Here is a 144,179-nt window from a genome sequence, read left to right on the forward strand (position 1 = left end):
ACCCACCCTGAAGAAAAGTAACCTAGATCCTTTTGATCCAAAAAACTGTAGACCAATATCCAATCTCACTTTTCTAAGCAACATTTTAGAAAAGGCAGCGTACAAACAGCTTCATGAATTTTTTGTCTTAAATAATAGATATGACCCACTTCAGTCAGGTTTCCGATCATACCACAGCACAGAAACTGCTTTGCTTAAGGTAACTAATGACCTTAGGATTAATGCAGACTCGAAAAAACTCTCGATTGTACTCTTAGACTTAAGTGCAGCCTTTGATACGGTAGACCATTACATACTTATTGAGAGACTTGAAAACTGGGTTGGCCTCTCTGGTCCGGTCTTAAACTGGTTCAGGACTTACCTGACTGACCGAGCTTACCCTTGGTGACCATAAGTAAAAAAATTATAGCGCAACCTGTGTAGTTCCCCAGGGGTCCATTTTAGGACCGTTGCTTTTTAGCCTATACATGCTACCCCTCAGTTCTGTTATCAAGAGGCATAGCGTTAACTACCATAGCTATGCTGACGACACTCAGCTTTCTATCTCAGTAACTCCCAACGACTACGAGATGGTCGACCACCTGATAGATTGTATTGCTGATATTAATATTTGGATGACACAACATTTTCTCCAACTCAATCAAAAAAAAACAGTATTGTATTGATCATTGGCGAGAAAACTGGGAGAGAGAAATTATCTGCACATTTGAAAACACTAGCTCTTAACACTTAACAAGTGTCAGGCTAGGAATCTTGGTGTCATAATTGACCCAGATCTAAATTTTGAAAACCATATTAATAATGCTATTAAAACATCCTTTTACCATTCAAGAAACATCACTAAGGTACAATAATTTCTCTCCCACTACACTGGCTCCCTGTCAGTTATAGAATAGACTTTAAGATCCTTTTATTAGTCTATAAATCACTCCATTGCGACGCGCCCAAATACATGGTGGACATTCTCATAAGATACACACCAGCTAGACACCTAAGATCTAGTGGCACAGAACTTCTAGTAGTACCAGAGGCTAGGACTAAGAGATTTGGAGGATCAGCTTTTAGCATATATGCTCCTAGATTGTGGAACACCCTACCTGAGGGCCTGAGGTTGTCTAAAACTCAGGAAATGTTTAAACGAGACCTTAAAACCTACTTATTCAATGTTGCCTTTTGTTACTAAGGGAGACATTGGACATTATAGAACTAAGATCACTATGCTATTACACCATACTCGTGCTTTGAGATCTTGTGTTGACAGGAAAAAGGACCTGGGTGCCGATGAGGCACTGTCAGCTCCCAGTAGCACCTAGAGCAGTACCAGAACCGGTACCAGGATGTACCTGGACCACCATCAGATTGTATTGCTGTCATCTTTATTGTGTTGTTGCATCATAACTATGCTTGAGATTCTCTTTTGGCAGGACCTGTGCCCATGCTGGATGCAGAACGATGCAGATATAACACTACATTTATGGACAGTGTGTACGCCGATAATATGCAAGGAACTTTTCCTGGATACATGGTGTACAGGTTTTTCGCCCTTGCTTGCTTGCTATGCGCCGGCTGCCCCGTGTGCCTGGTCTATTCCGCCGCCGGGGCACCTGCTTGGCCGTCCTTGTGCGGGGCCTTTATGGTCTGTGCTTGCTTGGCTGGGCCGGGTGTGCTGGTGGTGGGGCGGGCTGGATGTGTGGGGTGGCGGGGGCTCCCCGGGGGGGGGTGTGGGGGTCCACCGCTGGGTGCTGGTAGGCAAACTGGTTAGTAGTCGCTCTATGTGTTGAGGGCTGCAAGGGAATTTTCCTGGCTACATAGTGTACAGGTTTTTAACTTTTGCCTGCTTGCGGCTCTGTCAGTATGTGAAGCGCATTGAGTTGCAACTTGTAAGAAATGCGCTATACAAATACAAATTGATTTGATTTGATTTGATTTGATGGGGTCCTGTTCCCGGACCTTTCTTCTTGAAGTCAACCACCAGCTCCTTGGTCTTGTCAGTGTTTGAGAGAGAGGTTGTTCTCCTGGCTGTACTGAGCCAGGCGGTCGACCTTTCTCCTGTAGGCAGTCTCATCGCCGTCTGTGATCAGGCCAATCACTGTTGTGTCGAGCGAATTTAATCGCTGAGTTGGAGCCGTGGGTGTCCACGCAGTCGTGGGTGTACAGGGAGTAGAGGAGAGGACTCAGGACACAGCCCTGGGGGGCTCCTGTGTTGTTGAAGGTTAGAGGGGTGGAGGTCTTAGAGGCCATTCTCATCACCTGGCGTCGGTCCGACAGGAAGGCCAGGATCCAGTCAGTGGCATAGGCCGGGGTTAAGGTCTAGGTTAGCCCCTCTCCAGGGGTGGGTGCTAGGTCTAGGTTAGCCCCTCTCCAGGACTGGGTGCTATGTCTAGGTTAGGCCCTCCAGGGCTGGGTGCTAGGCCTAGGTTAGGCCCTCCAGGGCTGGGTGCTAGGTCTAGGTTAGGCCCTCCAGGGCTGGGTGCTAGGTATAGGTTAGGCCCTCCAGGGCTGGGTGCTAGGTCTAGGTTAGGCCCTCCAGGGCTGGGTGCTAGGTCTAGGTTAGCCCCTCCAGGGCTGGGTGCTAGGTCTAGGTTAGCCTCTCCAGGGCTGGGTGCTAGGTCTAGGTTAGCCCCTCCAGGGCTGGGTGCTAGGTCTAGGTTAGCCCCTCCAGGGCTGGGTGCTAGGTCAGGTCAACCTGGCTGCCTCCCATGAGGACGAGGCTGAGTGGTGCTGCAGGTGTCAGGAGAGGAGAACTCCTGTTCTCTCAGGCCTTGTCCACACTACACCGTTTTTTTTGTAACCGGGGGTTTCCCTAAAAAAAGAATCGCGTCCACACAATCACAGTTATAAAAAAACACCATCCACACAAAACCGCGAACATTGTTTAAACCGCGCCAAAAATAACCAATAGCGTCTGGCTGCGCCCCTTGGCGAATCAGAAGTCTGGAAAACAGCTACCATTTCCGGTCCTATTATTATTATTATTATTCAAACTTCCTAAACATTTTGAAACATATTATGTCTGTGTACATTAAAAACTGTAGTCGTCATCACAAGTTAGAAAATGATATTGGGCCCCCAAATCAGTTTACAACTTGTTGTAATTATATTACGATGTTTCTGTCAGTAAAGGTATGCAAGCAATGCAGGGTGCGTTCGTAAATCCGCTCTGAGAGCGCCGGAGCGCACACTGGGTTCAACGTCCCGTAATTTGATTGGACAAGAGGCATTCCATGAGTGCTGATCAGATTTCCAGGGCGAATTTACGAACGCAGCCGTAATATAGCTAGTTAACAGAAGACGGAAAGAAACGTCAGATCAGATATATCAACGGGTTATTTTGATAAACTGGACACATTTTGGGAATATATATGGTTACTTTCTCGCCTGAAAACATATTAAAACTTCATAAAATGACATGTTAACACTTGTAGAGGCAAAAGTACAGATTTTAGCCAATGGAGGTTTAAAATTGAGGATTTAAATTGTCTTTGTTTACAAGTAGCCTAATGCCTAATGGCGCATATATTCTGACGTCATAGATGTCGCACAATTGACGTTCAAGCCGAAAACCCCGGTTTTCCCGTATACACCTCTCCGCTGAAACCGGAGTTTCTACAAAAGTTCACCCTGGCCGGAGTTCTCAAGAAAGCACGGTTTCAGTAACCGCGAACGCCGGGTGCGTGTGGATGGAAGGCAAAACCGGGTAGAAAAACGCCTGGTTTAAAAAAAAAAACGGAGTGGTGTGTTGAGGGGGGAGCAGGGGGGAGGAGGGAGGGGGGAGGAGGGAGGGCAGATTGCTAGAATGTCACAGCACCCTGATGAAGTTAGTGTGTGTGTGTGTGTGTGTGTGTGTGTGTGTGTGTGTGTGTGTGTGTGTGTGTGTGTGTGTATGTGTGTGTGTGTGTGTGTGTGTGTGTGTGTGTGTGTGTGTGTGTGTGCGCGCTGTGCATGTATTAGTCTGGTAGTAACCACAACAGACAACAGTGACACGGCTCCATGCACAATGAAAGCTGAGCCAATGTTTGGGTTGCTACAAACAATGACATCATCCTTTATCCCCTTGTCCCCACCACGTCCACACCCCTCCATCCCCGCCTCCCTACACCATTACCACTTCCACTTACCAAATGAGTTTATGTTACTGTTGTGTTTGCTGCTATGCAGCAGCCACTGTGGTGGTTGAATGCTGCGGTATGGGGCAATCTGCATTAATGTGTGGACTTTTAAATTAATGATATAGTGAAGGATTCTGGGAAGAATATAAGCCTCATGAACTTAGTTCAACTGTCTTACCCCACCACCAGAATCCCAAATATGAATATGCACAATATAATATTTACAAAGACTGTATAGCTTCAAAACTTGGTTAAAACGCTCATTTTGATCCCATGGGTTGCATCCCTTGCATCCATAACTCATATGAGTTGGAGTAACATTTCTCGTGCTTCATCCCTCAGCTATTTACCAACCAAAGTGGCAGGGTGACTACTTTGTTGTTTGGATCTCAGTTTTCCCCTTTAAAGGTCCAGTATGTATATTTGAGTTTGAAAATTGCTAAATGGCAAATTGCTAAATGGCGATGATCAATCGGCAGCCATCAAGGAATGAGATCAAACCATGAAAAAAAGTGAAGAGGGCTGGAGAGAGAGAGAGAGAGAGAGAGAGAGAGAGAGAGAGAGAGAGAGAGAGAGAGAGAGAGAGAGAGAGAGAGAGAGAGAGAGAGAGAGAGAGAGAGAGAGTGTGTGATAGTTTTTGGCTTGACTGCATATACTAGATCATGTACTGCCCCCTTATGTTTGAATGTTGTAACTGGTTGGTGATACAGGTAGAGGAGTAGTTCCCAATCTTCTCTTCTTTTTGTTTGTTTGAATGCACATAAAGCCTTTCACATTGTTCGTGTACTGTACGTTTCTGACCATTCAGACATCATTGGGTTCCATTATTTGGCGCCCTTGATTTCGTTCACTGTGGCTGTGTTCAAAATGGCATACATACTGCGTACTATCATACTTAATGAATATATACAGCATACTGCCTACTAAATAAATAATAAATACCAGCCGACTGTTCACTCTGCAGTATGCATACTGCATCCCAGAATGCATTTCGCACCGGCCGGCAGCGGGGATTTTAAATCCTCCATTTTAAACCCCCATTGGCTAAAAGCTGTAATTTTGGCTCTACAAGTGTTAACATGTCATTTTATGAAGTTCTAATATGATTTCAGGCGAGAAAGTAATCATATATATTCTTAAAATGTGTCCAGTCTATCAAAATAACCCGTTTATATATCTGATCTGATGTTTTTTCCCCCACTTCTGTTCGCTAGCTACATTACATTGCTTAGATACCTTCACTGCAGGGTTCGACAGAAACATCATAACATAATAGCTAAACAAGTTGGTAAAAGAACAGGATTAAAATAAATGTATATGAGCAATAAAATATTGTGGGCTTGTTACAGCAAGCACAATAACAACCAACTTGTTCCCTCTGAAGCTACAATACTGGGATCATTCGTGATTGGGCTACAGGCAGTCAAATATCATTTCATTTCAAACCTTTATTTAAAAACTCGATAGGCACTGAGGTCACCCTCATTTACAGTGACGTCGAGTGTACAATAGAATAGTGATCATTAATATAGATGGGCAAACAAACAGTGAGCAAGACAGGATTAAAGGGAAAAAAAGAAAAAAAGAAAAACAATTGCAATTATTAGAATACAGTTTTTGCATCAGGAGTTTAAAGGTAGAGGCAGAGGGGAGGACCTCCAACCGGAGAGTTTGCTGCAGAGTGTTCCATGTATTAGGGGCATCAATAAAAAAGGCTGTTTTACCCAGGTCTGAACGCGCATACGGAACCCGAAAAGAAAGCCAACTATTAGATCTGGTCACATAAGTACCAAGACTCCAGTCTAATAATGATGAGATATAAGGAGGAAGCTTGCCACAGATGGCCTTAAAAACGAACAAGTTCCAGTGGTAACTGCGCCTCAGAGAAAGAGAGGGCCAGCCAACCTTGTCATAAAGTATGCAGTGGTGAGTGTCATAACTGTCCCCGGTAATAAACCTTAGAGCTGAGTGATAAACTGAGTCCAATTGTTTCAATGTAGATGAAGCTGCATGCCTATAGATAACATCACCGTAATCTAATACGGACAGGAATACCGCCTCGACAACTCTCTTCCTACAAAGCAAGGGGAAGCTAGACCGATTACGGTAAAGAAAGTCCACCTTTTGCCGAAGTTTGGAGGCGAGGCCGTCGACATGCGTTTTGAATGATAGCTTCTCGTCCAACCACAGCCCAATATATTTGTAGTCGGTAACTCTCTCAATGGAGGAGCCGTCAACTGTGAATATAAGAAGCTTTGTAAGGTCCACATTTCTAGCCCTAGTAAACAACATGAATTTCGTTTTCTTCGAGTTGAGGACTAGCTTATGCCTCGAGAGGGCGTCTTGCAGTGAGTTAAAGGCTAGCTGCAAGTTGATAGTAGCAGCATGTGGGGAATCTGCTGTACTATAAAGAATGGTATCATCGGCATATAAATGGACGTGGCAACCGGTTAGCGAAGATACCAGTTCATTAATATAGATGGTAAAAAGTACAGGGCCCAGCACCGAACCTTGAGGGACACCCTTTGTAACCGTTATAAAATCTGAATTGCCAAGTGAAGATTTTATACACTGACGCCTGAGGGTAAGGTAGTCATGGAACCACGCACAAGCACCTAAATCTAATCCAATATCGGATAGCTGTTCTAGGAGCAAGTGGTGATCGACCGTGTCAAATGCCTTCGAGAGGTCGACAAAGAGGGCCGCGCAGTGGTTCCTCTTGTCCAAGGCCGAGACTATGTCGTTAGTTACAAGTGTGATAGCAGAGATGGTACTATGGATTGGTCTGAAACCCGATTGATGGGGACTAAGAATTGAGTGGATTGATAAAAAGCATTTCAATTGAGAATTGACCAAGGTCTCAAGTGCTTTAGACAGACATGGGAGAGTGGAGATCGGTCGATAGTTATCCGGATCAGCCCTATCACCCCCTTTGTGTAAAGGAATGACTCGCGCAGACTTCCAGACCAACGGAAATACACCAGAGGAAATTGAAAGATTAAAAATGTAAGTTAGCGGCGCGCTGATAATTGGCGCAGCCAATTTTATAAAAAATTAGTCTAGTTTATCCTCACCGGTGGATGATTTGGGGTCAATAGTTTCTAAGACCTTGAGGACCTCCGCGGAAGTAAATGGTTGAAAGGTAAAAAGGGGGACACGGTCCACAAGGGCAGTATCATTAGAAACTAGTGTTGTTCCGATACCATTTTTTGATCCCGATACCGATACCGATACCTGACCGTGCAGTACTTGCCGATACCGAGTACCGATCCGATACCACGGCGTTTGAAAAAACAAAACAAAAAAACATGTTTTTTGAGCCGCATACTCACCTCGATGTAAAATTATTGCTAACACTTAGTCTGGCACTGCTCAAAACCTTTGTAAAACTCGTAAAGTTTTTGTAAAACTTAAGTAAAAAAAAAAAAAAAAAAACTTACGTTTTTGTAAAGTACTCACCGATACCGATACCAGCATTTTTGTGCGTATCGGTGGCCATGCCGATACTAGTATCGGTATCGGAACAACACTATTAGAAACCACCATAGAGGGGTGTCCAGGGTACAACCTATCAAATAGGTGACCAGCTTCGGAGAAGTGTTTATTAAAAGCAAGGCGAATGTCATTAGGATCAGAGATCACAGAGTCATTAACAGTAATACTAAGGGGGAGAGCACTGGAAGGACGATTTTTAGTCAAATTAATTGCATTCCAGAATTTGGCAGGGTTAGAGTATGAGGTGGTTATCAGATTCAGGAAATATTCGGATTTAGCCTTCCTTATGGCTGAAGTGCACTTATTTCTGAGCTGCCTGAAGTATAGCCACTGTTGGGGGGGGACACCAGTACGTCTGGCACGGGACCAGGCACTATTTCTGTTATTAAAGAGGGTAGATAGCTCATGAGTGAACCAAGGCACTACCCTATCTTTTATCCTAGTGGTTTTAAAAGGGGCGTGCCTACCCACAACGCAATTAAATGTACATATAAAGGATTCGAGAGCGTCCTCAATAACATCGAGAGAGCTCACGCAACCCCAGTCGCAGCCATCCAGCTCCTTCAGGAACAACTCTGCATCAAAGCGTTTGAAGTTCCTCTTGGTTATCACCTGAGATGTAGTCTTTTTTAACCTCACATCTCTCACACAGGCAACAGGACAATGATCACGGACTCCCAGGTCAAAGACACCACTAGTATATTTGCTAGCCTTATTTGTTAAAATTAAGTCTAATAATGTAGATTTCGAGTCATCGTTGAGGTTTGGTCTAGTTGGTTCTAAAATCAATTGTGAAAGGTTTATGCTGCAAGCAAGATCTTTAAGCTGCGAGGAAATATCACTCAGCCAGTTAATATTGAGATCACCCAGAACAAGTACTTCATTGTCAGTATATTTTGAAAGCAGGTAGCTAGGGTGTCAGTGGCGTGAGAATCGGCAGAGGGAGGGCGCTAGATACCAACTACCGTCAGAGGGTCTGGGCCATGATGGATTTTCAGAGCCAGAAATTCAAAGCAGTCAGGAATAGAAATTGCATGTAAAATGGAAACTGAAAAATGTGACTTAACATATATACCAATACCACCCCCCCTGCCCAAACGATCCATTCTAAAGAGATTATAATCCTGAATATTCACGTCAGAGCTATCAACATTCATCCTGAGCCAGGTTTCACCCAACACAACAATATCTGGGGAAGTTTGTTCAATTAATACAACCACGTGATCAAGATTTTTACGCAAACTACGGATATTCCAGTTAATTGTACCAAGTCCTTTACGCATTTTAAAACTTGCCGGGGTAAGGGTAGGGAAATGGGTGACTGATTGATGTTGTGTGGTATGTTGTCTGTCTATATTAATGCGCATGTTGACACCACGTAATAGCAGCAGCCTACGGTCCTGCGAGGCGCGCACCGGGACATTAAAGACTACTGGGATATATTGATTACTACTGTTAAAACTGGCTGACCCCAGAGCCGCCAAGCTATCACTGGTAAAAACATTATGCTCTATGTGGGCTGATCCTAGACCAGAGGGGAAACCAGAGAGGAGAGTGGAACCATCACCGTTGTGTCTGGGACCAGCAGGGTTTCAGAGGGAGGGGGGTCTAGGTCTGGGGGCTGTTGTTATTGATAGAGTGTGAGAAGGCTGTTGGCTAGCTAGACTGGTGAAACCGGGGTGAAATACCTGGCATGAGAGGTTGCAAGGTAGGAAATGTGCACCAGCCATGTTCAAATGAAGTCCATCAACAGAAAATAGTTCACCGCGTTGCCAGAAGAGGTCGAAATTGTCAACGAACTCTATGTTGTTATCGCGACATGCCAGGTGTTGACGTTCAGTAATCTGGAGAAGCGACCACAGCCTCTGCCAAACGTGGGAGTGGGACTGGAGATTGTAGTCTTGAGGTGGAGGTGTTTCACCACCGCGAACATTTGGCAAAAGTCATCCTTCAGCTGTTCGGAACGCAATTTACCGGTGTCGTTTGTACCGACGTGTAGAATGAGCGACTCCGCCGAAGGGAACGACATGGCTACTTCCCGGATCATGTCTGTAATGACAGAGACAGTAGCACCTGGACAGGACACGGTGTGGGAATTGGGGACAGACACGTTTCTAACAATCGAGTCACCGAGGATTAAAGTGAGCGGAGCTGGTGGAGACAGCCGGGCCGAGACTCTCCGACCGGAGGCCGGCGGATCAGCTTCGACGCTCGGCAGCTCTTGAGACAGTTGGCGAGAGCTCGAGTGCCGTCTAACTGCAGATTTAAGCAGCTGGCGGCGTTCCTTCTTTTTGCTGGACGCTTGGAGTTGATCGAGGGTACAGCGGAGGACTGTTGTAAAACTGGGATCTCGTTGCCTCCAGTGAGAGTCGGAGAGTCTTTCTCATCCAGGATAGCAAAGTGGTTGTAGGTGGTTATCGGGGCGGAGGAGGGAGGTTTCCTCCGGCCATCTCCCCGGCGAAGCTGTGGCAGGGCTTGACGCTTACCTTTTCCCCAGGTAGCACTGTGCTACCATGTTGAAAAATGTTGTAGCATTAAAGCACACCAAGAATTTCAGTAGCACAATGAAAATTGCGCAATTTTCGTCAACGACAACAAGTTATCATAATCATAACATATCAAAATGATCATAACCGGCTCTTGGCCGTAATAAAAATGGAGACTCACACAATGTAAAGGGGAAGTAAGAATATTAATTTCAGTTGGCCCACGGTTCGGTATGAACCTCGGTTTTTGGGTCACGGTTCACGGTTCGCGTTTTCTTTCTTTTTTTTAATGCTACTACTATAAAGTACTAACTGTTGCTTTATTTTGCTTATACTTATGGAACTTTAACATTTAGACACATTCCAGAATACGACTGGTAAATTGTGTAATATAAATATATATAAACAAAAAACACTTTCAAATGTAAAAAAATTCAATAAACACTTTCAAATGTGACGTGGATTGGAACTACGGATCATAAGCTTTCAAATGATGTGTCATACATTGAAATCCGAAAAAATATGAAGTTAGTCATTTGAATGTTGTTAGACGTCAGGCACATATAGGGTTAACCTCTTTGTAATGAAACTGGAAGCAAACGCAGCTAGCAGCTAGCGGCTAACAAAACACAGCGCTACGAACTATGAGAGCTGTATCCCATATACCCATTATGCGCATTTTAAGCGCATATAGGACTCGCGTGAAGCATTTCTGCGACACGCGTTTCTGTTCACTGTTTTCATTCCCTCATCGCTTACACATACGTTTGACTGCGCATGACAGTAGTAGTCGCACTGGTGCGATTGAATGTATTTCCAAGTCGCACAGAAATATATTCACTCGCAAATGCGACCAAAACAGTCGCACTGTCGAGCCCTGTGTGGCCATTGGGGGGTGGAGCACGAGAGCGGCTGCTTCGGCTTAGCCCCGGTTCTGATCCACCGATCGCCCTGCTCCACGCATGGAACCGTGTCCTCCAGGACCTCCGGGGCTGCAGTGCAGTGGAAGTAAGGGGCCGATGAAAACCTCCAGATCCGAGAGGTCACCTCCCTCCTTGTACTCTTCACAGCCTGTCAGGGGATCTTCTCTGTGGAGTGGCAGGAACACGGTCCCTTCAAACAGCAGCTGTGGATTCTCTGAAAATAAAAGACATCAAGTATTAAGGTAGGCTATAGATTCCCATCAATCTTTTTTATACAAGGTCTTTCAGTAAGACTATTTTACCTGACATGGTAGCCCATATGCCTGTGATACCGGTTGCCTGTGGTTCCTGTCTTCACCAAGTAGGGTTGGGTTGAGTTGGGTTGGGGTTGTCTCTACAAATGACCCAACTCTGATAGTCTTTATATCAAATCTGAGAATGAAATTCAGTATGCTAATTATAAAAGGGGTATGCTATTGATAATAGCATATCATTTAGATTATTTTAAATAATTCATAAAAAATCTAACTTAGATGCTATTGATACTGCATAGAAACACATTGATATAATATACTTGTATGTTTCAGGGGACAATGTTGCACTCTGATATTTAGTGTGTCTCTGTGCTGCTTGCCCAGCAAGAGGGTTGTCAATATTTTGGATGACAGGCTTTCCCCTTTTCCAAACCTAGGAAATAAAACAGCATGCATAATTGCAACCTTTAGTTTCCTGGTTTTTGTGTGACTGCACCCTCACTTGTCCTTTCTGTTGCTCTATGTTGCGCCCTTCTACCCCGAGTCACCAGGGGGCGTAACACCCCCTATCAATTATTTTAAGCTCAATTGTAATTGAGCTTTTAAGAGTTACAAGACTTCCTCACATATGTTCGTAACACATATGTCCAGCCTGGAGCGGCCTTCCCACCAGCAATGTGGAATGTGTTCGAAAGAAACATGGAGCAAAGGACCAATAACCATGTTGAATGTAAGTGTAACAATGACAGATCTGAACAAAAAAATTATAATTTCATCTAATAACTAAATCTGAAGTATTAAGTTAATTATTTTATATTGTTAATATAATATTGTCTGCTAATTATGGGTTAATTCATTCTTATCCTATCACCTCTGGGCCTGTGCGTATATCGAGTATAGGTTTAACTATGAGCCGAAACAAAAATTAACGAAACATCAAACACAGCAGAGGACAGGAGGGCTCTTTAAACAGGAGGGCTCTTTAAACACCTCGACACAAACCCCACCTTCACCTCTAGCGCCTTGAGAAAGATGGACCGCCACCTTGTCTTCAGCACCCCAAATGCCCTCTCCACCACACACCTTGCCCTGGACAGCCTTGTGTTGTACCTTCCCTCAACAGCATTCCGGACAGGCTCATGGAATGGGGTCATCAGACAAATGGGTTGAGCCAGACAGGGATACCCTCCATCCCCTATGAGGCACCATCCTGGAGGTGGGTACAGCTGGTGCACATACAGGGGGCTGCACCTGAGGACCCGGGCATCATGCACAGAGCCAGGCCAGCCGACGTGGACATCCAGAAAACGACCCTTGTTGTCACAGATGGCCTGGAACTGGATGGAGTGGAACAGCTTCCTGTTGAAGTAATCCACTGCAAACTGTCCAGGTGGTACTATGCGCACATGGCACCCATCTATGCTCCCTGCCACTTTGCGGAAAGCTGTGGAACAAGACAGCTGCTGGAACCCAGCCCCGATTTCCTCCAGCTCATCCCTGTTGGGGAGGCAGATGAGCCTCCTGAACACCCCTTGGATGCCCTTGCTGATCCGGTGCACCATGTCATGACATGTGGTACGGGGAATGTCAAAAGCCTCTGACACAACCCTGTAAGATGTTCCACATGCCAACCAGTAGACAAACACAAGGACCTCAAATGTCTTCCCCCATCCATGGTAGGTGTTCCCCTCCAGCAGGTGGATGAGGTTCTCCATGGTTGGCCTTGATCGACGGAAGTCCTTCTTGAGGTCACCTTCCCCAAAATAGAGGCGCAGCAGGGGCACATGGGGATTTACTGTTAGGGTTGAATTATGTTTTCATAATGTTATAATGTTGTGGATGTTTTGAAGAGGACACTCTTTTGTCCTTTGTCCTGTTCTGTGAATTCCGTAGGTTCAACCTTGTGCTTTTTGCTGTAAGCACAAGCTCACAAGGCATCATTGTACAAAACCTTATCTTGTGTCTGAGGCTAGGCTCCATTCCTTGGGGCCCGGTCGTAAATCTGATTTTGCTAAACACTGTTTTGTTCATCAAACGCCTCCCCCTACCCATGTGTGTTCTTAGCAATGTGGGCTTCCTCACGAGGCTGGCTCCCCCTGTACATGTGTGTCTTTCTATGTTTGAGAATAAAATGACTGGCTCGGAGGGGGAAAGATTCAGTTTGAATACGGGGTCTCTCCGGGAGACCTCGGGATTCACTCTCCTTGGCAAGAAAATAAGAATCATGATGAATTCCGTGTCTCTTTGTTGTTTGAAGTCTACTACGGTCTGTTTGAACTAGCGATGGGTTAACATGACCTGCTTTACAACCAGGCTGATCAGAATATAGCATTTAACCCTAGAACCGAACATTTACCCTGCAGTATGGCCCTCTTGCAACAACCTGTAACTAGTTATGAAGTTAAGTTAGATTGATGTCAGTTTGATGTTAAGGGTAAGCAACGCACGGTGCGTTCGTAAAATCGCTCTGAGAGCGCCGGAGCGCACACTGGGTGCAACGTCATAAAGGGACCAGGTAATTTGATTGGACAAGAGGCATTCCATGAGTGCTGATCATATTTCCAGGGCGAATTTACGAACGCAGCTAGCGAACAGAAGACGCAAAAAAAATCGTCAGATCAGATATATAAACGGGTTATTTTGGTAAACTGGACACATTTTGGGAATATATGTGGTTACTTTCTCGCCTGAAAACATATTAAAACTTCATAAAATGACATGTTAACACTTGTAAAGCCAAAATTACATAAAATGGAGGTTTAAATTCGCTGCTCCCGGCGAAATGCATTCTGGGAGGCAGTATGGAGTATGCATAATGGTCGGCTGGTTTTCGGATACTACTATACTATTATTGTGAATTTAGTAGGCAGTATGCAGTATATACTCATTGAGTATGCTAGTATGCAGTATGCTAGTACGCTATTCCGAACACAGGCTAACACTCTCGAGGGGCGTGGACATGACGGGAGGGAAAAGTACCCGGATGCGTTGCTCTTATCTAGAGAAGGGTCCAGCTGCAGACATCAAATCCATCACACGGAAACGTGATGTACCATTTGGTTGGAGCGCGTCATCGTAAGCGCGTCGGTAAGTAACCGCGAGAAACCGCGAGATTTTGAAGGATCTTAAATGGACGCGAATTTTAAAGGATTACATACGAAGCAAGACGAAGAGGAAGAAGAAGACGAAGAAGAAGAAGAATTACAAGTACAATGGCAAATGCAAATGCAGCTCAGGTGAGAATTTCGAAATATTATTTGTTTGGCTAATCCATGGGAGGGTTCATTTGGGGGTTATTTTATTTGTTGTTTGTGATTGGTTAAAAGTATGCATGAGTGGAGTGATTGGTTAGATAGAAATGGGGGCGGGCTTAATGAGTGTGATCTGAGAGACAGGGGAGAAGGGAGATCAGTTGTATAGAGAGATGGGAGTTGGTAAGTTGAGTTCTGTATGATTGTGTAGTTTGTTAAATCTTTTCTGTTAGTTTGTTCACTGTTGTTTATTTACATGTACTAATATCAATGTATTGTGTTCAGTTTTACAATCTGTTTAATAGAGGAAGAAGGAAATCAAACCGAATTGTGTCAGTCTCATCATTTCACCCGTACTGCCGGAGCAAGCAGAAGATTCACCATTCAGCTAACTAGAGGGAGAACTGAACAATTGTAAAACACCCGCTGACGACCGCAGGAGGACGGACCGTCAGTTAGCTAAGGAATACAAGCCCGGTTGGACGCAACAGAAGCTCCGGGAGGACAAGGATCCATTCACCGGAGATAAGAGCAAGCTAAAGCCTGGTCAGGTTAGTGACGCAGCCGCCAGCTGGCAACGGAGCCGCGGCGCCCGCAACTGTAGCTAACTAGCCACTTGCTAGCCAGCGTAGCATTAGCAAACTAAGCTAGCGTTAGCCCTGTTGTCGCAATAGAGCAGCAGGCACGCGGTAGAGCTTATAGCACTCAAAGCTACAGCTAACTAGGCCGGCAACGGAGCCGTGGCGCCCGCGACCGTAGCTAACTAGCCACTTGCTAGCCAGCGTAGCATTAGCAAACTAAGCTAGCGTTAGCCTTGTTGTCGCAATAGCGCAGCAGGCACGCGGTAGAGCTTATAGCACTCAAAGCTACAGCTAACTAGGCCGGCAACGGAGCCGTGGCGCCCGCAACTGTAGCTAGCTAGCCACTTGCTAGCTAGCGGAGCATTAGCCAACTAAGCTAGCGTTAGCCCTGTTGTCGCAATAGCGCACAGGCACGCGGTAGAGCTTATAGCACTCAAAGCTACAGCTAGCTAGGCAGGCAAGGAGTGAAACAATCCACGGCTAGCTTCAACTGGTTAACCCAACTGCAAGAATCCACAGCCAGCTAGGCTAACCTACAAGACCCACCAAGAAAGGAATTGCGAGCTAATAGCAGCTACCCAGAGAGCTACCCACACCCAGCACTCTTCTCTGTGACTCTTTGACTGTTTGCATTAAAATAGGTTTGTGTGTACCTGGGTATTAAGTCGTCGGGGGGAGGAAAATCCTCTCCCACTTTATTATTTTATTTTTAGCAGTATCCCTGGGATGACCCCACGGTGAACCTGGTTCCGCTGCCGAAGACTAGTTAAGGAAGTGCAGGGACCAGCGCAAATCAGCTCAGGGAGTCAGAGAGGGCTGAAGATATAAGATAGAAAGACGAAACAGGTACACACAAGTTATTTCTGAGTCACAGGCAGAATGGAGGCACTAAGGACCGAAAGGGAAAAGTTGGCAGTCACTTTTGAGAGAGGATACCGCCACATCATCAGGTCAGTGGCATTGATGGGCGAAGATGACATGAAACGCGAGTGGATAGCGCTCCTGTCAAACGCGAAAGACCTAAACTCTGCAGACGACAATTATGAGGAAGGTTTGCAGGCCAAAGCAAGTCAGGAACCTGAGACAGGTAACAGTCAGCTTCTTCAAGACATCACCAATGCCGCTGAGGAGAGAGCTCAGAAGGTTGAACAGGCCGGTCACGTCTTAAAGGCCAACATGTGGACAAGGTTCGCGGGGGTCGAACTTTCATCCACAATTAGACGAGCAGAAAGGAGTCACGAAGGCGCGAAGAGGATCAGTCTAGAAGAGGCAACCCACGACGTTTGTAAAGAACGAAGCACACTCACAGAGAACCTCATCATCAAAGCGCGAAGTCTGCTATCAAGCTGGGGGGAGTGGATCCCTGTAGTTGAGGCGTGCAACACGAGAAAGTCACTAGAGGAGCTGGAGGACAAAAGGGATGAACTTTGGGAAACGTTTGTGACTGAATTTGGAAGAGTTGAGAAGGAGAATACTGGCAAAATGGCCGACGTTCTTGCCGAAGAAGAGGCCAAAGATCGAGCGACGAATAGAGAAAGGGCCGACGCTCTCGCCGAAGATGAGAGGAAAAGGGCCGACGCTCTCGCCGAAGATGAGAGGAAAAGGGCCGACGTTCTCGCCGAAGGTGAGAAGAAAAGGGCCGACGTTCTCGCCGAAGAAGAGGCCAAAGATCGAGCGACAAATAGAGAAAGGGCCGACGCTCTCGCCGAAGATGAGAGGAAAAGGGCCGACGCTCTCGCCGAAGATGAGAGGAAAAGGGCCGACGCTCTCGCCGAAGATGAGAGGAAAAGGGCCGACGTTCTCGCCGAAGAAGAGGCCAAAGATCGAGCGACAAATAGAGAAAATAAAGAAGCTATTGCCAAGCTGGAAAGGAAAGCCGCTGAGGCAAGACTGAAGTCAGCTGATAGCGTGGCCGAGTTTGAGAAGGAGACAGCGAAGGTGAAATTGGGGGCCGAAGAAGAGATCGCTGAGGCAAGGCAGAAGGCGGCCGTGATTGAGTTGAAGGCAGCAGAAATAGCCGCTCAAGAGCGCGCCAAACTACTGGAGGCTCAGCGGGAAGCATGGGAACAAGCCCGGGAGGCAGGGCTGGAGAGCGCCACGTATGGAGGCAACCGCACTGGAGCCATCCCCAAGATCAAACTCCCTCCAACAAGGCTGCCCGTGTTCAGCGGGTGTATGAGAGATTTTCATCGCTGGCGGAAAGATTGGGAAAGCCTGCAGCAGCAGGGAGACCCATCGGGATCACCAGAGGTGAAGAAACTCCACCTCCTCGAGAGCATAGACCGAAAGGTTTTCGAGGAGCTCAAACTCTCGAGCTACCGCTCAGCGGAAGACGTATTCACAGCTTTGGAGAATCGGTTTGGAGACAAGGCAACCATCGCGCTGCAAATTATTGAGGAATTGGAAAGAATACCAGCGGTAAAAGGAAACCAGCCGAGGAAAGCGATCGACCTTATTCAGGCAGTGGAAAGAGCCCTCATGGACCTGACAGACTTAGGAGAAGTGGGCGCTATGAAGAACCCACTTGTACTTAAAGCCATCGAGAGCAAACTGCCAGACCGCGTGCAGGAAGGCTGGATTACCTTTGTAACCGAACCCGTAAACCAAGTCGCCCCAGACAAGCGGTTCGATGCTCTTCTTCTGTTTCTAAAAAGGCAGGAAGTAATCCTCGAGGGGATGGCTCGAATCCGAGGCCCCACGGAGACCTCTGGGGGAACACCGGAGAGGCCAGTCAGATGGGAGAAGAGGGCATTTACGAGGGCCACGGAGAAAGACTCACCGGTAGATGAAGAAGAGGAAGAACATCGAGGTGAAACCAGAGTCACGGGCAGAAACTCGGAAAGAAGAGAAGAGTGTGACATCTGTGGAAGCGATCAGCACGGTGGCAAAATATTCTTCTGCCGTAAGTTCAAGAGTCTCAGTCTGGCAGAGAAGCGAGCCATAGCAAAGCAAAGCAAAGCCTGTCAGAAATGTTTGGGCATGCACGGCGCCGACGGAGAGTGTAGTAACCGGTACCTGTGCAGAATGTGCAAGCAGAATGAAGGAGGGGCGAGTCATCACTACCTTCTGTGCCCCAAATGGAGTGAGGGGAAGAGGACAGGGCCAGGGTTCTATGACAAGCAACGAGAATTCCTGGATTCTTTGGGACTCAACCCTGAACAGGAGAGGAGGGCGAAGGCATTCACCAGTAAGGCTTCGATGACACTGAGCACGGGCGCAGAAGGCGGAAGTCTCTTCGCAGAGAATGGGCCAGAGGAACATCCAGTACTAATGATGATATTGACAGTCAAAACAGAAGCAGGATATGCCCTGGGAACTCTCATAGACCTCGCCTCCGATACAAATTATATCACCAACCGGGCCGCCGATCGGCTCCAACTGGAGCGGAAGCAAGTAACACTGACTGTGCATGGAGTCGGTGGAATGAAGGTCAAGGTCAAGACTAATAAGTACCTGCTAAAGGTCAGGGCGTGGAGCAACAACAGATGGAGTCCCCACGAGATGGTATGCTACGGGCTCGACACAATCGCTCGTGCAGACAAGGTCATCAGTCCAGAGCGACTCTGTAAGTTTTTCCCTGGGGTCGAGAAGAAAGAGCTGGTCCGACCTGAGGAAATCGAGCTCTTGATCAGCCACCGAGAGGGACGACTTGCTCCGCAGTGGATAAGAAGGACGGGAAATTTAGTGCTGTGGGACGGGCCTCTGGGGAAGACCGTGGGAGGAACGCACCCAGACCTGTTTGAAAGTTGGGAAAAATCCGCACACAACTCCCAGACGCACTTTGCGCGTTCTCTGAGAACAGAGGCAGTACGATTTGAGGAGATCCCCTGCAAGACGCTCAGCACCAAAGAAGAGGATGGAGACCAGAAGCCGCAAGGTCATGAAAGGACCGGGAGAACAGCTGCAAGCAGCAAAGAGGTCCTCGAGTGGTGGAGCTGGGATAGCATCGGCGCCGCGTGCGAGCCAAAATGCGGAGGGTGTCGTTGCGGAAATTGTCAACCAGGCGGGAAAGAGATGACTCTCGCAGAGGAAAAGGAGGTCGAAATCATCAAAAGGGGCTTGACTTACGTAATGTCTGATGACCACAGCGACCTGCCGCACTGGGACACAGAATACCCGTGGACTGAGGACCCCAGCTCGCTCCCGAACAACAGAGGAGCGGTAGAGGCTACATTCCGGAGGACCGAGAAGCGATTGGAGAGGGACCCAGTATGGAAAGCGGCATACGCGGCGCAGGTGCATGAGATGATCCAGAGAGGGGCCGCGGTCGAGTTAAACGAGGAAACGATCAGTAAGTGGGACGGACCTGTGTGGTACGTAAGCCATCAGATCGCTCCAAACCCCCACTCTGCCTCCACACCGGTGCGGCTCGTGTGGAATAGCAGCCAGGAGTTCCGGGGAACCAGCTTAAACAGCATTCTGCTGAAAGGCCCGGACGTTCTGAACCCCATCCGTGCGGTCTTGTTGAGATTCCGGACCGGAGAGCATGCAGCCATCGGGGATATTAGGAAAATGTACAACTCTGTTTGGTTGCGAGAAAGGGAAGTCCACCTCCACCGCTTTCTATGGAGGGACACGGCGGAAGAAAAGATCAAAACCTACGCAATTACCCGCGTCAACATCGGGGACAAGCCAGCCGGATGCATCGCCCAGCTGGCCATGAGGGAGACGGCAAGGCTGCCAAAGTTCGCCCACCTAAAGGAAGAGCGGAGAGCGCTTGAGGAGGACACCTATGTAGACGACATCCTAACGTCTCATAACGACAGAAGAAAGCTGAAGAGCATCACGGAGGGAATCGAGAGGATACTCAACGCTGGAGGTTTCGCTCTAAAGCCATGGACCCAGTCGGGTCAAAGTGGGAGGAGCAAAGAAAGCCAGCCTGAAGAAACGAAGGCCAATATGGAGCCGGAATCAGAGGTGTTAGTGCTGCCAAATCAGCTGAGCGAGGAAGACAACAAAGCGCTTGGAGTCGGGTACCATGCAGAAGGGGATAAGTTGTTCCTTATGGTTTCCATCAACTTCTCCAAAAAGAAACTGAAGGTGAGGACAGAAACCAATCTCTCAGAGGAAGAAGTTGAGGAAGGAACGCCGAGCCCCCTAACGAGAAGGGAGCTATTGAGCCAGGTGGCGGGCCTGTATGATCCCGTGGGTTTGGCCACCCCGGTGAAGGAAAAAGGTGCCTTCCTGGTCAGAAGGGCCTTTCAGGAGATGGGAAAATCCGGCATCAGACAGAACACATGGGACAACCCACTCCCCCTTGAGCTCCGAGCCGACGCAATCAGGCTCTTCAAAGAGTATGCGAGACTTGGAAAAGTCAGATTCGAGAGGAGCCTAACCCCGCCTGGATGGGAAGGAAGGCCATGGGGCATCACCTTCTCGGACGGGAGTGATAATGCGTTCGGTGCCGTCCTCTACCTGAGGTGGAAAACATCCAGGGGAGTGGCTGTAAGGCTGGTCGAGTCAAAGGCCAAATTGACGCCGATAACTCAGAAAGGGGATGTCGTTAAATCCGAACTGTGTGGGGCCGTAATCGCATCCAGGCTTAAGGGCTTCTGGGAGAAGCAAGGTCGACTGGGCGTGGAGAGATGGTTTCATTTCGTGGACAGCCAGACCGTCCTGGGGGCCATTCAAAAGGAAAGCTACGGCTACCAAACATTCTACGCGAATAGGATCGGAGAGATCCAAAGGGCTGGACCAACTGACGACTGGTGGTGGATCCCCGGAGACCTAAATGTCGCGGATCTCGTCACACGAGGCTGCCCGCCGGAAAGCTTGGGAGAAGGCTCGACCTGGCAGAACGGTCCGGAGTTCCTGGCGTGGGCAGTGGAGAAGTGGCCCGTGAAATCCGCGGCAGACGTGGCTGCAAGTGCTCGAGACAGCGTGATCAAGCTGCAACGGAAAGCGTTCACTGCAGCTGTAACACGCGCTCAGGCGAGGAAGGGGCTGGACCCGAAATGCACCATTGAGGAGGAAGCAAATGCGAAGGGGACATCCACACCGGTTGGGAGTTCCAGGGACCCCGAGCATGAGAGGGAGAGGCTCTGGGGCGCTGCTCTCATGGACCTGATTGAGCCAGAACGCTTCAGCGAAATAGGCAGGCTCATTCGGGTAGTTGGGTGGGTCCGGCGAGCTGTTAGGCAGTGGTTGGTTTGCAGGAGGGCTCCAGAAGACGCAAAGTGGGAGGCTACTCGCCCGAGGGAGACAAGAAGCGGAGTTAGCCTCGGCGTCCAGGAGCTAAACGCAGCTTTCCGCGACCTGTGTCTGGCTGCACAGGATGGAATAGAATTTCCGAAAACGACTTGGGACAGACTGGTAGTTAAGAAGGTCGAAGTGTCGGGGCTGCTGGTGTGTTCCGGAAGAATCCAGGAGGCGAAGGAGGTGGGAATCCCACTTGTCCCCTACACTGCATGGATCAGCACTCTGTTGGCAAGGGAGGCCCATAAGGCGAACCACGAGGGGTTGGCTGGCACCCTATTGAAGATGCGCAAGAAGGCGTGGGTGATTCAGGGTCAGCGGGCTGCGTGGAAGGTAGTCAACGCGTGCGTCCCCTGCAGGAAAGACAGGGCCAAGCGGTGCCAGCAAATGATGAGCGACCTTCCGCGGGAGCGCACCGAACCTGCTGCCCCATTCGAGTACACCTCTGTGGACCTATTCGGCCCCTACGAAGTCATTGACGTCGTCAAGAGAAGGACAAAGTTAAAGGTCTGGGGAGTCGTCTTCTCCTGCATGGCCTCCAGAGCCGTCCACGCTGACGTGGTGGAGAGTCTGTCAACGGAGTGTTTCCTAAAAACGTACTTCCGTTTTACAGCTGTTAGGGGTCACCCGAGGAAGATGTGGTCAGATCAGGGGACAAATTTTGTCGGTGCTCAACCAGCTCTGAAAGCGCTGTATGACCAACTCGGCAAGGTGGACAGGAAGACTGTGGAGGACAGGACCGCTCGACACGGCACGGAATGGGCGTGGGTTTTCCATCCTGCTGACGCACCCCATCGGAATGGAGCGGCGGAGGCGTCAGTTCGACTGCTCAAGCGGGCGCTGAGAAATGTCAGGAGGCTTGGAAACCTCACCTGCTTGGAGTTCCAGACGGCGCTCTTCCTGGCAGCCGATTTAGTGAACGAGAGGCCAATCGGCGCCAAGCTCCAAGTGCGAGATGATGCGGTCGAGGTGGTGACGCCCAACACGCTGCTTCGAGGTAGAGCTGGAGATCCGGGGACTCTTGATCTGGATGAGTACCCGTTTGTGAAGCTGAGGGCCATCCAGGAAGAGGTGGGACGGTTTTGGCGACAGTGGAGTCAACTGGCTGGGCCCGGGCTTTTCATCCGCACCAAGTGGCACAGAGAAGCCCGAAATGTGGCCGTGGGAGACGTGGTCTGGTTGGCTGACCAAAATGCCCTAAGGGGGCAATTCCGCCTGGGGCGGGTTGTGGAAGCGAGGCCAGACGAAAAGGGGCTGGTTCGGGACGTAAGAGTGAGGGTTTGCCTAAGCCAGCCTGCTCTAGGAGTGGGGGCTTCAGGACGAAGAAGGAGCGAAGGCCGCGATCTCTTCCCAACGCTCGACCGAGACGTCAGGCGGGTGGTCGTGCTGCTTCCCGTGGAGGAGCAGTAAAAATGACTGTATTGAAGAGAGGGAAAGTTGTGGTCCATTTAGTTATAAAGGACCAATGGACCAAGTGGGAGGTGTTTGGCTAATCCATGGGAGGGTTCATTTGGGGGTTATTTTATTTGTTGTTTGTGATTGGTTAAAAGTATGCATGAGTGGAGTGATTGGTTAGATAGAAATGGGGGCGGGCTTAATGAGTGTGATCTGAGAGACAGGGGAGAAGGGAGATCAGTTGTATAGAGAGATGGGAGTTGGTAAGTTGAGTTCTGTATGATTGTGTAGTTTGTTAAATCTTTTCTGTTAGTTTGTTCACTGTTGTTTATTTACATGTACTAATATCAATGTATTGTGTTCAGTTTTACAATCTGTTTAATAGAGGAAGAAGGAAATCAAACCGAATTGTGTCAGTCTCATCATTTCACCCGTACTGCCGGAGCAAGCAGAAGATTCACCATTCAGCTAACTAGAGGGAGAACTGAACATTATTAATGAACATGTTATAGTTTTCATATATGTATTTATTATTTAGGTTGTTGCATGTGTTACGCATTTGGCTGTAGTTTTGTTCATCTGGCTTGGCTAATTGGGTGGTTTATCGTTATCAGATATGAGATTAGATTCAACTTTATTGTCATTGCTGAGTACAAGTACCAACAACAAAATGCAGTTATGCATATAACCAGAAGTGCAAATAGTGACAAAACAAAGATAATGATGTACAGCCGGCAGGGCTAAAAAACGCTGCGTTGTCTTCAACCACTTAATGTAATTTAAAAGTTCACATAATAGATACATTCTCAGATGTCTACCGATTACTTATCCCCCTATTTTTATTTATATCCCCATCTATTTATGTCTAATTCTTGTTATCTTATTATCTGGGGGGGGGAGGGAGTGTCTCGAACAAAGGGGTTTTCTCAGGTCTCTCAGGTGGGGGAAGGTCAGTGCCTCAGGAACAAAGGGTCTCAGGTGGGGGGAAGGGAATGGCTTTCACATGGTCATTTTTAAACATGGTAATTATTACAAGTAACACTAAGTTAAAGATGAACTATATGCTATTTTCGAACTTTGGTAGTGTATTCAAAAAGTTGTATGTAGGTTGCACATATAATATTTTGAGCTCAGGTCACATATTTTCAAGCAAGATGAATTAAAGGAATGAAATATTCAATTTAAAGGAAATGAAAGTTATTTGGAGTCACATTCGATACATTCACCTAATTATATTTTATTCTTCCATAGACCAACATGATGTTTCCAGATGGACAATATCCTGCGCTTAAGAGATTGGACTCGGACATATTCCAGTGTCCATGTTGTCACAAGGCAAGGAAGTACCCTGCTCTCATTTGCAGTTCCACCATAGTTCTGCTGTGAAATATGGAGGTAAGTCCACCTATATATTATCATGTCATCATTTGAATTTTGAATGGTGTTAATGTGTTATTTCTGTGCCCCGAACAGCTTTTCTCAAAAATGAGAAAAAATAACTATTTTATGAACATGATGTCTCCGGGAAGCCATCTCTTTGTCATGCGATGTATTATTCATCACCACAACAGCATGGTCAATGAGAAGACCCTGACAGACCTTCGGAAAGTGTCACCAGAGGACATCACCCTTGATTCAAGTGGAAAGGCAGTAATGGGTGCGTGTTAAATATTTAAATATGTGTGTTAAATGTTGTTATCTTTGAAATTGTTTTGTCTCCACTGCTAATGTTTTTTAAATTATTGATCATATCTTTTGTAGCATCTACACTGTATTCAAGTGGCACTTCATCTCCAGCACACCCCTCAGGTATTATGACAGCCTGTTATCATCTGTATAACTGGTTCAGCTGGACAAATGTGTATGGATCAAGTCATGACGATGATCTACCTTTTACTACAGTGCAAAAGGAACCGCAGAACATTGACCAATGTTCAGAAAAATGTGAGGACATAACAATAATGTCCTCACTGGAGCCCTGCAGAGCCTCATGGACCCTAAAGGGTCATCATCCCCTTCAGGAGCAGCTGGTAAACGGATGTTTCTGTATACTATTGTCCTTCGTATTTTATTATTCATTTGGAAAACGACTGACGTTCATGCTGTGTTCTTTGTTTTGCTGTTGATTTATTTGTACATGTCCTCTCCAGATCAACTATGTCCTGGATATTACAAGGCCACCTGATGAGCTCATCATCAAAGATCAAACAACTTGCCTGAACAGGGAAAACATGTTGACCCTTGGACTTCGAAAGGACATCGACTCATTTGTATGTTACAACTATCCATGTTAGTGGTGAAGGTGATTACGTCTCTTCACAACACTGGCTCCCCGCTGGTGGAATGAGCTCCCCACGGCTGTCAGAACGGCAGAGTCACTACCCATCTTCCGTCGTAGACTGAAGACCCATCTCTTCAGGTTACATCTTAACTGCTCCTCCTGAGACATCTTCCGACCCTCACCACTACGTCTCCTAAAGACACCCGCTTTCCCCTCTACTGTGTCCCTAGAACTTCTATTGCCCCCCTTGTACTGTTTCTCAGTTTCTCCAGTAATAAAAAAAAAAAAAAAAAAAATAATAATAAAAAGGGTTTTGTAGAAGGCGATAATAGGGAGAAGGTTTTTCCTTCTATCAGTGGCCCCGGGCCCGAGCTAGAGTACTCTTCCTGCAACGAATGGTGGACTGCTGATTCACATGCTTAGTATTCAAATGTATTGATTGTAAGTCGCTTTGGAATAAGGCGTCTGCTAAATGCCAAAAATGTAAATGTAAAATGAAGGTATGTTTTGAAAAGAAATTGTCATGAATTCATTGTCTAACGCTATCTGTAAACTACATCACCAGGCAGGAAACGCTTGCCTCAGGCTGATTGACCAAATGGCTACTATGAAGGTATGTTTTTTTCAAATCATTTATGCAAGAAATGTTTATACTAAGGATAGTTGATTGTTGAAGTGCCTGGATGAAAAGGTAATGTTGTGGCTTGTATGCCTTGTTGTGATTTTAATAGATAGCTGGAACTCAGCCATATGTTTTACGTACCATTTTCTAGCATTGACTAATTTTAGATGCACTTGAATTCTACAGGGAAAGGCGGTTTTCATTGCTGACGTTCATGTAACCGCAACGTGGGTCCAGCCCTACAACTGTGATCCCATGAGCCGTTTCCCAGTAATAATAATAATAATAATTTATTAAATTTATATAGCGCTTTTCCAAGGCTCAAAGACGCTGACAATATAGGATACACATGGGGAAACACAAAAACAACAAGTAACAACAACAAGTAACATGAAACACAGAGTCAGCGAATGGGGAGGGGTGGTGTAGAGTCCGGTGTTGATGTTGCTGGGAGCCTCGATGGATGTGGCGACGGCAGCGGAGAATGCCTGCCTTGGGGGAGTCCAGGGCAAAACGACAGGCAGTGAACCAGAGCGACAGCGCGGTGCCGCCGTTGCCGTTGTCATCAGTATTGCCAGCCTGGGACCGAACCCACGCGGCCGGCCAGCCTAGCCGTGCCATGCCAGCGACCAAATCGCGCAGCAGTGAGTGAAGGCTCGGAAGGACCGACACTCACCTGCGGAGATGGCAACCCCCGAGCCGGGGAGGGAGCGGTGGCTACCTCCCGGGACGAGGGTAGTAGCACGGCACGGCCAGGCCAGCGATGTCTGAGAGCGGCGCGCAGCGGGTCGGTCGGCAACACAGAGCCGGGGGACAGGAACGATGAGGCGGTGAGTACTGCAGTCCGGTAGTGAAGGCGGTGAGTACTGCAGTCCGGTAGTGAAGGCGGTGAGTATTGCAGTCCGGTAGTGAAGGCGGTGAGTACTGCAGTCCGGTAGTGAAGGCGGTGAGAGGCGGAAGATGGCGGGGGGGAAGGCAGCGGAGGTCGGCGGGACAGGATACAAAAAGGATAGGACAGGATACAAAAAGACAGGATACAAAAAGACAGGACAGGATACAAAAAGACAGGATACAAAAAGACAAGACAGGACCGGGAAGCAGAAGCGGCAGTCACAACGCGGACGCCAGCGTGCTCTGAACCCGGAAAAACAACTACGGGAAACGCAACAGGACAAACAGGACGAGACAAGGTTTCGTACGCTGTCAGACAGGGTTCATGTTATCAAGGAAAGTTTTAGGGAGTAGGCAGAGAATGGTCGTAGGGCAAGCGGGGGGTCAGGCAGGGGGGCGTAGTCAGCAGGCAGGCAGGGGGGTTAGGCAGGAGGGGTAGTCGGCAGGCAGGGGCTTAGGCAGGAAGAGTAGTCGTTAGGCAGGCAGGGGTCAGGCCGGTAGGGCAGGCAGGCAAGAGGGCAGGTAGGACAGGCAGGCAGGAGGGCAGGTAGGGCAGGCAGGCAGGCAGGTAGGAGGAGGGCAGGTAGGGCAGGCAGGCAAAAGGGCAGGTAGGGCAGGCAGGCAGGCAGGAGGGCAGGTAGCAGGAGTCCGGTAGGGGTACATCCAACTCACTATCTGTCTCCAGTAAATCATCTCCTCCCTCCTCTTCTTTCATCATCACATCTTTCTCCTCCACTTCCTCTTCTTCCATTTCTTCTTTCACCATCATAGTGTTTTCCTCCCCTTCCTCCTCCTCTTTCACCACAACTTCTTCTTCTTCCTCTTTCACTAACACATTATGTTCCAGTGTTTGACTGCAGTCCTCCAACTTCACGGCCACCATCTCTGGACCCTGCTGTGAACCCAGGGACTCTGTGGACTTGGCTTCAGACATGGTAGCTGGGCTGTGAGATGGATCTTACAAGCTGGCGACCTCGACGGACTCAGTGAGTCAAATGATTGAGCCGGTATTTGAATAAGATAAACAGCTATGTAGACAACATTGTATCCAGCATTACAATTGGCATGCCCTTCATGGGACATCAGCACATTAGCTGTGTTGGTCCTAAATACCTTCTTTCTTTTTTTTACTTGATTTCATCAAGGTAAATTAAATGGTTTCCTAAAACTAAGCCAAAAAAAAACACTACATGTATGAGAAAGGACTTCATCAAATTATCATGTAATTCATAATCATGCACACCCCAGTTAAGTGTTGGATAAAAATGATAAATGCAGTACATGGTTTTGAACAGGAACATGCTGATCAGAAGGATGCCCTTATCCTTCCACTGTGGGTTCCAGGCCACTTTGTCCTGTGTGTAAGTGTTCTATACCCATATATAACAGGGCTGGACTGGGACAAAAATTAGGCCCTGGCATTTTTGGCCCAGACAGGCCCACCCCAATCGGTCGGACCACACCCACCAGCACAAAAATACTTGCCTTATATACTCGTCTTATATACTGTGCTGTACAGTCATATGACAAACTGTAGTATTCCCCCAAACCACTACAAAGACGACTACATACAGTAAGCAATGGTACCAGTGCAAGTAGACCAGTGTACTCAGTGATCTGAGAATTTACGAACGCAGCCTTGTTGTTCTAGATTTTTTTTCCCATTATCAACCTATCATTGCGCTTTTAAAAACAAAGCATGCAACTGTCGCGTCTATCTATTCATGGCAACTCTACATTGTGATTTACAAGGGATATTAACTAATATTAAGTAATATTATTACTTGGTTACATTTTGCAATTGATCCGCGGTACACATGCGTGCCGAACCGTGGGGGGCGATCCGTTACACCCCTAACAGCTACCTATATTTTCCTTACCGGGTCAACGGTTACAGGCTGACTCGGCCCCGCTTCTTCTGTATCCTCTCTATCCTCTGTATCTGTCCCCTGCTCCCGCTCCTCCCTGCCAGCCTCCTCTTCAACCTGTTGCTGTTGCTGCTGTGGTAAACTTGAGGGTGCAGCAAACATGTCCCTAATGTTTACACATTTGGCAGCATCTGCCTCGAGTTTCTTTTTGTTTTTCTCCCTAAGTTTTTCCCAGCCTCCCTTCCGTTTTAGTGTGCTTTTGCGCTCCATCTCTCTCAGTATCTATCTAGTAACTATCCAGGCAAACTACATTTATTTTGCCGGCCGGCTCGGCCCAAAACTACCGCGAAACTGAGACGGAGGTCTGGTGCTGCGTGCGTGCGTGACCCCTGACACCCCCCCCCCCCCCTTCTCTCTGTTGATTGGGCCAGCCCAGTGCCTGTATAGAAAATTGACCAATGGGCCGCGGTCCCTGATTTATGGGCCGTTCAATGGTAGCTTTCGATTTATGGGCCGTTCGATGGTAGCTTTCGGCCAGGCCGGCTGGTTAAAAAAAAAAAAAAAAAAAAAAAAAACTTTTATTTTTATTTTTATTTTTTGCCGGTCGGCTCGGCCCAAAACTACCGCGGCCCACCGGGCAAATGCCCGGTATGCCAGATGGCCAGTCCAGCCCTGTATATATATATATATATATATATATATATATATATATATACAGAGCATAACTTTATATGCAACATATGACATCCACAGTAGTAGATTATAAAGACATACAATGTAGTTGAGCATTTCTCAGCTTTAACCTTCATATGCCATTTGCTTGTGAGTTTGTGTCTATTGTATTACCCCCAAAGTGTCCTTTTTGCTTATTGTCCAGAATGCGTTATTCCCTGTAGGTAATGAGGCCACACCAGAAATACATTTTCTTTCTAGATTCGCAGTATTTCAAAACTCCAAGGAGATTCACCTCTGAAGCCTACAGAACACTATTAAGGTTGCCCCAAATATTTTTTGCTCTGGCAGTAAGTCACATTCCCCTGACCTGCCTGGCGGTCCCCTGACCTGCCTATGAATGAATGAATGAATGAATGAATGAATGAATGAATGGTCTTTATGGTCTTTATTGTCATTGCTATAGTACAGGTACCAAACAACGAAATTTGGGAGGGGTGGCTCCCCTGGTGCTAGGAAAGAAAAAAACAAGAAAAAAAACAAGAAGGGAAAGGAGCTGGTTTACATAAATAAAGGCTATGTACACTATCCACTATACTATACTGTACAGATAAGACGACTTTTGTCCTGGCGGTCCCCTGACCTGCCTATGATGTTTGTCCTGGCGGTCCCCTGACCTGCCTATGATGTGTGTCCTGGCGGTCCCCTGACCTGCCTATGAACTTTGTCCTGGCGGTCCCCTGACCTGCCTATGATGTTTGTCCTGGCGGTCCCCTGACCTGCCTATGATGTGTGTCCTGGCGGTCCCCTGACCTGTCTAATGTTACTGCCATTTCTAAAGACTTGTGTTCAATCAGGAGGCATTGTGGCAATGCACGCATTATGTACTGATTGTTTGTCCAACATTCAGAAAGGATTGGCTTCCCGAAAGCTGGAGTGGACTTAAATAGACACATTTCCAACACAAGGAAAGAGAGACACAGAGAAATCCTCCTGATTGAACTTTTGCAAATAAGCATGATCGACCGACTTGCATGGTGTGAAGTGGTTCTGAAGCAACAGTGGTACGAATGTTGTTCCTTTTTTCTCTCCTGTAGGAGGTGTGTACTTCTTTGTTTGACTTAGTTTTATTCTTGGTTGCCCAGGGGTGTTGCTGAGAAAATTGTTGCGGGATCCTGGACAGAGAAGACTGGTCTGGATTTGGAGGTATTGTTTGAATGTTACTATCATATTATAGCTATAGTCATAATTACCTACTATTCTCTAACTGTAACTTTTCTTCGTACAGGGGCTTCCGAGGCAGACCAGTGGCAATGACTGTGTTGTCTTCATGATAATGGTGAGTTATGGTAATGCCACCAAGTGATATGGCACACTTGATTGTTCCTTAAAACCATCAAAAAATGTGTAAATGTATGCAACAATGACTGACCACCACTTAGACCTGACCAACATTCTGTTTGTGCATTTGCAAATAAAAATGTGTGCAATAAAAGGTATTAAGGAACATTCATGTGTGCAGACCTCTCATATCACTTTCCTATGGAGTTATCAGCCATGTACATTTCATTGGATGTGTGTGACTACCTTCTCACTGAGTTATAAGCTGTCACATGGTAATCTTGTCTTTGTGTCTTTTCTCATTACAGTATGCCTGGTATTTCGCCATGGAGGCTACCTTTGACTTCAGCATTGTAAGTATTAAGAAAACAAGAACCCATTATATCAATATGCTATAAGACTTTGAATGCAAATTGAGTAACTGCTCTTTCTTTAGGATGACATGTCTCTCCTGAGAAGGTGGTGGTGTATTGTCCTGGTGGAAAACCTTGGGCTGGAAGGGTATGCTGCAGTGCTACAAAAATGCTAATTGTATTTGTACATTTATTATCAAGAGGACTTTGGGGTAACACCTGGCCCTACAATTCAACCTTCCGGTGAAGATAATGTGTGTTAATTTCAGATTTGGAAGGAAGTTTGCTCACTTTAGTGAGGAAGGCAGAGCGACCCTTCACGACAGTGTCCCACCTGTATTCAGGACCTATTCAAGTGTTAAAAGGAGTCATGCAAGCAACACCATGGTCAGTGCATCTCTCACTAAGTATCTATGACCGTGTGCCTGTTTCTGAATGGGCTACTGCTCCTAAAACACATACTCCATGCAACTTTATGGCACATGCAATATGTTTAGTGGTACTGTGTCATTCTGAATCCAGCCTGGATCTCTTTTTGAAGTAGTTAACCCTTTCATGTAAAACATACTGGCAATAATGGTGGACTCTGTACAGATGCCACTGGACACTGACGAGGACCACGCGTACTTCAAGAGGCCTTACAGATTTCCTCCTAAAGAATTGGTTAGTGTGAATGAAGTTTATTGCATACAAACATACTATCCACCATTCACAGCTGTACACATAGTCATGCTTATGTGTGTATCCATTTAGGAAAGTGATGTTACCATGGACAAAGATGTCAGAAGCCTGGATAGTGAAACCACACTTTCTATCAAGACACTTGAGGTAAGTAAGGAAGTGCAAATGATCAAGGAAAGAAAGTGACTCATTCAGTACTTAACAGCACCTTTTCATTGTAACATGGTTAAGCACTGTATTATTATTTTAGGAAAGGGCTCAACAAGCCCAACACCAACGAAGAGTGACCAATGACTTGTTAGTGGATTTCATCACTCAGGACAAAGGCTTACTGCAACATCTTGAAGTGAGTTTGCAACTGAAATGTCTAAGTAAAGTGACACATTTAAGCATAATATAAATAATGAAAGTGAAATGTTTTATATTTGTGTAGTGATTGTACATTTACATAGAGCATCCTCCCAACAAACTATATATTTGCAGGCAATCATGGCAGGACAAGTCAAGTCTCTTTGGGCAAAAAAGAAGGCCACAGGCATCATCTTCTTTGACGATGATGACCAAATGGACAGACTAGTTAACTTCCTCTCAGGAGTGTTAAAAAAAAAACACAGACAGCATTGGCTGATCCGGTGGCATTCGTCATTGATGTGCTTCTGCCAGAAGTGACAATTCACTGACACTTTTTATTTATTTATAGACTACATATTTCATATTATAACATATGTCACACTTTAACTCATGGTCAATATCCAGTAGGATCTTATAATGCCATTTGCTCATATCAGGTCTTGCTTAGTTGTCACCTGCAACATGGCACAACCTTCTTAGATGTCTACATTTTACTATAACTGGTAAACGTGTGGCTTTAATCACTTCATGACACAGGCAACAGTCCACGCCATTGCAGCTGTAAACTGTGTTTCCAATGAGAAAGCCATGGAAATGTATACATGTGGACCACAGTATGACTTGAGGTAAGCTGGAAACATGAGGAGAGTGCTAATACAATTTCCATGACAGTTTGCAACCACTGATGAATGTGAGTTTCTTAAATTAATTATTAATCACTTCTTTATAACATTTTGTCTCAACAGTGAGAAGCAGCTGTCTCACCATTATATGGTCGAAAATGTGAGCGAAGAACAGAAAAGGAAGCTGAAAGACCATAGAGACAATGTTGAAAGAGCACTTGCGCTAAAGTGCAATCAGCAATGATGTCTTGATTGAAGCGCATTGAGTCGCATCTTGTGAGATGCGCTATACAAATAAAGCTTGAATTGATTTGATCCCTTGTACACTTTTTTTGGGCATTTGTGTTGCAACACACCTGAACATTCTGCACTCTACCCTGTTAGGCCCTTATTTTACTCTAGACAGAAGGGTTGTAACACTTGTTATTAATTCCATTTGGTATACCTCATAAACTTTCTTGCATTTCTGGTGTTTGCATTTTACATATTCTAAATATATGCTATCTACATGTCGCACTGGATGGGGTTATTGCTGTTGACTCATCAGAAAGTAAAGACTAATTCACAGAGTGTATGAAGATTCCAGTAAGGGTTTTGTGAAGGAGCCCTAGTGCTGTTGACTCATCAGAAATATAATGTTTTATTTAGCTCATCAGTGTGCACTCAGCACCATGGACACCTCCAGCCCAGCACCTTGCACCACGGTTCCTGCCCTGCTCCATGGATTACAACGATGATCGCCTGACCCTTGCCTGACTCCACCAAGTCCTTTGCCTGACCCCTCAAACCTGTTTGACCTAATAAAGTCCCACACCTGGGGTCATTGACATTCTTTTATTTATATACAGTTAGGTCTGGAAGTATTTGGACAGTGACACAATTTCCATAATTTTGTCTCTGTATGCCACCACAAAGGATTTGAAATGAAACAATCAAGATGTAATTGAAGTGCATACTTTCAGCTTTAATTCAAGGGGTTGAACAAAAATATTGTATGAAACATTTAGGAATTGCAACCATTTTTATACACAGTCTCCTATTTTCAGGAGCTCAAAAGTAATTGGACAAATTAACAATCATACAGTACAGGCCAAAAGTTTGGACACACCTTCTCATTCAATGCGTTTCCTTTATTTTCATGACTATTTGGTACATTGTAGATTCTCACTGAAGGCATCAAAACTATGAATGAACACATAGGAATTATGTATTTAACAATAAAGTGTGAAATAACTCTGAAAAATATGTCTTATATTTTAGATTCCTCAAAGTAGCCACCCTTTGCTTTTTTGTTGTTAATAAAATATATAATAATAATATTTAATATGTGTTAATAATAATATGTTATTATATATATATATATATTTAATATTATTATTATATATTTTATTAACAACAACAAAAATATATTTTATTAACAACAAAAAAAGCAAAGGGTGGCTACTTTGAGGAATCTAACATATAAGACATATTTAGAGTTATTTCACACTTTTTTGTTAAGTACATCATTCCACATGTGTTCATTCATAGTTTTGATGCCTTCAGTGAGAATCTACAATGTAAATAGTCATGAAAATAAAGGAAACACATTGAATGAGAAGGTGTGTCCAAACTTTTGGCCTGTACTGTAAGTAAAATGTTCATTTTTAATACTTAGTCGAGAATCCTTTGCAGGCAATGACTGCCTGAAGTCTGGAACACATGGACATCACCAAATGCTGGGTTTCCTCCTTTGTGATGCTTTGTCAGGCCTTTACTGCAGCAGTCTTCAGTTGTTGTTTGTTCGTGGGTCTTTCTGCCTTTAGTTTTGTCTTCAGCAAGTGAAATGCATGCTTGATTGGGTTGAGATCAGGTGATTGACTCTGGCCATTGCAGAATATTCCACTTCTTTGCCTTAAAAAAGTCCTGGGTTGCTTACACACTATATTTTGGGTCATTGTCCATCTGTATTGTGAAGCACCATCCAATCAACTTTGCTGAATTTGTCTGAATCTGAGCAGACAGAATATCCCTAAACACTTCAGAATTCATCTGTCTGCTTCTGTCTTCACATAATCAATAAACACTAGTGACCCAGTGCCATTGGAAGCCATGCATGTCCATGTCATCACACTCACCAGTGCATTCTTTTTTTCTCAGAATGTACCAAACAGTTAATTTGGCCAGTATTAATGTTCCCACTATCTCTCTGATGGATTTTTGTTTTGTTTTTACAGCCTAAGGATGGCCTGTTTCAGTTGCATTGAGAGCTCTGTTGACTGCATGTTGTGCGTATACAGCAACAGCCTCCAAATGCAAATGCCACACTTGGAATCAACTCAGACCTTTTACCTGCTTAATTGATAAAGAAATAATGAAGGAATAAATAGCCCACACTGGCCCATGAAACAGCTTTTGAGTCAATTGTCTAATTACTTTTGGTTATTATATATAAGAGCTATAATTCATAAACCCTTCCTTCAATTTGGATGTGAATACCCTTAACCTAAAGCTGAGAGTCTGCACTTTAAGCCCAGTAAATTCTGTTGGAAATCTCATATAAGATACGTTAGATCCAAAGTATCAAGGAGTATTGCAGTATTGTGCAGGGCAAAACATATTCTGGAACAGAGGATGTTGTATACTCTATATTGTTGTCTTGTCTTACCCTATTTGAGTTACTGTGTGGAGATATGGGGAAATTAATATAAAAGCACTTTAAACCCATTGATTACACTACAGAAAAAAGCTATGAGGATTGTACATAAGGTCGGATATCGTGATCACACTAATAACTTGTTCTTAATGTCAAAAATATGAAGAAAATATGAAGGAAAGCAGAAATATTGCTCTATTGCTCTATTTAAAAAAAGGTTTAAATTATTTTTTAATGAAAAAGTATTAGAACGGATGATACTGAAATATATGTATTAATTAATTGGATTATATAATGTAAGCATAATTGTTAAGTATAAACAGGGGTAGGACAGGCTTCTTCCTACTCCTTTTCGAACAATTGTTAGGACTGTACTCTACATATTAGTTATTTGTTATTTATTATTTCTCTATATTGTTGTCTTGTCTTACCCTATTTGAGTTACTGTGTGGAGATATGGGGAAATTAATATAAAAGCACTTTAAACCCATTGATTACACTACAGAAAAAAGCTATGAGGATTGTACATAAGGTCGGATATCGTGATCACACTAATAACTTGTTCCTAATGTCAAAAATATGAAGAAAATATGAAGGAAAGCAGAAATATTGCTCTATTGTTCTATTTAAAAAAAGGTTTAAATTATTTTTAATGAAAAAGTATTAGAACGGATGATACTGAAATATATGTATTAATTAATTGGATTATATAATGTAAGCATAATTGTTAAGTATAAACAGGGGTAGGACAGGCTTCTTCCTACTCCTTTTCGAACAATTGGTAGGACTGTACTCTACATATTAGTTATTTGTTATTTATTATTTTATTTTTAAATCATGTTCGAAATAAAGATTCATTCATTCATTCATATGCATTATATGACTGTAACTTGTGTATGACTGTAACTAAGATGTTTTGGTAAACAGCTAAAATAACACAAATTCTGTCTGTGACCAAATCCATTGCTGGAAATGTGTTCATGGTTTCAACCGTAGTTTCCACCGTAGTAAGGCGTGACGTAGTCTATGCAAATATGCAGGCGCGGTATGATGACGTATGGTCCATCACGTTTCCGGGTGATGGATTTGATGTCTGCAGCTGGATATACTTGGTTATCTATGCTAGTATGCCATTTCGAACACAGCTGTCTCTTTAAAAACGGAAGGTTCGTAATTTCGCAGGAAGTTGAGTTTGGATGACAGGAAATGCACATGAGGACTCATTGTAACTGCAGGAGTTGAACCATTCTAACGAGCTGCACACTGCATGTTCTAACAACCCACTCTCTGAAGGTAACCTAACTAGGATCATGTGGATGTTTTCACCGACTTCGTGTGAAAAGTGGGCATAAGCGTTGTCTTTTCAACATGATGAAGGTTCAGCTCTTCTAGCTATCGAAACAGTTGGTGGACATGCCCGGGTATAGCTACCTCTGAGCTAGCCAGATGTCATCTGTACACTAGCTAAAACCGCAGATATTCAAAGGTTAAAAGTTGTTTATGAAATATTGGAAGCCTGTTCACTCCAAAATATGACTTTCCTGTCATCCGATAGCCTCCATTTAATGCGCGTTGGTGCGCGCCAGTATTATCCTAGGAGGCTTAACCTAGTAGACGCAGGAAGGGCTTTATGAATGATAGGCCTATATTTAATCTAATCTAGACTGCGTCAATTCTTCTTTCTCTCTGTAATGGTACTGCTGTTGTTGTGGTTGTGTAAAGCGTCTCTCCACCCCCTCTGTTGTATTCTAAGTTTGTTTTTCATTGAAGGTGGTAGGCAGGCTCTCAATCCACCACCTACACATGAAGACAGGCTAGACGCCATGGTGAGCTCTTGAAAGTTGTTTTTATTTAGCAAACAGAAACATTATATGCAATGTGTATTTTCCAGTTAGTTTTTTGTGTTGTTAGTTTTGTCTAAATAATCACATGCAGCCTATTGTACCTCTACCACTCCGCTAGTCTACAGTGGTGGATCTCAAGACCAAGGAGGAGAAGGATGCAGAGCTGGACCGACGGATCGAGGCCCTACGCAAAAAGAACGAGGCTCTGGTCCGGAGGTACCAGGTGAGGTCACATCCTGTGGCTTTGACAGCCGCCATTAAACCATATGACTCCATCATACTGACCCTGTAGCCACAGCACACACTTGAGGGGTGACCTACAATGACACATCTCACAACTACCCAAGTCTTCGGGGGTTGTTTTAAATCTAGGTGCCCTGATTTTTTTTAGCACTTTTATTATGATCGCTTTATATTCGGCTAAACTATTGATGATGATGATGAGGATGATGATGAGTTCCTGCAGAGTTAAAAGGAGTGAGAGCCACAGCGAGATACAGATGATCTTCTTTAGTCCCGTCATCTTCCACTTCCACTGATCTGGCCATCGTCTTCCAACAGGAAATCGAGGAAGACAAGAAGAAGGCTGAGCAGGATGGCGTCGCTGTGATGCCGGCCAGGAAGCCCCGCCCCCACGAGCCAGAGGGAGACCGGCGGAAGACGACAGAGAAAGAGAACTTCACCGTCACCGTGGACCTCTCCAAGCCTGCAGGGGTGAGCACAGAAGCACCAGCCTGCCACCCTCAAACAACCAAAAGTATTTGCCAATCAATCGTCGAGCAGTCACTGTTTGGAATTTGGTATTTCGGCACGCACTCCCTTGCTCAAGGGCACAACGGCAGTGGTAGGTCTCCTTAGATAGGATGCCGGCACCCACCAGCTCACATCTGGCTCCCTCCTGGGAATCAAACCAATGACGTACCGATTGTCTGGCCGGCCTCTCTAACCTTTGGCCAGTAGGGGTGTAACGGTACATGTCGGTTCAGTACGTACTGCGGTTTTTAAGTCACGATTCTGTACGTTTTTTCGATACAGCAGGGTAAAAACAAAACATATATATATACTGTATATATACAGTGTTTCCCCTAGGTTTGCTGCCTTGAGGGGGTGGCATCGACCGAGGCATGCCCCCACCCCCCAGGGGCTAAGACCCTGCGACATACCAGAGTCATGTCCAGGGGGTGTACTTTACATGTACATTAAGCCGCCTCACGCTACTGAAACAGGAGATAGGCTCCTGCCCTATGGGCCATTAGGCTCCAGAACCATCAGTTCTCAAGGCTACTTATGTGGTCTTGACTACCTGTCCACTTTCTCACCTGGTTCTTGCTGTGTCTCTCTGGTGTGCCGACACCATCCTGCTCTCTCTCCTTCTCTCCCTCTCTATCCTCCTCTCTCCCTCTTTTGCTGTCAACCAAAAGGCAAACATAACAACCAGAGTATTTATAATCTAATAAGAGGTATAAATTGATCCATATCAATTTATAACATAATTATAATTGAATATTGGATTACTGTGGGCAATGCAGTCAGATAATGTCATTTTGACTTTCTCTCACCTGAAAAAAAATCGTATGTCCATCTATAAAAAACAGACATCTATTAAAAAACAGGCCCGCCCCCCCCCAAGGCAATTGTATGGGAAACACTGATATAAATCCTTTATTTATTTACTGAACAAGTCTTCCTTTCTTAATTAAGAAAGCAGGAGCCTTGGATGAGTCGTGGACAACTGTAGTTTGTACTTGTTTATAAAGGGCTGGTATGATTTGCTGGCTGAAATGCGGACAAGAGGGAACTATATAACAAGGCTCCATTACTTTAAACATGTGTTTCAAACCTGTGTTCTCCACAACGGAGGATGGTCCGCTGCTATAAAAACACCTGCCGTTTGTTATGGCTTTGGCCTGGTTTGAATGGGGAGCTGGGTTTGCACTTCACAGATTTTTTTTCTTGTACCTGCAGTGTTTCCTCCAGGAATTGTTACATTAGTGGCGGAGAGCCCTGTCCGCGCGCTCAAAACAACGACCTAATTTAAAACAAAACTAGAGGGAGGATGGCCAAAAAAAAAAAAAAACATCTTCCCAGAACCTGATTTGCACGACCAGCTGTCGCTGTAGGACACGTTCGCTTTATGTTCCCAGTTGAGGGCGTGTAGCTGTCGTTAGTTGGCCTGCTTTTATTTAGTTATGCGTACGTTTGAGTTAGTCATCTCTAGGATTGTTGTTTGATATTAGCCTATACTTTCTCTTATCTGCATTTTGAGCAACTGTACAAGACCCAACAACACAACTCTGATACAGGACTAATGTTACCTAGCTGCTATAGCTAACCCAACCCTGCTACAAGACCCAACAACACAACTCTGATACAGGACTAATGTTACCTAGCTGCTATAGACCCATTTGTACTAAACAACTACAACGTTGTATTGGACATTTTTTTTCGAACTAATCCACAGACAGCAGTCTTATTAACGGGCCCCTGTGGTGCCAGGTGTGGAGGCGACCCAGCACAGTGGGGATATACACTATCAAGCCAAGCTCTACTGTCAATATTTGCGTGTGTGTGTTTTACTTTGAACGCAATTTCAATTGCAATGTCCCAAGTATTACCTACATCTCCTCTGTGGAAAACTCTAATCCCGACGCAGCAGTTATTGTGCTCGGCGATTTTAATCACACCAACCTGCACACCGAACTTCCCAATTACAAACAACAGGTGTCATGCCCCAGCAGAGGAGCTAACATACTAGACCACTGCTACGTTACAATCAACGAGGCTTACCGTTCGTTCCCGAGGGCACCGCTGGGAAGGTCCGACCATGCCATGCTGCTCCTCGTCCCGAAATATAGACCGAAACTTAAATCCTGCAATACGACACCCAAACCCGTTAAGTCCTGGACTGCAACTGCCACTGATACTCTGAGAGGCTGTTTCGAGTGCACAAATTGGGACATATTTGGTGCAGGTGCGAACAGCCTCGATGAACTCGCCCGCCATAAACGTTGTTAGCTGATCCACCACCTAGCTCCTTTGCTCCTGCCAGCCATGCAGTTTCGGATCGCTCATAGCCACTGCTAGCTTCAGCAATGTTTGAAGTGTCTGGGACATCTTTTTTCTTGAAAAATCCATCCATCTGTTGCTGTTTTCGTTACATTTTTCGAAGTTATTTAACGTGATATCTTATTTGTGCACCTAGCTAGCTAGATCAGCTTTTTGTATCTTTTAGATGGTTCACATTTAGACCAATCAGGAGTAGCCCTTGTGTCACATTGTCAACTGAATGTTTAATGTCATTAATCTGATTTTGGATCAGCGGTTAGAGAGAGATGGGCGTGGATTTAGGTGCACTTTTAGTCAACATCCATTATAGCGCTGATCTAGGATCAGATATATTTTAATCAGCTAAAATGTTCAGAGGTGGATTTTTTTTTGGGGGGGGGGAGAAATCGTGCACTTAGTGGACTGAATCAATTAGTGGCGGAGGAAATTCATTTGTGGCGGCCCGCCACCAATAAATGCATATAGAGGAAACACTGACCTGTGATGTTCACATTCAGGTGATGCTGTCTCAAATGAGGTAGCAAGTTCAACGTACAGCCAGCTGCATACCCGATCACAGTTGAACAACGCCAGCATACAGCTTTGGTCTGATCCACCTGTCTTTGTCCATCGTCATTGTAGCTAACTGAGAAACCGTAATGTTCCCAAACCGGAGACTTAAGGGATGCTGGAGGAACATCAAGCTCTAGTTTACCTGCGTTCGCCATAACAGCTGCTAAACTTGTGCCAATGGTGTGTCTGCTGGCCCCAGACAGCATTCCCTGAGAAAGCCTTTTGAATCCCAGCTGTTACCACCTGCACAGTGGAGGCTGGTGGAGGTAGAAATGGGAGGACGGGCTGTAATGGACGGGAGACGTGTTTGACACCGTTTCCCATTCCTTTAATTCCAGTGAGCCCGTCCTCCCCATCGCTACGTCCACCAGCCAGCTTTCCTGTATTTGAACTTGCCCAGTAAGAAAGCCGCCTGCAAGCGCATCCCAGGTCAAAAAGGCTATAAGTCTCAACTTTGTGCATTTCCAAGGAAGATAACCCAGAGATATTCTAACCCCTCCACCCCACCCCAGGCTGTGAGATACGGCCCCTGCCATCACTAGCCTCCTGGATGGGCGCCTGTCAAAGTCTCCTGGCTTCTTCAACATCTCATTTCCTCTCATCAAGCCGTTCATTTGCCCCTGCTATGGCAACTGGATGAGATTAGGCTCGTCTAATGGAGAACATTTGACTCTGAGAGCTAAAACGGTTGTTAATTTTCGAGCAGTCTGCTGACAGGATATAAACGCTGCACCCTCCTGAGACAGAACAGGAAAGTCATGACATAAGTGAACAGGGAAATGATTCTATGTACTCCATCAAATTTAGATAGCCTCTATAGCAGTAATGACCTCTCTCTCCCCCCCTTCCCCCCCACAGGAGAAACGAGTGATCAACGACTGGAAACAAGGGCCGCCCCGTGGCAGACGGACCCCAGAGGAGGGAGACGGGGGGGGCTTCAGACCAGAGCCGGGCTCTGACAGCCCCCCGAGGAGGGCAGGGTCAGGGCGTCTGGGAAGGGGGGGGCAGAGAGGGGGGGGGGGACCCCGACAGGAGAAGAGAGAGCCCAGAGAGTACAACGCAGCAGACCCCCGCCCGGACAGACTGCCCATGGAGGGAGAGGCAGGGGAGGCACCTGGCCGCAGCGAACGGGGGAGGAGAGGAGGAGGAGGAAGAAGAGGAGGAAGGGGAGGAGGAGTAGGACAGGATGGAGGAAGGGGAAGAGGAGGAGGAGGAGGAGGAGGAGGACCAACACAGGATGGGTCTGGTACAGACAGGAAGTCAAAGGTGAGTGTGAACAGCTGACCTCCACCTAGGGCAGGGGTCGGCAACCCAAAATGTTGAAAGAGCCATATTGGACCAAAAAAACTAAAAACTAATCTGTCTGGAGCCGCAAAAAAATTAAAGCCTTATATAAGCCTTATAATGAAGGCAACACATGCTGTAAGTGTCTATATTAGCTATATTAGCCTACTATCAAAACAATTACTAGGTAGGCTACAAATACACAATGAGCATTCATGATTAAATGTTTATTTTCGCTGCAGCGCACCCTGGAGAGAATGACGCACCACGTGACTACTCTGCTGTACGACGGTGCTTTAAGTTTAACTTCCATTACAATATTAATGTATTATGTTTCGTTGCATTGATGAAATTATAGAATTACAATAAAGAAATCACATTTTCGATGTGATTTTTATTTTAAGGATTCGAAAAAACAACAACAAAATGGAACGTGCATAATAGGCCTCCTGTAATTTCAGACCTCCCCATGGAATAATGCAGTCCTCTTCAACCCTCAATAATACAATACGAATACAACATATAAGTCGAATACAATACAATCCTCTTCTCTTTTCCCCCTTATCTGGGCAAACAGTGCAATAAAACGCAGCCTGCAGTTAAAACGCAGCCTGCAATTATAAACAATAAAACAGCAGCCTTTTGAAAAGGTAAAGTATTTTACATTTAAATAATACAGTTTAAGTTCGATTTCTGTGCATTATCCTCTTCTCTTTAGTTGTCTGCCAATGCCAAGTAAGTCAGTGCTAGAACTGAAGTGAAGTGAACTGAATAGAACTGCTAGTGAAGGGTAAAACACAGCAGCATCCTCTTCTCTTTTGACACGCACAATCCTCGGACCTGAGCAACAAAACACAATAATATCCCTATGTGTCATTCCAAATATATACTGACAAAAATCTGAAATCACTTTATAAAAACAGCCACTTTGTTACTAAATATGTGCCTATGACAGGAGTGTGTTCTTACCCGTTTAATGTGACTTCTGTTTTCGGACCTCACTGGACAGCTTCTCAACATCGGGCATGTAAGATGTAACTTTAATCTTCACGCAGGACTGCAAGCTCTCATCTGTGAGGCGGGTGCGGTATTTGGATTTGATGTAGTTCATGTTTGAGAATATCTGCTCGCACAGGTATGTTGATCCAAATATGGATAATACTCCAAATGCATATGTCTTCATGTTCCTATAACTGTCAGGAAGAGCATTCCATGTTTCAAACACAAGTTTCTCGGGTGTTGGGAGGCTTTCAATTTCGCTCCATTTGTGGCTTTGGGCAAGCTGGGCTTTCTGGCGAGTGACGTCTTCAAGCTCGGCTGTCAGACTTTTGAACTTGGACACCCATAAATCTTTGTCAGCTATATCGGCCATTTCCATTTCAAGGTCAGCTTGATTTACTCCTGGGAATGTGTTCAATAAGGACGGGTCAATCTCCAGGGGTGTGACAGGGAAAGATAGTGAAATGTTTTCCTTTCGGAACTCGCTAAATCTGCTCCCAAATGCAGTTTCATATCAACGATCGCACCTTGTAAATAATCACCGTTGAGTGTGTGATCGTGGTGGGCTTCTTTGAACACTCTCAGGGAGGGGAAGTGAGAGAGCGTGCCTCGCTGTACATCTCTGGCGAATACAGTCAGTTTGCGCTCGAATGACAAAACAGCTTCCAGCATTTGCAGTGCAGTGTTTCCCCGCCCCTGGAGACTTTTATTCAGCATGTTTAGGTGACTTGTCATTAGAGCTGTCCCAAACGACTATTTTTCTAACGATTAATCTAGCGATTATTTTATCGATTATTCGATTAGTCTAACGACTAATTTATCGATAAGTCTAACGATAATTTTTGTACTGTAAAAAAAAAAAAAAAAAAAAAACGTATTTGTCTCCGCCTCACTGCTATGTTTAGCCAACTTGAATGCCAACATGGCCATTTAGAAGTCTGTCCATCACCACAACACATAGCTAGCTAACGTTACTCTCGCTGCTATGTTATGATTAGCTAAATTGATGCTAACGTAGCATGCGAGCTACGAGCTAGATAACGTACAGTAGGTGCTCGCACCACAATGACAATAGGCTACCGTAGCTAGCCAGCTACATAGCTAACGTTACTAACACCAGAAGACAAGACATACGAACTGTGGTGAGCTACATTGCTTGTGTAACATTAGCTAGTAGCTATCCATTTTTCACTCATACACTTAATTGTCTCGCCTGGTAAAATAAAGGTTTAAAAAAAAAACAAAAAACAAAAAAAAAAAACGCCATTTTGTTTATTTACGACTAACCGACGCATATTACGCTAACCGACGTATTGACGTAGTCGATGACGTCGACGACGTCGAATAATCGTAACAGCCCTACTTGTCATATCCACCATAAAGTGCAGTTTTTCCAGCCACTCGGTATCTTCCAGTTGCGGGTAGTTCAGGTCTTTGCTTTTCAGGAATGTTTTCACGTGTTCTAAACAAGCAACAAAGCGACGCAAAACCTCACCCCTGGACAGCCATCTGACTTTGTTGTGTAGCAGGAGATCGGAATATTCGCTGTCAACTTCATCTAGCAATGCACGGAACTGACGGTGGTTTAATGCTTTTGCAATTATCTTGTTCACCATCTCGATGACAAGTTTCATCACCTCCATACACTCCGGCGGGAATGTTTGTGCACACAGTGCTTCTTGGTGCAAGATGCAGTGAAATGCAAGCAGATTTCGACCCAACGCTTTCTGTAGTAAAGTCACAAACCCCTTTTGTGATCCTCTCATACTGGGCGCCCCATCTGTAGACACTGAAATCAGGTGGTTGGTGTTTATTCCATTGTCATTTAAACACTTCAGCACAGCCTCACATATGTCCTCCCCCCGTGTTTGGCCTTTCAGTGGTATTAATTCGATCATTTCTTGCGGCCCATCAGAGTTCACATACCTGCATAACAGCGCTGTCTGTTCAATATCGATCACATCACAGGCAATTGAGTATGCTGGAGCTGAATTAATGTCCTTGATTTGCTGATTGGTGATGTTGCCTGCCATTTGAATGGCCCTTTCCTTCACTGTCTTTGCGGAGAGAGGCATGTCTTTAATTTTCTGTATTATCTCGGTTTTGTTTTTGAAGTCTGTAGTATGTAGTCACCATCTGTGAACGGTTTTCCACGCTTTATTATCTCCCGGGTTGCAACAAAACTAGCAGCAGTCGTGGAGTTTGGAGATGCAATCCACTTCTTAAATCGATCTTTGCGCTCTTCTAATTTCTCCAAGTAATGCAATCGCACTTTTTCTTTGACTCCCAACTGGGTACTCGGCTGCAAATGTAGCATGCCTTCCCTGGAAATGTCTTTCCAAATGACTTTTTTTGTTATTTGACAACTTCTCATTACAGAGCAAACATGCAGGCAATCCTTCCGCATTGGCAATGAAAGCAAATGATTCGGTCCAAGAACTGTTGAATCCTCTGTTCTCCTCAGCAATCTTTACCTTTTTCCCTTTAGGATCCATGGCCCATCACCAGTGTTGCCACAGTTACTTTGAAAAAGTATTCTGATTACTGATTACTCCTTTAAAAAGTAATCTAGTTACTTTACTGATTACTTGATTTTAAAAGTAACTAAGTTAGATTACTAGTTACTTTTTTAGTTACTATTGGCAGCTGCCTAGGCACTCGACCCCCCCCCCCCCCCCCCCGCAACATAAAAATGAAAACTGGTTTTGCCAAAACTCACTTTATTTTAACAGTAACTTAAATTACATAATTAAACTTTAACCAATAACTTAAAACAACAAAATAAAGAGTCTTTCTTTGCCTCACCCAACATAAATACTTGTTTTTAAACAATAAAATAAATATAATCTTTATTTAACAGTAACTAGCAAGGAGTGGTTTCACAAAACCTAAAACCTACCCTGACCATTCAGGCTTTTACCACAGGACAATATTTTCTTGCCAGCACAGAGTGTACAACGAACATTTATGTTCTTGTCATCCTTTGCTGACACAAACTCAAAATAATCCTTATATTTCCAGCTATTTAACGCATATCTCTGTTCTCGCTCCATTCTTCTGTTTACACTGTGCAATCAGCGTGGTGATACACGTGAGCGATTCTGCTGCAACCTCGTGTTGAAAACGTGAGCACTGACGTCACTCCCCAAGACACGAGAAAAGCAAACAAATGTTTGTTTACTATCGAACATTACAAAGAAATACTGCATTTAGCCTAAGTTATGAGATAGTAACGCAATAGTAACGCACAGTCACTTGAATAAGTAACTTTAATCCGATTACTGATTTGGAAATAGTATCGCGTTAGAATACTCGTTACTGAAAAAAGTATTCAGATTAGAGTAACGCGTTACCGGCATCACTGCCCATCACACACCCGCCGGTTCGTTCGCAACAGCCACCTGCCTGGCACCGTGACTACGGTGGCCTGTACACAATAACAATAGCACCACAACTATGGCGCAAATCTTCGTTGACAGAAATGTTGAAATGTAATATTTATTCTGCACATTTTTACAGCATTGGAAAACGTTAAGAATGTTTGTGTCATGTTTGTCCTCCTACAGAAACCATATAAAAAAACAAAAAACATTTTCATACATTTTTGAAAAAGCTCCAGGGAGCCACTAGGGTGGCGCTAAAGAGCCGCATGCTGCTCTAGAGCCGCAGGTTGCCGACCCCCGACCTAGGGTGACCAGGTCCCAACAACCCAAATGTGGGACAAGGAATATGTTTGGGACAATGTGGGACATCCTCTCAACAGGCCCCCCCCCCTTAAAAAAAACCGTATCAAATATATTTTATTTGAATGTGAACTCACAATACAGTATCTCTATGGAGCAGAAAGTGAAGTCAAAGTGCAGTATCAATTTAGTATCTTAGTAAAGAAAAGTAAACTAAGGCTAACCAAAGCAGCAGGCATTATTCACTTCAAGTCTTTAGAAATGCATCTTCCTAAGCCAAATTCAACTAGTGTATTTCCTGTAAAAGTAGGCACAAAATACAACTACCGTATTTTCCGCCCTATAAGGCGCACTTAAAAGTCCCAAAAAAAAACAAAAAACGACAGTGCGCCTTATAACCCGGTGCGCCTTATATATGGATCAAAATGTAAAAATTACATGACCAATATTTTTTTTTTAATAATAATAAAATGTTTCAGTACGACTGGTAAACTACAAAGCCGCACCGCTTGCAGCATTACGGTAATCAGTAAACGACGGCCGCCATCTTGGAATCTCCGCGAATGCTATTGTTATGCTATCATGTGCTCTGAATGGATGCCGTACTCACCCAACTGTTCAATTCGGACACTCACACCGCTTGCAGCATTACGGTAATCAGTAAACACCGGTGTTGTGCTTACTCACAGTCCCACACCACAAGACCCCAAGTAAAGAAGACTAAACAGAGTTTCCGAGGGAACAAAGTGAGATTCTTGGTGCTTTCAACTTGAAGTTTTAAAGTACCCACTCGATATAATAAACAACAGTTTAACGATCACTAAACACTTATCATTTGTGTATTGGATTCATTATTCTCGTTTGCCGGAGGCTACCGGTAAGGGAGGGTTGATTTGTAAACATACTTTCGTTTTAGCTCGTGTTCAAAAGCAAGAACTGTGTGTTCATCTAGTTATGTGTAGTTATGTGTTTTTAGCATGTCGATGTTCTCCCAGTATGTTGTCATGTTATTAAAATACAGTTTAGACCTTCGTAGCGATGTGTTTTGTTAGCTGTTAGCCGCTAGCAGCGTTTGTTGTGGTTTGGTCAGATTCACTTTTCTCCCATTCAGTGTTTGAGATGAACCAACATTCAAATACGCCTGTCGTGTTCAATCTTTCTCTGATTTGAATGTATGACACATCATTTGAAAGCTTACAATCTGTAGTTTAAGCATGTGTAAAAACTGAAAAAGTACGTTGCACATTTCACCAGGAGCTGTCACATATTGGTTGTTGGTTATAATTGTATAGCCTATTGGTTGTTTTCTGGTGTTGTTTTGCTCTGTTTGTAGTCTACTTGATGTATTTTTATCAGCTGTTAAATCACCACAGCGGTTAATCCACTAATAGAGATAATAGCAGATTGAAAATGCTTGTAGCTAACTACTCTATATCTCGTGGTTGCAGCTATTGCGAATTGCTATTCACGCGAGTCAGCTGTGAATCACCGCAGGTCCTTGACGCTTGTTGCAAAAATGGATGACGAACGGCTGATACTTGAGGTGGAAAAATATATATTTTTGACAGTGGAGCAGGTAGAACGTTGATGGTGACAACGCTCAGGTGGAGCTTGGACAACGGGAAGTTGACACAACACCGATGGAGAGGTGACGCAACGCAGTAGGTGGAGCTTGGGCGTAACGCAACCCCAGTCAAACGTTTGACTGCAGTATCTATTCTATGCGCCTTATAAGCCGGTGCGCCTTATAAGCCGGTGCGCCTTGTATATGAAAAATTTTCTAAAATAGGCCATTCATTGAAGGTGCGCCTTATACTCCGGTGCGCCTTATAGGGCGGAAAATACGGTACAAAAACTGGCCAAACTGGCCAGGAGGGAACAGAAAACTCAAAATAATAATAGATACAATAAAAATCATTTCAGTTTTGTCCATCACAGCAGCAGCTGCAGACACAGGCAAGCCCACACAGGCTATGCACTCCGAGCAGCATGGAAAGCCCCTGGGTTTTGTCCATCTCAGATCTTTTTAGTTTTGTCCATCACAGATCTTTTTAGTTTTGTCCATCACAGATCTTTTTAGTTTTGTCCATCACAGATCTTTTTAGTTTTGTCCATCACAGATCTTTTTAGTTTTGTCCATCACAGATCTTTTTAGTTTTCTCCATCACAGCAACAGCAGGTGCCCCCCCCCCACACCACACCAACACCACATTGGCCCACAATATCCTACTACATTCAAAAATATCCTACTCTTAGTCTATATTCTCAACAAAGTTTATCTGACCTTTGATGCTCTTGACTTTGTACTTTTTGTTTGAGCGTGCAGCTACCAATAAGGCCTTCTCCTTGAGTGTATAGGTGTAGAATTCCTTACAACTGTATCCAAAGTTGGTCTTGACTTGAATTTCAGACTTTATGAGCTCCACAGAGCACCGCTTCCGCTGGTCAGTCCACGCTGCTGTCATGAGGGAAAACACTCTCTCTACCAAAGCATTAGTGATGGGGATGCCACAGCAGTGAGATTTGGTGTGTTTGTGCCTTGAACCAAGGTGGACCACTTCTCCACAACCAGAGCGTCTCTCTCCACTACGTCCTGCTGGCGTGGCCAAGTCACCCAGTATTCATCATCCAGTTCATTCATGTCTAGTTTCCCCCTTATCTGTAGGACCTCCACTGCATCACAGAGACGGGAGAATGTGAACTTGCTCTTCAGTGCCAAGCTTGCAACATTCTTCTGCTAGTTGTTGTCTTTGAAGTCATATCACTTCTCAAGGTAGTTGAGAGCAGCCTGGTAGAACTTGGGATAGATCATGTTTGATTGCTGCTGCCTTTTTGTCTGGAAACTGTTGGAGGATAGCACTTGTCTCCATTCCAAAGAAGGAATCAATCTGTCGTTGTTGGAGCTTTTGTCTTGAGAGTTGAGCATCTTGTCATATAGCTGACAGACGGTCCCGTCCTCTCTCCAACAGCAGCACAACTTCATGGAAGATCTTCAGCACACTATTGAGGAAGGACAGGTAGACCTGTAGCTCAAGGGGTTTCCCATCACCATCCTCATCGTTTTTGAACAGCTGCCACAGTGACTTTGGGCACTGAGCCTCTCCCAGTGACAAGAAGTAGCTCTTGATAGCTGTCCAGCTGTCATGTAGCCTCTTGACAGCAGGCCACAGACTCAACCATCTTGTGGATACGTGTCTCCGTACAACCTGATATTCTTCTTCCAAAAAGGTCAACACTGCTTTCAATTCTGTTGTACGTTTTGCAGATGATGAAAAGTGACTGTTTTTGTTCACTACGGACTCAATGTCAATGTTCAACCTGTCTCCAGCATGCTTTCCACTGTTGTGCACTATGTGGGCCATACAGTTAGCCTTTATGATGCCACTGTTGTCTGCTTTTAGCTTCTGGAAAGCTGAATTGTTTTTCCCGTAATTTACACTTGCGTTGTCGGCAGCGTATGCTGAAATCATGTCAGGTTGCAGGCCCTTTTCTTCTAGCTTGCTTGTAATCTGGCGGTGTATGGTAGTAGCTGACTCATCACTATCCTCATAGAAGTCAAGGATCTTACTTTTCAAACCAGACTCTGGGGTCCAATATCTCAGAGACAGGGGGAAGAGTTTTGTAGTGCCATGATTTGAAGCCACTGAAAAAAATTGGTGTGTAGGCTATTTTGTAACCACTGGTGGTGTCTTTAACTCTGTCAAACAACTCTCCACAGAGGCAGGGGCAAGCACATCTGTTACTATGGACGCTGCTTTTGTACGACCACATGACATTTTCTTTGCTATCTCAGAGTCTGGAAAAATGGTCGGCGCTAGCTTGTTACCACAGTCATTTGACCGGTATGATTGGGAGTGTTGCACTGTATGGTAGACACTGGTTATTTCTGCTGCTGTTATCTTGTCAGAGTGGCAATCATTTTTCGGTTTGAGTAGGAATGTCTCCATAGGGTTGGATGTCTCTTTTTGAGCGACACGTTTCTTGTGAGAATCGCATTCTCTGTGTCTTGACGTTGTATTCACCGCCATGTGAAATTGAAAAAGAACTCTTGCAAAAAATTGCAAAAAACTCTCAGAGTCGCCCTGCACTCGCTTCACCCACGGATACGTGTTTTCCCAGTCTTTGTTGTAGGTGCATCTTCTTTTCTTGCTGACTGTAGTTTGAGTTTCCTCCATTTTCTATAACCTGCTGCATTAGACTCGCGTTCGTTGTTGTTGTTGTTGTTTGGGGGGGGGAACTTACTCTCATTGGTTAACCTGGCTGCACTTGACCCCAGCACCCGACGTTTGCCACAGTTTGATTGACAGCAAACACAGTCCCGTGATGATAGCCTCCCCTGCTTTCTCCACAGCCATTGGATGAATCTGATTTTAGAAAATTGCTTTAGCCAATAATAATTACTAGGGATGTCCCGATCCCACTTTTTCACTACCGATACCGATACCTGGGCTTCGGGTATCGGCGATACCGATACCGATCCGATATTTGTATACATTTTTTGACCCCTGAATAATAACAAATACCTCCCCAGTATATAGTCCACACCAACAACAGTTAAATTAAAGACTGCCAGCCTTTATTAAAGCAACAAATGCGACGTGTTGTGGATTGGAACTACGGATCATAAGCTTTCAAATGATGTGTCATACATTGAAATCCGAAAAAATATGAAGTTAGAGTCATTTGAATGTTGTTAGACGTCAGGCACATATAGGGTTAACCTCTTTGTAATGAAACCGGAAGCACACAGCGCTATGCGCATTTTAAGCGCATATAGGACTCGCGTGAAGCATTTCTCTTTGTAATGAAACCGGAAGCACACAGCGCTATGCGCATTTTAAGCGCATATATGACTCGCGTGAAGCATTTCTGCGACACGCGTTTCTGTTCACTGTTTTCATTCCCTCATCGCTTATACACATAAGTTTGACTGCGCATGACAGTAGGATCGGATCGGAGCCTTTTTTTTTTCTGGTGCGATCCCCGATCCAGCATTCAGGACCAATATCGGGTCGATATCCGATATCGGTATCGGATCGGGACATCCCTAATAATTACTAAAAGTTGTGAAAATGCTGTGCAGTCCCGCACAAAGCGGGACATCTGGTTACCCTACCTGCACCGCCATATCAGACTTCCTGTTGTCATGCTGCCTTTCTACTGACTACTTAGACTAATCCTAGGGTTTCGGTTAGTGAAGATGTTGATAATGAGTTATAGTTAGCCAACGGATAACTGGACAATGTGTCATGTCACACACACCGGTGAGGTAGACACGCATAACAGACAGTTACCCAGGCAGTTACCCAGTTACCCAGGCAGTTGACAGTTAGTCAACATGACACCTGACTGAGCTTCCCCCCCCTGTGACGTAGGAGTGGGAGGAGAAGAGGAGGCAGAACATTGAGAAGATGAACGAGGAGATGGAGAAGATCGCCGAGTACGAGAGAGGACAAAGGGTAAAGGAGGCCGTTTTGCAATGTTCCACTTCCCTTTTCCTTCCAGTGGTGCCCAAAACCATCCGTGCCAAAGCCAATTACTTTTCCATAGTCACTTAACAGGGTTCAAGGGTGCTTAAACCTCAGGGTTTAGGCCTCCTCTACCTCCCTGGTCCTCAACCTTCTGCTAAACGGTTAAAATGGAACAAAAAATGTAATGTCAACTGGCCAGTCGGGGCTAGTGGCTGTGTGCTGTGGTCGGCTTGACTGGTGACAACAGTCCCAAGTAGCGAGCCAGCTGTTGAGGTAAACCATCGCATGCATCACACTGAGCCAGCTCGTGAGCTTAGAATTATACGGTTCTATCTCCGTTTAGGGTAGTTCAGAGTTATTGAGCGTCAAAGTTTTTACATTCCATTATGTTTTGTTAGATGGAACCTTAGTATTTTATTAATTACTAACTAAAAAATGTCAATAAAAAAAAAAAAAAACACAGGCATTAATAAACACCTAATGGATCAGATGATGTATTTATTATTATTTTTTTAACAAAAATGGAGATGGAACCTTATAATTCTAATGTCACGAGCTGTTGAGGTAAACCATTGCATGCATCACACTTTTTCCAAAAACAAAAGGAGTCCAGTATGAATTTGTCCATGACTGTTCAGATCGGCGTCTCTCAGTGCTCAGTGGGATGCTTGGGACGGCTCTTGATGTCAGTCGGATTTGAGATTTTAAAAGTTAGGGGTTACGGTTAGGCAAGGCAAGTTTATTTGTATAGCACATTTCATACAACAGGGGCAATTCAAAGTGGTTTACGTGATATAGCCTAAAACAAAATCCCCTAGGTTAAGGGTTGAGGGTGGAAGCAGAGCCATGAGAGCTGTGTTTGGGATTAGGGTTAGGGTTAAGGGTTGAGGGTGGAAGCGTCTCCTGTGTGCAGAGCCATGAGAGCTGTGTTTGGGGTTAGGGTTAGAGATAGAGTTAGGGTTGAGGGTGAGAGCTGTGTTTGGGGTTAGGGTTGAGGGTGAGTTGTGTTTGGGGTTAGGGTTGGGGTTGAGGGTGAGAGCTGTGTTTGGGGTTAGGGTTATGGTTAAGGGTTAAGGGTGAGAGCTGTGTTTGGGGTTAAGGGTTGAGGGTGAGAGCTGTGTTTGGGGTTAGGGTTAGGGTTGAGGGTGAGAGCTGTGTTTGGGGTTAGGGTTAGGGTTAAGGGTGAGCTGTGTTTGGGGTTAAGGGTTGAGGGTGAGAGCTGTGTTTGGGGTTAGGGTTATGGTTAGGGTTGAGGGTGAGAGCTGTGTTTGGGGTTAGGGTTAGGGTTAAGGGTGAGAGCTGTGTTTGGGGTTAAGGGTTGAGGGTGAGAGCTGTGTTTGGGGTTAGGGTTATGGTTAGGGTTGAGGGTGAGAGCTGTGTTGAGGGTTGAGGGTGAGAGCTGTGTTGAGGGTTGAGGGTGAGAGCTGTGTTAAGGGTTGAGGGTGAGAGCTGTGTTTGGTTCCCCCGGCAGGCGGACGGAGACAAGCCCATTCGGAACTTCCTAGACGACCCGCGGCGCTCCGGGCCGGCGCCGGACATCGACCGCAAGGACGGGAGCCGCCGACACGTCCGCAACTGGGGCGGCCTGGACTTTGACAAGGTCAAGACCTCTGCTGAGCAGGAGAAGGAGTGGACCGTGAGTTGTGTTCCACAGTGTGGAGAATAGAAACCATCCAACCCTAGTGCACTGACCTATATATATTTCTCTGTGTTTTGTTATCCAGTATGTCTTCAGTGTTTCCTCCAGGAATGTTTACAATGGTGGCGGGTGGCCGTGACCGCGCGGTCAGCGCCCGCGATTTTTTTCGCGTGCACGCGCATGAAACGCGTAATGCCTAATCACAGCCAAAACTAGAGGATGGCCAAAAAAATAAATAAATGAATATACAGAATATAAACTTGTGACTGACAGTCACATACACACACAAAGATCATCAGCTATAATATAATACGAAGTAGGCCTACATGAGCACAAAAGCGGCTAACGTTACTGATTAACTGTTTACTGTAGTGCAGAGAGATGGTAGTCGTAGGCGGCGTATCAAATGACAAAGCTAAACGTTTAATGAAGGACATGAACGATTGTCAACAACACACTCAAGCATTAAATAGAACAGTCTAAACAACTTGGGTACTACGGACGGAACAATAGTCTCAACCTATAGTTCCGTGCGTGAATTATGTCAACCCACCACATTACAGAAGTAAAATCACAGTCAGATGGAGCATTCGGTAAACAGCTGAGTATCAGCTGAGTTAAAGAAAACAAACTCTTACCTTTGATGAGACCCACATGAGCCCTGTTTTCCCGTACTTCTCCCGTGTGTCTCTTATTGTCCAAATGTTCCCTGAATTTTAGCTGCATGTTTTTCCAGCATGTAATTCCGTTGTCAATAAAAAAATCGTCTCCCCTTCTTTTCCCCTTGACAATACTGTGTCGTTGCTAAAGTGACGGCACATAAGAATCGTTTTTTTACTTGCTAATGTCTGCTAACGTAGCACTTGAAACTGGCGCCGTTCTCTGGACTGCAGCTGCTCCCGCGTTAGCATTAGCATCCATCTTTTCTTCTCCCTTCTCACCGTCACGAGCTCAAATGACACTTGTCGGCCGATCTAACTCTTAACACTCACTTACAGGACTTCTGACACCATGTCGTGTTATTCTATTAAACATACACGTGAGTCCTTCTGTATTTCAATGTAAGTGTCTTTATTTTAACTCGCTCTGTAAGCTCTACAATACCGGTCTCTTGTTGTCTCGTCGTAACCTGCCCACCTGACCTGGGGGGTATTCCATCAACGTCGCTAAAGGAAAATCCTGGCTTATTTTTGATAACTCTCGCGAGACCTATCAGAATATGCCTGGATATTTGTAAGAACTCTCGCGAGATTTATCAGACTAAACCTGGATTTTCCCTTTAGCTATGTTGATGGAATACCCCCCGGATGTCACTACGGTGGCCTGTACACAATAACAATAATACCACAGTTCACATTTAGACCAATCAGGAGCCCTTGTGTCACGTCGTCAACTGAATGTCATTAATCTGATTTTGGATCAGCGGTTAGAGAGAGATGGGCGTGGATTTAGGTGCACTTTTAGTCAACATCCATTATAGCGCTGATCTAGGATCAGATATATTTTAATCAGCTAAAATGTTCATTTTTATTTTTTATTTATTTTTTATTTATTTAAAAAAAAAAAAATTGTGGACTGAATCAATTCGTGGCGGAGGAAATTCCATCGTGGCGGCCCGCCACCAATAAATGCATGTAGAGGAAACACTGGTCTTTAATAATAAATATAGCCGCAAGCTGCAATTAAGGGCGCAAGGGTTGACCTCATATTTGCTACACATGTTTTTTTTCTCTGAGATTGATCAGCCTAACAATGACTGACAGCCCTCTTTGCATATGTCTTCATTCATGGTACATATTCATTAGCATGTAGCTGTGTTTTTAGAAGTATGAACTTGTCCTTCACACACTTTGCAGGGACTGGTACAAGCATACTACGCAACAATGTTTGTGTCAATCGGACTTGCGCTTCATGAGAAGATTAAGTGTTTATTTTTTTATATTTAAAAATGGCTGGAATTGCAGAATATTGAGTGGCATGTGACAGCCTTGTTTTTCATCCGATCATGTTGGAAATTGGTGCACAACTGTCATACTTCTGTCATACTACTGTCTTGAGGGTCACCAAGTTTCACATTAATTAGCAGAATTAGCCTCATTTGAATATTTCATGAATTACGGTGCTGATTAATTAGCATATAGCTTGGTAAATTTTTTAATATGGGAACTTTTCGTTCTCAAACTTGTTAGTGACCTGTACACACTTCTAATGTACCAAGTGTAATGTCAGTCAGACTTACGGTATAAGTCTTGTCAGTTTTACTAGCATTCCTGTTCATCTTGAGGAGGCGGGTCTGCCAGTGTTGGTTTGCTGTCTCTAGGAGAAACATTAACGCCTCTCAAAGTTTGAAACATTCAGCGGGTTGCTATAACGCCCCGCATCAATGTTATTGTGAGGGTGTGGACTGGGGTCCTGCCTGCCAAAAAGCAAAACAAGGTACCAATATGTGTGGGAGTCATGGCCGTTTTACATGAAAATGGAACAGGGCTGAATAACTCGTGAGCTTAGAATTATAAGGTTCTATCTCCGTTTAGGGCAGTTCAGAGATATTGGGCGTCAAAGTTATTACATTCCATTATGTTTTGTGAGATGGAACCTTTGTATTTTATGAATTACAATCTCAAAAATTTCTACATTTTAAAAATAACACCACACAGGCATTAATAAACACCTAATGGATCAGATTATGTAATGAAATCAATTTGGACAAAAATGGAGATAGAACCTTAGAATTCTAACGTCACGAACTGACAGTTACAACAGGGCTATGCAGTGTTTCCTCCAGGAATTTTTACATTAGTGGCGGAGAGCCCTGTCCGCGCGCATAGTATATGTATGTATATAGTATATTTATAGTATATTAAAAAAAAATATATATACAGAATATAAACTTGTGACTGACAGTCACTTACACACACACAAAGATCATCAGCTATAATATAATACGAAGTAGGCCTACATCAGAGCACAAAAGCGGCTAACGTTACTCATACTGTTTACTGTAGTGCCGAGAGACGGGAGTCGTAGGCGGCGTATCAAATGACAAAACTAAACGTTTAACAGGGCTTAAAGTACTCCGGCACAGTGCCGGATTTCCGGCGCGGGAGAATATATATATATATTTTTTAAACTGCAATTGCGGCATTGCGCCGACGTGGTGGCGGGGGCGCTGTTTCACAAATAACTTAGCTTTCGTGTTTGCTAGCGAAACAGCTGATAGTTGATGTTGACTGCTCAAGGAGAATACATATTTGAAAGTACAGAATGCCTGAGAGCCTTATATTGCATTATATTACATTATATTTTGAATGGCCATCTGGTGCCTGAATATTGTTTTTTCCTTTACATATATATATAATGACATTTCCACCATACATTGATGGAGAAACACCACTGGTACCACCTCCGCCTCATTTTGAGCCAGGAAAAACCCCGAGTAGTGACGGGAAGCCTTATGGGACGTGGTGCCAAGAAGGAGAATATAAGTGATAGTGGCTTAATAAGTCCCACATTTCGTTGTTTGGTACCTGTACTATATCAATGACAATAAAGACCATTCATTCATTCAAGTAATCAGTTTGTTCTTTTAAAGACATGTATATATTTAATTCTGTATTGTTATAGTGATATTAAGTGATGCAATCAGTTTGGCCTTTTAAAGACATCTAAATATATTATTTTATTTTGTATTAAGTATAAAACAGTATTATGAATGAATGAATGAATGGTCTTTATTGTCATTACAGTTTTTCCCAATTGCTAAAACACAAAAGCCAATTCTCTAAACCAAATGACCAGTTCTAATAATAATAATAATAATAATTAATTGAATTTATATAGCGCTTTTCCGAGGCTCAAAGACGCTCTAAACACATTTAATAAAACTAGCTCCCATTTGCCAAAACCATAAACACATTTCACATGAAGACACAATTCACAAAACACAATCCTCCTTTTCTCATAAATCTAAACACATTTTGTCTTGCTAAAACACAAGTTGCAAAAAATTCTGCTCAAATTCTCAAATTAAAGCTCATGTGATGCACAATGCTTGCCACAGTCAGCAAAATTTGAACACAATGAACACACCTGGCTTCATTCATTAAACATAACGACTAAAAATTTAAGACACTTGTTGCAAATGATTGTGGTGTGTGTGTGTGTGTGTGTGTGTGGTATAGTTCCATAAATAAATAAAAAAACATCACACCCTGAACATTGTTTTCAGTGAGTATTGTTGTGTGTAATGGATCCTCTGTAGTGTTTGCATTGAGTTGTGATACAGTACAGTATTGTACATGTTACGGTACATGTGGGAATACGGTAAATTTGTTCAAACCTTTATTTACGTAAAACTCGATAGGACAACAGTGCAACAACTTCACGGCTGAACTTTAGTAAAATTTCAGACATCATATGCCATTTAAAGGGGGGAAATAGATATCTAAAAATGCATGAATATCATGCAAAATCAGCCTTACTGTAATGTAAAATATGTAATGTTAGATATAACGTTAGACAGGGAGCGCAGATTTATTTTTATGCATGACTATCATACATGTGGGGAAACGGGTTAGGGTTAGGTGCTAGGGTTACAGTAAGGTTAGGGTTAGGATTAGGGGTAGGGTTAGGGTTAAGGTTACGGTTAGGGTTAGACATGCCAGCATGTACCAAGTCACCCTAGCACCTAACCCTAACCCTAGTTTTCCCACATGTACCGTATTCTCACATGTACCGTAACATTGAAGGAAGTTATACTATTTCAATTACTGTAACTCTCACCCACCCCTGTGGGTGAATGCGTACTTCAGAATGGTCAAGAGATCCCTTTAGAAAGAAGTCGATTGTCCACACGTAAGATCAAGTTTGAATTACTGTACTGTAATGTATTTTAGTTATATAGTAAAATTAGCCAAGCATTACAGTAAAACATTCATGAAGAACATATACATACTGTAAAAGGATATTTTCCAACAACATACATACTGTATTTTCTGTAGATTGACATACTGTTCATATGAAACACACAAATCTATGAATGCCCAATACTCTACAGTGATATATTCTGAGAACAGATACTGTAAGGTTTCTAAAAATGTGCTTTGGCAGTTGTGAAAAAAAAGAACATTCTCACACACTGAACATTGTGTTTTCAGTTGTTTTGTTGTACCGTATTTTCCGCACTATAAGGCGCACCGGATTATAAGGCGCACCTTCAATGAATGGCCTATTTTAGAACTGTTTTCATATACAGGGCGCACCGGATTATAAGGCGCATAGAATAGAATATAGAATACTGCAGTCAAACGTTTGACTGGGGTTGCGTTACGCCCAAGCTCCACCTACTGCGTTGCGTCACCTCTCCATCGGTGTTGTGTCAACTTCCCGTTGTCCATGCTCCACCTGAGCGTTGTCACCGTCAACGTTCTACCTGCTCCACTGTCAAAAATATATATTGTTCCACCTCAAGTATCAGCCGTTCGTCATCCATTTTTGCAACAAGCGTCAAGGACCTGCGGTGATTCACAGCTGACTCGCGTGAATAGCAATTCGCAATAACTGCGACCATGAGTAGAGTAGTTAGCTACAAGCATTTTCAATCTGGTATTATCTCTAGTGGATTAACCGCTGTGGTGATTTAACAGCTGATAAAAATACATCAAGTAGACTACAAACAGAGCAAAACAATAAAACAACACCAGAAAACAACCAATAGGCTATACAATTATAACCAACAACCAATATGTGACAGCTCCTGGTGAAATGTGCAACGTAATTTTTCAGTTTTTACACATGCTTAAACTACAGATTGTAAGCTTTCAAATGATGTGTCATACATTCAAATCAGAGAAAGATTGAACACGACAGGCGTATTTGAATGTTGGTTCACCTCAAACACTGAATGGGAGAAAAGTGACTCTGAACGCAGCCACAGCTACGAACGCTGCTAACAAAACACATCGCTACGAAGGTCTCAACTGTATTTTAATAACATGACAACATACTGGGAGAACATCGACATGCTAAAAACACATAACTACACATAACTAGATGAACACACAGTTCTTGCTTTTGAACACGAGCTAAAACGAAAGTATGTTTACAAGTCAACCCTCCCTTACCGGTAGCCTCCGGCAAACGAGAATAATGAATCCAATACACAAATTATAAGTGTTTAGTGATCGTTAAACTGTTGTTTATTATATCGAGTGGGTACTTTAAAACTTCAAGTTGAAAGCACCAAGAAGGACCGCCTCGAAATTCATCGATGTTCATGTCCCGTGCCAGCGCTGTTGCCTTCATTCGAATAGTGACTGTAGAGACGCTTCTACTTGCTGCTCTCTGTTCAACAACCCACTGTTCGAGTTTGTCCTCTAACTGTGGCCATCTCGCTTTGTTCCCTCGGAAACTCTGTTTAGTCTTCTTTACTTGGGGTCTTGTGGTGTGGGACTGTGAGTAAGCACATCAGTACCGGTGTTTACTGATTACCGTAATGCTGCAAGCGGTGCGGCTTTGTAGTTTACCAGTCGTACTGAAACATTTTGACAGAGCGCCTTGAGCGCCGTGTACAACCAGTATGGATCAACCAATTAACTTAATTGATTAAATTGATCCATATATAAGGCGCTCCGGATTATAAGGCGCACTGTCGTTTCTTTTGAAAATTAAAGGCTTTTAAGTGCGCCTTATAGTGCGGAAAATACGGTAGTCTGTAATGATGCTTATAGTGTTTACATTTTTGAAGGCTTTGAGCAGCTGTTTTGGTGTGAAAGTTTGAGTTTTGAAGAGAGAAGGTGTGGTTTTGCTTATGTAGCTTTAGAAAAGTGTGTTGTGTTTAGAGTTTTGGGAAAATGGAGGAAAGTTTTGTGAAATGTGTTTTAGCAATTGAGAAAAACTGTAATACAGTACAGGTACCATACAACGAAATTTAGGAGGGGGGGCTCCCCTGGTGCTTGGAAAAAGACTAAAAACACGAGGGCCAAGGGTAAAATAAAAAAAGGGAAAAGAGCTGGTTTACATAAATAAAGGCTATGTACACTATCTACTATACTACTATACTATACAATAAAACACTGTGCTGTACTCTATGATATGCTATAAATATCCTAACTTTTCCTATATCTGAACCTTATGTACACAAGGGTTGTCATATTGCACATAGTATTGTTGCACATTCATTTAAAGTATTAATGCATTTTAACATTGAGACATATATTTTGTATTGACTATAAAATAGTATTAATGCATTTAAACATTGAGACAAGAAGCTGTCTTCTGTACCCGCTCTCCCAATATCTCAAACTGTGACCCCCCTCCCCAAGAAAGAGTTTCAGGCACAGGATTTTTTCCCACTTTAAGCCCTGGTTTAATGAAGGACATGAACGATTGTCAACAACACACTCAAGCAGTAAATAGAACTGAATAAACAACAACTCGGTTACCACGCACTCAACTGTCGGTGCAGAACAATACTCCCAACCCATAGTTCCGTGCGTGAATTATGTCAACCCACCACATTACACAAGTAAAATCAGTCAGATGGAGCATTCGGTAAACAGCTGAGTATCAGCTGAGTTAAAGAAAACCAACTCTTAATGACACCCACATGAGCCCTGTTTTCCCGTACCTCTCCCATGTGTCTCTTATTGTCAAAATGTTCCCTGAATTTTAGCTGCATGTTTTTCCAGCATGTAATTCCGTTGTCAATAAAAAAATCGACTCCCCTTCTTTTCCCCTTGACAATACTGTGTCGTTGCTAAAGTGACGGCACATAAGAATCGTTTTTTGACTTGCTAATGTCTGCTGATACACCAACACAGCTAGCCGATGCTGATGGCTCTCCTGCTTGTTCTCCCGCTGTAGTTGTAGTTGGTGGTGGTGGTACCCCGCCATAAACGTTGTTAGCTGATCCACCAACTAGCTCCTTTGCACCTGCCAGCCATGCAGTTTCGGATCGCTCATAGCCACTGCTAGCTTCAGCAATGTTTGAAGTGTCTGGGACATCTTTTTTCTTGAAAAATCCATCCATCTGTCGCTGTTTTCGTTAAATTCTTCGAAGTTATTTAACGTGATATCTTATTTGTGCACCTAGCTAGCTAGATCAGCTTTTTGTATCTTTTAGATGGTTCACATTTAGACCAATCAGGAGTAGCCCTTGTGTCACGTCGTCAACTGAATGTTTAATGTCATTAATCTGATTTTGGATCAGCGGTTAGAGAGAGATGGGCGTGGATTTAGGTGGACTTTTAGTCAACATCCATTATAGCGCTGATCTAGGATCAGATATATTTTAATCAGCTAAAATGTTCAGAGGTGGATTTTTCTTAGGTGGAAAAACAGGGGAGGGTCATGTTTTTTTTTTTTGCCTGAGGAGAAATCGTGCACTTAGTGGACTGAATCAATTAGTGGCGGAGGAAATTCATTAGTGGCGGAGGAAATTCATTCGTGGCGGCCCGCCACCAATAAATGCATATAGAGGAAACACTGGGGCTATGCCCACTGCCTGGGTTTGCGGCCTAATAATAATAATAAACTTGATTTGTATAGCACTTTTCAAAACACAGTGCTTTATAGAACAATATAAGATAAGTACACACCGACAGGATAAAACAACAACAGAAACATCATTAAAATGCAGGATATAAGAGTTAATAAAAACAGGGTTTTGTCTCCTCAATGATAGAATGAACCCTGCAGAGACGCCTTCTGTGTCTCATTAAACCCTCTTCACACATCAAGAAAATAAAATAAATTTTAGCCAACGCTTTTATCCAAAGCGACTCACAATTAGAGATTACTGGGACAGTCTCCCTGGAGTAATTTAGGGCTGAGTGCCTTTCTCAAGGGCACACTAATCACCAGTCCAACTCTCTATCCACTACTAGACTGCCATTATCACTCCTCCGTCGGCCTCCCTCCCTCCCTCAGTCTGTCTTTATTTCTCTAACGGTCGTTCTCTCTCCCCCCCCCTAGAGTCGTAGGCCAGGGGGGGGGCCCAAAGGCTCCTGGGACATGACCGTGTCCATGACGGGCCGCGAGCGGGCTGAGTACCTGCGCTGGAAGAAAGAGAGGGAGCAGATTGACGAGGCCCGCCTGGCTCGCCACCGCAACGCCACCGGCCAGTGGAGACGGGAGTGGGACGCCCAGAAGACCGACACCATGTGAGAGAGGGGGGGGGGGGGGAGTCGAGAATAGGAAAACACCATTCCCTTTGTATGATGTGGACCTGGGGGGCTGTTGATTGTGTGTGTGGGGGGGGACGGGACAGTATGACAGAGAGGTCTGACCCTCCAGTGTTTTCACAGGTTCAAGGAGAACCCAGATGTGGCTGGGGAGGGCGGGCCAGAACAGGGCAGCAGGAGAGGCAAGTGACACACACACACACACACTCCCCGCGGTGACACAACCCCTGACAGATATGGACGCTAGGCCGCCCATTCTCTCTCCTTCGTTGGTTACACACACACACTGCAACCCACGTCCCAAGCTTACAGTGTCGTTCACAAATCCCACTCCCCCCCCAAAACACAGCAGCACTTGAAAAGCAATCTGACAAACCCTATTCACACGGGACTGTTATTATCTGGGGACCTCTGGTCGTTTGTAATACTTGCGGAGGTCGTCTGTCTTCTTAAGCGTGTGCAAAGCAGCCATGTTCGTAACAAATTCCACTGCAAAATCATCAACGTATAACTTTTATATAATGTGTTTTTCTGGATTTTTTTGTTGATATTCTGTCTCTCACTGTTAAAATAAACCTACCATTAAAATTATAGACCGTTCAGTTCTTTGTTAGTGGGCAAACGAACAAAATCGGCATTTTGTTGCAAATACTTATTTCCCCACTGTATTTGCATGTTAAAACACAATTTCTCCGTGGTTTACATTTTGATGATGACCCTGCCTGCAGAATCACTTCTTCAACTGCATTCCCCATGTCAATGTAGCTAGCTAGTTTAGCTGTACACTTACAATAACTAGGGATGCACCGAACATTCGGCCACCGAATGTATTCGGCCGAATATCGCAAAATAAAGCACATTCGGTATTCGGCCGAATGTGTGAAAACACTGAATGTTTACCACCGAATAGTGGGCGTGTTTTGATGACGCAATCAAACAGTGTAAGCATCCCATGCTGCTCAGCGAATGAGACGAGCATTGACTGCATGCTGCTACATCTTATAATTATGACAGCCTTGCCAGTGGCCACTATGTATTATATATATATTAGGGGTGCAACGGTTCAGTTGGCCCACGGTTCGGTATTTTGGGTCACGGTTTTCGGTACGGTTCGGTTCAGAAACAAACGTTCCAGACCAACTCGACCTCTGACCAAAGGCCGCGTTCGAGGCATTCACGTGGACGCTCCGGCGCTCTCAGAGCTAATTTACGAACGCGGCCAAATTGATCTTCTCGCCATAAAGCTTAAGCGTACAGTGGGCTTCCTGTATAGATTTAAATCTTGCTTTTCCTTGGCTTCCAGAAAACGTCTTGTCTCCGCCCTTTTCCTTTCACAATTGGATAATGGTGATACAGTATATAGGTTTGCTTCTCTGTCCACTTTATCCAAGCTAGACCCCCTGTATCATTCGGTTCTAAGATACATCACCAATAGTGCCTTCAGGACCCATCACTGTACACTGTATAGTCTGGTTGGATGGCCATCTCTTTCTGTCAGAAGGCTCCAACACTGGTACACTCTTGTGTTTAAAATCATCTCTGGCTTCTTACCGAATTATCTGGGCCTGAAGTTCATCCCTATACCGAGTGGCTCGGGTCTCAGGTCTCGTAGATGGCTACAATACAAGGTGCCACTTATCATGAACAATGTTGGAAGGGCAAGCTTGTCTTATTATGGCCCTTGGTCTTGGAATAACCTACAGACTACTTTTAAATTAGAGGCCCTTATTTCCATAAGTATCTTAAAGCGTAGATTAAAGGATGTGGTCACCGCTTGCTGTACCTGCTTTGGTTAGACTTCTCAATGTTTTAATCACCTTGTAAATACCCCTACCATTGTTTGTCTATTGTATTGTTGCCACTGTCTTATGTCCTGTCTTGTTATCTGAACTGTTTTTTAAGCTACTATTTTGACCCTGTCTTGGCCAGGTCTCTCTTGTAAAAGAGGTTTTAATCTCAATGTGACTTCCTGGTAAAATAAAGGTAAAAAAAAAAACGAAAACCGTCACGGTTCACTAGTGAATTGAGCCGTGGAACGCAAACCGTACCGTCCGTAAAAAAAAACGAGAACCGTTGCACCCCTAATATATATATATATATATTATTATTTTTTTGGCTGCGTTCGTAAATTCGCCCCGAGAGCGCCGGAGCGCACACTGGGTTCGACGTCATAAAGGGACCAAGTAATTTGATTGGACAAGAGGCCTTCCATGAGTGCTGATCAGATTTCCAAAGCGAATTTACGAACGCACCCTTCCGTTCCACATTGCAGCCTGTACTGTAGCACATAGGCTGACGTCACAATTTCGTCAGTGTTGAAGCAAATGGTTATATATAATATAACTAATGTTAAATATGGTCTTTTACGAAAAGAAGTAGCCTAGTAAAAAGTAGGCTCAAAGCACTTTTATCCCAATGCACTTTTTTGTTGTAGGCCTACAAAGATTTTCTTTCAGCAGCTATTCAGGGAAAACAAAAACATTTAATTTGACTGATTTATTTTATTTATTGTGCTTTGTTGGTATAGACTGATGTCTGCTGGAATGTTCAATAAAAGTTATTTTTTTTCAATCTCAATTTCTTTCTTTGAGAAGCATGAATAAAAAGCAAAATGTATTTAGTTTATGCAATGATAAAATTAAAAACTGCCGATACACATTCGGTATTCGGCCAAGTGTTTCCTTAAATTCGGCTTCGGCCTCGGCCAAGAATTTTCATTTCGGTGCATCCCTAACAATAACACATCTTTTTTTTGGGACTGCCCCACTCATATTTTTCTTTTTATTGTCATAGAGATGGTAGAGATTTGACAGGAAGGATGGGAGAGAGAAGGGATGACATGCAGGATATGTCCGCGGCCGGAATCGAACCGGGAACCCTGCGGTTACATGGTCAACGCTTAGTCCACTCCGCCACCTAATCGCCCCGACAACAATGCACACTTCTACAACAGCATTGCAAGACGTGTGCAGCGAGCTACAGCAATAACAGTTTAACCTTAAAGCCAACAACATGGATAGATAACCAGCATGCTAGCTAGTTAGCCTAGAGTTTACACAAGCATGGCAGCTTCGTGGCCTCTACCTGTCAATACGAAAGACACATCAAACTTTATTGGAGCGAGCTAACTAGTCTTGCATGTAATCTGCAATCAAGTGTCATGGGCTCAAAACACCCAAAATTTTGCTCTGCATGTTTTAAATTGCACAACTCTATTAGCTACAGTACAAGACATCCACAAAAAGCATTCTAGGATAAGTGGCAGAAGGCTGCAACCCGCCTGACCCAGCAAGTGGCTGACTCAACCGCTTGGGTGGCCAAGTGTAACGTGTGGACAAAACACTATAATATGGCGATATTATGTGGTTCTAGCCCGGCCTCTCTCACTGCAACGTCCATATTCCTTGAGTTGTCCGAAACCAATATTTAATTTTTTCATCTCACCGATTTAAATCACATATTTTGTCTCATATCTGTATCGTTACATACCTACTTGTTACATATCTATTATGTATATTATTAGAGATGCACGATATGCATTTTTTCCAACCGATACCGATAACCGATGTTTACCCGCTTCTCGTGGCCGATAACCGATATGATAACCGATATGAGAACAGATATAATTTCACAGTTGATAACCTGTAGTTCATGCACACCTGAAGGTAAGAAAGGCTATGTAGTGAGCAAAGATTGATGATTTAATATTCCATAGTGATCTCACCAAATCTAACTTACCGTATTTTCCGGACTATAAGTCGCGCTTTTTTTCATAGTTTGGCTGGTCCTGCGACTTATAGTCAGGTGCGACTTATATATCAATATATATATAATTTCATACAGACTGACATGAACCAAGGAGTAAACATTACCGTCTACAGCCGACAGAGGGCGCTCTGGGCCGCTCTGGGCTTGTGACAACTATATGCTGCTCTAGACCCCTGAAGAAGCTATCTAAAACATTAGCTTGTTGAAGCTAAGCAAACGGTAGCTTGGTGAACTTGCTTACTGGTAACTTGCTTGTTGGACTCGCTGCCTTGTTATGTTCATTTAGCCTATTCAGCTTCCCAGGTGTGTTCTTTATGCTATTGTGTTGCTGAATAACTGTTAATGTGCTATGTTAACATACCGGACTTCTATTCAGCCTGTTGTTCTGTGTTCTATTGTGTAGTTGAATAAACTTGCCTTTCCAGATTAAATGTCTGTTCTTGGTCTTGGATTTTGTGAAATATATTTCTAAATAAATGCGACTTATAGTCCAGTGCGACTTATATATGGTTTTTCCTCTTAATGTCGCATTTTCTGACTGATGCGACTTATACTCCGGAGCGAGTAGAGTATAGTCCGGAAAATACGGTACATCACTATTGTTAACACAACAAAGAGAACACTTCTGACTTTTCAAATGTTGAAATCATTTAAGCCTCTTTCACACACAGTTCCCTGTAACTTCAATGGAATCCCAAGCTGTGCCGTCCAGCCATTTTCGCCGTTCACTCATGAGTCAAATGCCGGTAGATTCGCGTCTTGCTCCCTTTAACACATGTCGGCGTTTCCCTGGTTGCGAGATCTAAACTACTAGAACTGAAAGCGGCAGGTAACAGGCACGTAACATCCATATGCTGTATATATAAATAAATATATTTTACTACCAGCAAGACACCGGAGCACTCGTATCTATAACAAACGCGGAGATTGTATGAGCCCCGCGTCAGTCAGCCTTTCCGTAGAAATACATCGCTATCTAACGTTACATGTTTTAAGGCTGATCTGTGCATGATAGTGCTGCATTATGTTGATCTATTTATATTGATCTATTCTTGCCAATTCCTTATTACCAGTGGAAAGGGGGAAGGCTAAAACACTTTGAATAGAATAGATAGGACTTTCCGTTCAATGGAGGAAGCATGATACTCGCGAGTTCATCTCGCTTTTCCCCCCGTTGATGTACAGTACAGGCCAAAAGTTTGGACACACCTTCTCATTCAATGTGTTTCCTTTATTTTCATGACTATTTACATTGTAGATTCTCACTGAAGGCATCAAAACTATGAATGAACACATGTGGAATGATGTACTTAACAAAAAAGTGTGAAATAACTCTAAATATGTCTTAGATTTTAGATTCCTCAAAGTAGCCACCCTTTGCTTTTTTGTTGTTAATAAAATAAAAAATTGTTGTTGTTAATAAAATATATAATAATAATATTAAATATATATATATATATGTGTGGCGGCCTGGGAAAACCCTTCACATGGTGGCATTTTGACATTTTCATTTTTTAATATTTCCATAAATTAGAAGTTCTCAGCTATTCATAACTGGTTGAATGACTGAGATAGCCCTTTATTTTTAAAAGTTATGAGCATTTTAATGTATCATGTCAAAAAAAGTGAAAGGTGAGAAAAATGGCTTCAAACTTTCCAACAGATTCCAACATTCCATTTGCTCCAGTACCATTCTGCAACATTCTACAATCATTCAGCTTCAGCACTTGGCTTGATGTGTGTGTGTGTGTGTGTGTGTGTGTGTGTGTGTGTGTGTGTGTGTGTGTGTGTGTGTGTCTGTGTGCGTGCGTGCGTGCGCGCGCTGTGAAAAGACCTAAATATATTAAAATAGACCTAAATATCATCAATGAAATATTTTTATAAATTGATAACTCATTGAATTCACATTATAACAATCAAACAGGTGAATACACGTTTGAGCTTGAACGTGGTTATAATAATGTACATTTGCATAAGCAACAATAACTGAAAATGTTTTATTTAAAACTGGCGCCCCACTTACTCAATTGTCTCCGCTTAATCAATTATCTCTATCTCTTTCCACCTCCTTCTCTGGTTACCCCCCCCCCCTAACCTTATAGCACAACACAGGGAATTAGGAATTAAGGAATTAATTAATTAATCAATAAGGAATTAAACATGCATACAGAGAAACAATGTGCTCAAGTGACATGACCTTTTTTCATTTATCCATTTCTTCTCATATAGAGGCCAATTCATGTTTAATTTACTCCACACACCTATTCTACATGTGTCAGTATCACAACATCTCAGAATCTCAATTCATAAACATTAAAGCACTTAATCTACTCATCTACTCTTCGGATCGTCGTGAAGCTCTGGGAGGTTTTGGTATAGTTGGACAAGGGCAGGTGATGTCTTGGAATTCCTCAGCAGTGAATGGCCGGATTTCCTTGTAAAGGTACCACTGCCGCCTGGCATCCAGCCCGTTGGGAACGATGATGGAAGGCATTTCAGAGGAAAGGGGTACTCCATCTCTGAGCAGATTCTGCTGTGTAATGTCACTGTCACTGAAGTCTTGGATCTTCACCGTGCCTGTTCCTTCAGTGAAGTGGAAATGGTGTTTCCTCTTGATCCCCACCACCTTTCTGAGGTGAGGGCTGACGAAGCTCATCCAGTCGTAGGTTGGTACAATGACCTCCCCACTTTCAGTGCCACAGATCTGTGCAACATTGACATGTGAGGACTGCTCAACCACATGGACAATGTCGCTGATGCAGTCCACCTTAGTTTTTTTGAAGAGGCGCTTCACCAAGCCGAAGCACCAGTCGCAACTGAACTTGGTGTGTCCAGTGAGCAGGAAAGACAGTGTGATTTGTTTGTGCCGTCCAGTCAGAACCCGCCACATCAGGTACCACATCATGCAGGAGTTTTTGTTTTGTCCAGCGCAGTGGTCTGCATGGAGATGCACATGGGTTTCTCCCAGCCCATAGTTTTCAAAAAAGTAGTGCAGCATGGATACCACACAGTTGGCACCCTTGCTTGTCTGGCAGCTCTCATCAAGGAGAAAGTTCACCTGCTTGGGAAACGCCTCACAAGCAACCCCAAAAAGGCCACACTTACGGGGACATTTGAAATACACAGGGCCGGGCTGCAAAGGATTGGAGGGGAAATGAACTTGCTGTGCAAAATCAAAACTGTAGTGCATTTTGCCAGAGAAGCTGCAGGGTGGATGGGGCCCAATATCGGCACCAGGAGGCACCTCTTGCTTGACTTCCTTACACAATTTCTGGTAGAGGGATCTCTCCATGGTAGCCCTCCGCAAGTGCTCCTCCATCTCATGCACAGCCTCACTCTTCTCACTGTCAGGAAGATTTGCTGCACGGGCCAGTTTTGCCACTCCTGACTGACAGTACCAGCAGAGATCAGTGGCCGGACGCATGGTGGTGACAAATGGCACTAACTGCTGCCATAGCTTCCTAAAGGTTCTGTAGGAAACCACTCGTCTACCAGCACCCTCAGCTGCTAAGCAGTAGTGGTTGTGTAGGAGCCAATTACTTTGGATGAGGTTTATGATTTTGCATTTATAGTTTTGGATACATTCTACACTGGAAATGTTAATAAGTATAATGTAGAAACAATGTTTTGATATATGATTTGTATCAGCATAGGAAACCCCTTTGGTTTTAGCTTTCAGAGCCCATGTTAAATATTGGGGCTGCTGTCTCTTTAAGAACGTCAGACCTCTTTACGTTGAAGGTAACTTTCTAGATTGTTCTAGGCAGTGTGTCGGTGATTGGATTTGAGACTGGAAGCATATAGTTTTTTGACCGTAGTCGTAGTTGCAAACATAGTTTACGAAATTCACAATCTTGCTCATGTAAAGGAGATCTTACCTGTGGAAATTGGAATAAAACCTTTATCTTTTTACATCGGAGTCCTGTGGATTTTTGGTATTCTAAACTAAGGAGTGCAGCAAGCACGAGTAGCTAACTGTAGCAGCTAACAGTCCATCGTCGGCCCCTCATATTAGTCAAAAAACTTCGTTTCGTTTGGAGGAAGGATTCACTCACGAGGGAGGAAGGATTCATTCACGAAGTATTGGACCTCTGGAAGGAAGGAAGGAAAACGGAAGGAAAACGGGACTTTGCTGTGAGTGCTGAAGCTAATCAGAGAATCAAGATTGCTAAGATTCTACCAGCACATGGTCATGGACATCGCGCGTGAGTACAGTAGCTAGCCTACCTGTGAAGCCCAGTGTGGTCATTTTGTGGAAGGAATTCAAGCCTGCAATAAATGTCTAGGACTGTCTTGCAATATTCATAAAGTCAATATGCAGGTAGCAGATCCCACCTCGACGGCTGAGGGTAGAATGATTAAAGTTACAGCTAAGGCCGCTCAGGAAAGGCTGACTCGTTTGATGAACCAGAGGAAGGCTACGCTAGGTCAGCTAACTGGTCAAATGAACCAGATAGGTCAGCTAATGCAAGAAGGAGATGATAGTAATCTGCAAGTTGTCCAGACAACGTTGATAGTTAATTTCAATAAGCTCTTTGGAGAGTTTTGTGAGCTTAACACCTCTGTTAAGGTGTCACTTAAGGAGATATCAGATGAGGAGATGGATAAGGACCAGGATGGATGGCTGACATGTTCCACCACTTCGCCGAAAGGGCTGAAGCATGGATGAAAGAGGTTCATCTGCGTATTGCTGAGGCTAAGAAGCAAAATGAAGAGGTGGAGCCTTCAGATAGTGTATCTGTTGTGGTCTCACGAAAGCAAGGGTCTAGAGCGTCATCCTCAGTGCATTCTAAAGCATCGTCATCTGCATCAACAGCTCGCCTGAGAGCTAAATTAGAGAGAGCTGTCCTGCAAGTCCAAGCATCTGCTCTGAAACAAAAACAAGTGTATGAGGAGCAGGAAGCTAAGATAATGATACAGCTAAAGACACAGAGAGAAGAATTTGAGTTACAGACTGCCTTAGCAGCCTCAGATGCTAAGCTAAAATTAATAGACGAGTTTGAGGGTCGTCACATCCCATATAGAGCCCCTAGTGCGGATGGAATGAATTCTTACATCGAGGCAGCTAAGCCCTTCGAAGTTCTCGAGCAGGCTATGCCTACTCTTTCTCATGCTGTATTACCGAAGACGGAACATGCTAGCATTAGCAACCACAGTGCACCTGTTAGAGCTAAGCAGCTAGAACAAGAGACTATCGGGTCCACAAAGGCCATCATGGAGTTCCTAGTGAAACAACAAAACCTCACTACTCTGCCTCCTCGGAAGATTCAGATGTTCAGAGGAGACCCTATGGAATACAAGCTATTCATCAGGGCCTTCGAACATGGAGTGGAGGACAAGACAGATAGTGATAGAGACCGGCTGTACTTCATGGAGCAGTACACGGATGGACAACCCAGAGAGCTGATACGAAGTTGTCTTCACATTAGGGGTGGGCATCGATGATCGATGATCGATTAATTGATCGATAAGGTCTTGTTCGATCACGAAATATTTTGCTCGATAATCGTTAATATATATATATATATATTTTTTTATAATAATAATGGAAATTAGTTTGTCCACGTTATGTGTGAGAAATGAACTTTGCATTTGCCTTCGCATTGAATTTCACAACGCAGTACGGCATGACGGAAGTTCCCGTACGTTAGTGTAACCTGACCTCCAGTAATAGGTGCGCGATCTCCACTACTTCCTGAAAGGCACCTTGCATGTTCAATTGATTAATCAGCTGTGCGGTAACTTGGACAGTCAGTGGAGATGGAAGGCCCTATCCCACTGGCTGGAGGAGATGAGGCCATGCCGCCCGACTCTGAGGAGGACGAAGGAGCCCCAGCAGGAGCACCTGCTCCGGTCAGCGCCATGGCACAGCTCCTCGGGGAGCAATACGCAGCAGGCGCTGCTGCTGACATCCCCATCGAAACCGAAGTTTGCACCTTTCTGAGGGAGCCTTCTGCGGGCCTGAACTGCGACCCAACTGACTGGTGGAAATTAAACGAAAGAAGGTTTCCTCGGTTGGCCAAATTAGCGCGGACCTACCTCTGCATCCCCGCAACCTCGGTGCCTTCGGAGCGAGTGTTTTCTGCGGCTGGCCTAACTGTCACCAGATTGCGTTCGTCTCTCACCCCTGAACATGTTAACATGATCATCTTTTTGAACAAGAACCAGTAGGCCTGCCGCCTACAGTCTCTCGCTGGAGTTTAAATTTAAGTTAAGCTGGACGCTCTTAAGGACACTAACGTTTTCAGTCATCCTCCTATTTGTGAGTAACTGTTTTTTTACTGCTCCTATGGTGAGTTACTTATTTTCTATATTTTTATTTATAATGTAAAATGTGTTTTTAAGTTAAACAATTTAGGCTACTCACTGCCTTGTTTAAGAGGATTGTTATCTGACTGTAGTGTCTAGTTAATGTGAATGAATGAATGTGTGCATTGTGCAATTCTGCAATAGCAACACAAATAAAGTTTTTTCCCCAAGGAAAACATGTTTGTTATTTCTGCCCTATTTTATTTTATTTTTTTTATGAAAAAAAAACCTTATTGATTAATCGATAATTGATCGTTAATTCGTTACGATTATCGAACAAAAAATGTTGATCGTTTGCCCACCCCTACTTCACATGGAACCAGAACGTGGCTATCGTGAGGCGAAGAGGCTCTTGAAAGAACATTTTGGAAACGGATACCAGATCTCGGTGGCATACGTCGACAAGGCACTGAACTGGCCCACTATTAAGTCTGACGATGGAGAGGCGCTTCGCTCCTTTGGCCTCTATCTCACTGGATGCCTCAATGCTATGGCAGAGGGGGAGTACATGGAGGAGCTCGACAGCGCAACCAACATGCGTGCTATCATTGCCAAGCTTCCGTACAAGCTGAGGGAACGGTGGAGAGGCAAAGCGTATGGTATCATGGATAAGGAGCAGCGTAGAGCCAAGTTTCATGACCTCGCAGGTTTTGTAAACAAGCAAGCTGAAGAAGCCTTGGATCCCCTGTTCGGGAACATAGCAGATGGAGTCAGGAGCCAAGCTAGAGCTCACAATGATGAGAGGTCGACCAGAAAGAGTGGCGGTTGAGGAAGCTTTACCACTGCTGCTACAGTGGTAGGGAACTCAACAGAGACAAGGGCCAAGAGGGAGATACTCTGTGCTTTTTCGAAACCTTGTATCTTCTGTCAAGGAGAACGGCACGCCATGGAGCACTGCGAGAAGATGAGGAGGTCTCTTCACAAGGAGAAGATAGACTTTTTTAAGAATAAGGGTCTGTGCTTCGGCTGTCTTAAACAAGGACATATAAGCAGGGACTGCAAGGAAAGGCTAAGCTGCCAAGACTGCCAGCTGACACACCCTACGGTTTTGCATATGAAGAACAAGGCTACATCTATTGAAGCTAAGCACGAGGGCGAGTCACCGGATGATGTACACAAGAGCGAGCCATCGGATGGGGGCGAAGATCATTCGGTGGTCAGCGGATGCATCAAAGCAGAGACGAGAACCTGCAGAGCCACTGGGGCCGGCAACACTGAGACCATCTTGGCGATCGTTCCGGTCCAGATCAAAGCTAAGAAGGGCAACAAGGTGTTGGCTACCTACGCTTTCCTCGACCCAGGCAGCAATGCCACATTCTGCACTGAGAAGTTAATGTCGGCACTTAACCTCACAGGCAGGAACAGAAACATCCTGCTAAAGACCATGGGGGGAGAGAGGATCATAAGCAGCCAAGTGGTATCCGGCTTAGAGATCTGGAGCTTGGATAGTAATGACTTCCTGGAGCTGCCCAACATCTTCTCTCAGAAGGCTATCCCAGCACGTAAACAGAACATCCCACTACAAGAGGAGGTGGATAAGTGGCCCCATCTCAGTCAAGTACGGATCCCGGAGATTCAAGCGGAGATAGGCCTTCTCATTGGGACTAACGTACCCAAGGCTATGGAACCATGGCAGGTTATATCCAGCCAAGATGAAGGGCCGTACGCGGTGAAAACACGACTGGGCTGGATTGTCAACGGTCCCCTCCGGGAAGACCATGGCCACGGAACCACAAGTGGACTCATACAGGTCACATCCAACCACTTATCAGTGGCAACGCTGGATGAGCTTTGGAGTCAACAGTTCAAGAATGACTTTCCAGAGGGTCAAGACGACAAACTGGAGATAACGAGGGATGACATCCAGTTTCTGGAGATGGTCTCGCAGTCTGCTAGGCTCACAGAGGGACACTACAGCATTAGGGCCAATCCCAATTCCCTTTTCTACCCCTATGGCTCGTTTTCGAGTGTCACTCGATTCGAAGGCAAGGCCTTCGAACACGTCACAAGCCCTACCCCTTGAAATCTAAGCCCTATGAATTGGGACAGCCCTTCACGGCGCCTACGTCATCAACAGTGGTTTAGACGCGGTACGGGTGACGCGTTGTGTTGCCGGCGAATTCTCACATCTCGCAATGCCTTCTTCAGCTGTGTTTATTTCTGTTGCGTGTGCTATAAGGATCTTTTTTCGTTTGTTATCAACACACTGTAGTTAGACGTTCCTTTTTTAGTCTCTTCCGTCAGCGATGTATTTTTTGTGGACATCGCAATAATGACAATGAATGACTCCAACCAAAACACAGAGTATTAACCATCTGTCAGCGCACAATGTTCCTCCAAAGATACCCGTGACTCAATCCTCAGCCACCACATACACACGAGTCCATCAGTAGTCATAAAGCGTTGTCCAAAAATCACGTTACCAAGCGCCTTTCTCAGAACAATTCGTCGTCTAGAATCCAAAAAGCAATCCATCATAGTGGTGGTCAAAAACGTAGAAAGAGGATCTCTTGGGGACACGGCCACATTTGCCCGTGAAGGAGAGATGACAAATAAGCGGAAACATTTCTCAGTAGAGTCGAACGGTGATAGATCATCATCCTTTACGCGTATCCTTAACTGTTACATTTCGCGTGTCATATGCCATCAGACATGGAAATATGTCAATGCGCGGCTGTCATGCACAAATCAGCTTGTAACGTTAGACACACTTATATCGGCATGATAACGTTTTGTTGTTGTTGTGCTTGTTATAAAGAAAAGGTCTATAATGCATTGAAATGAATGATACAACCCATTAATAATATTACATAATAACAACTGCTCGGATTAGATTGCGGGTGGAAATAGGTCAAAATGCGCGTCATGTACAAGTCAGCCGAACGTTTGATAGATAACTTTACATATGTACCATCATCCACTGTCAAACGCCACAGGTAATAATTGATTTATGATTGTACATCTCTGAAATGCTCGACTGTCATGCAGCGTTGCGTTACTGTAACGTTAGACACAGCACCGACATAAAAGCGATTTTTGGGTTATGCGTGTTATAAATAAAAGGTCTATAATGCATTGTAATGACATTAAACTAAGACAATAAGATGGTTATCGTAATTTTTCAAATCTTTATTAATAAGTAATTACAGAGAATTAAAATGACATTTCCGCATTGAATAGAGCGACATAAGATTTCTGTAGATGATTCGCAATGCATCCTGGAATCAAGGGGTAGCGTACCCCTATCCCTTCAAAGCTAGTCTGGTCCTGAAATCGCTCGAAACGAAGTAATAGTTAGCCCTCCCCCTTACCCCTAGCCCTCGATGAAATATGAATTGGGGCAGCCCTCGCCCTAAACGTGAACGCGCAAATCGAGCCATAGGGGTGAAAACGAAGGGCTAGGGGTGAATTGGGATTGGCCCTTAGTCTACCACTAAAGAGCACAGTCAAGATGCCAAACAACAGAAGAGTAGCTGAACAGCGAGCTCTCAACTTGAAGAGGAGGTTCATGAGGAATCCTGAGTTTCGAGCTGATTACACGGTGTTCGTGGATGATTGGATAACCAAAGGCTACGCAGTAAAGGTTCCCAAGGACGAGCTCAGCCGCAACGACGGGAAGGTTTGGTACTTGCCACACCATGGTGTGTACCATACTAAGAAGAAGAAGATCCGAGTGGTGTTCGATTGTGGAGCGTCGTTCCAGGGTACCACATTGAACAACCACCTGCTACAGGGGCCGGATCTAACTAGTACTCTGCTCGGTGTCATCACCAGGTTCAGACAAGAGGAGGTGGCTATCATGGCGGATGTGGAAGCTATGTTCCACCAGGTTAGGGTGCCGATGGAGGATGCCGACCTTCTCCGGTTTCTCTGGTGGCCTTCCGGTGACACCAGCCAAGAATTGGTGGAGTACAGGATGACGGTGCACATATTTGGAGCCACCTCGTCTCCAAGTTGTGCCAGCTTTGCCCTTCGGAAGTGTGCAGAAGACAGCAGAGACCAGTACGGCGCCAAAGGGGTCGAAACCGTGCTGCACAACTTCTACGTCGATGACTGCCTCAAGTCAGTTAGCTCAGAGGAAGAAGCTGTTTCCTTGTACCACGACTTGAGAGCTATCCTTAGTTCGGGAGGATTTCGGCTCACAAAATGGGTGAGCAACAGCCGGGCCGTGCTGTCAGCCATTCCTGCAGAAGAACGCGTCCAAGAAGTTAGAGACCTAGATTTGGACCTGGACAAGCTCCCTTTTGAGCGAGCGTTGGGAGTCCGATGGTGTACCGAATCTGACGACTTCAAGTTTAAGATCGTCGTACAAGACAGACCATCCACGAGAAGAGGCATTCTCTCTGTAGTTGGCTCAATCTACGATCCGTTGGGTATCCTAGCGCTGGTGGTCCTGATGGCAAAGAAGATTCTACAAGAACTCTGTAGACTGAAGCTAGGTTGGGACGATGTCATTCCTGATCATCTAGCACAACAATGGTCCAACTGGGTGAGCGACCGTCACCTGTTGGAAGACTTCGGAGTGGCTCGGTGTTTCAAGCCTAAAGGCTTTGGCGAGACAACATTCAGCCAACTGCATCACTTTGCAGATGCTAGTCAAGAGGGCTATGGAACAGTGAGTTATTTGCTACAGAAGAGCAATGACAACGAGCTTCATGGAGCCTTTGTCATGGCAAAGGCCAGAGTTGCTCCACTCAAGCCGATTACCATCCCACGCATGGAGCTATCAGCAGCTACCATGGCAGCGCGCATGGACAGAACTCTGAGATCAGAACTGCAACTTCAGCTCGAGGAGTCTGTGTTTTGGTCAGATAGCACACTATCGAGTGGAGACCATCTTGAAGTTGTCCGAAGTAAGACAGTGGCGATATGTGAATACCACAAAGAACCCTGCTGACCACGCGTCAAGGGGACTGAACGTGGAGTCATTCCTGCGCAACGAGACTTGGATACAGGGGCCGGACTTTCTCACCAAACCTATGGAGGAGTGGCCAAAGAATCCAGACAACCCTGGGGACCTAACCATGGAGGACCCAGAGGTAAGGAACACCGTGGTCAGCGCCACTACAGCTGAAGAGCAGTTGGATACAGTGCAGCAGTTCCTCGAGTACTTCTCTTCCTGGATGCGCCTCAGGAAGGCGGTAGGTTGGATCCTCAAGCTGAGAAACACTCTGCTGTGTCTGTGTCGCAAGAGGAAGGAGATGCGCACTTCTCTCACACAGTCTGAGGCTCAGAAGCAGATGATGATCTTTAAGGCAGGCCTTGCGAAGACCAACCTCACTGTGGAGAACCTAAAGGAAGCAGAGCTTGAGATCATTCGCTTCAGTCAGCGGCGGAAATTCTCAGAAGAGATCACCGCGCTTCAGAAAGGCGATGGCGTGAAGACTACTAGTCATCTCTGCAAGCTCAAACCCATACTTCAGGATGGAGTCCTCAGAGTAGGTGGAAGACTCTGCAGAGCAGCGATGCCGGAAGAGGTTTAAGGTCTAAGGTCTAAGGTCTGGATGTCTAAGGACCTCCATGTGGCAGAACTTATTCTCAGAAATATCCACCAGAACTTGGGTCACAGTGGTCGCAACCATATGCTGTCCAAACTGCGACTCAAGTATTGGATCCCTGGTGTTCACGCAGCTATAAGAAGAGTTCTTTCCAAGTGTGTAACCTGTCGACGCTCGTATGGTGCCGCTGGGCAACAACAGATGGCTAATTTGCCTCAGGACAGGGTCCTGCCAGATTAACCCCCATTCACCAACACCGGGGTAGACTTCTTTGGCCCGTTTGAAGTTAAACGTGGCAGAAGCATTGTGAAGAGGTGGGGTGTTATCTTTACCTGCCTGGCTATCCGTGCAGTCCACATTGAGGTGGCGTCGTCTTTGGATACGGACTCTTTCATTGATGCTCTCCGTCGCTTCCTAGCGAGAAGAGGCCAGGTGAGAATCCTCCGTTCAGATAACGGGACAAACTTCGTTGGAGCTGAGCGTGAGCTGAAGAGAGCTATAGAAGAGTGGAATGGCTCTAAGATTGAGGACACTCTACGTCAGAGGGGAATCCAGTGGATGTTCAACCCCCCTACTGGTTCTCACCATGGCGGAGTCTGGGAACGGATGATCAGGTCGGTCAGGAAGATTCTCAGCACCACCTTAAAGTTACAGACCTTGGATGAGGAAGGCCTGCACACTGTCTTGTGTGAGGCGGAAGCCATCATCAACAGTCGACCAATTACCAAGGCTTCCAGTGACCCAAACGACCTGGAAGCGCTTACCCCCAATCATCTCTTGCTTCTCCAGTCCAAGCCATCCCTGCCACCAGGTCTCTTCATGAAGGGAGATCTCTATGCCCGCAGGAGAGGGAAACAGGTTCAGTATATGTCGGACATATTCTGGAAACGATGGACCCGAGAGTATCTACCTCAGCTACAAGAGCGCCAGAAGTGGACACGTGTGTCGCGCAGCTTTCCTGAAGGAGATATCGGGTGGTAAAGACCGTCCTCCTACGGTGTGCTTTGTATTGATGACCTCTGGCACCAGGTATGGTAATTCAGCGGCGGAAACAGAAGAAGAAGATTTATTTTTTGGGCTCCTTGTGTTTTTTAGTTGTTGATAATTGTCTCTTATCTAGGTTAAAAGGACAATTAGGGGCCGGTATGTAGGAGCCAATTACTTTGGATGAGGTTTATGATTTTGCATTTATAGTTTTGGATAAATTCTACACTGGAAATGTTAATAAGTATAATGTAGAAACAATGTTTTGATATATGATTTGTATCAGCATAGGAAACCCCTTTGGTTTTAGCTTTCAGAGCCCATGTTAAATATTGGGGCTGCTGTCTCTTTAAGAACGTCAGACCTCTTTACGTTGAAGGTAACTTTCTAGATTGTTCTAGGCAGTGTGTCGGTGATTGGATTTGAGACTGGAAGCATATAGTTTTTTGACCGTAGTCGTAGTTGCAAACATGTTCACAATCTTGCTCATGTAAAGGAGATCTTACCTGTGGAAATTGGAATAAAACCTTTGATATCTTTTTACATCGGAGTCCTGTGGATTTTTGGTATTCTAAACTAAGGAGTGCAGCACGCACGAGTAGCTAACTGTAGCAGCTAACAGTTCATCGTCGGCCCCTCACAGGTTGTATACTGTCTTCTTGCTGCAGTTGGTCGGCAGGAGTTTCAAATCTGATTTCCAGTGCCTCGGTGTGCGCCCCGGAAGGACTATAGCATTGGCCTCTGCATAGTTTAGTACGAAGTCCACAACAGCTCTCGTATCCTCCAACTTTAAGGCATTGGCAGGGAGCCTTTTCTTAGATTTGTGGACCCGTGCTTCTACTCCAGCTGCCTTGTAATGTTTTATTAATGCATTGAGTTTGTCCTGCCCAATGCAGTGAAGGAATTTAAATACATCTCTGCAGATCCTGTAGCCATGATAATAATAGTCTGTGTGTTGAGCCTTGCGCTCTGTTTGGTCCTTCTTCTTAGATCGAATGGTGTGATTTGATAAATGCATTCCGCAAGAAAGTTTAGACAGGATCACAATGTCAAGCTCTAAGTTTTTATATTACTCATATTACTCAGATTATGCCACCAGGAGGTTTGCTTCCTAAGCATCAGTGGTGTAGTCTAGTGTTTTCTAGTGGGTATACTGTGATTTTCCCCTCCCAGCCTCATATCGTTCATTTTGGAACGCCATAAAAATAAGTCTGCGCTCCCTGTCTAACGTTATATCTAACATTACATGTTATAAGGCTGATCTGTGCATGATAGTGCTGCATTTTGACATATTTCATGGTACATTTGATGGTACATGACACTATAGCCAAAAGTGAAGTGCTTTGTAACACAGACGGGGTGAATTTTATGAATGAAAGTGTGAAAGTGGGTGTACGGAAATCCTTGGCCTTTCCTAGTGGGTATACGGCGTAGTCCTGCGTATCACGTAGACTACACCACTGCTAAGCATCTTGACTCAGACTATGAATCAGCTATGTAGTAGCTAAGTTTCTTATCAAGAGTAGGCTACATAGGTATTGAACATAATTGTATTATCCTTATTATTATTATTGTTATTATTATTGTTTAAAACTTAAAACTGTCTTACCTTGCTCTTCATCTTCATCCTCTTCAGGAGGCACATCAAGGTGTGGTCTCTTAGGAGGACCACTTTGACCATCACTCTCACTTGACTCACTACCACTAGTGTCATCCCCCTCAGATTGAGGAGTAGTAGTGGTAAAATAATTATCAATTACTTCTCTCAACTCGTCTGCCCGAGCTATATTGCTCATATTCATCTGAGCTAATTCATTGATACAACGTGAAATGTAATCTTGTGAGGCTGCCATCTCTCTCTCTCTCTCATCTAGGCTACTTTGACAGGTCAAGAAGCTGACTGTCAAATTTTCGCAGGGGTTGACCACCCCCAGCAACAATACACGTCACAGCCCATTTTCTCTTGTCTCTTGTCTTACTCCATTGGATAGGTGAAAAGTAAACAGGAAATGTTTTAGTAACATGTGAGAATGGATTTGTGTTGTGGATGGATAGCTGACCAGATCGACAGCTATGTGTAACGTTAACTAACTTCAGTCATAGTAAGTGACGATTTTCTACAGTCTTTATGCAGCACGGCTGTTCAGACGTAATTATCCTATGGTTAGTTTGACTGCTTGTGATGCGGTGTTAGTCTGCTCGCCTCGTCGGTATGCGAGGGACAGATCCATTTGTGTGTCTTCTAGTTAAGATTGTATTACTTTATGCTTATTGTGAGCATCAGTAAACTGGCAATAACACAGGTGGAAGTATCCTTTCGCTCATGTGTGCGTGCGTTGCTTAACTGAGAATGAGACAACGTGACGTTGTTTCGCTAGCAAACTACCCGCCACAAAAACATAAAAATAAGTACTTTCTCTTTTGTTTTCTTAAAATGTTTATTCGCCATAATGTAGTATGGAGTTCAAAGTACTAGAATACCACATAATATCAAAATCGCTGAAATAGGACATTTCATTCTATTTTTGCTCTTTGCCACAAACGAACGCCAGCGACATCCGACGGGTTTTCCCAGGCCACCACACATATAATAACATATTATTATTAACACATATTATATTTAATATTATTATTATATATTTTATTAACAACAAAAAAGCAAAGGGTGGCTACTTTGAGGAATCTAAAATATAAGACATATTTACAGTTATTTCACACTTTATTGTTAAATACATAATTCCTATGTGTTCATTCATAGTTTTGATGCCTTCAGTGAGAATCTACAATGTACCAAATAGTCATGAAAATAAAGGAAACGCATTGAATGAGAAGGTGTGTCCAAACTTTTGGCCTGTACTGTATTAAACAATCTAAGCAATCTAATCAGAGCAGTTGTTATTATGTCATATTATTGATGGATGTGCCATTTTTGATGGAGAGCAGTGAGCGGATGACTGGATGTGAGCATGTATTTTAGGGCTGGGTATCGCCACTGATTTCCCAAAATGATTCGATTCCGATTCACAGCTTTCGATTCGATTCACGATTCGATTCGATTCCGATTCGAATTCGTTACAATGGTTCAAGGAACCCTATAACATGTAGCATTGTTAAACATATCAATGTTTACATTAAGAATTGACTCAAAGCAGTTACATGAATGTACTTCTTATTGGAACATAAATGAACATCATTGACCAACATTTTGCTAAATCAGACACTACAAAAAGTGCTTTTTAACGTGCTTTACTGCAGCCAGTGTAAATAAAGGGGCTACAAACATAGCCTATCGGTAAACAAGACATCACATATCCCTCAGGACTGTCTCAAATAGCTTATTTGCATAATATATACTGTATACGGTATATATACAAAATAAAAATGTGCAAAACTCAAACGAAAATAGTGCAATAGATGAGGGTATTTTGGGGAACAAAAAAACGCATTGTAAACCATAATGTCCATGAAACTAAAGCCCTTCATTACTGCTTTCTCACTTTTTGGAGATTGGAAGATTTTATTTAGGAATAAACATAATTGGAAAATCAATGATTAAAAAAATACTGTAGTATACAGTAACAATAAGTTAGTGGAAACACCACAAATCTACGGAACCACTTATTGAGGCATCACCCTGACGTGAAACATGGAAAAGAGGATCCGAAACAAGCCTCGCTGATAAAGTGGCAAGGGATTGTCAGGTACGAGTCCATTGCTCTGGATGTCCAGCTGTCACACGTTATGGCAACTCTCTCTGCTGGCTGGAGTGAAGTTGCGATGTCACGTTTCACCTGCGCGGACATGTCTGGGACTATCACTTCACTCAACTGTTTGCGTGTCGGTAACAAGTAGCGTGGTTCTAGTACACTGACGACACTGACGACGCTGTAGTAATTTGTTGGGCACGCGGAGAATTTGATTGTAATTTGCAACCAAACGTCTTTATCAGCGAGGCTTGTTTCGGATCCGCTTTTCCATGTTTCACGTCAGGGTGATGCCTCAATAAGTGGTTCCGTAGATTTGTGGTGTTTCCACTAAATTTAACCTCCACTGCGCACAGCTTGCATATGGCTTTGCTTTTGTCCTGCTCATCTCTATCGTCATAATTTTTACATCCAAAATGCACCCAGACATCTGCCTTTAAGCCTGGTCGTTGCGTGAGATATGATATATTCTTGTAGCGCGAGATCTGGCCACGAGATCTCGTTGCGGGTTGAAGCTGCAAGCAGAAAAACAACAACAACAAAAAAACATGAAAGATCGATCTCGGGATTTATGAATCGATAATCGCTCATTCAATGAAGGTCGATTCAGAATCGGGAAATCGATTTTTTTGAACCCAGCCCTAATGTATTTGACTAATGCCGATAGATTCGCGTCTTGCTCCGAAACCGGAGCTGTCGGCGCCGACAGGATTTTACAGCGTTCCTTCAAACTATCGTAATTCATGAACTATATGCCCAATCTAAAAAATTCAAACAGTTTCTGAAAGCAGAGAAGTTGCACTTTTTGAACAGTTGAAATTGTTTAGGCTTATTACTGTAGTTCACCGAACTTTTGCCGAACATGCCGAATATTGCAATCTGCCTCAGAAACTCTGAAAAATGTCCACACCGGGGAAGCCATGTTTCGCTACACTGCGTGGCTGTACGCAGGAGCAGCATCATGAGCGCGACAACCGGAACCGGAAATATTTCCGGCTTCATATTATCGGCTCTATATCGGCTAAAATGTAATAAAACCGATAAATATTTAATAACATTAATTTCCCAATATCGGGCCGATAATATCGTGCCGATAATATCGTGCATCCCTATATATTATGAATTATATATATATATACAGTGGGGAAAATATCTGGGGGGGGGGGGGGGGGCGTTTGAGATTGAGATTGTTTATTTAAGGTAAGCCCCCTTTATCGAGGTTATCAAGGACTTCTCTTCCAATCCAACCCCCTGACCTTCTATTCTGTTCTGTCCTTGGACACTCCGCCCCCCCCCCCCTTTCCCTTCTCCAGATGACAACAGGCCTTCCAAGGGGACCACGTTTGGAGACTTCCTCGGACAAGGCCGGGACAAGCCCAGGGAGGGGGGTCACGGGGAGCGAGGCAGAGGGAGAGGTCGGCCGCAGAGCAAAAGCTACAGGTACACACACACACACACACACACACTCACACAGCCCTCCCCTGACTAGTTTCAGTTTTCGGGAGGTCGAGGGTTAGTTAGATTTGACCCCATTCGTACCCAGGCCACCCTGATACAGTTTCTCGGGTTTGTGTGGAACGAATGCTACGTTTGAACCCGACACGTAACCGTGGTACGGGTTTGGGTCTCTCTGACAGCATGCACGACAACCGCTGGGAGGGAGAGAAGGAGGACGAGGGGAAGGAGAGAGAGAAACACGAGGGGAAGGAGAGAGAGAAACACGACGAGGACAAGATCAAGACGGAGAAGACGCCGAAAAAGAAGGAGGAGAGGAAGACCAAATCACAGTCATCAAACAAGGTGCTTTATCACACCTCCATACACCACCAGGGGGCAGTAGACACCTCCATACACCACCAGGGGGCAGTAGACACCTCCATACACCACCAGGGGGCAGTAGACACCTCCATACACCACCAGGGGGCAGTAGACACCTCCATACACCACCAGAGGGCTGTAAACAGCTGAGAAATTGTACATTTTTGCCAATAAACCTAATATGCACTGGGGGTTGAATAATTTTGATTGCAAACTGTAACTTACGATAAAGATGTTGATCATGATGCGTGTGTTTTTCTGTCTATGGTGAGTTGCGTTTCGTTGTTAGTGCCGAGAGTGGATATTGAGCAAGTGATTTGTTAGCCTCATGAGCTTAAGCGCAACAAAATGCAAATTTAGGCCTTGTCCACACGTAGACGAATCTGGGTGTATCTGCCAACGTTTTTTTATCGTATGGACGTTTCGTCCACATGGAACCACGTTCTGGGAGCCTGAATACGCTATTTTTTAAAACCGGGTCCCAGAGTGAACAAATCTGAAGACGCCACCCTTGCATTTCCGTCTTTACAAGCCATACGCATCTTTCCTGAACCGATGACGCCATAGCCCCACCTCTCCCTTAACCCGCATGCGCTAACCCAGCCAACAACAACGGCGCCTTACAGGGTTGTTGCGTTCGTGTGCATGCTCCATTCTTCTTCTCTGTTTCTGGTGTAACTTGTGGCAGCATTACAGCATTTTCAGTGGATTAGTTTGGACGCACGTATTTCTTGAGACGACTTCGTGTTTACGGAAAACTTTTTTTAAATGAAAAATAAAAAGATCGGTTCTGTCTCCATGTGGATGTGGCCTTAAGAGATCGTGTTATTCCATTATTTAAAAAACAAGAACATAAACGGTGCAGCCAAAAAAGTCAAGTGAGTCGAGATTTGACTCTTCAGAGGAAATATTCAGAGTATCGGACAGAACTAAACGCAGCCTTAGCGATGCGCTTCTCTGCTGATGTGGCTGTGATTGTGACTGTGTGATAAGAGTTCATCCCTTTCTTTCTTTTTTTGACCTCAGGCAGAGGAAAAGAGCTCTGACGGGGAGGAGGACGAGGAGGACGAGTGGGAGGACGCCAGCGACGGTGAGGACGAAGAGACGGAAGGGGACAGCGACTCTGAGGGAGGAGAGGAGGAGAAAAATGCAAAGTCTCCAAAGGAGACGCCTCGCCCCAAAGCAGACAGAAAGTCTCCCGCCTCTCCCCCCCTGCCGTCAGCCGCCTCCAGAGAGCAGCGCAGCCCTCGCCTCCCCAAAGTCCACATCCCAGACCAGACCCAGGCCTCTCCAGAGGGGGGGGGCACCAAGCCTCTCAGCCCCTTCCCCCCCCTGGACGGCCACCAGCCCGTGTCCGACTGGGGGGAGGAGATGGAGATGCAGTCGCCTCGCAGCAGCCTGGGGGAGAGCCCCCTGAAGCCCCTCAGTGCAGGGAACAGCCCTGCCCAGGACAAGGAGGGGAAGAAGCCCCAGGAAGACAGCCTGGTCTCCAGCCCTGCCCAGGACAAGCAGGGGAAGAAGCCCCAGGAAGACAGCCTGGTCTCCAGCCCTGCCCAGGACAAGCAGGGGAAGAAGCCCCAGGAAGACAGCCTGGTCTCCAGCCCCGCCCAGGACAAGGAGGGGAAGAAGCCCCAGGAAGACAGCCTGGTCTCCAGCCCCGCCCAGGACAAGGAGGGGAAGAAGCCCCAGGAAGACAGCCTGGTCTCCAGCCCTGCCCGCAAGCCTACAACAGAGTCCGAGAAGGAGAAAGAAAAACTTGAGGAGAAAGACGAGGAGTCTGAGGAGGAGGAGTCTGAGGAGGAGGAGTCCGAGGAGGAGGAGGAGGAGTCCGAGGAGGAGGAGTCTGAGAAGGAGGACGAGGAGGAGAAAGACGAGGAGGAGGAGACAGACGCACAGTCAGGTACAGGAACATGTCGGGGTGGCCTGTGGTTTAGTTTTAGGACTTGTGTGTACAAATAACAATGAGAGGACTCAATGCGTGTATTTCTGCGTGTATTTCTGTAAACACTGATACCAAGGCCTCTTTTGCAAGGTGACCCTGTCCGTCATATTGACAAAATGACTAAACTAACACATAAAAACGACAACAGTTCAATACAGAAATCAATACTATCATATTAAACCGCAATATGTTAGGAGAACAATCACCTGTTTCACCAAGGAGGTCCTCAGTCAACACCCTAAACTGCCTGAGGTGTTTTCTGTAGATTGTTCCACCGCTGAGGTGCACCGTGACTAAAAGCGGACTTACCCAATTTGGTGGAGAACCGAAGAGATCTACGGGACTTTAACGAGGTCCAGTCAACCTTTTTTTTATAAAGAATGCACCGATGAGTATTAAAGCTAGCACCTGTGATCAAGCCAAGGGCGCTGTAGTAGATGGTTTAGGGTTTAAAATAGTAGTGCTGCGTTTCGGTCGATGGTATTACCACAATCAAGCACTGGCATGAAAGTCGATTGCACAATCTGCTTTCTACTGTTCAGGTAAAGGCCAGATCTGTTCCTATGAAAGAAGCCCACCTTAAATTGTTTAGCTTTTTAACAAGCTCCTTCGTATGTTTTTCGGGAACGTTAAGTCTTTGTCAAACCAAATGCAGTGTTTATAAAGGGGGGCACCACCCAAAACACATGCAAAAATGTTGTCCAGCATTAAGCACTAACCCCAGTCAGCCCAACTAATGCTCTCTGCAGGACAGTGAAGACTGTAGCTCAGAAAGAGCCTAGTCAGTATTGGGGGCAATAGCATATACAACAGTGTCATCGGCACAGTCATGTGAAAAAGATACACACCATGAAAATCTTTGTCTATTTAAACATATGGACATTTGATCTTCATTTTAGATGGAGGTGATATGACTAAACAAATAAAACTGGAAAATAAAATCTTTTGAACATGATTTGTAAAATGTTAGTAGTTAAGTTAAGGACATTTATTACTACTTAACATTCCTAAAATTAGAATCAAGTGCATCACATCAGGTGCAGATGATTAGAACATTGTTAGAGAGGGTGTTGGAAGAGCCTTTAGTTTGGTTTTGCTGAAAGAAGGTTGTAGATGCGTATGAGTCTGGGAAGGGATTTAAAAAGATCTCCAAACAATTAGAAATCAGCCATTCAACTGTCCGGAAAATGATTAACAAGTGGACATTTCAAACAACTATCAACTAGGGTTGGGCGGTATCAGATTTTTAAAACCGTCCCCAAATTAAACCGTGGTTTACAGTTGTTTCATATTTCTTCTCATAAATAATAAGGTGAACAGTAGGACAAATTACGTTTAAACTGATTCAGTTTTCGATGCGTTTCCTCACTCGGGCAGATACAAGGGCAGTTTCATATATTGTTATCATGTGCTCGTTACGCAGAACTGTTGCGCAGAATTTCACTAGGTGGAATTTCTTTTTTTTAGCCTTTCTGTCGGATTTTGCAAGCTGCCATGCATTGGGAGCAATTTGGGGTTCAGTGTCTTGCCCAAGGACACCTTGACACGTGGCCAGCCGGGGATCGAACCACTGACCTTGCAATCGTTAGACGTCGACTCTACCTCCTGAGCCACAGCCCCCCCAAATCAATCTTTGTGATAAATCCAAAAATTCTGCATGGAGAAGTCGGAAAAACGTTCTCCCAGTCTGATGTCAGAGACTGGGAGACAGTTATAGGAAACGTCTAATTGAGGTTCTTTCAGCCAAAAGGGGCAATATCAGTTAAGGCATAGGGTGTCCTGACTTTTTATCCAGTAGGAATTGGTGAAGTTTTTGGTTCAATTACATCACCTTTATCTATAGATATTGTTTGAAAGAAGATCAAATATTGATATCTCCATAATTCTTAAAAAAAAAAAAAAAAAATCATGGCGTGCCCTAATCTTTTCACATGACTGTAGATGCAGGTTACAATTATTTCCAAATAATCCAATATTGTTCAATGTAAACAGTAAAAAGAACCAGACCAAGAATCCATCTGTGAGACACATCTGTGTTTTTGTTAGGTCCAGAAAAAACTGGTTTAACACCATCAGTTAAGAAACGCTGCATTCGGTCCGTTAAATAGTCGATAAACCAGCTACATGAGGCCTGAGCCAGGCCTGTTTCAGACAACCTGTGAGTGAGTAGGTAGTGGTCCACTGTATCGAATGCCTTGGGGAGATCTATAAATAAGACAGCAGGGACTCTTAATAGCTTGGAAATGCAAGATAGCTTGGATATTTATCTCTTGTCTTTTTTTTTCTTCGAAAACAACGATTCGCTAGTAGTTGACTGATCCACAGCTGAGGTGTCCTAACGTCGATCTTTTAAGGTTGTGCATAAATAAATGTCTTCATATTCGAATAATCGGTGAGTGCTATGAACGAATAATCGATTCTTCGCTTTGTGCCGACATTCACAAAGGCAGCCATGGATCATCGGCAAAGAAATCACATAATCTTAATCGCAAAAACCCCACCTTTTAACAGTGAAAAATCAAATGTATTCTGCTATTAATCCTCATGAATTTCTCCTTCTGAATACTTAAATTAGGCTAACATAAAAACATAATAATGCAGTACAGAAAAAAGGCCTGCGCTAATACCTTGCGCTCGCATTAGAGCGGTGCGCGCATTTTGTACTATAGCTGTCCAGCCTCAGACTCTCGGAAAACAGGGACCAATTAAATGTTTTTACTCACATCAAAACCTGAGGAACACTGCCCGCCAGCGTTAGATCCCATCGCTATTTCACCTTTCTGCAACTTTACGTTTTGACGCCTCTTAATAGCCATGTATGAAACCAATCTTTTCAGCTTCAACTGAAACTCTCTCTCTTTCTCCTTTCGCACTTTCAGCATGCAATCTACCATAGAGCCACGAGATGTAAACACGGCCATTTTTAGAAAGAGACCAACAAACACGCATATTCCTACACTAGCGACGTAGCCCTCACAAGGCTAGGCTAGGCTAAAAACAAGTAGCCCAACTCACAAGTTGAATGACGCGCGCATTTGAATGACGTCAGACTCTCGTCCCGTTCCACACTTGAGTAATAATAATGACTGAACTATATTAATATTATGCTTGTGTATACTGTTTTTCTGTGCATGATTAATGCAAACACAACAACAAATAGTGCTACAGAACCGAAATTATTTCTTCCGTTAATCTGCGTTTATTTGAATGGAAAATAATGTTAACGGTCTTAATGTTAAAAATCGACTTTGAGCCTTGGAAAATATTTATTAGAATAATGCCGTATTCTGTCCCATCCCTACTTGTACGCCTTGAGTCATGTCGTCAGAGGAAGGTCATCGTAATCCAACCTGCCTCTCTCTCCCTCCTCCTCCTCCTCCTCTCTATCGCACAGTGGCGCCCCCAGTGGCGACTCTGGTCCAGGACACCCCGATAACATCGGACCCCGTCATTTCACCTACCGACGGCCCCCCCCCAGAGAACGAGGCGGCCCCCGCCCCTCCAACAGCCCAGGAAACACCCGCTACCCTGGCGGAGGGTAACTATGACTCTTAGGGCCCTATTATGCACTTCATAAGTCTTAAGCAATAAGACAAGGCGGTAGATCTAAACTTAAGACGTGGAGGCGTGGTCAAGGCCACTTTGCTATTATGCGTGCGGTAGTGGGCGCCTAAGACCCGGCGCTAAGCCCAGAAATTAGTCATGGGTGTGTTTTGGGCGTCTTCTCAATCAACCCAATCAGCGTGCCAGGTGCCATTCCCTTTAAGAACCGGCTGCGTTAAGTCTTAAGCGCTATGCTATTATGCAGTTCATAGGCGCTAGACTTCATGCACGTTTTGAAACACGAGCACGCCTCCGCGGTTTGCGCATGCGCGCTGACCCACTTCTTAAGAAGTCGGTCGGCGCGCATGCGCAAACTGCGGAGGCGCGCTCGTGTTTCAAAACGTGCATGAAGTCTAGCGCCTAAGAACTTTTCAAACCACTTCTTAGCGCTAGGCGCAAAGTCAGATCGCATAATAGCAGGGGCGCCTAGCGCACTTCATTAACATATGAACACTCCCACAATGAGTAATATATGCACGGGAGTCTTACGTCTTATGTGTGGGCGCCTAGCGACACCTGCATAATAGCAGTAGCGCTTATGAAGCGCATAATAAGGGTGGCGGTAGGTCTTAACCTGGCGGTGCGTCTTAATTAAGACTTAAGACGGCAAGTTAAGAAGTGCATAATAGGGCCCCAAGGGTGCATTTACACCGCAGGTCCTAATGCCTAGTTCCCATTTTTTTGTCTATATCCGAATTTTTGGGAACGCCTGCTTACATCAACTTTTTGAAATGACCCATATCCGACACCTGTGCTTACATTTGCTTGCACTTGCAACAACCCGCATGCGCACATACGGGTTTGGTTACCGCAAACAAAAATAAAACAGACAGCCGGCACTTGCAATGGACGCAAACGAGACAGAAATTATAATCCCTTTTATATACCGTATTTTCCAGACTATAAATCGCTCCGGAGTATAAGTCGCATCAGTCAAAAAATTTGTCATGAAGAGGAAAAAACATATAAAAGTCGCACTGGACTATAAGTCACATTTATTTAGAAATGTATTTGACAAAATCCAAGACCAAGAACAGACATTTAATCTGGAAAGGCAAGTTGTTCAACTACACAATAGCACACAGAACAACAGGCAGAATAGGTGTCCAGTATGTTAACGTAACACATTAACAGTTATTCAGCTACACAATAGCATAAAGAACATACCTGGGAGGCTGAATAGGCTAAATTAACATAACAAGCCAGCGAGTCCAACAAGCAAGTTACCAGTAAGCAAGTTCACCAAGCTCCCGTTAATGTTTCAATTCATTTCTTCAGTGGTACAGGAGCAGCATATAGTTGTCACAAGCCCAGAGCGGCCCAGAGCGCCCTCTCGTGGCTGTAGACGGCAATGTTTACTCCTTGGTTCATGTCAGTCAGTATGAAATTATATATATATTTTGATATCTAAGTCGCACCTGACTATAAGTCGCAGGACCAGCCAAACTATGAAAAAAAAGTGACTTATAGTCCGGAAAATACGGTATATACTGTATATATATTATAATCTAAAGCCATTGCAGTTGTTTAGGGGTCCGCAAAATATTGCGCACGTTTTAAGGCGGAGAAGAAAGAGGACTTCAGGACTTGTGAACAGCTGTCGTCAGTGAAACTGACAAATGTTTCCATATAAGATCTGAATTGTGTCACTTCTTCCTGGCAGTGTAAATGCAGCCTTAGAACCGAGTTAGGGCCGTCCCTGACTCCCACGTGGAGTCTATTCCCAAGTCTGTCCGTCTTTGTGGTGCGCCAATCAATCTTTTACCCCTTCAAGTTCAGTCGTGTTCACGAAAGGTCGCGTCTTTTAACCCTTGTCTTGTTCCTTCTCCCCCCCCCCCCCCAGACGATACAGAAGCTGCTAACCCCGCCCCTTCTGAGACCCCTAGCCCTGCCCCCACTGAGACCCCTCCCCCTGCCACGCTGCCGCCGGAGGTGGACCAGACCCCCGTCGTCACGGAGACCTCGGGGGAGCAGACCTCCTCAGGTGCGGTTCACATCGCTGACTATGAGACTGTGTGGTTCTTCCCCTGACTCCATCATGTCTGCTCCACGTCTAACCAACTAACCCAACCTCTCCTTAACCGCCAGCACCACCTTCTTCTTCTCTTCCTCTGTCTCTCTCGCTCTCCCCCTCTCTCTGATACCCACCATGTCGTCTGCCCCCAGGGACTCAGCTCGCTGTCAGTGCATCACTCACTCACACGGTTCCGATGTCAGCCCCTTTTTTCTCTGTGACACTCCCACCCCCCCCTTCTGTCTGTGGACTGACTGCTCTCCCCTCTGTCTCTCCTCCATTGGCTGAATCAGCTTCACTGTGACTCACCCTTCATCAACACTGTCGTCCCTCTCATCAACACTCCTTCTGGCTTCCTCCTGTTCATTTCCTGTTTTTTGGGGGGGAGAATGCAGTTGACCGTGCGTGGCATGCTGCTTCCCCCTGACACTGACCCTGAGTCAGAGAACCGGCGTCTCTTTATATGTTTGTTACTCACAGGACTGGCCTACGGGGATGACGTGATCCAATTCTGGCTTCCTCTATCCATTTCTTCTCTTCATGCTGTCTGACGCTTGACTCGACATGATTGGCTAAGACTTATGACCAGGGGCCGGTGTTGGAGAGTTATTGTCTGAACAATGACACCAGACACTCATTGGATGCTAAAAACGTCAAAACAATGTTGGAATCAATTACAAAAAGCTTTTGGAATCATTTGGCGTGACGCCAAACAGACGATATGTACAGTATGTGTGTGTGTGTCTGGAAACTGTTGCTGTTTTGTCCTGTGTTTTGTCACTGTATGTCATCATAACGCATCGTTAAGTCTCTACTTTGGTCCTTGGAACAGTGGCGTCTTCTAACCAGTGAACACCTCTAAAACTGCTGACACACCATACCTGCTGACACCAGTGGCGTACCGCAAAATCCCGAGGCCCACCCGCAAGGTGGCGGCGGGGGCCCTTTCGCAACGGAGGTTAACTCAAACGGATGTAGCGGTACTAGGGATGTCCCGATCCCATTTTTTCACTACCGATACCGATACCTGGGCTTCAGGTATCTGCGATACCGATATCAATCCGATATTTGTATTTATTGTTTTACTCCTGAATAATAACAAATACTTCCCCAGTATATAGTCCACAACAACAGTTGGCTATTAAAGACTGCCAGCCTTTATTCTGGGCAAACGATCAACATTTTTTTTTCGATAATCGTAACGAATTAACGATCAATTATCGATTAATCAATAAGCTTTTTTTGTATACATTATTTTTTTCTTTTTTTTTTAAATCGGGAAAAAAAATAGGGCAGAAATAACAAGCATGTTTTCCTTGGGGAAAAAACTTTATTTGTGTTGCTATTGCACACATTCATTCATTCACATCCAAACTAGACACTACAGTCAGATAACAATCCTCTTAAACAAGGCAGTGAGTAGCCTAAATTGTTTAACTTAAAAACAAATTTTACGTTATAAATAAAAATATAGAAAATAAGTAACTCACCATAGGAGCAGTAAAAAAAACAGTTACTCACAAATAGGAGGATGACTGAAAACGTTAGTGTCCTTAAGAGCGTCCAGCTTAACTTAAATTTAAACTCCAGCGAGAGACTGTAGGCGGCAGGCCTACTGGTTCTTGTTCAGAAAGATGATCATGTTAACATGTTCAGGGGTGAGAGACGAACGCAATCTGGTGACACGTGGACAAACTAATTTCCATTATTATTATTCAAAAAAAATATATATATATATATATTAATGATTATCGATCAAAATATTTTGTGATCGACCAAGACCTTATCGATCAATTAATCGATCATCGATCATTGATGCCCACCCCTACTCTGCAGTACTCAGTGACCAACTGGTTTAAAGTTAAAACAATTTAAACTGCAGCATTCAGTCCCAGCACCAGTCCCAGAAACAAAGGGGTGTCAACAATATCTGCTTTTCGTTTTTTTCATAACAGGCAACTTGTTTTAAGTACCACTCGATGTAATATACAACAGTTTAACGATCACTAAATACTTATAATCTGTGGGTTGGATTCACTGTTGCCAGAGGCTACCGGTAAGTGATACCTGGCTTGTAAACATACTTTCGTTTTAGAACGAAACGTTAGCCACTAGCTGTTAGCAGCGTTTTTAGCAGTTCACCATTCAACATTGATACAAACAAAAATTCAAATACTCGTGTCGTCTTGATTTTTTTTCCGATTTCAATGTATGACGCATCATTTGAAAGCTTACCATCTGTAGTTTCAGTCTATGTAAACAACCCAAAAATTACGTAAACAAATGGTTTATGATTTCACCAGCTAGCATCATGACATTGTGAGACTCATTACACACAGGTAGCTACTAGCCAACTCTCATCGCTCGTGACCACTGACTACTACTGTTGTCATCACGTGAGTGACATGCCGGATCGTGAGCCCCAGATCGCTGCCTATTTTTTTTCAGGTGCGATCTGCGATCCAGCATTCAGGACCAATATCACGGCGATATGCGATATCAATATCGGATCCGGACATCCCTAAGCGGTACATTTATTTTAAGGCTGCATAAAGCCTACGGCATAGACCGTATGGTTGGCCTGGACAGCTATCAGCTACAGCGCGCTGGCCGTTTGCTCAGAATCATTCTGACACCGTGTGTGTGACTGTGTGTGTGACATGTCCATACACAAACGGCAACAAGAACAGACCGACTGGCTACCCACCACCCCGAGTTAATTTGATTCATGGATTAATAAATATCTCGAATAATATAAAATAATAGGCTATTCTTACCTTTAACAATGACCAAAATGTCCTCTCCTCCTGGCATTAGTCTGTGCAAAGTCCTTCACTATGTAACATAGTTGTTTGTTAAATCCATTTGACGTGCGCGCTGGCTTTCAATGCTGAGAATTGCTAGTCTGGAGAGTCTGTCCTGGGACATGGTGCTTCTCAGATAGCTTTTGATAATTTTTAGTTTTGAAAACGATCTCTCGGCCGGGTCAGCCTGCGCCATGCCAGCTGCAGTAACACTGACCTCCACAGCGGTGCAACAGGTGCATCCACGACGTTTGTCCCTGACTCAGTGCTAATTGCATCCCTACTCAGGAAGGTCGCAGAAGCTGCTTTAGGTCGGTTTGTGAGAAAATATGACATTTTGGGAAGTTTCGCTGCATTTTGTTACATTTTATATTGCTCTTGCCGTTTTTGCACACCACTGAGGTAAGTTTGTATCGTAGTGCCGAGAGACGGGAGTCGGAGGCGGTGTATCAAATAACAAAGCTAAACGTTTAATGAAGAACATGAACGATTGTCAACAACACACTCAAGCAGTAACTGAATAAACAACTCGGGTACCACGCACTTAACTGTCCGTGCGGAACAATACTCCCAACCCACCGTGGGTGAATTATGTCAACCCACCACAGTATCCATTTTACATTTTTGGCATTTAGCAGACGCCTTATTCCAAAGCGACTTACAATCAATACATTTGAATACTAAGCAAGTGAATCATCAATCCACCATTCGTTGCAGGAAGAGTAATCTAGCTCGGGCCCGGGGCCATTGATAGAAGGAAAAAACCTTCTCCCTATCACCTTCTTCTAAAACCGTTTTTTTTTTTTTTTACTGGAGAAACTGAGAAACAGAACAAGGGGGGCAATAGAAGTTCTTAGGGACACAGTTGAGGGGAAAGCGGGTGTCTTTAGGAGACGTAGTGGTGAGGGACAGAAGATGTCTCAGGAGGAGCAGTTAAGATGTAACCTGAAGAGATGGGTCTTCAGTCTACGACGGAAGATGGGTAGTGACTCTGCCGTTCTGACAGCCGTGGGGAGCTCATTCCACCAGCGGGGAGCCAGTGTTGTGAAGAGACGTGATCGGGCAGCCCGACTGCTGTGTAGAGGAGAAATGTCAGCGAGACATGCTGAGATACGGGTTGCCACGTGTACATGTCCAATGTTAGGGGGCCCCCTAGAGGCTGGGGGCTCCCCGCGGTGCGTCGCTTGCGGGCCCGTCCCCTACGCCACTGGCTGACACACCATACCATTTGAACATTGGAATGGTCGGGGTAGTCTTTAACATTACACAAGGGGAGGGAATACCGTGGCAAGATCACTTTTGCGCATTGGGCATAATCAAATATTAAGCAAGTTTTGATATTGGACCTGGAGCTGAATGCCTTCAGAGAGCCATTCTCAAACCTTCTAGGGAAGGTCTTCTGGTGTCCTGATGAATGGTGTAATGTGAGGGCAGCTTAAAAAGGTATAGACTGCATTCCTTGTGTTCTGTGGCTCGTCATAGAGGATGTTTTTGTTGCATCAGAAACATTTCTCACCTGCACCTCGTGAGCTTCATGTTCTTAAGGCTTTCTGAAGGCTTCAGTAGAGCAGGGTTCCCGCTCTGGTCTTAAAAAGCCTTAAAGTCTCAAATCCAGCAATCTGATCTAAAAGGCCTAAAAATGTTGCAAGCTTCAGTTATTAGGTAAAAAAAAATGTGGTGCTAGGTCTAAAAATTTGATTAGCTTGTCTTGCAAGGAAATCAGTCCGACCACATCTATTTACGTGGAAATTAATCAAGCTGGAACCAAATAAATGCCAATTCGCTGCCCCCGGGAGAAATTATTGGCAAACGAAGCTACGGCAGGATGAAAAAAAGCTATCATATGGTGTCGCGAATAGGTCTAAAAAAGGTCTTAGATTTGACTTGTTGAAACTTGTAGGAACCCTGGTAGAGGCACTGCGGTCCGGTAGGGTGCATGACCCTCACTCCTCTTCTCTCAGAGAGATTAGAAGTAGAATGGAATGTGTTTTGGAAGTTGTAGAATTGATCGAGTCAAGCTTTTTATACTTCCAACGCATCGGAAAGTAGAATGTTGTCTAAACGGCACCGATAAGGTAGGGAGCAAATTCATCAAACAATTATGTTAGTTGTTTGTAACTACAACACACCGCACTTTGGTATGGCTGGCAGTTTGAATGCTCAAAAAGATGGACACCGTAGAGGTGGAATTATATCGCGAGATTGTGTTGATTCTGTGGATATTGTAATGCACGTGTTATAAGAGTGTTCAAACATCTCTTTCCACCTTGATTGTCTGGGGCTGTCATACACTGGTTTTGTGTGTCTAAGCTTTTGTTTTTGAGGTTTTATATCCTCTTTTTGACCCGACAACGTCATGTCTAATTGTTGTTGGAGTCGTAAAAACCCCATAGTCAAGGCAGTATTCCCTCTTGACTCGATCGATTGTTATGAATCTATTCCCTTGTTTCCCTGTTACTTCCTCATTACCATTAGGCGTCTCTCTCTCTCTCTCTACCCAATGTTTTAGTGGTCTCTCTAACCGCCACTAATGACTGGGTGTCTGCATTTGGGCTGAATTAGGTTGCTCCCTGCCCTAAATCAGATTAGCAAGTGGTTTTTTACTGTGTGCGGACAAGGGTGGTAGAGCAGAAAAGCGGAGGGAAAGACGCAATTAGCATTGAAAGGCATTTACGAGGAGATTAGCCGCAGCCCTGTCTGACAGATGGGAGCGTGGACATAATGGAAAACCTTTTGAAGCTGATCGAATGAAGCCACCTGTTTCGGACTGTTTGTGACGAGAGAGATTTGTGTCGGGATTGTCGCTTGATACCATTGAATGGAAGACCAAAGACTTTCAGAGAATCCCCCTACAAGTGCATAAATGGATGCTTCAATATTTTGAGACTTCCATTTGTTTTTCGATTGCATTTTTTGAAGTGCTTCCCTTTGTTCCGTAGTCATGTCCAGAAGCTGCGATCGCTCAAGTTGGAGATGGAGCGAGAATACGTGGCTTTCTTCCTCCATTAAGAACCAAATGTCCATTTAATGAAGAATATTTTTTTTTTCGGAGTGGGGCAGTCCCACTCATATTTTTCATTTTATTGGACAGATGAATGAATGAATGAATGATTGGTCTTTATTGTCATTAATATAGTACAGGTACCATACAATGAAATTTGGGAGGGGGGGCTCCCCTGGTGCTATGAAAAAAATACTAAAAACAAGAAGGGAAAAAGAGCTGGTTTACATAAATAACAGCTATATACACTATCCACTATACTATACTATACAAATAAAACACTGTGCTGTACTCGATGCTATGCTATAAATATCCTAACATTTCCTATCTCTGAACCTTATGTACCCGTGGGTTGTCATATTGCACATAGTATTATTGCACATTCATTTAAAGTGTCGCAGTTTGCAGGTTTGAAATGTTCACAGTTGTGTTTCAGTATTTCACTTGATTACAATCTAGTAGCTGCCATCAAATTGTCTAGATTGCCCAGGGCCTAGAACCTAGGTCTTTGCTGTGTTCAGGGCCTGAATGGCCCTAGGGTAGAAGCTGAGCTTCAGTCTATTTGTCCTTGCGGACATGGTCCTGAACCGCCTGCCTGAGGGCAGCCGAACAAAGTGTTCGTTCCCAGGGTGGGATGGGTCTCTGGAGATCTTGGAGGCCTTCCTGAGGCAGCGTGTGTTGTACAGCTCTTCCAGAGAGGGGAGGGGGGCGCCGATGATCTTCTGGGCCGATCTCACGACTCTCTGTAGCTCTTTCCTCTCTGCGGCTGTGCAGCTGGAGAACCACACGCAGATGCAGTAGGTGAGGATGCTCTCCACTGTGCAGCGGTAGAAGGTCACAAGCAGCTCCTGTTTGAGGTGGTATTTCCTGAGGACTCTCAGGAAGTAGAGCCGCTGTTGTGCCTTCTTGATGATGGCTGCTGTGTTGGTCTTCCAGGACAGGTCATCCTGTATGTGCACCCCCAGGAATCGGAGGGTTGAGACTCTCTCCACGCTCCCTCCATCGACGAGCAGGGGCTGGACCTCAGATTTTTTCCTCCTGAAGTCCACGATGATTTCCTAGGTCTTTGACTGGTTCAGCAGCAGGTTGTTAACCTTGCACAGCTTGCCCAGCTGCTCCACCTCATCCCTGTACGCCGCCTCGTGTCCCCCCCCGAGATGCAGCCCACCACGGTGGTGTCGTCTGCAAACTTTATGATGGAGTTGCTGGGGTGGACGGGGGTGAAGTCGTAGGTGTAGAGGTTGTAGAGGATGGGGCTTAGCACGCAGCCCTGGGGGGACCCAGTGCTGAGTCTGAGGGCTGTGGAGGTGTGGGAGCCCACCCGCACCCTCTGGGGGCGGTCAGACAGGAAGTCCTTGATCCATGCACAGATGGAGTGTGATAGTCCCAGGTCTAGTAGTTTGGTCACTAGCCTGTCTGGAAGGATGGTGTTGAAGGCAGAGCTGAAGTCCACAAAGAGCAGTCTCGCGTAGCTGTTCCCCCTCTCCAGGTGGGATAGAGTGGAGTGGAGAGTCGTCGCGATGGCGTCCTCTGTGGACCTGTGGGCTCTGTAGGCGAACTGGTATGGATCCAGGTTGGGCGGGAGGCGTGTGACTATGTGGGCCCGGACCAGTTTCTCGAAGCACTTCATGATGATTGGTGTGAATGCCACCGGGCGGTAGTCGTTTAGGCAGCTCACCGTGCTTTTCTTCGGGACTGGGATGATTGTTGAGGTTTTCAGGCAGGGTGGGATGGTGGCCTGGGACAGGGACTGGTTGAAGATGTTGGTGAAAACCCCGGCCAGCTGGTCGGCGCAGTCCGTCAGCACCCGTCCCAGGACGCCATCCGTCCCTGAGGCTTTTCTGGGGTCCACCGCCTTCAGCACGCGTCTCACTTCATGCTCTGTGAGGGTGAGGCTGCTGAGAGCCTGAGAGAGTGGTGTTTGTGTTGTGGTTACCTCCGTTCGCCCCTCGTCGAACCGGGCGTAGAAGGAGTTCAGCTCTTCCGCCAGCAGGGGGTCGTCCTCCGCGGCTGTGAGCCTGTTGGCTCTGACGTTTGTCCTGTGCTGAACCCCCTGCCACACCCGCCTGGAGTCGTTGCTCAGGAAGCATTCCTCAATCTTCTCTCTGTGGTCTGCCTTGGCCTCCCAGATGCCACGGTTTAGGTTAGCCCTGTTTGTGCTGTACAGCAGTGTGTCCTTCGCTGAGAAGGCGTTGTCCCTCTCCTTGAGCAGTTTTCGGACCTTCTCAGTCATCCATGGCTTCGTGTTGGGGTAGACCCGGACACGTTTGTCCATGGTGGCTGAGTTGGTGCAGTTCACTATGTGGTTCAGAACCGACGACGTGAACTGTTCCAGGTCCTCATGCTCATATTCCTGCCATGAAGTGTCATTCAGGCAGATCTGCAGTGGGGCGGACCCTGCTGGCCAGGTTCTGACAGTCTTAGTGGTGATGGGAGCACTTTTCCTCATGGGAGTGTAGGCTGGGATCAGGAGGATGGACACGTGGTCAGACATGCCTAGGTGAGCTAGCGGTCTATAGGGTTGGGTACCGAAAATCGGTACCGGCAGGTACCGGTTACTTTACATTCGGTATTTACCGTACCGAATCGCAAAGGAGATTTCGGTACCTCATTTCGGTACTCTTCTACTTTTTTTTTTTTTTTTTTTCCCTGGTGTCCGGTGTCATGCAACAGTCAACCACTCGTGACTGAGTCGTGATGTGACATCGCCTGTTAAATTTCCAATCAGTGCGTGTCGTGGTAGTGAGCTGAGCAGTTGTGTTACGAGAACTTAAGAAGAGTGAGTTTATAGTAAGTGTAGTAATATAGTTAGTGATTGTATTATTATTATTATTATCATCATCATCATAATCATAATCATATAATCGAATTTCACTAGCTAGCCTAGCTACGAGGTCACCGAGAATGCCGAAGGCCGTAATGAAGCGTTCTAAAGTGTGGCTGCATTTCACCCGACTCGATGAAAACAACGCGAAGTGCTCAAAATGTTTAAAATCATTCGCGTGTAAAGCAGGCAACACATCGAACTTGATGAAACACCTGGCAACGCACGGGATACATTTAAGGGTAGAAGGCTGCACCGTGTTTGACAGCTTGCGCAAGTTCACCCGCCCTTCGGCGGCAAGCACCTCAGCAGCAGCAAGCACCTCCGGAGAGGGGGATCCTCATTCCCATTGAGGATGATGATGACAGCAGCATTTCCTCAGGTTAGTAATGTTTCCGTTTATTTATTTAAAGAGGGGGACAGTGGACATTCGCCCTCTATTAAATGATTTCTTGTTTTGTTTCATTTAACCAGGAAAGGGGGGGGGGATTGAGAGATTAAACATGCAGGTAGGTAGGCCCAGGATGGATGGTGTTAGCTGGACTGGGGGAGTAGGGTGAGGGTGTGTGGAGGTCAGGCAGGCAGACCGTCTGATCCGCACCCAAGCGACCCCAGGTGTCGTTATGTGGTACAGCATTCAAGAGGGTCCTATCCAAGACAGGCAGCAGCAAATATTTAGCTACAGTAACATTATTTAACCTATGTTTATATTGTTGGCTCTCCAGCTACAGCATCAGAGACCCCATTCACCTTGGCAAAGAAGGGAACTTTGACCAATGACAAGGTGGAGGAAATTCACAGGGCTGTTACCAGGTTTGTGGTCAAGGGACTGCATTCCTTTTCCACTGTGGAATCTCCCTGTTTCAGGTAAAGTGACGTGAAAACAATATTTGTTTACTTTATGTTTATAAATCTGTGCCATTACTAGACAATTATGTCAAAACAAAACAAAAGTCAAAATGACTAATAATAAATATCCTCAAATATGTTTACAGAGAGATGACCACCACCCTCAATCCTCGCTACAAACCGCCATCCAGGGATGCTCTGTCCAATACCCTTATGGTACTCCGTAGAAAAAGAAAACCTCATTAAGGAATTAGCACACATAAATGTGGTTGCTATTACCTGTGATGGGTGGACGAGTGTGGCACAGGACCATTATTTAACGGTTACTGTGCACTACTCGATTCATGGCCACATTAAGCAGAAGGTGCTTAACACCAAAGCTGTGTATGAGTCACAGACAGGCCTGGTGGTGGCAGAAGAAATACATGGCATTCTGGATGAATTTAAGTTAAACAAAAAAGCTGTAGCCGCCACAGTAGACAATGCCAGCAACATGGATGTTGCATTGAAAAATCTGCCCTTATTAAAAGTGGGGTGCTTCGCCCATACCCTAAACCTTGCAGCCTAGAAGGTTTACTCCATCAGTGCAGTTACACGGTGGTGTGCCAGCCAGACTGCGCACAGTTGTGGTGTGGCTGAAGCGGTCCACCCTGTCCAAACCTGTCCTGCGGGAGAAGCAGTGACTTCTGAGTAAGTAGCGCCTATAAATCTCAAAAGGTTATGTTTGTTTCAAACATCTTCAGCAATGTAGATTGTAATTCAAAATGTGTTTCAGACCTGCCAGAACACAACATGATTCTGGATGTCAGAAAACGGTGGACTCCCTGTTCCTGATGGTAGGAACAGGGAGCTTCACTGGACCAGCGACTCAGAAAGCCAATGGAGAAAGACAGGTGATGGACAAGATGGGTGTATTTTACTTAAGCACACTTTATGAGCTAGCAATAACATTTCACTGCACATTATACCCGATGTGATGGAGTATGGAGAAGTGGACCTTGAAAAGATCAGTTGTTAAACAACTTTGTTGATATTTTTTATTCTTTATTTTATCTTCTTTTTTCACCCAGGCTGGAAAGGCTCACAGACAATGACTTCCAGAAAGCAGAGGAGTTTGTGAACGTCATGAAGTTGCTGTACACCTCAACCCTCTGCGTATCCAGTGAGAGGTCCCCCACATGTGGCGAAATTCTCCCCATCCTGAACAAGCTGGAGAAGCATTTCAGGGTGATTGAAGGAGACGACACTCTGTTCACCCGTACTGTGAAAGAGGCGGTCTGGGGAGATCTGAAAAAGCGATACCAGGTATTTTCCATTTCCAAGCATAGCCTATGCTTACAAGAGGGCAAACCACATAATTTCACTGTTAGACACTAAACGGTTTGTCATGTTCATTTACAGAATCCAGATATTCAGAACTTTCTCCAGGAGGCCACTTCGATGGACCCTCGCTTCAAAGGCAGATTTAAATATGCTGATGCCTGGGAGAGGTTGAAGAAAGCAGCAGTTGCCAGTGCCAGTACAACAGAACAGGTATTTTATCCTCATCCTTGTTTACTATGTGTCCTATAATACCGTTTCTATGATGAAGTATTGCTATTTATGTGCAAAATTGTGCCTACAGCTTCCAATGGCGGGCACAGGGCCAGGGGAAGAAGATTCAGATGAGGACAAGCCAGAGGAACATGTAAGTTCATAAATAATCATGGAATACCTCAAATGAACGAATGCAATTTTTTAAGTATGTTTGTCTAAACACTACTTTTATGTATTTTTCAGCACAAGAAGCGTGCCAAAAAGTCAGCCCTAGAGGAGCTGTTTGAGGATGAGGACCTAGAGCTTCTTCAGGAAACAGGGACCAGTAATAGTGCCCTCCCCATCACTGAAGTGGTCCAGAAAGAAATTGAACTGTACACAAGTTTGTCTTCAATCCCATCAGGTCAAGACCCTGTAGCCTGGTGGTGGGGTAAGCGGGACAGCCTCCCCATACTGTAAGCTTTCAGATAAATACATGTGCGTACAAGCCTCATCCACACCATCTGAGAGGGTTTTCTCATGTGCAGGTCATGCAATTAGTCAAGAGAGGTGTCGTATTTTGCCAGAGAAGGCAAATATGCTGATCTTTTTGCAAAAGAATTGCTGAGGTGGGAGTTTTATTTTTATTTATTTTAATTTGAGTGTATATTTAACTGTAATATTATATATATGTATATTGTGCCTCAGTCAGCAGGAGTTTTATTTTCATTTATTTTAATTTGAGTGTATATTTAACAATATATATTGTGCCTCAGCAATAAAAAAGTGAAAAGCTGTTTAATGTTGTCGACCGTGTTATTATTATATATATATATAATTTTAAAAAATCAAAAGTACCGAATTAAGTACCGTTTCGGTACCGGTACCGTTTTTAAAGTATCGGTTAGGTACCGGTACCAGATAAAACCCAAACGATACCCAACCCTAGCGGTCTAGCCTTGTAGGCAAGCTTGATGTTGGTGTATACCTTGTCCAGTGTGTTATCTCCTCTTGTTGCACATTTAACATGCTGATAGAACTTGGGTAGTACTACCTTCAGGTCAGCATGATTGAAATCCCCCGCGATGATATGCACTACTTGAGAATCTGCGCTCTGTCCACCACTGATGACGTCATGTAGCCGGGCTAAAGCTAAGCTAGCATCTGCGCTTGGTGCAATGTAAACAGCTGTTATGTACACTGCGTTGAATTCCCTCGGGAGGTATGTGGGACAGACAGGAAAGTAAGGAGAAGAAGGGAAAGAGAGAGGGCATGTCAGCAGGGCATGGGCCGGATTCGAACCCATGCCGACATGGGCATAATGTGTGCACTGTAGACCACTGGACCACCCCAGGCCACCATTTAATGAAGATTTTAAAGCAACTGTAGCAACTAATGTCCTCTGAGGGTAGCAGGGGAAATTATTAGCAGATAAAGATGATATTATTGTACACATGTTGAATTTAAAAAAGTTAAATAATAGTATTTTAGGGTCAGAATTTCTATCAGAACTGTCAACATATCTCAGATTTGTAAGAGAACACTACAAAAGTGATCGGTTATGCGTGCAACATCTATATTGTTAATCTAGAAGCTTTGGAAGAACATTTTGATGCTTAATGGTGCAAGAAACCACTTTCCCCGTTAACTTCCGATCTCCCAGTTAAGTGATGGTGGGCTGCTGGAAGTAACGCAACAACAAAAAGAAGCACATAAGAAACGGTCTTGACATCAGAGATGTGTTGAAAGACAAATTGTTAAAATAAACAATCCCTTTAATTTATGACATTCCTTTTTCCTATGTTCATGTAAGTAAAGTATGTAGCCTTGAGAACCGATGGTTCTGGAGCCTAATAGCCCTCAGCGTGAGACGGCTTGATGTACAAGTACACCCCCTGGACATGACGCTGGTATGTCACAGGGTCTTACCCCCCAAACCAACCCTTAATGCTGAGTGCCAAGCAGGGAGGCATCGGGTACCATGTTTATAGTCTTTGGTACGACTCGGCCGGGAACGAACTCACAACCTCCCGATCTCACGTCTGTCACTCTAACCGCAAGGTCGCTGAGCTGGTCACACTGAGCATGTTCACGTAGCTATCAACAAACTCTTCAACTAACTCTCTGCTCACCGTACCCTAACCCCCCCCTACCCTAGGTCTAATTCAACAACCTCGAAGAGTGTTGCATGTCAACAGCTGACCAGGGTCAAAATTGTGTTTTGGTATTTCAATTACTTTCAAATATACTAAAGTAAGAGTGGGAACTAGCAACACAGAGTTGTGGGGCGGGGTGGCTGTGGCGCAGGAGGTGGAGCTGGTGTCTAATGATCGCATGGTCGGCAGACCGGCGGTTAGAACCTCGGCTGGCCACATGTCGAGATGTCCTTGGGGAAGACACTGACTGAACCCCAAATTGCTCCCAATGAGCAGGCCGGCGCCTTGCATGGTAGCTTGCCACCATGTGTGTGTGTGTGTGTGTGTGTGTGTGTGTGTGTGTGTGTGTGTGTGTGAATGGGTGAATGAGAGGCCATTGTAAAGCGCTTTGGAATATAAGTCAGTCCATTTGGTTGGTATAATAGTGTGAAGGACGTATCGCTTCTAGGGGCAGCAGAGGAGGAACGTGGCTCTGCTCTGCACCTCTGTGACCCCCGACCCCTTCTGTTCTCTGTCTACAGGCTGAGAGCTGCTCTGTTCACCTCTAGTGGTTCATAGAAGACTGGGGGAAAGAAGGAGAAGAGAATGACAAAGACACTAAGGAAACCAGGCCTCCTTCATCGTGACCGGACCGGAACACAACCAATCACTGATGAGCAACACTGAGGGGGGCTGACGTGACTGGCTGGCCACCTGACCTATCTCTTCCTCTCCTCAAACACCATCAGCCAACCACCTTTTGGTTTCCCAGATCCACTCACTTTACTGTTCGACTTTTTGAGTTGCTCCTTGCACAGAGTCTAGCCATCCTCCGGTCCGCCATCCGAGCCATCCAGGTGAACGGGCGCGCGGTCTTCATAGCGTACAGAGAGGCTGCCAGCCCTGCGTTACCATGTTACCGTGGCGACGCGTCGTCAACTGTAGTTGTCCCAACGTTTGTTTTGAGTACGGTGTACCAACAATCAATTATTTAGTATCCAAGCCCCAAAAAACATTTTATGCTCTCATTCTTTATTTTATTTTTATTTTTATTTTTTTTAAGGGCATTTTTGCTTTATTGGGATAGAGACCGTAGAGATTGACAGGGAGGATGGGTGAAAGAGAGGAGGGATGACATGCAGGATGGGTCGATGGCCCGGATCTGAACCAGGGTTCAAGCCAGGGTGTAGTTATGTGGTGTGCGCCTTAGTGAGTTGACGTGAGGAAATGCAATATGTATAGTTTTCAGATGCAACCGAACATTCCAATGTTTTGTATGTTGTGAACTTATGACAAGCATATTCTATCGTTTCTTCCCGTTGTGATTTGGATATTTTTGTTCTTTTCAGTTCTGAAGACTTCTTGATTGTATTAGCCTATAAGCATCGCATTTTTCCACTTCTATAATGTCTTCCCGGTTGAAACATAAAACAGAATTATAAATATAAATCATGACCCGAAATTAGAGTATTCCTCTGTCAATCTCTTACCACGAATTTATCCGACACATAACCTCTCCAGCAGGAGCATGGGTGACATGCTGTGTTCTTTAGTAGCCTACGGTCATGTGACTGTCACAAATGTGGCCGCATAAAATGTCTGTACATTTTACATTCTGTAAAATGATCTTTTTGGTTCTCACATCAAATAAATGTTTTTGTCTGGTTTCACAACAGGTGTCTTTCAGTGATTTTTTTTACAATATGCTCAACCTGAAACAGGCTGCTGTAAGATCGGTACCCCCGCGTATCAGCAGCGCGGCTGGTGCGTCTTGGAGAGGCCTGGTGAGACGACCTTCTGCCCGGTGGCCGACCCCATCCCCGTCTACTGCCTCTCAACGACGCTGCGCACTAGTTGCAACCTTGTATGCTGCAGAGCTGCTGCGTTTTTTTCCCCGTTCATGCAGATGAATGAATGAATGAATGAATGGTCTTTATTGTCATTAATATAGTACAGGTACCATACAACGAAATTTGGGAGGGGGGGGGCTCCCCTGGTGCTAGGAAAAAAATACTGTTTCACATGATGTCAAAATAGTATGAATACCTCCCGTGGAAACTGTTATGATAAACGTGACTTTTAACCTATGCGTAAGGCTTTTTCCATCTAGATCGGTTATGAGAACACATTATCTTTTAGAATAACGACCTTGCATTTTAGATCTACCAGTTCAGTTCACTCCAGGACGCACAGCCACCAGTACCATAAGGCATGTGCCCGTAACTCCTCTGCCAGCTCCCTGGTTTAGGACAAGCTCCAAAACGAACCGAGTTGATGCCGCCGTTGAGGTGCTCCGCCCTGCGCGGTAGCCCTTTAAATTGAGAAGCTTCTGCTGTAATAAATTAGATATATGACCTCACTGGGAGACCATATCGTCCCATTTCGAACCACGGAGCAGTGGAGGGAAAAGGGAGAATTTGAGCGCTCTGTGTAAACTGCTGTCAGTCAGACGAACACTTCTTTCAACGCCAGACTACCAACGATTGCATGATGAAACAAGTTACTACCGTGAAGGAAAACGGGGATATGGATAGAAGGCCGAGTTTTCCGGGCGACCAGCGGGTGAAATATGCCAGCATAACCACAAAGATATGGGTGAAAGTAGCGATGGCGATTGCCTATTTCCTCTGCGTGTCCGTAGCCTCCTTCATTCTGGTAATTTACTATGTATTCTTCTGGACTCAGGATGCGCAGTACAATGTCACCGACTCGGTAGTGCCAAATGTCACCGGGCCGACAGTGCCGAACGGCACGAATTGTTCCTCAAGGTTATGACTGCGTTGAAACGGGGATCCGACCACTGAAGTGAGTACTGGAGTGATTCTCCGCACAGGGAGAGTTTGAACTGCGCTGGAGGACTCAGAAGAGGACACGCTGCATCAGGGTACAGCTGCAGAAGTATGATGTCGCCTACACACTCAAGGAAGCTGTTTCGGGACAATAGGGCACATGATGTTGGATATAAAAGGAATGGGCTTTGAACTATTCAGGTTATTTTGGGGGAATTAAAAGCTATTGCTTTTATAAGGCCCTTTTGATTGCCATTATCATACGCATGCAAAGTGATAGCTAATCAGATTTGCCTGAATGTGATAATGAGATGCTCATTGTTATCACAAAACCTTTGCAGGTTCAAATGTTATTATCTTTGCCAAAGCCCTTCAAAACATCTGCTATTGTTTCCCTGCACCTTTAGATTCTTGGGGGGCTGGCATGGAGGTCACAGTGGACTGTTTTTGTAAGCCTATATACAATGTAGCATATAGACAATAGATATGTTATGATAATCTATGCATAATCTTGTTCATTCGATGCTGTTCTTATGCATTAACACATTAAAGTCACACAGTGCCATATCTGCATAGTGGACCACCAACACAACTATAGAGCAAAAGCCTTTTCACTTGCAAATACTATTATAAATACTATGTATACTATACTACTATTTTAAATATTATTTATACTATACTACTATTATAAATACTATTTATACTATACTACTATTATAAATACTATTTATACTATACTACTATTATAAATACTATTTATACTATACTACTATTAAAAATATTAATTATTTTATTTATACTATAGTACTATTATAAATACTATTTATTCTATTATAAATACTATTTATACTATACTACTATTATACATACTATACTATTATGTACTATAATACCATGGAAAAAAATATATGTTCATCAAAAACATGGCGTATATTTCATTATTTCCAGTTGTTGGGAAAACGACAGGCAGTAGCTGTTGGATCAGGTAGATCCTGGTATCATCCTGATATTAGTATTATTAACTAACATGATGCAGAGACACAGTCAAGAGGCTCAAATGTGTAACTTTGTTTTATACCAGTGAAGGGCACCACATGTATTAACAGAGGTGTGTGCTGGACCTACTTTTTCTTCATTCCTTCATTCTTCATGAAATCCCCTTGGCTTCTTCTGAAGGAGTGCTCTTCATTACCCTACTCTACTGGGCCCTAGTCCATTGTTGGTGTAGATTTAATTTAGGAGTTTTGGATTTGGTCCTCCTCAGGATTTAGTATAGTCTCTCTTTTTTGTTTTAAATATCTCATGTTCTCTCATGTATAACTTTTAGCACAATCTGGGATTATTGAATCTTTTCAATGGTCATTGTAATGATTATACCTATCGATTCTTGAGGATTATATTTTACAAAATGCCTCATGAGTTTACAACTGTCTTACCCTGTAACCCAAAATATAAATAAATGTATTGGTACAAAGGGTAATGTGTGAATGTCAAAGTCCTTGCATCTAGAGCACCATCTATGAATTCATCTACAGTAGAGCACCATCTATGAATTCATCTACAGTAGAGCACCATCTATGAATTCTAAGAGGGGGGGGGGGTACGTTTCCCTGAAAAACCAATCCCTGATTGTGGCTTTAAAATTCAGTGTGTCTACTGTATGATTGTTACATGTTTACACTTATTAGTAATCTGTATGTCACAACTACAGTTAGAATGATAGATGATATCCTGTGGTAATCCCTGTGGCTCTCCTCTGTGTTTGCCTCAGATGTGCTAAGTGGCAGAGAGCTGCTCCACTCAATCATTGATTCAATTGCACTGAAAGGTGTCAGGACCTATTCCTTCTCCCCTCCGCCTCTAACTCCTACTCTTAGAGACCTCCAGAGTGTACAGTATGACTCAGCATAGTGGGAACTCAAGCCCCCCGGCAGGCAGAGTAGAAGAAGTCAAGTGAGTAATGTGATGATGACTGTAGAAGGAAAGCGTAGCTTGACTAGATATATACTGTAGATATGGAGCCATTACACTCCACCTTGTCGGGTATGTTAGGTGCTCTTGTAACCTAGTTTACACACACACACACTCAGTGATTACTGTGAGTATGTGGTTGAGAAAGGCAGATGATGTATTTCAGTGTGAAATAGTCATTTCATGTTGATGATGTGGATTGTGATTCGTATCTGGTGAATGAAAAAAACTGTTGAGAATTTTGAAAAGTTGAGCACAAAGTTATAAATCATTTTTTATTTTATTTTATTAAATAAAAAAAACGAACATTGAGGGGTAGGTTTGAGGGATCCATTCATGGACCACAATTACAGAAATCACGTGTAAGAGCTGAGCTTGAACAAAAGCCTGCATACACTATACTATAGCTCTTCGGGACTGGAGTTAAAAAAAACAACAACTTATTTTAAGATCCAGTATTCTGCAGTTGACCTGGGGGTTATTCCATCAACGTCGCTAAAGGACAATCCAGGCTTATTTTGATCAATCCCGCAAGATTTATAAAAAAAGCCTTATCCAGCCTCGTGAGATTTATCAAAATAATCCTGGCTTTTCCTTTAGTGACATTGATGGAATACCCCCCTAATCTTTACAGTGTACCCTTTTCAACAGGACATACAGGAGGTGCTCAAACATGACCTTATGTACTCTTTATTACATAAACCAACCACCCCTACACACCACAACACTATCTGTGCTCCGATAGTGGACCTGTTTTTGCCACAAGAGGTCAGTGTTGCCTACATAAATAAAAATAGTTCTCTATCCACCTTTGTAAAAGCTTCAGTTCAGCCAGGAGAACTCACTGTATTTGTTTAGTAAACTGCCATTTATTGTATATGTAAATGCTTATACATTTGGTCTTGGCCTTTGAGGCTCTACTCTTACACTCCATGCCCATCGAAACTATAATTAATACAAAGGAAAAGAGTTAATCTGACAATCTCCTGACAGGTATAGTAGAAAAGCAGAACCAGACAGGTTTGACTAGATTAGATTAGATTCAACTTTATTGTCATTGCAGAGTACAAGTATCAGTTTAGCATCTAACGGTTCTAACCAGAAGTGCAAATAGTAATATAAAACATGATATAAAAACATGGCAGTGACAGGTACAGTATGTAAGTATGGTAGTTAGAGGTATATACAGTTATGAGCTATGTACAGTGTGGCATGTACAGATGTATAAATAGTGGCTATATCAAAGGAGGTACAGTCATGGCCAAAATACACTTACACTTCTGTCAGATAATGCACCACTTCTCCCAGAAAATTGTTGCAATTACAAATGCTTTGGTATTCACGTTTTTTTTTTTTTTTTTTTTTTTACATTGGAACAACAACAAAAAAGAAGCCAAATCTGATATCATTTCACACAGAACTCACTGGACAAAATTATTGGCACCTTTTTAAAGTTGTTGAGGACTCACCTTGTATGGGGCTTTAGTTCTCGGAGTGAGGATCTGGAGTGGCATTGGTAGGGTTAAATCAGAAGGGTTGTGGATTCTATGGCCTTCATGGAGGGTGGGTAGCAACAACATGACAGGGGGGCTAGTAGCAACAACATGACAGGGGGGCGTCCTTTTCTCCGACCAGTGAGACAGGAACTTCTCTCCACTCTGCTCTGTTGTACTACCTGGTGGGGGTTTTGAATGGTGGGGTCCTAGTCTGGTAGTCTGGCAGAGTGTTCTGGAAGGTTCTGTATGACCTGGTCTATGAGGGGCTGCAGGAGAAGAGTGCAGCGTCCACCACACCTCGCTCCCCTACCACCGCCTCCCTCCTCTCTAGGGCATAGGAGGCGACAAGAGGTAGGGACACAGTGGAGCACTCAGCCTGGGCCTGAGTAGACACACAACCAGACCCTTTAACCCCTCTCAGTCCACAGAGGCTTTCTCTGACCACAGCCCTGGTTCACCTGACCACAGCCCTGGTTCCTCTGACCACAGCCCTGGTTCCTCTGACCACAGCCCTGGTTCACCTGACCACAGCCCTGGTTCCTCTGACCACAGCCCTGGTTCACCTGACCACAGCCCTGGTTCCTCTGACCACAGCCCTGGTTCCTCTGACCACAGCCCTGGTTCACCTGACCACAGCTCTGGTTCCTCTGACCACAGCCCTGGTTCATCTGACCACAGCCCTGGTTCCTCTGACCACAGCCCTGGTTCACCTGACCACAGCTCTGGTTCCTCTGACCACAGCCCTGGTTCACCTGACCACAGCCCTGGTTCACCTGACCACAGCCCTGGTTCCTCTGACCACAGCTCTGGTTCCTCTGACCACAGCCCTGGTTCACCTGACCACAGCTCTGGTTCCTCTCACAGCCCTGGTTCACCTGACCACAGCCCTGGTTCACCTGACCACAGCCCTGGTTCATCTGACCACAGCCCTGGTTCACCTGACCACAGCCCTGGTTCCTCTGACCACAGCCCTGGTTCACCTGACCACAGCTCTGGTTCCTCTGACCACAGCTCTGGTTCCTCTGACCACAGACCTGGTTCACCTGACCACAGCCCTGGTTCATCTGACCACAGCCCTGGTTCACCTGACCACAGCCCTGGTTCACCTGAGCACAGCCCTGGTTCACCTGACCACAGCCCTGGTTCCTCTCACAGCCCTGGTTCACCTGACCACAGCCCTGGTTCCTCTCACAGCCCTGGTTCACCTGACCACAGCCCTGGTTCGTCTGACCACAGCCCTGGTTCACCTGACCACAGCCCTGGTTCCTCAGCCTCTGAGGGCTTCTCCTGGCTTCCACGGTAGCAACACTCAAGCGGACAACCACAATCACCGCCGTGTCTCTATTCCTCCTCAAGGAGCCGTTCTTCCTGCTCTTCAGCTTCACCTTGAGAAGGAAGTTGACCACTGGAGCACGGCAGCGTGGCGGGCCGCATAGGCCAGAGGTGTCGTGCCACCCAGCCGTCAGAGTGGCCAGGGTGTGAGCCCCAGCGCTGGACTAGCTAGCCAGATTGAGGGGTGATGCGCCCTCCTCCTCGCTGTCTCTCTGGTCAACCTTGGCCTCCCTTGGTCAGGGGCAGGAGCAGGTGAGTGCGCTCAGTGGGGGGGCGCGGGAACTGGGCAGGGCACACATGAGAGGTGGGACCAACACAAACACTGCAGCATCAAGTTTGTGGATGGAGAATGCAGGGTCAGCCTGTATGATGATCAGTCTGCCTAATGACACATTGATTAGATGGGAAACTCCCACCAGGCATATGCTGTCAACCTCTCTCCATCTCTGTGTCCCCTTTCCCTCTCTCTCCCCCGCCATTTCTCCCTCCTGTTGTTCTCTGCACAGCATGACATGATAGTCAATAGTATATTTCCTTTGTCCAATTTCTCAATATTCGAATCCACTTTGTGTCCACCTATGGTCCAAGGGATAGCATCCTCTTCTCTCCTCTTTTCAGCGCTGCTTATGCTCTCGCACAACTTCTTTCCTGATTCTTTGATACTCTAAATTGTTCAAATATTTTTAGAACGGTAAATCATCATTTCCATCAAATATGGCTGTGTTGCACATGGGGCTGAATGAACATTCATACTTCAAGAAGGACAATCAATTATCATTGTTGTAACCAATCATTGACCAATGAATACATATATACCAATAGTAGCATTCTGTGTGCTTTGTAAAACAAGTAATACGACTTATAATAAGAATAATCTAATCATCTAAAGAAGGAATTGCATTAACAAAAGAAAGAATAGGATCCCAAGTTTTGTTGAACTTATTAGTGCAGCCCCTTATATTATATTTGATCTTCTCTAAACATAAAAATTACATTAAGTCCTTCAACCAAGAATTAGAAGATGGAGGCTTTTGGTCCTTCCAATGCAGTAAAATACGCCTGCGGGCTACAAGCGAAGCAAAGGCTATAACATTGTTCTCCCTGGTAGTGAAGCTGGAAAATTCCTCAGAAACACCAAAAATAGAAATTAAAGGGCTAGGGACTACTGGCTTATTGAAGGCCTTCGAGAGAGTCTCATAAAAAGAGGACCAAAAAGGATCCAGTTTTGAACAGGAAAAGAACATGTGTGTATGGGTGGCCGGAGAGAGAGAACATCTATCGCATACATCACTAGTGTCATACAATTTGCTGAGTTTAGCTTTGGTCAGGTGTGACCTGTGTAGGACCTTAAACTTTATCAGTGTCAGTCTGGCGCAGGATGAAGTAGAGTTGATTCTGTCCAGGGCCCCCTGCCACCATTCAGGTGAAAAGGTAATACCAAGCTCTTTCTCCCAAGTGTTTTTAGTTACTAAAGGAGAGGATAATGCTGATATGGAATGGAATGGAATGGAATGGAATGGACTTTATTTGTCATTGCTACAGTACAGGTACCAAACAACGAAATGTAGGAGGGGTGGCTCCCCTGGTGTTAGGAAAGGGATTATTATTATTTTTTTTAGAAAAAGCATAAAATCACAAGAAGGTAAGGAGCTGGTTTACATCAATAAAGGCTATGTACACAATCCACTGTACTATACTGCACAGATAGTCAACTAGGGTTGTCATATTGCACAAAAGTATTTTTTCACGTTATTTTAAAGTGTCACAGTTTGCAGGCTTGAAATGTACATGTTTGTGCCTCAGCACTAGCTGCCATACAATCCGTCCGGACTGTCCTGGGCCCAGAACTTAGGCCTTTTCTGTGTTCAGGGCCTTGACGGCCTTGTGGTAGAAGCAGTTCTTCAGTCTGTTTGTCTTAGCGGCCGGGGTCCTGTACCTCCTGTTCGAGGGCAGCCTGACAAAGTGTACGTGCCCAGGGTGGGTCGGGTCTCTGGAGATCTTGGAGGCCCTCCTGAGACAGCGTGTGTTGTACAGCTCCTCCAGAGAGGGGAGGGGGGCGCCGGTGATCTTCTGTGCTGTTCTCACGACTCTCTGTAGCGCGTTTCTCTCCGCTGTTGTGCAGCTGTGGAACCAGTTGCAGATGCCGTAGGTGAGGATGCTCTCCACTGCGCCGTGGTAGAAGGCCACCAGAAGGCTCAGCTTCTACCCCTCAGCCGCCAGGCTGTTAAATGACTCTGGCTTCCCCCCCCCCCCGCCCCCAAGTCTGCCCAGGACTGAACTGGACTCACTGTAAAAAACTCTGCACTGCACTTTACTTTATACCGCACTATCCAATGCACTGTTGTCTGTCCTGTGTTATTGTTGTGTTGTCCTGTTTTTTGATATGTGAAAAAAGTATAAACGCACTTGCTGTGGTGACGAAGCAAATTCCTATATGTGTAATGCATAGTGGCAATAAACGTTATCTCAATCTCAATCAATCTCAACCAGTATCTCCTGCTTGTTGTGTTTTTTCCTGAGGCATCTCAGGGTGTATAGCCGCTGTTGTGCCCTCTTGATGGTGCCTTTTGTGTTGTCCTTCCAGGCCAGGTCATCCCGCATGTGATGTCCCAGGAATCGGAGGGTTGAGACTCTCTCCACGCTCTCTCCGTCGATGAGCAGGGGCTGGATCTCGGACTTTTTCCTCCTGAAGTCTACGATGAATTCCTGGGTCTTTGACTTGTTTAGCAGCAGGTTGTTAACCTTGCACAGCTTGCTCAGTTGCTCTACCTCATCCCTGTACGCCGCCTCGTCCCCCCCCCGAGATACATCCCACCACGGTGGTGTCGTCTGCAAACTTTACGATGTAGTTGCTGGGGTGGACGGGGGTGAAGTCGTGGGTGTAGAAGTTGTAGAGGATGGGGCTTAGCACGCAGCCCTGGGGGGACCCAGTGCTGAGGCTGAGGGCTGTGGAGGTGTGGGGGCCCACCCGCACCCTCTGGGGGCGGTCGGTCAGGAAGTCCTTGATCCACGCACATATAGAGTGTGATAGACCCAGGTCTAGTAGTTTGGTCACTAGCCTGTCTGGAAGGATGGTGTTGAAGGCGGAGCTGAAGTCCACGAAGAGCAGTCTCGCGTAGCTGTTTCCCCTCTCCAGGTGGGATAGAGTGGCGTGGAGAGTCGTCGCTATGGCGTCCTCTGTGGACCTGTGGGCTGATTAACTCCACTACAATTGAGATGACTCCACGGATTACTGGTAGAGATAAAATTGTGTCAGTGAGAGAATCGGGTGGTTGGTTGGGGAAATTGGGGAAGTTACAGCGGGCAAAGTTTCGGATTTGAAAATATCTAAATAGGTGAGAATTTGGAAGGTCAAATTTATTCTTGAGCATATCAAAGGAGGCAAAAACTTTATCAACAAAAAGTTGTTTGAAGTAGACCAAACCTCTCTCCCTCCACAAAGAAAAGACTGGGTCAAGAGATGAAGGAAGAAAAATAGGGTTATTACAGATGGGCATTAGTGGGGAAAGGGAATCAAATTTAAAGTGGCGTCTAAACTGCCTCCAAATCTTTACCGTGGATAGTACAATTGGATGAGATACAGTGTATGTTTAGCAGGGTTTGAATTTAGCGGGGCGCAACTCAAAGCTGATAGGGAGACAATGCCGCAGGAGTGCGCCTCCATCTGACACCAATCTGTAGTGGGGGAATTGTACCAAGTGTGATTTTTTAAATATTAGCCGCAAAGTAGTATGCCAGGAGATTAGGTAGTGCAAGACCACCCTCTTCTTTTGTTCTTTGTAGGACAGAATATTTTACCCTTGGGGTCTTTCCTGCCCAAATAAAAGAGGATATAGTCTTATCTAATTCCTTAAAAAAAGATTTGGGGAGGAATAATGGTAAGCATTGAAAGAGGAATAAGAATCTGGGAAGCACATTCATTTTGATTGAACTGATTCTACCTATAAGTGACAAAGGGAGAGCGCCCCAAGTCAGATTTCACCTCCTTCACCAACCTCAAAATATTACGTTTATAAAGTGAAGGGAAATTGTGTGAGATATTAATGCCCAGGTACCGGAAATTGGAGGAGGCCAGGTGGAAAGGTAGTCTTTGAGCTGGGATCAATTTGGCCGCAGGATTAAGGGGGAAGCATTCGCTTTTACTGATGTTCAATTTGTAACCTGAAAAGGAACCAAATGTTTTGTAACACGTCTAGTTCATTGATGCAGGCAGTAGGGTTAGTGACATAAAGTAATAAATCATCCGCATACAGCGAAACCCTGTGCTCAACCCCATTTCTATAGATACCGTTAAAAACCGGTGAGCTTCTAAGAACGATGGCAAGCGGCTCGATTGTAATCGAAAACAGTAATGGCGACAACGGACAACCTTGGCGGCAGCCGCGTTGCAATGAGAGGATTGATTGGAGTTAGTAGTGACACTAGCAGTAGGAGTACTATATAACAATTGACCAAAACCGAACCTGTTAAGAGCTGAAAATAAATACCCCCATTCCACCCGGTCAAAAGCTTTTTCTGCGTCCATAGAGATTACCATTTCAGCATCTTGTGTGTCAGAAAATATAATATTAAGTAGGCGACGAATATTTGAGGACAACTGCCTACCCCTAATGAAGCCGGTTTGGTCACCCGAAATATTTTTGGGTTGACAGGGGTCCAAACGGCTGGCTAAGGTCTTAGCTAACAGTTTAATGTCCGCATTGAGCAAACTTACAGGCCTCCAACTACTACATTCTTCTGGGTCTTTATTTTTCTTTGGAATGAGTGAAATCGATGCTTGAGTTACAGAAGGAGAGAGGGAACCATGCTCTAAGGCAGCGATACTCAACCCGCGGCGGCTCCTTTAAGACGAGTTGCGGCTCTTTTAAGTCCCACTTTTAAAAAAGAAAATCAAAAAAAATCTTTACAAAACGAAAAACGAAAACATTGTCAGCAGAATTCATCAACATTTCATTATCACTCACAAGTCACACCAGGGTTTCCGTTAGAAAAATTTGCCGCCGGACACCGGACAAGATTTCGATTTACCGGACAAACGTGATATATTCCGGTCATCATATTAAAATATAATATTATTTTTTTTTTTCAAAATCATATTTTTTTTTCTCCAAATCTAATATAGCTGTTTGTCGCGGTGATTACTGTTGTGTAGCGGCCTATATATGCCATTTAATGTCTATTTCTCATCCGATACGATTAGATGCGAGCTATATAATATATAATAATATAACATGATTCGCATGCGCGCTATGCCATTATGTCCAGCGCTGAACGGGCGCCTCACTGGGAACTGAACAGACAGCATCGATCAATGAACGGACTCCACATTACGTTAACTGAAGTTTGTTAAATTGTTTGGGATTAATGTGAGTTTTCTATTTTCTCTTTCCAGTTTTACCCTTTTTTTTATCAATAAAACAACGTAATTTCTATAACCAGGGGGGTATTCCATCAACATCGCTAAAAGAAAATCCAGGTTTAGTCTGACAAAGTCTCGCGAGGGTTCCTAAAAATATACAGGCATATTCCGATAAATCTCGCGAGAGTTATAAAAAATAAGCCAGGATTTTCCTTTAGCGACGTTGATGGAATACCCCCCAGGTCTCGCTGGTTGGGAAGGCATTTCGTTTAGCTGCCTGTCAAATCATACTTAATCGGACTCGGGAGTATGACAATGAGGAGAACATAACTGTTTTTGTATGTCGTCCTGAAGACCGGCTGTTAGATCATATCGCTGAAGTTTGTCTCCATAGTGTAAATGTTGTCCGTTTCGTTTGTTATCCGCTCCGCTTCGGGACACCATTTTCAGCTGAGCACCAAACACACACACACAACACTGCCCGAGAGAGAAGGACCCGCCCCCTTTAGTTAGCCTATAGGCGGGCGGGTCCTTCTCTCTCGGGCAGGCTAACTAAAGGGGGCGGGTCCTTCTCTCTCGGGCAGGCTAACTAAAGGGGGTGGGTCCTTCTCTCTCGGGCAGGCTAACTAAAAGGGGCGGGTCCTTCTCTCTCGGGCAGTGTTGTGCGTGTATGAGTGTGTGTGTGTTTGGTGCTCAGCTGAAAATGGTGGCCCGAAGCCAAATTGTGCTTAGAGGGAATTATTTTCACCGGACATTATGTCCGACGAGTTTTCAATTTGTCGGACTTCAACATATTTTACCGGACAAAGACCGGTAATTACCGGTTAACGGAAACCCTGAGTCACACATCAGTCTATTAAGCCGCCCCCCCCCATCCCTCTGAACAACCAATCACAAATTATTTCAGGTTTCGCGCTCTGATTGCAGGTGCGCGAGATAATTGCTCCATCACACTGGGAAAACTAGCTTACAGCACTATGCAAAAATGGCAAAGGAATATAGGAAACGAAAATATGAAGAGGAATATCGAACATTTAAAGAGGACTGGGAACTCGAGTTTTTCTTCGTCTCCACCGGTTCGGGAAAATGCATCTGCCTGCTTTGTGACAACGTCATTTCACAATTTAAAAGGTCCAATTTGCAGCGCCATCACGACACAAAACTCCAGAAGTTCAGTACCGACTTTCCGAAAGGTGGAGAACTGAGGGCGGAAAAGCTGGCGAGACTCAAACAGAACCGAACTGCTCAAAAAAACTTATTCCACACTAATACGAGTGAAAGAGCGACAGAGGCATCCTACAAAATCACACATGAACTGATGAAAAAGATGAAGCCATATACTGATGGAGAAATGGTGAAGGATTGCATACTGCTGGCTTTTTCAACGTTGTATCCTGAGAAAAAAGACCTGGAACGAGAGGACAAAAAAATGTAACTGTCGGATTCTACTGTAGCTAGGAGGGCATCAGACATTTCAGAGAACATTGCACATACTCTTAAGGACAAACTGTCATCCGCTGAGTTTGTCAGCCTTGCAATGGACGAAAGCTTGGATATCAATGACACGCCACAATTACTCATCTTTATCCGAGCGATCAACAGCAAGTTTGACATTACAGAAGAACTGCTTGACATGGTTTCACTGGAAAATGGAACAACGGGCATTGAAATAAAAAACGCAGTGCTGGAAACATTAGAAAAGTTTAACATTGGACCAGAAAAAATCGCAGCATTCACAACAGATGGTGCACCGGCGATGCTAGGTAAGAGGAACGGAGCCGTGGCTTTGCTGAAAGAAACGCTGAAAAACGGCGGGGTTGCTGCTGAGGGTATTTTCTCATACCATTGTATTGTGCATCAACAAGCCTTGTTTGCTAAGTTCAAATGTCTGAATGAAGTGATGGCAAATGTAATCGAAGTGGTTAATTATATCAGGGCCCGTGCAAGAAACCACTTACATTTTAAACTGCTGTGTGAGGAGTTTGACACTCACTATGGAGATTTGGTGTTACACACCGAGATCAGATGGCTGTCTAAAGGACGTATGCTTGCACATTTCATGGACCTGCTTGAACCCCTGAAATCCTTCATTGTCGGCCAAGGGGAGACTTCCCGATTTTCCTTTTTGGATGATAAAGAGTGGGGGCTGTCTGTTGCGTTCCTGTGTGACATTACGCAGCCCTTGAACGAACTTAATCTCAAGATGCAGGGAAGAAACAAGACCGTGTATGAGCTCTACACGGCTGTCAGAGTATTTTCTGACAAACTGGATGTACTCGAACAAAGTGTCCGTGGTTCTGATTACCGTTTCTTCCCCACCGTGCAGAAAGTGATGGCGACGCATGCAGACGCTCTCCCGCCCTGTCAATCACAATTCTGTGACGCGCTAACTGAGCTCAAGCAAAACTACACATCAAGATTCCACGACTTCAAGGATCATAGCAATATTTTTCTACTTGTGAAAAACCCATTCCTGATTGAGGTCAATGAAATGAAGCAAATAAGCGACCAGCTCGGACTTGTGCAGCTTCAAATGGAGTTCGTGGAGTTAAAGAGCTCAGATGAACTTCAGCGTCAGTTTCGGATTACAGATGTCGTGGACTTTTGGAAACTGGTGGGGCATCTACCAAATATCTCCAGACTGGCAAGACACATCATCTCAATGTTTCCGTCCACATACCGGTGTGAAGCAGCATTCTCTGCGCTCTCAAAAATAAAATGTCGCAACCGAAACAGATTGAGTCTGCAGCACACAACAGAGGCCCTTCGGATCGCCGTTTCCAGCGCAGAGCCCGACTTCAAATCACTTGTGCGGCAGTAGGAGTGTCAGAAATCACATTGAGTGTGAAGTAAGTACAACATTACTCTTCTGACAACCCCTGCTGTCTATAATCTGCTGTTATATGGACTGTGATTATCAGTAAACATGCTGTCTATTATCTGTTGTTATGGGCAGTGATGATCAGTAAACATGCTGTCTGTTATCTGTTGTTATGGGCAGTGATGATCAGCAATGTGTGTTTTGTGGTTGCAGTGAAAATAATAAATCACAGTTATTGCACTGTACATTATGCTTTTCATTCCTTAGTAACATATTTGTTATATATCCGAACCTATTCTTGTTTATTTTCTCAGTCGTTTTATTATTTTTACCGTTGTTTGTTTTCTCTCCTCCACCAGTCCATTCCATCATCCCTGGACAGCCTGCCCTACCTGCCCTCCTGCCTGCCTGCCCTGCCTACCCTCCTGCCTGCCTAACGACTACTCCTCCTGCCTAAGCCCCTGCCTGCCTAACGACTACTCCTCCTGCCTAAGCCCCTGCCTGCCTAACGACTACTCCTCCTGCCTAAGCCCCTGCCTGCCTAACGACTACCCCTCCTGCCTAAGCCCCTGCCTGCCGACTACCCCTCCTGCCTAAGCCCCTGCCTGCCTGCCGACTACCCCTCCTGCCTAAGCCCCTGCCTGCCTGCCGACTACTCCCCCTGCCTGACCCCCGCTTGCCCTACGCCTACGACCATTCTCTGCCTAACCAATTTAATAAATATCCTTTGTTATTACCCTAGTCTCTGTGTCCGTCTGTTCTGGGGTGCTGCCACATTTGACCGCTTGATTCAGGCCTAACAATATTACTATTATCCATATTCTCAAATGCATAATGGTTTCAGGGAGGAAAGGAGCGTTTTTGGATTGTGGCTCTTGCAAAAATATTTTTTCGGCAATGTGGCTCCTGATTAGGACAAGGTTGAGTACCACTGCTCTAAGGAATCGTTAAACATATCCAACAGCAAGGGAGCTAGCTGATCAGAGAATTTCTTTAAAAAATCAACTGGGAAGCCGTCTGGCCCCGGTGCCTTGCCATTCTGCATCATTTTGAGACTGTTTGTAACCTCTTCTAAACTAAGTGGATTGTCTAGGTTCTTTTTAGTTGTTTCGTTAATTATGGGGAAGTCCAAATTATCTAAGAAATTGTTCATTAAAGTATCGTCAGCTGGGGCCTCTGATTTGTAAAGATTAGAATAGTACGTAGCAAAAACATTGTTTATCTCATTTGGATCTGTAACTAGGGTGTGGGGGGGGTTGCGAATGTGTGTAATGAAACGAGAGGCAGATTGATGCTTTAGTTGCAATGCCAGCAGCCGGCTGGCCTTGTCACCATACTCGTAATATGTACTCTTTGTGCGTCTCAGAAGGAGTTCCGCTTTGTTAGTAGAGATGAGATCGAATTCAGTTTGGAGTTTGAGTCTCTCTGTCTGAAGAGTGGGACTAGGAGATGATGAGTGCTGTCTGTCAATTTGCAAAATTGCCTCCGTCAGCTCAATTTGTTTCTGCTTTCGTTGCTTACGTTCTCTGGCACTATAAGAGATAATTTCTCCTCGAATTACTGCTTTACATGTCTCCCACAGGAGGGAAGGGGAAGTCGAATCAGATTTGTTATTTTGAACAAAGAGCTTAATTTTATCCTGTGGTGATTCACATTAAGTTAATAGGAGAGACATTCACCAAGGAGTGTTTGTACCTTTAAGAGTGGGGGTTAAAGGGGCAAGGGTTTCCGGTTCCGGGTAATGTTATTGTTGTTGTCACTGAGTGTATGTTGGCATGTATCAGAAAGTGAGAGAAGTAAACAACCTCGACTCCAACCTACGTCTGTCGTCTCCTTGTTGCAACTCCCACAATCCGAAATAAAATCACAAAATGTATTCGATGATAATAACCCAGTATTTAATCTCCAATTTGAACCTTTTCCACCTTTAGGGAGCAATTCTAAATCCAATAAAAGGGGGGCATGGTCTGATATGACTATAGCTGAGTGCTCACATAATTTCACTGAAGGAAGAAGTATTTTGTCTAAATGTTTTTTGTCAATGCACGAGTATGTCCGATGAACATGGGAATAAAATGAAAACTCTTTTGTTGTTGGGTTGTTGAAACGCCACACATCCACTCCACTGATCTGATTCATAAGTGTTGTGAGGGTTTTAGCCATATTAGATGGGGTTAGATTTTTGGGATTAGATTTGTCAAGGGCAGGATTAACAACCAAATTAAGGTCTCCCCCAAAAATAAGGTGGTGTGAGTCAAGGCATGGGATTAATGAAAATAGGTACATCATAAAATTAGGACAGTCCCAATTGGGAGCATATACACAAACCATAATGACTGGGGTTTGGAGCAATTTACCTACAACTATAATGTACCGCCCATTTGGATCTTACTCAATCTAGTGTGGTCACATAAACGCAGGTTTCCTGTAGAAAAGCAACGTCTGTCCTCATGTCTAAGATGTGAGAGTACTCTGGCTCTTTTGATAGGCCCACCAAGTCCTTTGACATTCCAGCTTGTAAACCTAATGGCTCCTTGCGTAGTTCTCTGATTCATATCAGCCATTGAGCATGATACAGCATATCAGTATTTGAAATAAAATTGTGAAAAGGTAAGTTAGCCCATAGATTGCAACACATATCCAGATAACAACTACAAACGAGTCATAAACATGAATACAAATAACATGAGTTCCTCCTGTACTGGGAAAAAAAAAAGACAAACACAAAAACACAAAAAAACACAACTCAATAAGAATAGACATCTGAACTAAACCAATACTTACATACTTGTCCTAAACTCATCCTGTAACACAGATGAGTAAGCAGCAGTGGCGGCTGGCCAATAGAGGGCGCTGGGGCGCCGCCCCCACCTTCACTTCCTAGTTGCGACTTGTAAAAGTTTTTAAAAATTAATTTAATTTAATTTTGCCATTTAGCAGACGCTTTTAATCCAAAGCGATTTACAATTACGAATTACAGGGACATTCCCCCTGGAGTAACTGAGGGCTAAGTGCCTTACTCAAGGGCACACTAGTAGTGGTGTGGTTTCAGGCGGGATTTGAACTCACAACCTTCCGATCACAAGTCCAACTCACTATCCACTAGACCACCACTACCCACTGTTTACATTGTTTATTCACAAAATGCGGCTGATATTCTGTCGGCGCCTATCAGCATTCATTAAAAATCCTCCAATACAATAAACATTTGATCTGTGCGTGTGTAAAATTCACTGTTAAAATGCATAGGGGAGGAGTCGGGGCGCCGGCCGAATGCAAGTCTATGGCAGGCCAAATACTTTTGGCTTACACGTGAGCTGTAGCAGCGCCCCAATTGGCTGTCTCCTATTTCCCGGCCGGGGCGCAAATATTGATGCTAGATTACATCATATCCGGATGGAGGGGGAGGGATCTCCGCCATAGCCAATTGATCGTCCAGATGGAGGAGGGGGAGGCAACTCCCCATAGCCAATTGTAGACCTCATTACTGTTACGTGACTTTGGCGCCTCACTTTGAGAGTGAAACAATGGAGTCTGCTGCATGTTCTACTGGGAGAAGTGCTTCTGAACTAAAAGACAATTCGGTTGTCTCGCTTAAAGAAAACCCGTTTTCAGGCACACGGGAAGCGGCATATTGGCCGGCCGCTTCCGAGGGGGGTATAGGAGTATTTCTGGACTAGGATCCGTCGCGCAACACCGCCCCCGTCTGGTGCTGGAGTAACGGTACTGGGCTCGAGGAGCCAGTCAGCCTAGTCTGCCTGGCGGCCTCCTCTGGGACTGCCGGCCACGGGGTCGGGCGGCGGATCCTTCGCAATAGGCAGGGGATAATTGGATGCTAAATTGGGTTAAATTGGCTACCAAATTGGGTGAAAAGGGGATAAAATCTGGAAAAAAAAATAAAAAAAAAATAAAAAAAAGAAAACCCGTTTTCAAGGCGTTCAATTCAAGAACAGAAACGGATTAAAGTGCTTGGACCGGAACGACCCGATTTGCAAATTAATCAGCAAACAAGAGATCGGGGACGAGTTTACAACCGGGCGTTCACTGGCACGGTTTATGAGAAACGGAGTTGGCTAACTGGATGTGGTGTTAGCAATGCCTTTTATTGCTTTCCCTGTATGCTTTTTCAAAGTGCCGGCACCGAGGCGTTGTGGACAACAACGGGGGTAAAAGACCTAAAACATCTTTCAGATAAATGCAAACGGCATCAGAGTAGCCGCAGCCATATTGAAAATAGCATGAGGCTACGTTTTTTTGGTAGGCTTAGCATTGCTGAACAGCTCGACGAAGGCTACAGAATTGGCATTAGAAGGCACAACGAAGAGGTGAGAAAAAATCGACACATCCTATCCAGAATTATAGACTGTGTGAAATTTTGTGGAGCCTTTGAGTTGGCTTTGCGTGGACATGATGAGAGTGAGACCTCAGCTAATCCAGGAATATTCCGTGGGTTGGTGAATTTTGTGGCCTCCCTTGATGGAGTGTTGAAAGAACACCTTGAGAATGCCACTGTATTCAAGGGAACTTCAAAAATTGTCCAGAACAAGCTACTGCAATGTATGCTGTTTGTTGTGAAGGAACACATCATCAAAGAAGCCCAGAGCAGTGATTTTTTAGCAATCCAGGCAGATGAGACAATGGATATTGCCACAAATAACCAACTTGTGCTTGTGCTGCGCTACATTGATGACAAACACAATGTGCAAGAAAGATTTCTTGAGTTCATCCCTTTGCAGTCAGCTACAGCCGAGTCCATTGCCACAGCACTAAAAGAACGTCTTGCTGCCATCCTCCCTGATGCTCAGAAAGGGAAGCTCATCTGCCAGGCGTATGATGGAGCCAGCGTGATGAGGGGTGCCAATTCAGGTGTTCAGAGGAGAATACAAGATTGTTGTAATACAGTACTTTTACCATGGATGGCGCTATTTGTTGTATACCACCTGTGTTGTGAACAGTGAAGTAGTACTTCCGGTTTCCTCTGTTGTGTTGTATGTCGTTGGTTCACGTGCTATGTTAATAAAACTCCGGTAAACGAACAATAACAAGGTTATGGGCCCAGGTCGACGCTAAAAGCTGTTTTTTACACGGAGATTTGTGTGATATAAACAGTGTTGTGGGATTACACAATGGAAGATAAGCTGTTTATTGAGAGGCTGAGCGGACCAGAGAACTGGGCAACATGGAAGTTTCAGTTGGAACACTTGCTGAAAGCTAAAGGACTATGGGGTATGCTAACGGAGACAGATACGCTAGCCGCGGATGCTAACGCACAAGTACAAGCTGAGTTCGCAAAACGAAAAGAGAAGGCATTCTCTATGGTGGCGCTAAATGTGAGTACAACCCAGTTATACCTGATAACAAGCTGTCAGACTCCCAAAGAGGCGTGGACCACGCTGAAAGGTCATTTTGAGAGAGACACTTTGGCAAACAAACTGTTCCTTAAGAAAAAATATTTCCGATGTGAAATGAAGGAAGGAGACCGTTTAACTGAGCATTTAAAACAAATGAAGGAGTTGACTGATCAGCTATCAGCAATAGGAGCTGTGATTGAAGAAGAAGACAAAATTGTAACACTTTTGGGTAGCTTGCCACCAAGTTATGCTACAATTGTCACTGCACTAGAAACAAAGATTGACAATCTGACACTGCAGTTTGTTCAGCAAGCATTAATAAATGAAGAGCAAAAGCGAGTGAATGCAAATGTTAACTCCAGTGGTACATCAGGTGGTGCATCAGCCATGTCATCACAATGTCGGGGAAATGTGCAGGATAACTCCAAGTTAGTGGGAGCAGAAAGGCCAAGCACGTGGAGATGTTACAAATGTGGGAAAGAAGGCCATATTAAGCGTGACTGTCCAAGCTTAAAAAGTAAAACTTTTAAGAAAACCCACAAGGCCAAAAGCATGATGTGTGACTATGATGAGGATTCATCTGAAAGTGCCTTTGTAGCCAGAGAGACAAACCTGACCGACAGACCACAACAGGTGGAATGGTTAATTGATTCTGGAGCATCAAAGCACATGACATGTGATAAAGAAGTGCTTCAAGACTACCAGCAATTCTCAAAAGCACAGTCTGTGAAACTTGGTGACGGCAGGGTAGTGGACGCCCTGGGAATTGGAAATGTCAACATGAAAATGACTTTCAAGTTAAGTAAAGTAAAGAATGTCACAATGTACGACGTGCTGTATGTTCCGAAGCTATCTGGGAATCTATTCTCAGTGGGAGCAGCTACCAAAAAGGGAAATACAGTACAGTTCAGGAAGTCTCGCTGTTACATACGTGGAAAAGATGGTACTCTTCGAGGAATGGGAACACAAAGAGTTGACGGGCTATATCAGCTGGATGTTGAAGGAAGTTCATCTGTCTGTCATAGTGCGTCAGTAGCAGCCAGCCTGTGGCACCAGCGCCTTGGTCACACCACCAAGCTGAATCAACTAAAAGATCTGGTGAACGGAGTGGACTTCTCTGCAGAGAAAGAGGTTCCCTTCTGTGAAGGATGTGTGGAAGGCAAGCTGGCTAAAAAGCCATACAAGTCGATTGGAGGAATCCGGTCCAAACGCAAGATGCAGCTGATTCATAGTGACGTCTGTGGTCCCATGCAGACTGAATCTATAAGTGGAGCAAAATATTTTGTGACTTTCATTGATGATTATTCAAGATGCTGCAAGGTATACTTTCTGAAACAGAAGAATGAGGTCTTAAACAAATTCAAGGAATTTGAGAAAACATTCTCAAATGAGTGTGGGCAGAGCGTCACAAGACTGAGAACAGACAATGGTGGTGAGTACACATCAAAGGAGTTTCAAGAATATTTGAAGACTCAAGGCATCCACCATGAAATGACTGTACCTCACTCACCACAGCAAAATGGTGTTGCAGAAAGGAAGAATAGGACATTAGTTGAAGCAGCTAGAAGCATGCTGTCACATGCTAAGTTGCCAAAGATGTACTGGGCAGAGGCTGTAGCCACCGCAGCTTACATACAGAACAGGCTGCCTACGTCTGTCCTGAAGCAAGAGACACCCTACAAGAGATGGTGTGGAAAGAAACCTGACATGAGCCACATGAAGGTGTTTGGCTGTGTTGCTTATGCACATATCCCAGATGAAGAGAGAAGGAAGCTGGACAAAAAGGCTGTGAAGCTTCGTTTCGTGGGATATGCAAACAATGCCAAGGGCTATCGCCTGTATGATGAAGAGAAAAGGAGGATTCTAATCCGTCGTGATGTCATCTTTGATGAATCAAACTTCAACTGGAAACAGGAAGCAAAAGTACCCTGCTCAGAGAACGAGACAACCATTGAAACACAAGATGATGAGGTCATTGTCGATAGCACTGTCAGAACAAGCGGCAGAATCAGAAATGCTCCAAGGAGATATGGATATGATGAGTTTGCTGATACAGTGACTGTTGATCATCATGCCAATATGTGTCGTGTGACAGAGCCAATCACACTGAAAGAAGCAATGGTGAGTCCTAATGCAAAGGAATGGCAGCAGGCGGCTGATTTGGAATATGAGTCGCTGCTGGAAAATGAGACATGGGACTTAGTGGATTTACCAAGAGAGAGAAAGGCAGTAGGATCAAGATGGGTGTTCAAAGTCAAGCATCATAGTGATGGATGAGTGGAGAGATACAAATGCAGACTCGTCGCCAAGGGCTACTCACAGCTGTATGGTGCTGACTATGACGAAACGTTTTCACCAGTGGTACGATTCACCTCCATTCGTACATTACTGTCCTTTGCTATTCAAAACAATCTACATGTGCACCAGATGGATGTCGTAACTGCATTCCTTAATGGACACCTGGAAGAAGAAATCTACATGGAGCAACCAGAGGGCTACATCAAACCAGGGCAGGAACACCTGGTGTGCAAACTGAAGAAATCTATCTATGGACTGAAGCAGTCTCCTCGCTGCTGGAGCAAGATTTTCACAGGGTTCATGATGGAAATTGGATTCAAACAGAGCACACCAGACCCCTGTGTGTTTGTGAGATCAAGGCAAGAACTTGAGATACTCGCAGTTTACGTGGATGATCTCATTCTGATAACAGAGTCGACTGAGAGCATGAACGAGCTGAAAACTGCTCTCAAGGAGCGCTACAAGATGAAAGACATGGGTGAGCTGTCCTATATCCTGGGCATCTCTGTGATCCAAGACAAAGAAAATAAGTGTGTCGTCCTTCATCAGAAGCATTACATTGAAGCCATACTTCAGAAATATGGAATGGATAATGCAAATCCTGTAGCAACTCCTGCCGATGTCAATGTCAAATTGAGGAAAAGTGATGGTGTCAGTAAGCCAGTGCACCAACATACCTATCAGTCAATGGTAGGAAGTCTGCTGTATGCTGCAATGGCCACACGACCAGACATAGCTCAAGCAGTGAGTGCTGTGTCAAAGTTCAATGCAAATCCCGATGCTGCACATCTGACTGCTGTGAAGAGGATACTTCGATACTTGAAAGGGACAGTGAACCTTGCTCTCAAGTATGAGCAGTCAGACTCTGGAGCTTTGATCGGATTCTCAGATGCTGACTGGGCTGGTGATCAGGATGACCGCCGCTCAACAACAGGCAACATATTCCTACTGGGTGGAGGAGCAGTGAGCTGGCTCAGCAAGAAACAGGCAACAGTTGCACTGTCAACAGCAGAAGCTGAGTACATCGCACTCAGTCAAGCGGCTCAAGAAAGTGTCTGGCTGAGACGATTACTGAGTGATCTCGGAGTGGAGGCTACGTCCACAGTGATCCTGGAAGACAACCAAGGAGCCATCGCAATCGCGAAGAATCCCGTGAACCACTCCAGGACTAAACACATAGACATTCGCTACCACTACATCCGTGAATGTGTGCAGAATGGACAAATAGAACTGCAATATTGTCCAACAAATGCCATGAAAGCGGACATCTTTACCAAGCCACTGACGAAACAGAAGTTTGAGTATCTTAGGAGAGAGATTGGACTTTTCTTTGTTTAGGTAGAGTGGTTGTTTGTGCTTGACAGGTGAACGCCGAACGCTGCCTAGTCAAAGCAAGTTTGAAAACATGTGAAAAAGAGTTCCAGTTAAAGCAATGTATAAAGGAAGCAAGTTTGAAAAACATGTGAAAAAGAGTTCCAGTAAAAGCAATGTTAAGTTTTGTTGTTGTTGTTGTTTAAAGAATTTTTTTCTTGACATTTTTGTGAAGGAGAGCACGGCTCTGTAATATTATTTAAGGGGACTTAATGCCATTGTAAAATTAAGTGGGAGTGTTGTAATACAGTACTTTTACCATGGATGGCGCTATTTGTTGTATACCACCTGTGTTGTGAACAGTGAAGTAGTACTTCCGGTTTCCTCTGTTGTGTTGTATGTCGTTGGTTCACGTGCTATGTTAATAAAACTCCGGTAAACGAACAATAAAGATGTGTACCCAAATGCTCACTACATCCACTGCTATGCACATCAGCTCAACCTGATAATGCAACAGGCCACCTCTAGCATATCCAGAGTGAGAATTTTCTTTTCGTTTTTTTTCCAATTCACCCAAGAGGACAGCTGTTCTTGATGAAGTAGTGGCCCATCGACTGCCAACATCCAGCAACGTCAGATGGAACTTTCACAGCCGTTCCATCAATACGGTGTTTGATCACAGACAGGACCTCATTCGCTGTTTTGAACGCATACGAGACTCAGATAACTTTGACCCCAACACCGTCAGAGAAGCAGGAGCCTTCGCTATGCTACTGGAGAATCAGGATTTTAAGTTCTTTCTGGAACTTTTTCACCACATCATGCCACATGTGGACTTCCTCTATGCCAAGCTGCAGAAGAAGAAGATAGATTCAGTCCATATCCAGCAGTGCATCCAGCAGTTCCAGCAGGACATACAAAAGATCAGGTATGGGTATTCCTAATATGATTATTTTTATTATGATTATTATTAACGTGTGTGTGCATTTTGTTGTCTCAGTACCTGTACTCTGTGCAATGACAAAGTTGAATCTAATCTATTATTATTATTCACTTTCTGTCTTATCTCTGTTTTATTCTTATTTTTAATTCTTTGTCCTCGCAGAAATTCTCTCCATGCCATGGTTGAGCAAAGCAGCGCTGGGTCTCAGCCAACAAAGAGACGTCGGGCACTCAGTCTAGAGGACCATGAAAGGATTGCAGCAGAGGTGAGTTGATGTTGTAGAATCAGTCACAGTCCATGTTACACCGGAGGCCTTCGTTTAAATAAAATGAAGGCACACAATTTTGAGAAATGTGACTAAAAATAATTTTGATCCTGAGGCATCATTTACAATAAGGAGCTATTAAAAACAGAAAAGTACTATATTTGACATTTTGGAGAGGGAACTGTGCTCAGTATAGTTTTAACATTAAAGGTCCCATATATTATTTTATATATTAATTCACTTCCTGGTCATTGCTATGTTGCAAATACCCTGCGTTATTAAAATATGGAGAAATATGAATTAGGAAATTATGGAAATACTGTAATAGGTACAGATTTCTGATTTTCACAGTGTTGGCATAAGCCCTCTGAGTACAAAAACAATAAACTGTTTTCAAAGGATATGGGACCTTTAACCTTTCAACGCTAGAATGCTAGAACTCCCAAAACACTAGCATGAAAAAAGAACAGGGTACATATTATTATTTATTCTTTTTAAATTCTTCTTCTCTCTGTAGGTCTGTGATACCATACTTGGACACGCCAAGGAGCGCTTCTCCTTCACAAACCACCTGGTCAGTGCCACCTTGCTGCAGGGGGACAGGTTTGAAGAGTACAAGGGGGCCTTTCCGGAGGATGCACTGAACAGCACCTTGAAGGCCTACCCAATGCTCAGTGGAAGCCAGCTGAAGACCGAGCTCAATCTCCTCTACAGCAAGGAGGAGTTCAGAGCCTGTCGTGGTGCTGTGGACCTCTTCCAGCTTTTTATGGAGAACAATCTTGGAGAAGTGTTTTCAGAGACTGTCACTCTCCTAAAGATCCTCATAACCACACCCATGACCACGGCGGAGGCAGAGAGGTGCTTCTCGACCTTGAAAAGGATCAAAACCTTTCTCCGGAACACCATGACAGAGGACAGGCTGAATGCATTGGCCATGATGTCAATGGAGAAGACACTGGTGATTGAAATGACAGACTTTAACCAGAAAGTCATTGAGAGATTTGCAGGCCTGAAGGAACGAAGGGCAAAATTCATGTTCAAGTAGTGTAACTGGGGAGGGACACAGGGTTTGAAAGTAACAAAGAACACATTTATTATCACAATTGCATTGTGTTCCATGTCTTTCTCCATTGAATAAATAATGCCTAGTTGAATGGCTAAACAAGACAACTGTCTGGACAGTACAATCCATTTGAGCTGCTAGAATTATTCACCTTACCGCTGCACAGATAGACAAAGGGTTTAAGTCCATTCTGTTAACATTAGGTCTACTCTGCTAACAAAGACTATTCCAGTTGATTTGTCAGTTGTTGTACATTATATTTTTGTTGTGTTTGCAGTTTGCCCTTTAATACAAGTTATATATATTCTCATGCTAAAATCCAGATTTTAAAGTTGATATTCTTCCCCGTGGAGCATGCCCCCATAACCTGTGCCCCACCCAAAATGTTTATCACCAGCCGCCACTGGTAAGCAGGAATTATTATGTACACCTCCGGTTAACTACAATGAGGTTTGCTTCCCTACAAAATGTATAGTTATACTTATACATATACACCCAGTAAGCAGCCGAGTTTAAGCTCTATCCTATTCCACATCCCCATAACTCAGACAGCGGCGTCCTCTGTCTATGAGCTCTTTTTAAAATAAAAAATAACAATACAAATAAACAATAGCGCCCTCTGCAGGTCTAGCCGTAAGCCGCAGAGACTGCCTGGGTATGCTTTTGTTTTTTCTTTTTTGTCCGAGATCTCGGTTATACAAATAAAACATACAACAGTAAAATAATAAATGAAACAATATGATTCAGAGGGGGTATGTGGATAGAGTCCTGGTCATTCACTTACTGCTATAAATCCGATCTTCATTTACTGCAATTGGCCCGGTAGAATCGCTCTGCTTCCTCCGCGGATTCGAACATGTGAGTCTGTCCGTTGATAGGGACACGCAGGCGGGCTGGGTAGCTCAGGCCGAAGCGTATTCAATCCTTGAAGAGGAGAGACTTCACTTTGTTGAAGGTGGCCCGCTTCTTGGCAAGTGTAGCGCTGAAATCTTCAAAGATCCTGATGGGGTGCCCTTGGTATGAGATATCTCGGGTTTTCTTAGCCCACCGTAGCACACATTCCTTCTGGGAATATTTGTGGAAGCGGACGATGAATGGCTGGGATCCTTGCGGTGGTTTCGGTCCCAAACTGCGGTGCGCACGGTCCAGTTCCATGGTGTCCAATTGATCATCTCCGACCACTTTCTTAAACAGTGCTGTCATGAAGAGACGCGCGTCATCACCCTCCGTTCCTTCTGGGATGCCAATCACCCCGAGATTCTGTCGTTTGGAACGTGAAACCAGGTCCTCGACAGCCAGCTGCAATTTCTCATTCACCTGGGTAGTGGTCTCCAGCTTGGATTTCAGTGTGGCCACCTCGCACTCCAGGGTAGTGATTCCGTCTGAATGTGCGGTAAGAGCTGTTTCCATTTCGGTGATGGTGGCAGGGTTTCCGTTAGAAAAAATTGCCGCCGGACATCGTGTCCGGGAAGATTTCGATTTACCGGACAAACGTGAGATATTCCGGTCATCATATTTTTATTTTTATTTTTATTTTTTATTTTTTTTTATTTTTTTCCTTTCCTAACACCAGGGGAGCCACCCCTCCTAAATTTCGTTGTTTGGTACCTGTACTGTAGCAATGACAATAAAGTCCATTCATTCATTCATTCATTCATCATATTAAAATATAATATAGCTGTTTGTCGCGGTGATTACTGTTGTGTAGCGGCCTATATATGCCATTTAATGTCTATTTCTCATCCGATACGATTAGATGCGAGCTATATAATATATAATAATATAACATGATTCGCATGCGCGCTATGCCATTATGTCCAGCGCTGAACGGGCGCCTCACTGGGAACTGAACAGACAGCATCGATCAATGAACGGACTCCACATTACGTTAACTGACGTTTGTTAAATTGTTTGGGATTAATGTGAGTTTTCTATTTTCTCTTTCCAGTTTTACCCTTTTTTTATCAATAAAACAACGTCATTTCTATAACCAGAGGGGTATTCCATCAACAGCGCTAAAAGAAAATCCAGGTTTAGTCTACCAAGTCTCGCGAGAGTTCCTAAAAAATATCCGGGCACATTCTGATAAGTCTCGCGAGAGTTATCAAAAAGAAGCCAGGATTTTCCTTTAGCGACGTTGATGGAATACCCCCCTGGTCTCGCTGGTTGGGAAGGCATTTCGTTTAGCTGCCTGTCAAATCATACTTAATCGGACTCGGGAGTCATACGGGTCTGTATGTCGTCCTGAAGACCGGCTGTTAGATCATATCGCTGAAGTTTGTCTCCATCTTAGTGTAAATGTTGTCCGTTTCGTTTGTTATCCTTGTTATTGTGCGATAAAGTTAAGGCGCTCCGCTTCGGGCCACCATTTTCAGCACCAAACACACACACAACACTGCCCGAGAGAGAAGGACCCGCCCCCTTTAGTTAGCCTATGGCCCGAAGCCAATTTGAATACAATTCGCTAAAGTTCACATTCTGATTCCTTCTATTTTAAAAAAGACGAATATATTATATTAAATTGTGCTTAGAGGGAATTATTTTCACCGGACATTATGTCCGACGAGTTTTCAATTTGTCGGACTTCAACAAATTTTACCGGACAAAGACCGGTAATTACCGGTTAACGGAAACCCTGGATGGTGGTACTGTGTGTGGCCACGGTGTCGGTGGTTTTTTGTATTTTGGGAGCTGTTTTTCTTCCCTGAAGCTGCCACTGGCTAGCGTCTCCCAGTGTCTTTGATGTACATGCGCAGTGTCGGTCATCCGGGGCACACGTGACATCCCCGGAAAAACAAACAGAGAGAAATGTCTTCCCGTCCTCGTACGTCTAAAGTGTGGGGGCATTTCAACCACAACGTTGAAAAAAAGAATGTAAAAAATACAATTTGCAAAGCTGAACTCGCTTATCATGGCAGCACGTCTATGATGCTCGAGCATCTCAAAAGGAAGCACGTTGTGGCAGATGACGAGGAAGACGATGGCTCGTCTCGGTAAGCTAGTTAGCTTGTTATTGGCTAACGATATCGTTACGTTAAAAGCCTTCTTACATTATTTTACGTTATGTGCTGTAACGTTGTCATCAAAGCGATACTTATCAAATAGCTAAAAATGTTGTCTTAACGTTACAGTGCTAAGAAGGCACGTTCTACTATGGAAAGCAAAACTTTTGTACTCTGTACAAGTATTTATTTTTGTTTTTGTATTCTTTTGGTTGCCTAGTGCCTAGCCTACCTCATTTTACTGAGCAGTTTGCACTCTCTACTACTCTTTACATTACATTACATGCAAGTGATGCCAGAAATAAATCTGCAAAGTTCATTAAAATATCTATTTTTGAGTGAACAATCATTTTAATTGTCTTTATTTTTAGTTAGCACATGCCTACAACAACAACTAACAACTTCAAGCTACATTTAGAAGATGATTTAGAAGATGATAGCTAAATAAGAGCGATTGAGTAATTGTGCGATAAGCTGTAATTTATTATCCGACTGGTCGACTAATCGTTAAAATAATCGGTGACTAGTCGACTATGAAAATAATCGTTTGTGGCAGCCCTACTTCACTCGCGATGGAATGTTCCCTGTTCTTCTTATCTGTCTTTGTTAAAAATTATTAATTTGTGTTTGGCGGTACTGAAGGGATTGGGACACTCTCAGGATGGTGGATGAAGCAGCTTTTATTGCCTGCACAATGGGTCATCAAATAAACAAAACAATTGGCATGAATCTCTGGTCCGCCTGCAGCAGCTATTGTCCCTTCTGCTCTGGCTCACAACATTCACCACAACATAATACATACAATCAATGACATGTCAAAAGCACTCAAACACTATGTCAATCAGACACACAACATATAATTCAGAACAATACTTCATCCATTTCTAATATTTATCCTGCAGAACAGCACTCATACACGCGTGTGGCGAAAAAAGGTACTACACGTGGAATGCAACATGACGTTACTGACTAGCCATGCCCTAGATCGCGAATGCTAGCAACACCACGAGTGGACTCTTACAAAATGCACCAAAACATAGAACTCAAACAACATATGTAATAAGTTACCTGCACAATGGGTCATGGTCCGCCTGCAGCAGCTATTGTCCCTTCTGCTCAGGCTCACAACATTCACCACAACATACTACATACAATTATTCATTATTAATATTAAAAATAAAACTGTTCAATAAATCCTAAATGTTGTCTACCTATTCGATGTATAAATCGCGCCAGAATCTCGCCGACTTCCGAGGTCATTTTAAGCAAAAGTATTTGGCCAAATGAGCTATTATTTTCAGGGATAATAGCCATGGGTGTTCTAGCGTGTCCTGCACTGAAGTGACTGGCGAATTCTCAAAATGGCTTCATGTGATTCATTGGACGAACAAAATGTCAATCTTTCAGCCCTGGACTCAATGCATGGTGAGGCCAGGCCTCCTGTGCCCACCCATTTTCAGCGATTTGGCCAATCACATATTGCCATGAAAAAAATTGCATTACATTGACTTCTATGAGAAACCACTTTCCGACAGGAGGCCTGGACTTTCCGACAGGAGAAACGGATAGGGATTCTGGCCTGTAGGTGCTTTACAATTGCAATATTGGGTTTTAGCCATGGAAAAATTCAGATTTATGAACAAAACGGAAATAATATTAATATAATATAATATGTTAAATAAATAAATAAATAAAATAAATATAATTATTGCTTTTTTAAATCTCTCTCTCTTCTCTCAAATTATTGGGGAGGCCAGGCCTCCTCCACCTCTATGGAGGAGCCTCCACTGGTGTATATATTTCAAAACGAAAAATTATTAGGGAGCAAACGACATGCGACCTATCGCTCCAACACCATAACCGGAAGTCGATGTGGTTCATTCCTGCGACTGGTTCCTTGTGTGTCAATCATTATTATACATCTTTCTGATAGTAACTGAGTGCCCAAGTCTCTGACATAGAATTAGGAACAGGACCCTAGTCACCCTATCCGCTTGTTAAGTCTGACGTCAAAAGTGACGTTTAGCCATTTCCGAGTCCAAACCAGAAATTCCCTGCACTAGAGTACCTGTGAACTACAGCGGTAGAATGACAGTTTAATCGTTTTTTAGACTCGGATCTATTCATACAACAAGGGACACAGCACTTTCCCGTTTTCTCCATATTGTCAGGGTATTTGAGCCTCGGAAAAGCGCTATATCAATATAATTAATTATTATTATTATTTCGGCATTTCGAAGACAGCGCCTCAGCCAACGTTGGACCCGGAAACACGTCACGACTTAACAAGCGGATATGTTTCTTCGATGGTTGTGCACAGTATCAGAATTGCTTTTATCACATTAACGGTACACAGAGTAAAATTGTTGAGTTCAGGTTCATTCGGCATTGCAGCAGAATACAAAATCAATAATAAAATAAAGCAGGATATAAAAACAACAAAATCAACAATCAACAATAGCAGCGATCGCAGCAATAGTAGCAGAATGCAAATAAACAATAATAGAATAAAGTAAAAGAGTAGGGTGATAATAGAAACTAGTAGGGTGCGGTAATAAGGTGATAGTAGTTGTACTACTTTCAGGCACTGCCCTAAACTGGTTTAGATCCTACCTAGAGGACAGAAGCTACTATGTCTCCATTGGCAACTTTGTATCTGACCAAATTAAAATGACATGTGGGATTCCCCAAGGGTCAATCCTTGGTCCCCTTCTATTCAATCTCTACATGCTTCCATTGGGACACATCATAAAAAAGAACAAAATTGCCTACCACAACTATGCAGATGACACTCAAATCTACATAGCCCTCTCACCGAACGACTATAGTCCCATTGACAATCTCTGTAATTGCATTGAGCAAATAAACGCCTGGATGACACAAAACTTCCTCCAACTAAACAAGGACAAAACAGAGATAATTGTATTCGGTGCACCTGACAAAACTTGATTCTCTCTCTCTTCAAACTAAAAAACAGGTCAGAAATCTTGGTGTAATTCTAGACTCCGATCTAAACTTCAACAGCCACATAAACTCGATAACTAAATCAGCCTACTATCACCTGAAAAACATAACAAGAATGAGAGGTTTCATGTCCAAGCAAGACCTTGAAAAACTCATCCATGCATTTGTTTCGAGTAGACTTAATATTATTATTATTGTAATGGTCTACTAACAGGCCTATCTAAAGGAGCTGTTCGTAAATTGCAGCTCATCCAAAACGCCGCTGCTAGGGTCCTAACAAAAACAAAGAAATTTGAACACATTACACCAATCCTGAGATTGGCTACCAGTCTCTCAGAGAACTGAATTCAAAATCCTCCTAATTACACACAAATCACAAAATGGTCTTGGACCAAAATACATATCAGATCTCCTCCCACCCTATATTCCCACAAGGTCCCTAAGGTCAGCTGAGACTAATCAGCTAATAATTCCAAGAGTAAAAACAAAACACGGTGCAGCAGCTTTCAGTCACGCTGCTGCATGCTCCTGGAACAAACTCCCTGAAGAAATCAAACAGGCCCAAACCCTTAAAATCTTTAAATCTAAGCTAAAAATCCTTCATGTTTTGCACCAGTTATGATTAAACACAAACACTTCTATCAATGTCTTTTTTCCATTAACTATTGTCTTTTTAAATGTTTGATCTATTTACTTCTTAAGGCCAATGCACACGGCGTGCGATTTTTGTTGCACGACAACATTCGATTTTGAAGTTTGAATGAAAGTCTATGAGAAAATCTCATCCCAATGCACACAGCCCCGATTTTAATCGCACCGCGAAAATTCGATTCCATTCGTTTTGAATGGGACAAAGCAGAGTTTTGTCGCACTGTCAAATTTTGCAAATTTTGTAAAAGTTTGTCGTGCGACGGATTATTGCATCACAATGGGACAATTGGGAAAACTTCAACTGGTCTATCTAAATTAATTGAGTCACTCATAACGGGGAGAGAGACTGGAGCATACATTTTACACGCGTCTTTCGGTCATAGACAGCTAGCTTGCTGAGCATCAACTAATTTTCCATAACGTAAAAAGGAGGCGGTTGGTTGTGGGACTACGAGATGCTGCAGTCTCACAATGAAATGAGAGTTCAACTTGGTCAACAGTTGAGGCTGTAGTGTACAGGAGGACCGCTAGTTCCAGGCAACTTACTTCAGGTTGAACAGACAGGAGTTTGACGTGGATCTGGGAGAGATTGGAGGCGGAGCTGAGACATTTCGGAGCTAGCATCAAAACACTAGTCTATTAGGGTACTGTACTGTTATAAACTTTTTAATAACAGCTTCCAATACAAACGGAACCAAATTAATTGTAACAGTTGTTTGTTTCTATCTGGCTGGTCCTGGCTCACAAACAAAGAGGTGACTAGCTGGCTAGCTAACATTTCGGAGCTAGCATCAAAACACTAGTCTATTACGTTACTGTACTCTTATAAACTGTTTAATAACAGCTTCCAATACAAACGGAACCAAATTAATTGTAACAGTTGTTTGAAAAACATTAGTGTAACATACTGATACTGTACATAATACATACATGCAATTTCAAAGTACAAATATAGTGTTGTCAGGGCTTGACATTAAGCTTTTTCAGTGAATTTATCTATAATGAATGAATGAATGAATGGACTTTATTGTCATTGCTACAGTACAGGTACCAAACAACGAAATTTAGGAGGGGTGGCTCCCCTGGTGTTAGGAAAGGGGAAAAAAAACACTTAAAAAAAAAAAACACAAGAAGGGAAGGAGCTGGTTTACATAAATAAAGGCTATGTACACTATCCACTGTACTATACTGTACAGATAGACGACTAGGGTTGTCATATTGCACAATAGTATTATTTCACATTTATTTAAAGTGTCGCAGTTTGCAGGCTTGAAATGTTCATGTTTGTGCCTCAGCACTACACCTGATTTTTTCAGTCCAGCAGCTGCCATCAATCCGTCCAGACTGTCCAGGGCCCAGAACGTAGGTCTTTGCTGTGTTCATAACTTTGCATACCTGCATTCGTATGAATATGTTGGTTTTGTTTTTGATGAAGTACGTGCTTTAGGGAGGGTATTAAGTTATTTAACATGATGGCATATATTTACATGTGAATAAAATATTACTAAAAAAGTATTATCATTGTTGTTATTTGTATTTTGTACTGTGCAGCCAAAAAGGCTATCGTAAATCTTTGATCAAGTAACGTTATTTAACGTTATTTATACTTGACAATTATATAGTATAGTAATGAATGAATGAATGGTCTTTATTGTCATTGATATAGTACAGGTACCAAACAACGAAATTTGGGAGGGGGGGCTCCCCTGGTGCTAGGAAAAAAAAACAAAAAACAAGAAGGGAAAAGAGCTGGTTTATATAAATAAAGGCTATGTACACTATCCACTATACTATACTATACAAATAAAACACTGTGCTGTACTCTATGCTATGCTATACCTATTCTAACATTTCCTATCTCTGAACCTTATGTACCCAAGGGTTGTCATATTGCACATAGTGTTATTGCACATTCATTTAAAGTGTCGCAGTAAATGAGTAAATGAGGTTCCAAGATGGCGGCGCGATCAGACGCGAGGCTAGAGGGGCTCCTAACATCGGTGCTTTTTAGTGTTTTTAAGTACATTTGGATGTACATTTTTATGTCAGTACTTATAGGGAACGGTTGTGTAAATAGTACCTACAGCAGACTAGACTTACTAGAAGTTGGTGCGCAAAACGAGAGGACTGTAACAACAGAATTCTTGAAACAACAACAGATTCCACTCGACATAGCTCGCTCGCCGGGAGAACAATGGTACACGGTCCCAACACTCAGGCGCAAGCGTCGGCGTCGAGATCGCAAGCAACGCCGAGGACGCAGGGGAGGCCTGCTAGCTAGGCTGAGGAGAAGCCCGAATAAGCCTGCTTTGCCGAGTATCTTCCTATCCAACGTCAGGTCTCTGGCTAACAAGATGGACGAACTGAGACTGCAGGTTGCTTCCAATAACAACGTGGGGGACAGCTGTGTGATTATTCTCACAGAAACCTGGCTCAATGACTCCATCTTGGACTCGGCCGTCGGGCTGGAAGGCCGCACTTTACACCGTGCGGACCGGACTTTGCTTAGTGAGAAGACGCGCGGAGGCGGCCTCATTATATCTACGAAGGACAGCTGGTGCTTAAACACAAAAACTGTAAGTAGCCACTGCTCCCCAGACCTGGAATACTTGACTGTTAAATGCCGACCCACATACCTCCCGAGGGAATTCAACGCAGTGTACATAACATCTGTTTACATTGTGCCTAACGCGGATGGTAGCTTAGCATTGGCGCGGCTACATGACGTCATCAGTAGTGGACAGAGCGCAGACCCACAGGCAGTTCATATAATCGCCGGGGACTTCAATCATGCTGACCTGAAGGTAGTACTACCAAAGTTCTATCAGCATGTTAAATGTGCAACAAGAGGAGAAAAAACACTGGATAAGGTATACACCAACATCAAGCTTGCTTACAAGGCTAGACCGCTAGCTCATCTAGGCATGTCTGACCACGTGTCAATCCTCCTGATCCCAGCCTAAACTCCCATGAGGAAAAGCGCTCCCATCACCACTAAGACTGTCAGAACCTGGCCAGCAGGGTCCGCTCCACTGCAGATCTGCCTAAATGACACCTCATGGCAGGAATATGAGCATGAGGACCTGGAACAGTTCACGTTGTCGGTTCTGAACCACATAGTGAACTGCACCAACTCAGTCACCGTGGACAAACGGGTCCGGGTCTACCCCAACACGAAGCCATGGATGACTGGGAAGGTCCAAAAACTGATCAATGAGAGGGACAACGCCTTCTTCGCAGGGAAGGGCACACTGCTGTACAGCACCACCAGGGCTAACCTAAAGCGCGCCATCCGGGAGGCCAAGGCAGACCACAGAGAGAAGATTGAGGAATGCTTCCTGAGCAACGACTCCAGGCGGGTGTGGCAGGGGGTTCAGCACATGACAAACTTCAGAGCCAACAGGCTCACAGCCGCAGAGGACGACCCCCTGCTGGCGGAAAAGCTGAACTCCTTCTACGCCCGGTTCGACGACGGGCGAATGGAGGTAACCACAACACAAACACCACTCTCTCCAGCTCTCAGCAGCCTCACCCTCACAGAGCATGAAGTGAGACGCGTGCTGAAGGCGGTGGACCCCAGGAAAGCCTCAGGGCCGGATGGCGTCCTGGGACGGGTGCTGAGGGACTGCGCCGACCAGCTGGCCGGGGTTTTCACCAACATCTTCAACCAGTCCCTGTCCCAGGCCACCATCCCACCCTGCCTGAAAACCTCAACTATCCCAGTCCCGAAGAAAAGCACGGTGAGCTGCCTAAACGACTACCGCCCGGTGGCACTCACACCAATCATCATGAAGTGCTTCGAGAAACTAGTCCGGGCCCACATAGTCACACGCCTCCCGCCCAACCTGGATCCATACCAGTTCGCCTACAGAGCCCACAGGTCCACAGAGGACGCCATCGCGACGACTCTCCACTCCACTCTATCCCACCTGGAGAGGGGAAACAGCTACGCGAGACTGCTCTTTGTGGACTTCAGCTCTGCCTTCAACACCATCCTTCCAGACAGGCTAGTGACCAAACTACTAGACCTGGGACTATCACACTCTATATGTGCATGGATCAAGGACTTCCTGTCCGACCGCCCCCAGAGGGTGCGGGTGGGCTCCCACACCTCCACAGCCCTCAGACTCAGCACTGGGTCCCCCCAGGGCTGCGTGCTAAGCCCCATCCTCTACAACCTCTACACCTACGACTTCACCCCCGTCCACCCCAGCAACTCCATCGTAAAGTTTGCAGACGACACCACCGTGGTGGGCTGCATCTCGGGGGGGGACGAGGCGGCGTACAGGGATGAGGTAGAGCAGCTGAGCAAGCTGTGCAAGGTTAACAACCTGCTGCTGAACCAGTCAAAGACCCAGGAAATCATCGTGGACTTCAGGAGGAAAAAATCTGAGGTCCAGCCCCTGCTCATCGACGGAGAGAGCGTGGAGAGAGTCTCAACCCTCCGATTCCTGGGGGTGCACATACAGGATGACCTGTCCTGGAAGAACAACACAGCAGCCATCATCAAGAAGGCACAACAGCGGCTCTTCTTCCTGAGAGTCCTCAGGAAGGACCACAACAAGCAGGAGATACTGGTGTTCTTCTACCGCTGCGCAGTGGAGAGCATCCTCACCTACTGCATCTGCAACTGGTTCTCCAGCTGCACAGCCGCAGAGAGAAATGCGCTACAGAGAGTCGTGAGAACAGCCCAGAAGATCACCGGCGCCCCCCTCCCCTCTCTGGAAGAGCTGTACAACACTCGCTGCCTCAGGAAGGCCTCCAAGATCTCCAGAGACCCATCCCACCCTGGGTACGAACACTTTGCCCGGCTGTCCTCGAAAAGGCGGTACAGGACCATGGCCGCAAGGACAAACAGACTGAAGCTCAGCTTCTACCCCAGGGCCATCCAGGCCCTGAACACAGCAAAGACCTAGGTTCTGGGCCCTGGACAGTCTGGACGGATTGATGGCAGCTGCTGGATTGAAAAATCTGGTGTAGTGCTGAGGCACAAATGTGTACATTTCAAGCCTGCAAACTGCGACACTTTAAATGAATGTACAATAACACTATGTGCAATATGACAACC

General features: G+C 44.6%; 3 protein-coding genes across 3 annotated transcripts; all 3 read left to right on the plus strand.

The window, feature by feature from the left end:
- Window positions 1-36,262: 36,262 nt before the first annotated feature.
- LOC308158028 (coiled-coil domain-containing protein 9-like) lies at window positions 36,263-62,917 on the plus strand (the record flags this gene model as incomplete). The annotated part of the gene is made up of 9 exons (XM_080531620.1): window positions 36,263-36,300; window positions 36,778-36,833; window positions 36,970-37,074; window positions 37,413-37,565; window positions 41,328-41,444; window positions 51,811-51,894; window positions 53,378-53,542; window positions 62,519-62,706; window positions 62,851-62,917. The coding sequence occupies exons 2-9, from the start codon at window positions 36,831-36,833 to the stop codon at window positions 62,915-62,917; spliced, it is 882 nt and encodes a 293-aa protein (XP_080387746.1). The 5' UTR covers window positions 36,263-36,300; window positions 36,778-36,830.
- A 15,391-nt stretch (window positions 62,918-78,308) lies between these two features.
- LOC308158029 (uncharacterized protein) lies at window positions 78,309-107,168 on the plus strand (the record flags this gene model as incomplete). The annotated part of the gene is made up of 8 exons (XM_080531621.1): window positions 78,309-78,423; window positions 78,655-79,242; window positions 84,304-84,430; window positions 84,628-84,790; window positions 85,835-86,708; window positions 90,145-90,288; window positions 92,197-92,337; window positions 106,038-107,168. The coding sequence occupies 8 exons, from the start codon at window positions 78,309-78,311 to the stop codon at window positions 106,040-106,042; spliced, it is 2,157 nt and encodes a 718-aa protein (XP_080387747.1). The 3' UTR covers window positions 106,043-107,168.
- On the plus strand, window positions 92,503-104,154 carry LOC308159100 (E3 SUMO-protein ligase ZBED1-like; the record flags this gene model as incomplete). Its single annotated transcript, XM_080532854.1, has 6 exons — window positions 92,503-92,533; window positions 101,722-101,863; window positions 102,916-103,150; window positions 103,247-103,378; window positions 103,470-103,532; window positions 103,625-104,154. The coding sequence occupies 6 exons, from the start codon at window positions 92,503-92,505 to the stop codon at window positions 103,838-103,840; spliced, it is 819 nt and encodes a 272-aa protein (XP_080388980.1). The 3' UTR covers window positions 103,841-104,154.
- Window positions 107,169-144,179: the final 37,011 nt, after the last annotated feature.

This window comes from Nansenia antarctica (genome assembly GCF_963989245.1).
Source record: "Nansenia antarctica genome assembly, chromosome: 5".
NCBI classification, from domain to species: domain Eukaryota; kingdom Metazoa; phylum Chordata; class Actinopteri; order Argentiniformes; family Microstomatidae; genus Nansenia; species Nansenia antarctica.